This window comes from Schistocerca cancellata, chromosome 3, assembly GCF_023864275.1.
Source record: "Schistocerca cancellata isolate TAMUIC-IGC-003103 chromosome 3, iqSchCanc2.1, whole genome shotgun sequence".
In the NCBI taxonomy this organism is placed as follows: domain Eukaryota; kingdom Metazoa; phylum Arthropoda; class Insecta; order Orthoptera; family Acrididae; genus Schistocerca; species Schistocerca cancellata.
In genome coordinates, this window is record NC_064628.1 from 391,995,687 (window position 1) to 392,139,865 (window position 144,179).

Sequence of the window (144,179 nt, forward strand, 5' to 3'; positions counted from 1 at the left end):
TCTACATGATATGATATCTATTCAAATTTCGCGCCGGCCGCATAAGACTGGCGTTAGTAGCGGCACTGTGAGGATACAAATCAGGTTTGCTTTAAATAGACGCTGTAACAGTCGTGAGAGTTAGTTACTTTTTAGATTGGTCGAGGTGAGTTGATGTAAGTCAAGAGCGCCTTTAAGGCGACAAAGACGCCATTGTCAACACTTAATCGCATTTGAAAGGGGTCGTGTAATACGGCTACGAGAACTTGCTGTTCCTTCTGCGATATTGCAGAGAGACTTGGCAGGACTGTAGCCACTGAACACGATTGCTGGCAGCGGTAATCACGGTAATGCACGGTCGCAAGAAGACCTGGCTCCAGAGGGCCACGTGGCACTACCGAGAGGGAAGACCATCGTGTTCGACGTAGGCCACTGGCGCATCGTACTGCGTCTGCAGCAGCAATCTGAGCAGCAGTTGGAACCACAATGACACAACGAACTGTTACAAATCGGTTGCTTCAAAGACAGCTCCGAGCCAGACCCCCATAGCGTGCATTCCACTGACCCAAACCAGCGCCAACTGGGACTTCAATGGTGTCAAGCAGGAGCTCACTGTTTGATGATGATGATGTTTCGTTTGTGGGGCGCTCAACTGCTCACGTATAAATTCCCAATCTTTTCACAGTCAATGCAAACACCGAGTCCCCAGGCGGAGAAAATCCGCGACTCGGCCAGGAATCGATCCCCGGGACCCCATGATCCAGATGCAGCAATGCTAACCATTAGACCACGAGTTGCGGACAGAGTTCGCTGGAGGGCAAGGTGAAGAAGATCTGTTGTGTTTTTGGATCAAAATTTGTTCTGCCTTGGAGCCAGTGGTGGTTGTGTGTTGGTTATAAGGAGGCAACTGAGAGGCTGCAACCAACCTGTCTGCATGCTAGACACACTGGACCTACACCTGGAGTTACAGTCTGCGGTGCGATTTCATATGACATTAGGAGCACTCTCCTAGTTATCCCATGTACACTGGCTGCAAAACTGTATGTCAGACTGGTCATTCGACCTCTTGTCATTCATGAACAGCATTCCAGATGGCGTTTTCCAACAAGATAACGGTCGCCCACATACCGCTGTTATAACCCAGCATGCTCTACAGAGTGTCGACCCTCCTGACCATCTACGAACCTCCCAGGGCGAACACTATTGCTACTGACAATAAACTGTGACGCTTACTTACGAGATAAAGGGGGTAAGGCAACACAAAACAAAACAGACAAAACTGACTGGTTTAAGGCGTGCTTACAAAGTGATTAAATGCGACACATACTTTCCCTATGATGTTGCTTTTAATAAGACTGACTTTCAATAAATTCACTCTCTCACCGCCACTGTCGAAATAAACGTCCTGGATCATACTCACGGTAACGTGCGAAAGTCAGCCCAAGTTGTGGTACAAAACACCACAGGACCACTTCTGGCCTCAACTTCAACCTCCACACACCTCATTGGGCCGCCGACGCACTCGATGTCTTGGGTCATTTCAAAAGAGCCGAAATCGTGACTGATCGTACCACAGTAGATGCCCCCAGTCACTGAATGTCCAGTATCTGTACGGTCTAGGCCACAGTAGAACATACCGCTGCGAACAGTGTCCTTTTGCGAGGTACCAGACTCCAAATATACAGTGCATGCAGTTCGCTTAACACTACTCTGTCAGGAACTGATTGAGATTAATCTGCTGTCAGTAACAGCAGCAGTTCCCGAAACCGAATGTCACAGAAAAAGCGTGACACTCGTCTCCGGTCCTTGTTAATTAAATCAGTCACACACAGAGTAAGGTTCCCTGCAAGCTTACTTGCTGGCTCACACAATGGCTCCCTAATAAGGTCCGTTAACTTCTAGCCTGCTCCCTCACAGGTAGCTTTGCATGGTTTCCGTGACGATCCCGGCGCTGTTTCCCTAGCAGGACGCCCTTAATGCTACCAGCACTGGCCAGTCAGGAGTCCTGTTAGCGTGTGACGTCACAGCCTGGAGACAGAACAGAATGTCATGTACTTGCTGGCTGCTCTTCAATCCTTCTCTCACAACTTAAAAAAAAAAAAGTTCACTTGCATCTCATTGCCTCATTCCTCAGCTTTCAAATGGTTCAAATGGCTCTGAGCACTATGGGACTTAACTTCTGAGGTCATCAGTCCCCTAGAACTTAGAACTACTTAAACCTAACTAACCTAAGGACATCACACAAATCCATGCACGAGGCAGGATTCGAACCTGCGACCGTAGCGGTCAAGCGGATCCAGACTGTAGCGCCTAGAACCGCACAGCCACCCAGACCGGCTCCTCAGCTTTATAGTGAACTGTCTATCATTTCGTTAATGATATGGTTATTGGGATATTTCGAAATTAAGAAACCTACTGCACGAAATTCGAATAGTTTTCAATTAAAAAGTGGGGGACGCTATGTCTTTGGGTCGCTACATAAGAAATGTAGACATCATACTAAATTAAACTTTAAACGTTGTTAGGAGCAGATCTATATCTGTCTCCAATTTCGAGAAACTGGATTGTATAAGGGGCGATCAAAATGTTTCCGTTTAAGGGCGTTTGCAGCGTATACGCAACCCAGTGCAACTCCGATGCGGGTCTGTAAGGACCGACATGTAGGCAAGGGGTTAGTGTAGGCTTCGGACGGAAACTTTTTGATCACTCTTATACATAGTACACTTACTTCCATTAGTATATGCCAAAGATAAAATGAGGATTAAATATTCAGAACATCCCACGTATTTCATAAAAATTTTGAGATATTAAAACGAGTTTTCGGCAAACGATAGTCTGTGAAGAGGAGATTATTTTGCTATAATGTTAAAATGCAAAACGTCTTTATCTACACAATTAAGTACAGATTTGTGCAATAGAACAGTATAATATTTAAGGGTCATTAGTAGCTGGAGAAACGAGAATGCTGTGGGTTTTGCAACAACATATGTCAATAAATTACTTGCTTGTTTACTTTGGGCTTTTCATAAACTACTGACGAGTCTGGTCCTCAGTTGCCAGTTCAATAACACAATGTTTCAGGATTATGTCGTTCTGTCACTATTTCAGTAGCATTATAATGTTAGTGATATGAATCTTTGTAAACTCTGCTGTGTTTGGACAAAAGAAGCAAATTTTAACACGACGGCAAAAGAAGTGCAGGTGTTTCTCAAAACTCATCACTCACGCTCCTCCAAAAAAAGGAGATTTGTTATGTCAGAGATATGTTCTGCCTTCATCTTGACGAGCCACTGCAAGTGGCTCCTAAAAGGAATAATCCATAGTTTTTGCATAGAATTATGTTCCTTTTTGGGACCAGAATTATGCTCAAGAGACAACACAAAAAAACCGTAGCTCTGAAGCTGAGATCACACTGACGATATGCACAATGCTGTTAACTATCTCTCAAGGGGAAAAGATATTATCATTACCTCTGGCAGACTAAAAGATATTTGAAGTGACAAAGTACAGTTCTTCAGTCTGTACAGGAATATAAACTAAAGTATGGTATACTACATATTGCAAGTTGTTTTCATACTTCTCAGAACATTAAAATACAGAACTAAAATCCTTTGGCAAATTTCATTCACATTCACTCATTATTAAAAATACATTGGAATATATGATTCGATGAAAATGCAACTGAAGTGGCGATTTATTTTCCCCAGAGTTCTTCATCTTATTTTTCTTCAGAGAAGTGTCATGAGTGATGTGTTTTGAGTAACATCTACACTTCTCTTGTTATTATCTTAATTTTTTTTTGCCACATCACAGCAGAGTTTACAAAAATTCATCTCACTAACTGTTCAAACTGTGAAAATATCCGGAAACAGTCAATTATTCAGCCAGCAACTGAAGCCAAGGCACGTCAATAGTTTATGAAAAAGCCCAAAATCGATCTAAAAATAAGCGTGTAATTTCTTCACTGTTCTTGCAAAATCCGCAGCAATTCCCGTTTCACCAACTGTCGATGACCCTTAAAACATTACATTATTCCATTGAAAAGATCTGTAGTTACTTGTATATTGCGGTAGACAAGGAAGGTTTCCATATTAACTATATGGAAAAATACTCTCGCTTTGCGAGTCATCATTTGCCAACATTTCAGTTCGATGCCTCAAACGGTTTATCAGGTACGAGGGATGTTAGGAATATTTAATTCAAGTTTTATCGTTTGTCCATGTGAGCAGAACTGACTGTGCTACACACAGTCCATTTTCTTCAGACTGGAGATACATATAGATTTCCTTCCATGTTTAAAGAGTGATTCAGTATTTTATCTACATTAAGTATGCAGTAATGTAGGATCTAAGATGCACCAAATACAAACCCACAGCGATCACTGTTTCTCAGAAGTTATTACGTGCAGTGGGTGGCTTAATTTCGTAGTACCACAATAACTACGGGTCTGTTCCATTAAGCAAACGATAGGCAGACAAACTGATGAGTGAGGCGATGGAAACTAATTAAATTTTTTGCCAAATACTTTCTCTAAAATCGTTTAGGAAGAGTGAAGGAGAGCCGGTTTTTGAATGCGCTGTCGTCCGCTCCACCAAAAATTACACAGCGTGAGAGCTTTGACACAGGATCTAGCCAGCCGAAGTCCCTGCTAGCCAACAGGCAAGCTCGCAGCTTGGTAAACCTATTGGGAAACCTTACTCCATATGAGACGGGTACTTTTACGAGCGCTGTTCTTACGCCATGTTACAAGGCTGCAAAGGATATATCGATCTTTGTAGACTCATTGGACAGTCCACACTGATCCTCCAACAAACTGGGCAACCTCATTCACGATATAGTATGGGCACATCAAAATACTGTAGCTCCAATCTTTCATTCTGTCATGCCTCCACTCGATTCCACACAAGCGACTGGCACCTATACACCGCTTCACTGCCATGACTTGTCAGCAGTGGACAGGACAGTCGTATGAGTGCTCGATACGAGTTCTGCATCACCGTGTACTCTGTCAAGGGGGTGACTAATAAATTGTCGAGTGAGGTTACATATAAGTGGATTTTTCCAGAAAAAATTGCAGATCCTTTTTTATTTGATACCGAAATGCAAGAATCCTTAAACCTTTGTCATTTGCGTATTACCATGTAACCATTATATGGTATGGCCATGTTTTAGTTAAAAACATTCTCCTAGGTCTTGTAATTTGGATAAACACCAGCTCATTATTTATAAATGTATAGCCCTGTATGTCAGTTTGTCAGTTAGAGGTGGGACTCGGCCACCTCCAAAGGTCCGAGGCATTTTGCTCTGAATGTTGACAGCATCATATTTAAAGTACCAGGGAAGCAGGTTGCTAGCCTTACTTGCCCCGAGTCCCATTGGGTTTTACCCCTAACGGTTGAGGGACTAACCGGTGGATTTGGTAGTCTTTGCCGTATGAGCACAAAGGTGACCACGACTCAGAATATGTCCGAGATGCCCAGCCATATTCCAAAGTAACTGGTATCCCGACTGTCGAGACCACTTACTTGGCCACTCATACGTTGCCCGTGGTTCATGTACTAGGACATGACTACAGGAACCCACACCATGAACCGCTCCAGACTGAACGCTGAAAGGCATAATAAGTCTTAAATGATGATGATGATGATAGCCCTGTATAACGCACCATGAAGATAGGACGGACTCGGTAGATGCGACGTACATGAAAAGAGAAACAAATGATTACAATTACAGAAAAATTGGGTGATTAACTCAAGAAAAAGAGTTTCACAAATTGAGCAAATCAATCACGTGTTAGTCTACCTCTGGCCCTTTTGCAATCAGTTATTCGGTTTGGCATTGATTGAAAGAGTTGGTGGATATCCTTCTGAGGGATATAGTGCCAAATTCTACATCTACATCCATACTCCGCATGCCACCCGACGGTGTGTGGCGGAGGGTACCTTGAGTACCTCTATCGGTTCTCCCTTCTGTTCCAGTCTCGTATTGTTCGTGGAAAGAAAGATTGTCGGTATGCTTCTGTGTGGGCTCAGATCTCTACGGTATGCGTCTGTGTGGGCTCAGATCTCTCTGATTTTATCCTCATGGTCTCTTCGCGAGATGTACGTAGGAGGGAGCAATATACTGCTTGACTCCTCGGTGAAGGTATGTTCTCGATACTTCAACAAAAGCCCGTACCGAGTTACTGAGCGTCTCTCTTGCAGAGTCTTCTACTGGAGTTTATCTATCATCTCCGTAACACTTTCGCGATTACTGAATGGCCCTGTAACGAAGCGCTCTGCTCTCCGTTGGATCTTCTCTATCTCTTCTATCAACTCTATCTGGTACTGATCCCACACCGGTGAGCAGTATTCAAGCAGTGGGCGAACAAGTGTACTGTAACCTACTTCCTTTGTTTCCGGACTGCATTTCCTTAGCATTCTTCCAATGAATCTCAGTCTGGCATCTACTCTACCGACGATTAATTTAATATGGTCATTCCATTTTAAATCACTCCTAATGCCTAATCCCAGGTAATTTATGGAATTAACTGCTTCCAGTTGCTGACCTGCTATATTGTAGCTAAATGCTAAATACTCCAATTGGAGCGTCATATCGTCAAAATCCCGAGCTGGTTGGAGGGTCCTACACATGATGCTCTAAACGCTCTTGATTGGGCCTTGCTGGCCAAGATAGGGTTTGGCAAGCACGAAGACAAGCAGTAGAAACCCTCGCCGTGTGCGGGTGGACATTATCTTGCTGGAATGTAAGCACAGGTTGGCTTGACATGAACGGCAACAAAACGTGGCGTAGAATATCGTCGACACATCAAAATGGTTCAAATTGCTGTAAGCACTATGGGACTTAACATCTGAGATCATCAGTCCCATAGACTTGGAACTACTTAAACCTAACTAACCTAAGGACATCACACACATCGATGCCCGAGGCAGGATTCGAACCTGCGACCGTAGCAGGCGCGCAGTACCGGACTGAAGCGCCTAGAGCCACTCGACCACAGAGGCCGGCGTCGACGTATCGCTGTGCTGTAATGGTGCTGCGGATGACAACTAATGAGGTCCAGCTACGAAAAGAAACGGCACGACCTCAGAACATTCAGATTAGTAGCCCACCACTGTCCAGGGCGTCTCCAGATATGTCTTCGGCCTGGAATCCCGTTGACTGGAGTGGGCTGTCTTCAGTGATGAGTCCTGCTTCAAACTAAGTACCGATGACCAGCAAGATGTGTCTGGAGACGCCACAGACAGCGGTCGGATACCTATCTGATTGTGGCCCGCTATACGGACCGGCAACGAGGAGTGATGGTCTTGAGTTCCATTTTATTTCATAGCAGGACCCATTTGGTTGCTATCCTCGACACCTTTACAGCTCAGCGGTACATCGGCGATATTTTGCGCCCCGTTTTGTTGCTCTTCATGGCAGGCCATCCTGGGCTTAGATACGAGGGTTCGAACTTAAATAGTGGCAACTATTTATTCATAACCGATACAAAAGAGTTATATGTTTGCACCTGTTAATGTCCTTCAAAGTAGCCACCAGCGTTGTGTATAACCCGTTGCCAGCGATGTGGAAGGCGTAGTATACCCATACAGAGCCTGTTCTGTTGATGGTGCGAATGACGTGGTGTACTTCCTGTCGAATCTCCGGAACAGTTATGAAGCGAATGCCACTAAGTGGTTACTTCATCTTCGGAATCAAGTCAAAGTCACAATGATTTAAGTCCGGGGAGTATGGTAGATGGTACAGTATTTCCCAGTCCCATCGACCGAACAGAGCAGCCACAGCTTGCACTGTATGCGCCCGCGCATTGTCATGCAAAATGGTGGGTGGTTTGCGCAGGAAGTGTCGCCGCTTCTTTCGCAAAGCTGGTCGCAGGTGGTGCTCCAAAAACGAACGATAATACTGTGCATTGACGGTCTGCCTTGGAGGAACGTAGTGCGTTAGGATAATACAATTACAGTCGTACACGAGAATCACCATAACTTTCACCATACTGGGGTTCTGGAACATCACCTACGACCAGCTTTGCGAAAGGAACGGCGACACTTCCTGCGCAACCCACCCATCATTTTGCACGACAATGCGCGGGCGCATACAGCGCAAGCTGTGGCTGTTCTGTTCGGTTGATGGGACTGGGAAGTGCTGTACCATACACCATACTCCCGGACTTAAGTCTTTGTGACTTTGATTTGATTCCGAAGATGAAGTAACCACTTCGTGGGATTCACTTCAGAACTGTTCCAGAGATTCGGCAGGCAGTAGACCACTCCATTCGCACCGTCAACAGAACAGGCTCTGCTAACGGTATACTACGCATTCCACATCGCTGGCAACGGGTTCTACACAACGTTGGTGACTACTTTGAAGGACGGTAACAGGTGCAAACATGTAACTCTTTTGTATCGGTTGTGAATAAATGGTTGCCATTATTTAAATTCCAACCTTCGTATAATGCCCGCCCACACACGGCGACAGTTTCTACTGCTTTTCTTCGCGCTTGCCAAACCCTACCTTGGCCAGCAAGGTCGGCGGATCTCTCCCCAAGTGAGAACGTTTGGAGCATTATGGGCTGGGCTCTTCAATCAACTCGAGATTTTAACAATCTAACGCCTCAATTGAACAGAATTTGACACGATATCTCACAGGGGGATATCCGATAACTCTATCAAACACTGTCGAGTCGAGTAAGTGCTTGCATAGGTGCCAGAGGTGGACAACACTTTATTGACTTGTTCAATTTTTGAAGCTCGTTCTTTTGAATAAATCATCCAGTTTTTCTGGAATTGTAATTATTTCTTTGTCTATGCATTCATATAATTCCTTCATGGTGCGTCGTTTTCCTTTCTTTCTTTTTTTTTGTCTTAAAGTGTAAGTGGGTTTCCCAGCAAAATATCCAGTCCCTCTTATTTGATACCACAATGTAATAGTCCTTAAACGCTTGTCATTATGTGGTACCATGTAACCATTATGTAATATGGGCTAATTTTGGTAGCAAACATCTTTGCAGTTTTTTTAAATATGAATAAACACCAGTGCATTATTTATTAATGTGTAGTTGTTTATAATACATCAGATCAATGATAAATAACTGTCAAAAACGAATAAATACGAGTGCACTATTTATCAATGATAATTAACTGTCAAAAATGACAATATAAATGATTTATGATAGCTACTTGAATCTCTTAATTTGTATCTTTAATCTTTCCACATCCCTAAAGACTGTCTTTCGTGATGGGTCGTATCAAACACGATATATGAATGAGAAACAAGGCAACTGAACCAGAGAATCCGTGCCATGAAGCCTCGTCGCGGAATGCAGCACTGCTCTCGAAAGACTCCTTACGCTATAGAACAAAATCACCCATACTGACGTTTCTACATGCAACGCCTTACGTACACTTTCTTCTGTCGCAACTATACACACTCGAACCAAGGGAGACCATTATACATACAGCTGGTAGCAGAAAAAATTACTTAATTGTTTCTGCTGCAGCTCAAATTTCATGGCACAACCATACACAGTGTTATCCTGGTAAAAATAAATAATACCAACAACAAAAGAGAAGAAACCTCCTGACAGATTAGAACTGAGTGCCGAAACAGGTCTCGAATACGGGAACTTCAGCCCCACTCCACTGCAGAGTGAAAGCTCATTTTGGAAACAAAGGACATACTTGGCCGTTACAACAGCTTCTTCAGTTACATCATAAATGATTGGACAAGAAACCACTTAATAATCGACGTCAACTGGATAGTCGTTGCCAAGTCTGATACCCAATAGTTAATACACTGAAAACAGTAACACCAGAACGGATAGCAAGCACCGAAGTTTTATTCATTGCATGCGTACAGTATAGTAGGAAAAATACACGATTAAATTTGTAGGTGATTTGAGGGCACACAGAATGCGAAATCCAGTTCACGGAGCTACCACGTCTTACGGTAGCCATGGCTGTAATCCGACTGGCATCCAGTAAAAATGATATCGAATGACGTCATTCCAGGCTGCTTCAGCTCCCTGCCAGTCGCGGCGGCTGACGAGTGGTCGCTAGACAAGACGTCGCCAGATGAGACAAAGTGCGGGTCCGAACAGCAGTGCAACGATCTCTGTGCTGAGGTAGGGTCACGCCACCACTAAAAACATGCAGTCATGCATTCTCTTGCCGAAAGATGACGTCACGGAAACCCCGAAGGTAGGGCACAGCCTCCGGCCTCGACACGTGATAAACGTAACGGCTGCTTTCCAAGTCAGCGACTGTGCGATCCAGAGGTGATCATGTTGTGTGGACAAAGACATCTCATACTATCACGCTGGACAAAGAGCCAGTATGATGTTGACAAAAGCAGTCTGGGAACGTTCGTCCTCTTCGGAGCCTACGCCTAAGGATACACCCACGAACAGCCGCCGTCGCGTCTTTCTGAGGCCCGCTAGACGTCTGTTGCACTGCTTGTCTGGACCCCTCACTTTCTGTAAAAAAGGCAATTTCCTGACTCAAGGTAAGTGACGTGACTGTACGATCAAGTATGGCCGAGACAACAATGCGCATGTCCCCTCCGGGACTAGCCACGTGGGGCTGTCGAGATCCTGCATGACGTTGAGTCTTCCTGAATTCATCTACTCCGTAGTTCACTAAAATTGTGGTGTCTCGACCAACACGAGCAGCAGTATTGCGGAACGGTAAACTGGTGTGTTTTCTTGGGTGCTAGTCGTGTGGGGCAGTCGAGATACTGTGTGGCGTTGAGTCCTCCTGAATTAATATCCTGTCGAGATCCTGCATGACGTTGAGTCTTCCTGAATCCATCTACTCCGTAGTTCACTAAAAGTATGGTGTCTCGACCAACACGAGCAGCAGTACCGCGGAATGGTAAACTGGTGTGTCCTCTAGGGTGCTAGTCGAGTGGGGCTGTCGAGATCCTATGTGGCATTGACTTCTCCTGACTCCATCTACTCCATAATTCACAAAAATTGTGGTGTCTCGACCAACACGAGCAGCAGTATTGCGGAACGGTAAACTGGTGTGTTTTCTCGGGTGATAGTCGTGTGGGGCTGTCGAGATACTGTGTGGCGTTGAGTCCTCCTGAATCCATCTACTCCATAATTCACGAAAATTGTGGTGTCTCGACCAACACGGGCAGCAGTATCGCGGAACGGTTAACTGGTGTGTCCTCTCGGGTGCTAGTCGTGTGAGGCTGTCGAGATCCTGTGTGGCATTGAGTCCTCCTGAATTCATCTACTCCATAATTCACGAAAATTGTGGTGTCTCGACCAACACGAGCAGCAATAGTGCGGAACGGTAAACTGGCGTGTCCTCTCGGGTGCTAGTCATGTGGGGCTGTCGAGATCCTGCGTGGCATTGAGTCCTCCTGAATCCATTTACCCCACAATTCATGAAAATCGTGATATCCCGACCAACATGAGCAGTAATAACGCCATGACACTGCCGATGTTGAGTTCCGACGTGTGCTGGTACATTTTCCTCCTTCTTACGTAACGCATAACACCGTCTTTCCATACACTACCAACATTCGAATGTGGTTTCTGAATGAGAAACCCGTTGATTAATCGCTCCTTAGACAGGGTGTCACAGGAGGAATGGTCAGCATTCATGGATATGACAGAAACAATCGTTCGAAGCAACAAAATCTAGTAGCCATAGCCTCTAAAGTGCATATTTCTAAGCTATGAGCAGTTGTTTAATGGAAGAGATGTGTTTTGCAGAAGCGAAGATGAACAAGTGTTCTTAGCTCTTAAGACGTACATATTAAATACCTTGTTGACTGGACATTTTTCCATATTTTTGTGTACACTAACACCTGTAAAAATATGGAAAACAAAGAGCTTGCAGTAGAAGAGATTTGTTTCACAGCATCCAAGATGAAAATACGCTCGTAGCTGCTAAGGTATGGATTTGAGAATTAATATTTACTAGACTTTTTGCTTCGACTGATCGTTCCTGTCACATCCCTGAATATCGAGCGTTCCTCCTGGCCACACACTTCAAAAAATGGCTTTACTTTTCCTACTTTGTGTAATTGTACTGAAATGCTTATAGTTTGTATATTCAATCACGTAGTAGCCTTCATGACAGTCTGAAATCCGTTGCAGTCTGCCTTCATGATGTCGCAGCTGCAGCATCCAGCAATGTAACACGCCCACTGTACTCCTCTAGTGGCAGAAGTGGTGCGCCTACAACGTTCCAATGCGGCAACCGGTGCACCTTCCCTGTCTCGATGTTGGTCGCCGCTGACAGGCATTCGGTTTGTCTGTCTTTCCTCAGTCCCAACCACTACACTGGTGTGCAAAAGTTAAGGGGAAAGTAACTATCGCATGATATGTCACAGCCAAGTAACACAGCTCGACAAATTCGTGCTATATATAGAAAGAATTGCTGCATTATAATGCAGAAGGTAACTGAACGAAATACGCAATAAGACGAACGGAAATGACATTTTTATTCGAAGACAATACACTGACGTGACAGAAGTCATGAGATACCTCCTAAATCGTGTCGGACCTCCTTCTGCCCGACGTAGTGAAGCAGTTCGACGTAGCATGGACTCAATAAATCGCTGGAGGCATCTTGCAGAAATATTCAGTCATGCTCTCACTACTGCCGTCCATAATTGCCAAAGTGTTACCGGTGCAGGATTTTGAGCACGAACTGAACTCTCGATTATCGCCCATGGTCTGTCGATGACATTCATGTCAGGCGAGCTGGGTGGCCAGATAATTCACTCGAACTGTCCAGAATATTCTTCAAATCAATATCGAACAATTGTGGCACGGTGACGTGGCACATTTTCATCATAAAAATTGCACCGTTGTTTGGGAAAAGAAGTCCATGAATGGTCTTAAAGTTACCGAACATAACCATTTCTAGTCAGCGATCGGTTCAGTTGGACCAGAGGACCCAGTCAATTCCACGTAAACACAGGCCATACCATTATGGAGCCAACAGCAGCTTGCAGTTCATATTTGGCAACTTGGGTCCATGGCCTCGCGGGGTCTCTGCCACACTCTAACCCTACCATCAACTCTTACCAAGGGAAATCGAAACTCGTCTGAACAGGCCGCTGTTTTCCAGTCTCCTAGGATCCAAGGGGTATGGTAAGGACCCCCAGGAGAGGCGCGGCAGTTGATGCTGTGCACTCGCGTCGGTCGCCTGCTGCCGTAGCCCATGAACCCCAAATTTCGCCGCACGTCGTCACGAATACATTCGTCACACGTCCCACACTGATTTGTGCACTTATTTCACGCAGCGTTGCTTGTCTTTTAGCACTAACAACTCTATGCTAACTCCGCTTCTCGGTCTTTAAGTAAAGGCCGTCAGCCACTGTCTTGTCCATAGTGAGAGGTAATGCCTGAAATTTGGTATTTTCTGAACACTCTTGACACTATGAATCTCCAAACACTGAATTCGCTGACGATTCCAGAAACGGAATGTCCCATACGTCTAGATCCAACTACCATTCCGCTTTCAAAGTCGGAAACATTTCACTTGAATCACCTGAGTACAAATTACAGCTCCGCCAATGCAGAACCATTTTACATTTTACGAGGGTTGGAACTTCAATACTGGCAAATCCATGGATTCATGAGTTTGTCTCCATACCCGTATATGTCCAACCGCTCGATACAATTTGAAACGAGACTCGTCCGACCAGCAACATGTTTCCAGTCAACAGTCCAACGTCGGTGTTGACAGGCCCAGGCGAGGCGCAAACCTTTGTGTCGTGCAGTGATCAAGGGTACACGAGTGGCCCTTCAGTTCCGAAAGCCCATATGGATGATGTTCCGTTGAATGTTTCTCACGCTGACACTTGTTGATGTCCCAGCATTGAAATCTGGAGCAATTTGTGAACGGGTTGCACTTATGCCACGTTGAACAATTCTCTTCAGCCGTCGTTGGTCCCGTTGTTGCAGGATGTTTTACCGGCCGCAATGATGGCAGAGATCTGATGTTTTACCGGATTTCTGATATTCACGATATACTCGTGAAATGGTCGTACAGGAAAATCGCCACTTCATCGCTCCCTCGGAGATGCTGGGTCCCATCGCTCGTGCGCCGACTATAACAGCACGTTCAAACTCACTTGAATCTTGATAACCTGCCATCTAGCAGCAGTCACCGATCTAACTGCGCCAGTTGCCGATCACAGCGCCGTATTCTCCCTATATACATATCTCTGTATTTGAATACGTATGCCTACACCAGTTTATTTGGAGTTTCAGTGTATTTATACACTCTTATGTTATTGGCCTCAGTGCTCTCAATTTAAAAACAAGCTATGGACATTGATTGAGGTTTCTGTCTGTCCGTGTTACAAATATTCCTGCCTATCGCGTGCGAGCTCGGTTTGTAACTTATGAGTATCATTTGTGCTAGCTTTGGTACTGAGGGTTAAGATTACTGCTTGCTGTTGAAACCAATTAGACATTGTTTTTATATTTTATTTACACATCTTTTATCGTTTCCCATTTCCTTCGCAATGTTCCTTTATAGTGCACCATTGCCTGTTCTGATCTGATAACAAAATGTTTTTAATTTCAGATTTATTATCGTGGAACATTCAATAATTGAAATGTTGTTCTCGCTGTTTTTGTTCACACTGCGCTTTGACTACGGTAATCTATGTAGAAACAAAACTACCGGAGTGGCATGAGAATCAACGGTTTGATGTTTCAAGTTAAACTGTTCAGTTTCTAGTGGTAAAATAGTATTGTTCATATGCTTCCATTGAGATTTCTCAGGCTTGGCGTGTTAAAGAAATACATAATATCTACTTGGTGTGTGCTTTTAAAAATAAAGTTGTCCATTCTGGTTTAGAAGGTATGTTTTTGTGATGTGACATACCACTCCAAATTTGTCGCTTGCTACAGCGTATCACTTATTTGGTCAAAAAATGACTCGCACACTTTTGTAATAATATGAAGCACGGAAGGAGTTAATACGTTTAATTTAAAGGGAAGCGTAAATTATCACAGTCAGAGCGTTTGTTGGCGGGAGGAGTGTGGCGGAAGAGGCGCTGCAAAAGGCGCCACAGACTGGGCAGAACGCTGTGTGGGTCTACCAAGGCTATAGCGCGGCGCCAGCCCGCCGTAGCCCCAGCAGAAGGCCTAGAGCTAAGTGTGGGCACACACAGACACTGACTCACTTGTCTGCTTTCTCTCAGGCGTCAAATCAAATAATGAGCTGTTCCAGCACTTGACACCTGGAGCTACAATAATTAGGGGGACATACCTATGTTAGTCTCGGCTATAAAGATGGCTGTCGTTTGCTACACTATATTTGTGAACGAGACCCACACAGACTTGAAAAATCTTATAACTAAATACAAAGACTTTCTGGGAGATGTTCAAAGAATTTTAGGGATGGTTCATTTAAATATCTAGTGATGTTTATCAAATATTCCTCCTTGCAAAAAAAATGTGAAGCTCCCAGAAGACACGGCCGAATGTCAATGTAATTTTTACATTTACACTGGCTGCTATGTAAATATTTAGAGCTGCAATTCTCTGTGACAGGTAAAATGGGCGCCAGAATGCATTAATGTTGTTCAAGTTTAGTGCAGTTACCACATCTGATAAGGTATGATGTGGTATCACATATCATTACCACCTCACAGGCGTCATAGCAATGGAATTGCAAGTTTCCGTGAGATGCCAACAGCAGTAGTGTGGGATCCAGTGGACCGATTGGAGTATGCTCACCGAGTTATGTTTCTAGTAGTTCAGTACTGCCAGCACCCCTCGGCGCCACAATATACACTACTGCCCATTAAAATTGCTACACCACGAAGATGACGTGCTGCAGTCGCGAAATTTAACCGACAGGAAGAAGATGCTATGATATGCAAATGATTAGCTTTTCAGAGCATTCACACAAGGTTGGCGCCGGTGGCGACACCTACAACGTGCACACATGAGGAAAGTTTCCAAACGATTTCTAATACACAAAGAGCAGTTGACCGGCGTTGCCAGGTGAAACGTTGTTGTGATGCCTCGTGTGAGGAGGAGAAATGCGTACCATCACGTTTCCGACTTTGATAAAGGTCGGATTGTACCCTATCGCGATTGCGGTTCATCGTATCGCGACATTGCTGCTCGCGTTGGTCGAGATCCAATGACAGTTAGCACAATATGGAATCTGTGGGTTCAGGAGGGTAATACGGAATGCCGTGCTGGATCCCAACGGCCTCGGATCACTAGCAGTCGAGATGACAGGCATCTTATCCCCATGGCTGTAACGGATCGTGCAGCCGCGTCTCGATCCATGAGTCAATAGAATGGTGACGTTTGCAAGACGACAACCATCTGCACGAACAGTTCGACGACGTTTGCAGCAGCATGGCCTATCAGCTCGGAGACCACGGCTGCACTTACCCTTGCCGCTGCATCAGAGACAGGAGCGCCTGCGATGGTGTATTCAATGACGAACCTGGGTGCACGAATAGCAAAATGTCATTTTTTCGGATTAATCCACGTTCTGTTTACAGCATCATGATGGTCGCATCCGTGTTTGGCGACATCGCGGTGAATACACATTGGAAACGTGTATTCGTCATTGCCATACTGGCATATCACCCGGCGTGATGGTACGGAGTGTCATTGGTTACACGTCTCGGTCACTTCTTGTTCGCATTGAAGGCACTTTGAACAGTGGACGTTACATTTAAGATGTGTTACGATCCGTGGCTCTACCCTCCATTCGATCCCAGCGAAACCATACATTTCAGCAGCACAATGCACGATCGCATGTTGCAGGTCCTGTACAGGCCTTTCTGGATACAGAAAATTTTCGATTGCTGCCCTGGCCAGCACATTCTCCAGATCTCTCACCAACTGAAAACGTCTGGTCAATCTGGTCAATGGTGGTCGAGCAACTGGCTCGTCACAATACGCCAGTCAATACTCTTGATGAACTGTGGTATCATGTTGAAGCTGCATGGGCAGCTATACCTGTACACGCTATCCAAGCTTTGTTCGACTCTATGCCCAGGCGTATCAAAGCCGTTATTTTGGCCAGAGGTGGTTGTTCTGGGTACTGATTCCTCAGGATCTATGAACCCAAATCGCGTGAAAATGCCCGCAGCTCGTGGTCGTGCGGTAGCGTTCTCGCTTCCCACGCCCGGGTTCCCGGGTTCGATTCCCGGCGGGGACAGGGATTTTCTCTGCCTCGTGATGGCTGGGTGTTGTGTGCTGTCCTTAGGTTAGTTAGGTTTAAGTAGTTCTAAGTTCTAGGGGACTGATGACCATAGATGTTAAGTCCCATAGTGCTCAGAGCCATAGTGCTCAGAGCCATTTGCGTGAAAATGGAATCACATGTCAGTTCCAGTATAATATATTTGTCCAATAAATACCCGTTTATCATCTGCATTTCTTCTTGGTGTAGCAATTTTAATGGCCCGTAGTGTAGGACAGCCGGCGGCAGCTGAGCAGCCCATTCACGTTCGGAGTCACATCGCTACGTGAAACTACACAGACGCCACCTAGTCGTGGCTCTGTCACCCTCGTTTCTGTTGTAATAGCTGAACTCTGTTTCTTGCCGCATCACTTATAATAAATCTTCATGTCCTTGGAGAAGTACAAGTAAACGTTAGTTTCGAGAACATACCTTCACCGAAGAGTCAAGCAGTATATTGCTCCCTCCTGCGTATATCTCGCGAAGAGACCATGAGGATAAAATCAGAGCCATTAGAGCCCACACAGAAGCCTACCAACAATCCTTCTTTCCACGAACAATACGAGACTGGAATAGAAGGGAGAATCGATAGATGTACTCAGGGTACATTCCGCCACACACCGTCAGGTGGATTGTGGAGTATGGATGTAGATGTAGATGAAAATTTATTGTCTTAACTTGTTCGCTCATTGTGCGATACCACAACACTTCCACCTGAAACAGCGCATGATGATTGAGTAGGGCTTCCGATGGCAGGTGGACGGACCCAGAGGCTGCGCAACTGACGGGTCGGGCGGCGGAACTGCCGGGGCGCGCTGTCCATCCGGGTCACCAAGTTGCTCGCGAGGGGGCGAGAAAAACGCCCCGTAGAAAACCCTCCCAGGTCACGCACCGCTGGTGGGTATGCTCAGATAAGGAGGCGGAGCAACGACGTCTATGGGCGATGGCGGCGAAGCGGCGACGGCAGCGGCGGCGCCGGCGGCGGCGGCGGCGGCGGCGGCGGCGGCGGCGGCGGCGGCGGCGGAGGCAGCGGCGGCGACGGCGGCGCCGGCAGCGGCGGCGCCGGTGGCGGCTGCGCCGGCGGACGAGGCGCCGGCGGCGTCGGCGGCAGCCGCGGCGGCGTCGGCAGCGGCGGCGGCGGCGGCGACGTCGGCAGCGTCGGCCGCGGCGGCGGCGACGTCGGCCGCGGCGGCGGCGACGTCGGCAGCGGCGGCGACGACGTCGGCGGCGACCGCCGCGGCGGCGACGACGTCGGCGGCGACGGCCGCGGCGGCGACATCGGTGGCGGCGGCCGCGGCGGCGACGGCAGCGGCGGCGCCGGCGGCGACGGTAGCGGCGGCGACCGCGGCGACGGCGGCGGCGGCGGCGGCGGCAGCGGCAGCGGCGGCAGCGGCGTCGGCGGCAGCGGCGGCGGCGGCCGAGGCGGCGGCGGCGGCCGATGGCGGCGGCGACGTCGGCGGCGGCGGCCGCGACGGCGGCGACGTCGGCGGCGGCCGCCGCGACGGCGGCGACGTCAGCGGCGGCGGCCGCGGCGGTGGTGGCGGCGGCGGCCGCGGCGGCGGCGGCGACATCGGCGGCGTCGGTGGCGACGGCAGCGGCGGCGCCGGCGGCGACGGCAGCAGCGGCGCCGGCGGTGACGGCAGCGGCGGCGACCGCGGCGACGGCGGCGACGGCGGCGGCAGCGGCGGCGGCGACAGTGGCGACGTCGGCGGCGGCAACGTCGGTGACGACCGCGGCGGCGCAGGCGGCGACGGCAGCGGCGGCGGCGGCAGCGGCGTCGGTGACAGCGGCGGCGGCGGCGGCAGCGGCGGCGGCGGCAGCGGCGGCGACGTCAGCGGCGGCGGCCGCGGCGGTGGTGGCGGCGGCGGCCGCGGCGGCGGCGGCGACATCGGCGGCGTCGGTGGCGACGGCAGCGGTGGCGCCGGCGGCGACGGCAGCGGCGGCGCCGGCGGTGACGTCAGCGGCGGCGACCGCGGCGACGGCGGCGACGGCGGCGGCAGCGGCGGCGGCGACAGTGGCGACGTCGGCGGCGGCAACGTCGGTGACGACCGCGGCGGCGCAGGCGGCAACGGCAGCGGCGGCGGCGGCAGCGGCGTCGGTGACAGCGGCGGCGGCGGCGGCAGCGGCGGCGGCGGCAGCGGCGGCGGCGGCCGAGGCGGCGGCGACGTCGGCGACGGCGACGTCGGCGGCGGCGACGACGTCGGCGACATCGGCGGCGGCGGCCGCGGCGGCGACATCGGCGGTGGCGGCCGCGGCGGCGGCATCGGCGGCGGCGGCCGCGGCGGCGACATCTGCGGCGGCGGCCGCGGCGGCGACATCGGCGGCGGCGGCCGCGGCGGCGGCATCGGCGGCCGCGGCGACGACATCTGCGGCGGCGGCCGCGGCGGCGACATCGGCGGCGGCGGCGGCGGCCGCGGCGGCGGCATCGGCGGCCGCGGCGGCGACATCGGCGGCGGCGGCCGCGGCGGCGGCGGCCGCGGCGGCGACATCGGCGGCGGCGACTATGGCGGCGGCGGCCGCGGCCGCGACATCGGCGGCGGCGGCGGCGGTCGCGGCCATTACATCGGCGGCCGCGGCGGTGACATCGACGGCGGCGGCCGCGGCCGCGGCGGCGACATCGGCGGTGGCGGCCGTAGCCGCGGCCGCGACATCGGCGGCGGCGGCGGCGGTCGCGGCCGCTACATCGGCGGCCGCGGCGGCGGCATCGGCGGCGGCGGCCGTAGCCGCGGCGGCGACATCGGCGGCGGCGGCCGCGGCGGCGACATCGGCGGGGGCAGCCGCGGCCGCTACATCGGCGGCCGCGGCGACGGCGGCGGCGGCGGCGGCGGCCGCGGCGACGGCGGCGGCGGCGGCCGCGGCGACGGCGGCGGCGGCGGCGGCGGCGACGGCGGCGGCGGCGGCCGCGGTGACGGCGGCGGCGGCGGCCGCGGCGACGGTGGCGGCGGCGGCGGCCGCGGCGACGGCGGCGGCGGCGGCCGTGGCGACGGCGGCGGCGGCGGCGGCCGCGGCGGCGGCGTCGGCGGCGGCGGCCGCGGCGACGGCGGCCGCGGCGGCGACATCGGCGGCGGCGACTATGGCGGCGGCGGCCGCGGCCGCGACATCGGCGGCGGCGGCGGCGGTCGCGGCCATTACATCGGCGGCCGCGGCGGTGACATCGACGGCGGCGGCCGCGGCCGCGGCGGCGACATCGGCGGTGGCGGCCGTAGCCGCGGCCGCGACATCGGCGGCGGCGGCGGCGGTCGCGGCCGCTACATCGGCGGCCGCGGCGGCGACATCGACGGCGGCGGCCGCGGCCGCGGCGGCGGCATCGGCGGCGGCGGCCGTAGCCGCGGCGGCGACATCGGCGGCGGCGGCCGCGGCGGCGACATCGGCGGGGGCAGCCGCGGCCGCTACATCGGCGGCCGCGGCGACGGCGGCGGCGGCGGCGGCGGCCGCGGCGACGGCGGCGGCGGCGGCCGCGGCGACGGCGGCGGCGGCGGCGGCGGCGACGGCGGCGGCGGCGGCCGCGGTGACGGCGGCGGCGGCGGCCGCGGCGACGGTGGCGGCGGCGGCGGCCGCGGCGACGGCGGCGGCGGCGGCCGCGGCGACGGCGGCGGCGGCGGCGGCCGCGGCGACGGCGTCGGCGGCGGCGGCCGCGGCGACGGCGGCGGCGGCGAATGCCGCGGCGACGGCGGCGGCGGCCGCGGCGGCGACGGCGGCGGCGGCCGCGGCGGCGACAGCGGCGGCGGCCGCGGCGGCGTCAACGGCGGCCGCGGAGGCGTCAACGGCGGCTGCGGAGGCGTCAACGGCGGCCGCGGAGGCGTCAACAGCGGCCGGGGAGGCGTCAACGGCGGCCGCGGCGGCGTCAACGACGGCGGCCGCGGTGGCGTCGTCAGCGGCGGCCGCGGCAGCCGCAGGGGCTGCCAAGGCGACGGCAGCGGCGGCTGCGGCGACGGCAGCGGCGGCCGCGGCTATGACAGCGGCAGCCGCGGCACGACAGCGGCCGCCGCAGCGGCGACAGCGGCGGCGGCGGCGGCGGCGGCTTTGGCGACATCGGCGGTGGCGGCTTCGGCGACAGCGGCGGCGGCGGCGGCGGCGGCAGGTCTGTGGCTGTGGTGAGAGGCGTCCGTCCAGTACTGGTGACCAGACCGGCAGCAGCGACGTCGGCAGGAGCGCCCATGGCGGAGGCGCGAGTGGCAGAGGCGCCGTCGGAGTCGTGAACTGAGGAAGCGGAAGCCTTGAAGCCTCCAATTCTGCCGGAAAACAACCAGCAGCAGAAAAGCAAGGACAGCAGAAACGAATCTAGTTCCGGTGTCGCTTGACAGTGCCGGAGGGAACAGAAATGACAAATAAGCCAGGGCCAAGCTGTTGAATAATGCGCCCATGCTCCCTGCGCTGCCTGCCAAAGAAAACGCGATAGAACACCAAATCACGTGGCGCCAAGCCAGAACGAGGCGAAGCAGTGGGAGCGCGTGGCGGCGGGTGCAATAGCTGCAGGAGCGACCGACAGGTGCGGCCATGTAGCAATACCGCTGGGGAACGGGTGCCGCGTGGCTGGGAGCGATATGAAGCATGGGAAATCCACAGCGCATGCTCGCAAGTGTGCGTGGCGCGAAACTTGGTCATCTGCAACTTAAATGTATGAAGAAAACGTTCAGCCTCATCCTTCAACTGGGGGTGGAATGGGGCTGAGGTCAGATGGCGAATGCCATTAGCAGCACAGAACCTATCAAACTCTGAGGACATGAATTGGGGGCCATTATCGGAGACAATAACTTCAGTAAGGCCCTCAATGCAGAAAACAGACGTCAAAGCTCGAATAGTACTGGCAGATGTAGTAGAACACATAGGCACAACAAAAGGGAAGTTGCTGTACACATCAATGACTATCAACCAGCGGGTGTCCCAGAAAGGACCCGCAAAATCAATATGAATGTGCTACCAAGGTGCAGTATGGGTCGGGCATGCAAAGAAGTGCTGGCGGGGAGCAGATTGATACTCCACACAAGAGCGACAATTAGCAAGCAAATTCTCAATTTGTTTATCAATGCCGACCAAAGTGCAGTGACAATGTGCTAATTGCTTTGTCCGCACTATACCCCAATGACCAGCATGCAACATTCGAAAGATTTCCGACTGCAGCGAATGAGGTACAACCATACGAGACTGATCATTGTCGGTTCGTAACAAAGATAACACTGTGGTGTACAGACAAGTTGTGACGTTGCACAAAGTAACGTCGAACAAGTGGATCACGAATCTGCGTAGCAGATGGAGGCCATTGAGTACGAATATACTGCAAAAGAATCTGCAAAGAAGCATCGGTGGCTGTTGTGGAAGCAATGCAACGAAAATCCACAGGAAAACCATCAGCTAATTCCTTATCTTGCGAATCAATAAACATGCAGGACAATACAGAAGAATCAAACACTTTGTCAGGACCAATAGGTAGACAAGACAAGACAAAGCATCGGCATTGCCATGCTGGGCTGTAGACCGAAACAATATTTTGTAATTGTAGCAAAAACAAAGACCAACGTTGCAATTTTTGTGCAGTACGGGCTGGAACTGGCTTTGACGGGTGAAACGACTTCAAAGGCTATTGGTCTGTGACCAAATAGAACTTGCAGCTGTACAAATAATCATGAAACCTTGTTACTACATATAAAATAGCTAAAGCTTCTTTCTCGATTTGAGAATAGTCTTGCTCGGCACAACTGAGAAACTCAGACGCAAAAGCGATCGGGCGATCGACAGAACTAATGCAGTGTGAGAGAACTGCTCTGACGCCATGGAAAGATGCATCGAGAGCCATAGCAACTTGTTTGGAGGGATCGAACAGAAACTAACAGCGATCACTCAACAAAGCAGATTTAAGCTTTTGAAAAGCAGCGTCACATTCGAAAGACCAAAGAAAAAGAATGTTCTTACGCCAAAGGCGATGCAAAGGCGATGCAAAGGCGATGCAAAGGCGATGCAAAGGCGATGCAAAGGCGATGCAATCTACGCTGCATTGGTATAAACCGAATATAATATATAATTTTTCACAACAGAACAGACTGAAGTTCTTTCAAGTTCCTGGGTGCTGGCAAGACTCTAATCACACGGAGATGTGACAGCAAGGGGGTGCATACTCTGCCCATTAATCATATGTCCTAAATACTGAATCTCCGTTTGAAAAAATTTGCACTTGTCTCTGTTACACTTTAGTCCTGACAGCAAAAGTACAGTAAATAAGGCACGCAAATTCTGCAAATGTTCATCAGGGGTCCGACCTGATACAACTATATCGTCCAGATAATTGGAACAACCAGGGACAGTGGCACACAACTGCTGCAAATAAGGCTGAAAAATAGCAGGAGCCGAAGCACAACCGAATGGAAGGCGCCAAAACTTGAACAATCCAAGACAGGTGTTGATCACAAAATAGTGCTGCGACTGTTTCTCGAGCAGAATCTGAAAGTATGCATCCCGTAAGTCAATCGTGCAAAAGTATTTTCTCGCACCAAGCTTATCAAAAATGTCTTCAGGATGCGGTAAGGGAAAGGTAGCTACCACTGTCTGGGGATTTCCTGTAGATTAAGCCAGCACAAATACAGTGACGACCGTTTGGTTTCTTCACACACACTATAGGTGAACCCCAAGGCGAAGCAGAAACAGGTTCAATAACACCACTGTGTGACGGTACAAACCCCCATTACTAGATGAACTGGTGTAGTATGCAAGCATTGCTTTGTGGAGAGCGAGCGCACTACATGGTGCGCGATTCACGGAAGCGCGTGGCGCGCCCGCGCGAGATTTGCAACGGTCGCCAGGTGGCCACGTGGCCTGCAGCTTGGGGCATTGTTTGGTTTTTCGCGCATTACGCGGAAACTATGTAACTTACGGTGAAGAGCGATGCGGCAGTGGATTGTGGTCAGCAATATGCACCTTCTGAAAGATCGATCTCTATTTCAAGACACGAGACGCAAAAGTTATAGTAACCTCAAAATCGGTTAATAAAATGTTCAAATGTGTGCGAAATCTTATGGGACTTAACTGCTAAGGTCATAAGTACCTAAGCTTACACACTACTTAACCTAAATTATCCTAAGGACAAACACACACACCCATGCCCGAGGGAGGACTTTAACCTCCGCCTGGACCAGCCGCACAGTCTATGACATGAAGCGCCTGAGACCGCTCAGCTAATCCCACGCGGCAAATCTGTTAATGTCACGAATACTGAACGATTAATAAAAATAGTAAATAACAATTAAAAATGTTTCATCATAGTGGAACGAGTGCCGTAGTCATATGTTAAGGTTCATATATAATTAAGCCCCTGAAGAGCAATAAACAAAGTGTGAGGGAAAAGTTTATAAAATTCAATAGAAAATTCATGGCGTAAAGAACGGCACTATATAATATTTTGGGTGGCACCACGCGTATTTTAAACTAGTTAAGTTATACTATATAACTAACTTGCAATAGTTTTCATTGTTTGCAAATTATTAACATTTATCGCCCATAATTAATTAATTATTATAGATATGAGGATTTTGAGCAGCGCAATGTGTAGATCGCTATAGCTTACGTCTAAAAACGGTGCTATATGCAGTTCTACGTTAAAACTTTGCAGCACAGATGTCAACAAACAAATTTGCGCTAAATGACGAAATTTTGCAAAAACTAAAACTTGATTTATGGACGATAGAATAATCCTAGAAATTAATGTAACATAATAAATAAGATGTACTTTTATGCGCGGTTCCGATGGTGTACTTATTTCTGTCGAAGGATGTATGTCTGGAACCGCGCGACCGCTATGGTCGCAGGTTCGAATCCTGCCTCGGGCATGGATGTGTGTGATGTCCTTAGGTTAGTTAGGTTTAAGTGGTTCTAAGTTCTAGGGGACTGATGACCTCAGAAGTTAAATCCCATAGTGCTCAGAGCCATTTGAATCATTTTGAAGGATGTATGTATCAAAATTTGTAATCTTAACTGGTGAGACTGGTACTTAAATAACCAGGGGTTTGGACTTCCGAGCCTATATAAGCGAGCAGCCACCTTGGCCAGGGGTCAGTCGTCGGTGAGTCGTTTTGGAGGTGGTCGTTTGAGAATTCTTTTTCGCGCCGATTTATTTCGACAAAGGATATTGTTTAATAGTGCAAGTGTGCAAGCAAATATTTGGTGAACTGGAAATGCTACGATTATTTGTGAGAGTGCGATTTACGAGGTACACATCGTCGTTAGTGAACATGTGGAGAACTGTGATTTCGCGCCAAAACTGCTAGAACAAAGAGGACAGTGGGACTTGTGGTTCTGTTCGTATTATTTGAAAAAATTTCGTTTATAGCAGCCTACATTATTGCTATTGGGGGCTCGAAGTCAAATTATTATTAAAGTAAAACTGTAAACTGTCTCACTAGTTCTAATTTCATTGTGTGTAAGAAAAGGACAACGCCAATAAATAGTGATTGAACTGTGTTGTGAGAAACTTATTTTAGTATTATAATCGCCTAATTCTTCTTCCTTAGCATAAACTGTACTTACGTGTGAGTGAATAATTAATTCAAAAACTATAACAAATGCGCGGGTGTGGAAGGGTACTAATGCACCAAGTGTGGAAATCATCCCCTGAGACATATGTGAGAGCCAAAATTTGCAATAACATTTTTAACCAACATTTGTATATGCACATTTCGTGTGAAAACTCCACAACCGCACTTCTTTATTTACCGTCCTGTCGCAACTGTCTTGCAATTGCGTAAGTTCAGCAGCTACGGCGTCGCGCAGTGTGTGCGGTACCAGGAGTGAGCGCCAGAAAATAGGCATGGCATTGTCTTTTAACTACAACATGCGCTGCAAAGTCTGTGGCACAACCAAGGCCATCAGAAAAGAGTTCAGCAAAATCATCGCAACACTGTCTGCATGGTCACTAGCGTTGATGCAAAGTACATTGTCTTGAATCACGAGGCCAAAAAGTTCAAATGCGTCCATGCCAAAAATGTTTGTATCATTACTAGAGCAGAGCGCATGGAAAGATACCGTACATGTCATTGCACTATATGTGGCTTGCAAACTACACATGCCGAGCACTGATTTCCTGTCCAGTAAATGCAGTCAGTGTGGAATGTGAATGACGAATCGGGAGCAAACCAAGCAAGTCATACGTCGATCTGTTCAGTAAAAAAACTGACGCACCAGTGTCCAGGTGCATACGAACAGAACGTCCACAAATGCTCAAAGTCACAAAAAGTTTCCTCGCATTGCACTGAATGTGAGAGGAAGTGTCTGGCAAAACTTAATTCACAAGACGAGCTGTAGAAGTACATGAAGCAGAAGGCTTTGAATAAATGGCATTACGCCCATAGGCTGATGTGAATGATGATCACGGTGATTTCCATTGCAAAGACGGGTTTTTAAATTTGAGGATTTGCTCGTGGATGCGGTGACCCACCACATTCTGTGCAATAGCATCTCTAATCATTATATCCGCAAATGAGTGTCCACATGAGCAATTAATGTTACAATCAGAAGTTAGTCCCTGAAGGTCCGCTAACCAAGATTTATTGGACTGAGTATGGCCACGCCGGAGACGAAAGAATTTGTAGCATGCAGCTACCACATTGACACTATCACGGAAGTGGGAATTCAAAACGTCAATCACTTCGTCGTAAGTCTTAGTTTCTGGGTGGGTGGTGGGAAACAATTTCACGAGCACACGGTATAACACAACATGCGCGTTGGCAATGAAAAAGGCAAACCACTCTATATCTGGTAAATTGTATGCTGCGAAGTGAGCCTCGAGCTGGGCGATGTATTCTGGCCAGTGTTCAACGTCAGGACTGAAGGCACGAAATGGTGGCGCCGTTGGCGACGGCGTCGGTACAGGCGGTGGCGTCAGAGGCGCCGAAGTAGCTGCAGTTTGTAGTGTGACCAGACCTTTTATGGCAGCAAGCAACTGCGTCATTTGCTGAGCCTGAAAACGTACAAGATCGGACAGCAAAGCCTGTTCCTGTGGCGAAGCCATGTTCTACACAAATGAAAGACTTATACCGAAAGGTGGGAACGCACATTTATTCACTCACACGTGGATAGCACAAAAAAGATAAAGCAGTACCAAGCTAAAAAAAAAGAGATAGCAGAGGGAAAAAAATTTTTAGTCCCTGCTCGTCGCCACTTGTTGTATCCCGCCTGGATGGCGGCGCGTGGGTCTGCTCCTGAAAACTGAGGGTAGGCCGATTGTAGGAAGCTAGGAGGAGCAGGTGAGGTAGAACACTTAGTACTGCAAATAAAAGTGGTTTTACTATGTACTTAACTTTGGCCAAGATGAGCACATAGGTGAGAAGCCGTTCATAAAGTTACAAACGCTCGCCCACTATGAAATAGAAACAATGTTGCTTGGTCGTCTATTCGGAATCAAATGGCCTACATCTGGAGCGGAGTTCGTAGAGCTGTACAACGCTGGCTAGAGGGCGCTGTCGTCGGTGTCGTAGTACCAACCTAGCAGAGCGCACCTACGTTGTGGTGTCGTAGCTATCGATATCACACTGAGAATATTTTGTAAATAAAACAGTCTCGATCGTTATTAACATATTCCTTATTTAGTATGCCATTTTGACTACTTCTGTAATCAGATATCACCAATTAAGATTAGAAAACATAAAGAGTGACACATGTTTGTTACACAAAAGAAGGTACAAGAGATAAAGAGTTAAAAAGTTTAAAAATTTCAAAAATATTTTTAAAAGCGCACTCACCAATAAGCTTAGAACTTGCAGAACAAGGTGCAGTATCGATAAACCTATCCACAATCAAGGCGTCATCTAACAGTTGGCTCAAACTTTTGTACAAATATGTAAGCTCTAGCTGCCAGATAGCACAACGAAGGGGGCTGTTGCTTTCAAATTTTATTGTATTATTTATATTTCGCTCTCTCTTCATACTTACAGATAGATAGGTAGCTTTTAAAATATAAACAATCAGAGTCAGATTATAAAATACAATTAAAATAATATCAGGTTTTTAGACGGCATATGCACATCACTTCTACACAAACAGATCGTTGTGTATGGACAGGAGATTTGCGCAGATACGTAATCTGCGCAAACCTTGACGTTGGAATCTGAATTTTGAGGAAAATGGCTCAAATATGTGGGCACCAATCACGTGTGCACACATAAATCGTAGTGTGTGGACAAGAGGTCGCAGCAAATGCGGCGCGCAAAATGTTTTGAGTCGACTATTTGTTCAGTCTGTTTCTTTTTTGTGTGTGTGCACAGTGAATTTTGAAGTGGCAGATGTACTTTTGTGCTCTGGACAGTTCATTGCAGAATTTATTTATAGGACTTAACGTATATTAGTAGAAAACTAGGAGCAGGAAATACGCTATCGAGGTAAGATGGCAGAATGTACTGAGTTTCAAATATGTCTAAAATATAAAAAATATTATCTGTAACCTGTCACAACAGATATACATTAAGGGATAGAGATATTTTATTTCATCAAGAAATGGAAGAATATACTGTCAAACACGTCTAAAATATATTATCTGTAACTTCTCACAACAGATATATATTACAGGATAGAGATATTTTACTTACCTTCAAGATTTCCTTCTTCAGCACAGCGTAAATAGCTTCCCTTGTGTTACCTATAATTTCGCTGAATTCTTGTTTCGGAATTTCAGCAGAAAATTCCAGGTCCTTCTGTTTCTTTCTGATGCAAGAAATAGTAATGTCAATTTCTGCTCCTCACGTAGAGAAGTTGCTCTTCTCATACAAGTATTTTTTCCTTAGTGTATGCTCGGTTTACACTAGCAAGTTATTGCAGCAATTTACTTGCGTGGAGGAACTTGCCGCGCGATTTGCGAGTGTAAACATATCGCCAAGTCGACTTGCGACTGTAGCAATTTATTGCGGAAGTGACTTGTTGCACGTTTTCCGCTTCCAGTGTGAACACCACGCAAGAAGTATCTGCAAGTAACTTGCAGCTTTTAGGATTTATTTCCATTTCCTGCAAGTAGGAAGCGCAAGTTATAGTAAGTATGTTGTCTGCATAACATTCATATTTAACATTTTACTTAATGTGGTGACTTAATTTTATGCAACCATCTTACGTATTATATGCAAACAAATTTCAGAAATGGAGGAGAAACGGGAATGGATGAAGCAGGATACAGAACATTTTATTGAAGCCGTGGAGAGTTACGCCGAAATACGGAACGTGCATAACCGAGACTTTAAGGATGGAGTGAAGAAGATGAGCGGTTTAAATGAAATCTCGTCGATATTCGACACATCTATAAAAGAAGTACATAGGAAGTAGCATAACTTGAAGACACAATCCCTTTGCCACCTGCATCCACTCGCTTGTTGTTTTAGGAGTCTAAGACGATGTGTAATTATTACATGTTCTATTTACTTAGCTTTTCACTTTCCATTTTATGAGCATTAGAAAAAAAGACATTTTTATAAGCATATCATTCTGTAAAATGCAGTTTATTTCAATAAAAATTTTATTTCATTGTTGTGTTTTCACATACCTTCAAATAATTTTCCCTTTTCAAGACGTTAAAAAAGGCTCTACATACATCGGGTACGATCAGAGAAATCGTGCAGACGGGAATATGAAACAAGTACATTAGGGACTTGTATGAGTCTCCTACAAAGAAAAGATTTCAAAATTCAAACTTTTTTGGTTGTATGTTTCACATAAATAAATGAAATGCCTATTTTATTCGTAGCTCACCGGTAGCTATAAATCATAGAGTGACTAGCAAACGTTCCTTTGCTAAAATAGCAGTACTGAAGTTTGTGTCTCGTTTTGATATGATATTAACATCAACAAATACTGAGGATCATTTGAGGACATTCTGCAAAAGTATCCATGCTCTCGATACTAAGTTCTTGCAAAAGGTTATTACAGGCACCATTTTGCGATCTTCTCATTATCTACTCTCTAACCAAAATACTTCTTTTTTCTTTTTCACGTTTTGCATTACAATTACAAGAGCTGCAGCATATCTCACCCGCCCACTTGTCATTTTACACTTCGGCTGACACTCGTAGTGGTACTGAAAACTGTAAACAGTATCAGCAAGTTGTTGACGCAAGTTTCTTGCCAAAGAACTTGCGGAAGAATCTTGCTTAATTCTTGCGCTGCTGTGTAAACACAGCTGCAAGCGGCTAGCAATAACTTCCAGCAATATCTTCTGCAAGCGACTTGCTAGTGTAAACCCAGCTGATGGGCTATATGTCTGTTTGTTGAATTTTGTGTGCATTTTTTTTGCAACACATTTGCGAAATAAACTTAGAGGTTGTGAGAGCGTAGTCGCTTGTCGCCAAAAATTCTTTCATAGACCGACAGATGGCGGGCCAGCGGTAGATGGAAACTTGTCTATTCTTACCTCCATGGTGTCGGCAAACTACATTTTCAGTGATAGCATGCACAGACATTTCTACATATATTTTGGCAGACAGTTTAGTTCATTGGAGATTATGAAATACTGTGTTTCTTTCTTTTTGACGAACAGTAAATGAAATCAGATTTTATTCTACTTCAAACAATTGTTGTGTACCGTCTCATGGATACGGTTTCGCAAATACGTGAAATAAATCTAGACTTGTAATATCTTTGACTGTGGTATAGAGGTTTATTAATCGCTGACTGCGTATGATCAATGTTACGTGAAAATGGCTACCATACCAAGAACTCATGAAGGTAAAAAAAATTAAAAGTTTTATTATACCTGTGAAGGTACTTTATTGAAATATTTGTTATACTTTTATTGAATTTTAAAATTTTGTACAACTTAACACTCTCCAAACAATGTGAATTTCGAACAGATGACCTTTGTGTTTATTTTTGTGTAAATATTGCTACAGAATGATATATTGTGCAACAGTTAATGAGATCCCCATAAATATATGTTGTAGTTTTTGTCACTTTGTCTCCCTGAGTTAATTTGCGGTGTTTGGTATATTCATTTCACGGTACAAAATTACCGTAAATGTAAGTTTTGATTAGACTTTGATATGGTCTTCAGTATACAAACAAAACAGTGCACAATTTCTGTTTGACCTAGGAAGTTTCAAAAATGTTTACCATATCTACGACTTATAACCGTCGTTCTTGTAATTTCTTATAGCCTTGACGATACTGTGTTTTTAACGTCTTTTGTCGTTTGCAGATATTGAAGCTCAAATTCGCGACATACAAGCCCGAAAGAAGGACTTAAACGAGGAAGTCAATGAAAAGGATCGTGTTGGATTAGGAGAAAGCGGATACTATGATCGTGACATATACGATGGAGGCGGCAGTAAATTTGACGGATACGTTACATCAATTGCTGCAAATGATGAAGTTGAGGTATTTGAAATACAAACCTGGAATATTTATTTCTTACGTTCAGTGATAAATTTTGAGTTGACAACCGCATTGCTTTTAATAACTTTAACCTTTTGTGATGTAGATGTTTATTTTTTGTATCCATGTTTACAGGACGAGGACTATGACGTAGTATCCTTCAGTCAAAATAAAAGAGCAGGCTACACAGCCCCAGCTGCTCTTCTTAATGATGTTGCTCAGGTAAGTTTAGTCTGTGAATAGGACATATTTGAATGACCTTTCTTGTGTAGTTTGCTAACAGAAGTGATGGTACAGTATTAAAAAAGAAGAAAATAAATGTGTGCAGTTGTAAGCTTAGGAAGTGACAGTTTAGGAAGCCACATAAACACCTCCACTGTTCCCAACGTTGTTCCTTGCAAAGATTTCTGGCCATACTTGTGGCAAATCTCATAGAGCCGATTCTATAAATGCTGCTCACTGGAGATCAATTTTGACCTTAGTTCACAAATTTGCTATGTTGTGTAACACTAATTTGAACAAGTTGCAGAGTAGTTCTAAATGAATGGAAAATGTTTTTGGCAACACTGCTGATTCATCTGTCCGTCAACATTATAATTGTACTTATAAGTTGGAGGTTTTGTGTTTTGAAGATGGTGGAAAATAAATGGAGAAACTTCTCATAGGCCTACTTATGCACAGCCAAGAAAAATCTAAATAGTCAAATATCCATAAAGTAAACAAATAGAAACAATGTAGTTCTCGGCACTTAAGCTCTTGAGCACAATGCTGTGTGGACGAAAGTTTTGTTAGCTCCATGGTTTTAAAGCTGCTGTTATTCAATGGCAAAGAATCTGTCAACAGAAAGTGGCAGAGCTATACATTTTCATGTGCACTTAGGGAGAGTTGTCATCACAAAGGTTTGTTTGACCAGTGATGTATATATAGTCGGTACGTACACATTATGAGGACGAAAATACATCGAAAAGCAAACACACACACTTTCCACAAAAAGCCTAATGACACTAACGGGACAAGCGCGGGAAATGGGGTGTTTTTGGGTGGGGACAAACTAAATATAAACAAATTTAGACACCCACCCCCATGCAAAACCACACAAGACAACGAGAAAAACCGACATCACAAAACTCCCCAAATACCACTAAACACAATATCATCTGGAATCGGACACTTCCCTTGATCTGTATAGCTCAACAGCAGCTCCCAATCCCATAAATTAGGATCAAACACTTCCCTTGGCCTATATAGCTCAAAAACATCTCCAGATATCAATATCAACATACACAGCCACACATTGGGATCGAACACTTCCTTTGACCTGCGCACTGTTAATTTTATCTGTCATATCCATTCCTGAACCAAAACAACAACCAATTAATTTTACTAAAATTACTACACAATGTACAGCGAGCAACACTAAATTAACCTTAACACAAAATCATTAACTCACTGAAACGAATTCCACTAAACACAGCCGACACTCGAACAATTCTGGATAATGAGCGAAGCAAACTGAGCCCATTACACCACACAAACGAAAACCCTCAACATACAACCTGAGAGCACAACAAACCACAACGCGATGACATCTACAAACACACCACACTCACAAACCAAACTGTGCGCCGTCATGACGTCACATATGACAACACCCTTATGCCACGGGTGAAAGCCGACGTGTGGGATCGGACCCTTCTGTCGACTCCTTTATTCAGTCCTCTTTTTTTTTTTTTTCCCAGGCTGCTTTAAAAGCTGCTTTTGTGTGGCGTATAGCTTTACTCCACATCTCTGGCTTTGTTTGCGTCAGTGGTTCCTCTGAATTTCTGCTACTGTGAGTGGTAGTGGTATGGCGGGTGCCTAAGAATCTTGTGACTTTGTTCGTTGGACATCTCATTAACAACTTTCTGTTTAACTGTGGCATATTTAGTTTAGAGTTCAAGCCTTGCCTTAGACATCAGCTTGCACATAACAGTGTTATGTTTTAAGCATTCAAACAGTTTACTTTTTCTCATTTCCATTGTTGGAGCTTTCTATTTAATACATACATGAGTGGTATGTAGCATTATCCAGTACAGTGACAGCTGATTAGAGTTTTCTAATAGTTGCCCCATGAACCACTTCAGAAAACTATCATTATTCATCTCCTCATGATAGTCCTTGTTTTCCTTGATTTGTAAATCAGAAGAAAAGCAGAGATCAGTGCAGCAAAGCAATCACTCACTGTATTTGGAAACATATTCAAGACAAAAGTATCAAAAAGTATATCAATCTTATAAATCAGTCCTTACTCTATTCTCTGATGTAGGGATAAAGGATAGCATGTCATTCTAAATTATTTCTGTTGTATTTTTTTTTTTACAGAGTGAAAAGGACTATGACCCATTTGCTGAGCGCCGCCGTCCTACGGTTGCAGAAAAGGAGGATGAGTATCGACAGCGGAGGCGTCACATGATAATTTCCCCTGAGCGGGCTGACCCCTTCGCAGAAGGTTTGTACTGTAGTATACTTTTCAGTTATTGCTACATTGAATTTCCATGCACAATCTGAATTATGTTTATGTTGGAATGTGGTGAGAGGCACTTAAGAAATCAAATGAGAAACATTCTGTAAAGTGGTTGACATGAAAGATTGTTGTTGCTTTGGAGTGTGTTTCATTTATACTTTATGGCATTGTAAGAGTTGGTAGCTTCAATTAAATATTAAATAAGTAGCTTGTGAAATTAATACTCTCGTAAGGTGTGGTATTGAACTGTAACGACGTCTTGAGTTTGCAATGGAAATCCGAAAATGCTGTCTGCATTTAGATGGTGCTGTAATATTGTAGAATTCCAAAATTAGTCGTTAACGTTGGAAGGTGGTGTTGAAAGAAGCATTAAAAAAATATGTAAATACCAATGCTCAAATGCATGATGGCTCATTTTTAGCATGTAGCTTAGTGCGACCGGGGTCGTGTAAGTCTGACATTAAAATATATTGGAGTCATAAAAGGGTGAACCAAACATTCTTCAGAAAGATAAAATGTAAAAACTACGGAGTATTAAAGGTTGAATGGGAAGGGATTTTATGCTGGTCTGCAATTAATGTAGGAGAGACATAATAGAAAGAGTGATTTCGATAAACCCATTCATGAAGTCTGCAAATGAAGTAAATCTATGCAATAGAGATGAAATCCATAGGTGTGATGACATGGTCCAGTGAGGAAGCTGAAGATTTAAGTGCGTAGAACGAAGTAGTGAGGGTTTGCTGAAGGAATCTCATAAAGATTATAGATGTCTCATCAAGTAAGATGAATCACTATTAAATGAAGTGTTCTTACTAAACTGGGATGACAATGTGAAGATGTAGTGTTTTGAAATGCAGTATGTCACCTCATCAAACAGTGCCTTTTACCCTAGTGGAAAATTTTATCACTGCGTATTTGAAGTAAATTTGAAATGTGCCTCTTATTCGGTCTATGAAATCATCTAATCAGTATGGAAATGACATGGCCAGAATTTGAGTCAGAAAGAATACAGAATTTGAGGTGGTTATTTATTTACATTTGTGAAATTTTGTTGTGAAGAGAACATATACTGCATCAGCATTAGTATTTAATGTGTTGTGAAAAGTTGAATAAAGTTATATTGGAAGTACTGATTTAAAAAAGAGAGAGAGAGCGACAGCTTGAAGCTCTAGAGATATGTATAATATAACAGTTGTAAACATTTCTTGACAGCAGCATGTTGTTAAGAAGAGGCACAAGTTAGATCTCAGTAAAGGGAAGTATGAGGATGAGAAGGTTCTGCAGTATATGACCAAAGAAATGAGCAGGACTAAAATATCTGTGTATAATCTAGATAAAGTAATTGGCACTGTTGTACAATATAGTTTACTCTGAAGTACTTTTTTTTTTTTTTTTTTTTAAGTAATGAAGATGGGGTCAGGATTTGGCAAACAGTGACAGCTGTTATAAAGAAAACTATTATTTTGCAGCACAAAATCCTCTGAGACTGGAAAGTTCAAACAAGAGGCAGTTGCAGAGCTGTGTTTAAGTTTTGTAGAAAATAAGTATTCAAATAGTGGAAAAAGTCAATGAACATAGCCTTAATTTAAGGCTCTGAATGACCCAAAATGAGTTGGCAGATAGAGAGATGATCAGTGTTCTATTGGGGGGGGGGGGGGGGGGCAGATAAAAGATAGTTAATAAGTTTGTTATGGGAGTTGCTTCCAACATACCTTGGATGTTGATGAGAGAATTGGATATAACATTTTGCATTAGTGTTGTTTACTTTTTGGGAGTCTTTTATAGAAAGTTGATAGACCATTATGTAAATTTATGTTGGCAGTTTATAAGGGCTAAAAAAATTTATTACAGCTGTTGAGAAAGAAATATAAAAATTCTGGAGTAGCTCATTGATTAAAAAAGAAGAAAAACTTTTGAAATTAGTCATTTCTGTTCCCTCTGAATTACGTAAAATCTGTTGTTTTCATTAAACTAAAGATCTTTGAGGCTTCGTTCACTGACATGATCTCCCATGGTGAATTTTAGAGTATATGTAGTTGGTTCAAATGGTAAGGATGACAGGAATTTCCATCACCTCTGCATGACAGACAAGGGGAGATAAGCTGACACTGAGCAGTTACTGATTTTAAAGCTGTATGAAGTTGCAAAAGTTGCACAGAGTTAATTTTAATGTCTCCTTAGTCCCTTGTGAAATGAGGACAACAGTTGTTGCCAGCAGTGATCTGATTGATACACATTGAACTTTGTCACAGGTATGATACACTTAGATGAGAGTTTTGAGCCCCTGTTTTGTACACCAGCCTGTAGTTTTATGCTGTACTGTATTATCTTGTGGTCTGCATTGAATCTAGAAGGCAGTACACTAAACCGGGTGAAATACAGTATGGCCATGGCAGTTGTGCAGTATTTGGAGCATTTTGTGTCCACGTCAGTTTTTAATGTGACCTCAATTAATTCGTAACAGACGCCTACTGACTGAGCAGAAGTTCAGGTAAATAATTTTTTTTTCATAATTTCATTATGAAGCATTCACTGTTTTTGTTTGTGCAATGATTATTGGTCTTCCACGTAATTATTTTTCCCTCCTGGACATAGCCCTTAGCCATTGTTACACTTCAAGTTTTTCTTCTTTTGTACAGTTTGTCATTATCATCATCATCTACTTTTAGTGTTAGGCTTTTCCACCTGTTTTGAACTCAACATTACATCCACTGTGAGTAATATACAAAGACAGGCCAGTACTTACCTTAGCTCAGTGCAGCTGACAGTCACACACAAACTGACAAACATAAATGGGGAAAATCTAGCTTTCGAGATTTTGCCCCTTCATCAGAGGTGGAGGTGGAAAAAAGGGAAGAAGGAAAGGTGGATGTAGGTCACTCACAATTTAGATTATGGGGTAACAAGGAGAAGGTAATCAAAGACGGAGTAAAGGATGTGAAAGGGAAGTCAAAGATCACACATCATAAGTACTGTGTCGGCTTCAAAGCAAAGAGGATAGTTTGAGAAGTGAAGAGGTATATGTGAGTTGAATAAGAAAAGTAATACTACAGAGAGAAAGATAACAAAATAAAAATTTAAAAAAGAACATGAAAAGTGGAAAAAATTAGAAATGAAAAATAAATGAGTAAAGAAACGAAGAGGAGACAGGAGTAGAGGTTAGCGTAAGTTGAGTCCAGGGTGATGGTGGGATGAAAGGTTGTGTTGGAGTGCAGGTTCCCATCTCTGCAGTTCTGAGGCTCTGATGTTGGGTGAGAGCAAACCAATGGTTTGTGTGGTGTAGCAGGCACAGGGGTCTGTTGAGTTAACGCAGGAGGGCATGCTCCACCACAGGGTATTGGGCATCCCCCAACGCACAGTTCATCTGTGCACGTTTGTGCTTTCAGTCAGTTTAGTGGATGTCATACCAATGTAAAAGACTGTGGAGAGAATACGTCAGCTGATAGATTACGTATATTGTTTCACATGTTGGCCCTGCCGTAAGCAGTATATGTTTTATCCAGTGGTGGTGTTGGAGTATGTGGTTGTGGGGAGTGCATGGAGCATGGTTTTCAGTGGTGTCAGTTACAGATGTAAAACCTTAAGTACAGATGATCTGGGAATGTCATAGGGCGGGACAAGTATATAGTGGAGATTAGGACGCTGACGAAAGGCTGCTGTGGATGGCATGAGGATGATATAGCGGAGGGATGATCTCATTTCAGGGTTCGATTTGAGAAAGTCCTAATCCAGGCGGAATAATCTGTTAAGGCATTTAAGGTCAAGATGGGTGGTTGTCAAAGGGGGTGCTCCTTTGTGGCTTAGAGGCAGAAAGGTTAGGATGAAGACTGTGCAGTACTGTGTAACAACAGACTGCTTTCAATGAGCTGACATCACAATTGTTAGCATTTCGCGGGAAAATATTGCGGTTGGTGGTTTGAGAAGCACTACTTTCAAAGTAAATTTCCTTTTACACGAAATGAATTGTGTTAAGTGTGAGAATGAGTGATGAATTTCTTAAATCACCGAGCATTTGACCCTCATTCAAAACTTAAACTTTGAGAACTGATCACTTAGAAAAATTTCGGGTCCACAAGACCAGCCATCAATGCCATTATTTAAAATTTTACCGGCACATTTGTGTTTGATATATCTTAACGGTAAAGATAACACATGTTGGAAAATAACAAGTAACGGTAAAGATAACACATGTTGGAAAATAACAAGTGTCGGGGTTAGTTTCTCATATTTATTTCAGTTCTTTCATAGATTAAAACTTATGCAATAATGATGGTAAGAAGTGTAATTAAAAATTCTTTCAAAAAAAGAGTGTGAAGTGAGTTCTTGAGCAATTTCACACATAATTGGCTTTTCTATGGAAAAGTCGAAGTGCGAGTGTAATCAGCCAGGTAACCCATGAGGTATTCAGCACACAGCAGCGAAATTTATAATTGTTCTTTTCAGAAATATTAAGCTGCTGCAATTTAAGCTGTCCTCTTACGATCCGGCCTAACCACACTTCCAGAAAAAAAAACAATAAAAAATATTCGGCGACCAATATTACATGTGAAAGCTTATCTTTTCTCGTACCTGTACTGTCTGTATATTAATTTAAACCATTTATTTTTCCTATCATTGTGTTCCCATAACTAAACAGTGATGTTATTGACTGACTTCATAACGTGTCCTAAGCTCAGAATATTAGCTGTCGTTGGCTGGTGAGATCACGTGACAAGTTCTGATTGCCCGACAAAAGCGCATCACACAGCGTAATCTTTATTTCAGTGTTTTGGAAGCTACTATGCTGTATTTGATGGAAATTGAATTTATACTTTTGTGATATGAAAATATGCAGTTTACGTGTTGACATGCATCAAATATTTCTCCAAAACACGTTTGTTTTTTACTAGGTTTTGATTCCTAAAGTGCTGGGAAGTTCTATGCTGGTGCATAAAACCTTTACTATTCAAAGGATTGATAAGTTGTACAGTTCCGAGGGTATGTATATTGTCACTTAACACGGAAAAAATGTACTCCTACCTTGGATATAGTGCATTTTCATCTGGTAAAAAGTGTATTTTTAATGAGGAGATCTGGGAAATTTGTTTCTTATCTTCCTATACATCCTGGTGTAGTTGTTGAAGGATTTGTCATTAGAGCAGAAAAGTTTACCACAGATACCTAGGCTGCAGGGAATGGAGCATTTGATGTGGAAGCAATGGGAGCTCTGAGAGTGGAAGTACTTTTGTTTGTGGGTTTGTTATGGGAAAAAGTTTGGATGTGAGCCTCAGCTGCCAGAAAGGCAGCATAGGTTCTGGAGAAGGACCAGGTAAAATTCAGGTTATTAGAGTTGAGACTTCGAAGGAAGTTACAGAGTTTATTTTCATCGCGAGTCCAGACCCCTAAGATATTGTCAGTAAACCTACACCAAGCCAGGGCATGTAGCTGGTGGATCTTCAGGGGCACTTCTTTCATGTGGCACTTGGAAAGGTTGCCACCTCCACTGTAACTGTCCCCACTACAAAACATGCCCTATGCATCCCGCAACTACATACTCCAGCCACGTCCATTAGCAAAACTTGTATTGTTCAAGGTAGGGCACACGCAAAACAGCATGTCATCTACACCTGACATTTGTTCACTGCACAGTCTTCTACATTGGTATGACAACCACCAAACTTGCCGAGCTCGTGAATGGGCACAAATAAACTGTCCGCCTGGGGTTGCTCAAGACCCAGTGATGGGGGATACCTTCCAGCATAACTCTGGAACCTAGGCACCTGCTACACCACACAAGCTGTTTGGATCCTCCCACCCAACACCTCCCACTCAGAACTGCGCAGATAGGAACTTGCACTCCAGCACGTCCTTTCATCACGCACCATCACATAGGACTCAAGCTACGTGAACCTCTGTCTTCTCTTTGGTCCTTTACTCATCTAATCAGTTTTCACTTGTCATCTTCTTTCATTTTTTATTTCATTACTTTCCTCTTCTTCATTATTGTTGTTCATCTTTCTCATCTCGCATAGATCTGTTTACGTCTCACTCTCTCCTTTTTGCTTTGAAATTGACACAGTATTTACGATGCACAATCTTTGACACCCTTTACTCCATCCACTTTTAATTCTGTTCCTCCCTCTCTCCTCCCGATGAAGGTTTTTTATTTTTTATTTTATTTATTTTCATCATTGTTTTGTGTGACTGTTTCCTGCACTGATGGTGAGTGTAGGTAATTACTGGCCAACTTCTCTGTCTCTTTGTATATTTTTCTCATCTGTTTAAGAGTGTTCCCTTTTAATGAATTATAGATTACATCCACTGTTTCTTTGCATCTTGTTTTGGGCCTGCTGATTGTGGAAGCTATCTAGAGAGGTGATGCTGTGGTTAAGACACAAGACTCTCATTCAGGAGGACAGTGCTTCAGATCTACTTCGTGCAATCCATCTTTAGGTTCTCCTTGGTTTCCATAAATCACTTAAGGCATTATTGTAATGGTGTTTTTATCAGCCTTCCCTATCCAAGTTTGTGCTCTGTCTTTAACGACCTCATTGTCATTCCTTCCTCACTTCTCTCTTTCTCCCACAGAACATAGCTGTGTCACGCAGAGCTTCATGGTGAAGTAACACACAAGTAAGAATGGCACTTACATATTGAAACACTTGACCGATTTATCTATGCTGATCATGCAGTCACTGAAATGCATTTGTTTCTGTTTTGTGATGGGTGTAGCCATCATAGCATGTAAAAGATATAATATGGTATTTTGTACCTCATTGATTTCCTGACAATCTCCAAGAATGTAGACTTACTGCGTCTGCAGGTGTCTTTGGATGTAAGTTCACGAAGTGGTACCTACAGTGTTGAACATAACCTAGGTAGTGGTAGTTTAACAAAATGATTGTGATGATTCATGTGTTGAGTGAAGCGAGTGTTAATTCAGAATTTTAAACAAGTAACATCTTTGACTATAAGGAATTTTGATGTGGCACACAGCAAACTTGTGCTAGTGTGACTGCAAAGCATGAACTAGTCATTGTCTCACAGCATTACTTTTTTTCTTTAGTTCCATTCCCAAGAGAGTGAATTCTCATTCATCAAAAATATTAGCTTAGGATTCTGCTGATTCAGATTATACAGAATTAAGGCTTCCAGGAATAGTTGATAAGATATGGATGCACTTTTTTCTACGTGCATCGTCTTGTCGCTAAAAAAACTTGATAAAATAATCGGCTGGAGAGGAAAATAGCTCTTTTGTGGAAACAGTATCTGTGAAATGATTCAGATTCATCTGATATTTTATATTGTTTCACCAGGTACACAACATAATAAACTGAGATAAGTCCAACTAATTCACAACTACACGAAGTTTCACTATGTTCATGTGAAGCCTGTTATGACCAAGCCTAAAATGGAGTATCTTATTTTGAATGCAATGGATGAAAGGTTAATCTTCACATGGATAAATGCTTTGTTACGTACCGTGGACAAATGACTTCTCTGTGATTATTTCTGCTCCTACAAGTAATTGGAATAACTGTACCTTCTCATAATGTATATAAAGTTATTTTTGAGAAGCATGAAAATTTACTGGAAAAACACACAAAAGAAAATTTATTTTGGAGTTTTGTAATTTTGTTATAATAGCAAAGCTATATTATAATTGAGTGCCTAAGGATTTGGAGTAACTCTTCGCACTAATCACTGTTTGAAGTAGATTTTCCTTAAAGTCTTCACAGTTAAGTCCTGCATGTATTATCCACTCAAGGAACAACACATTTAAGATATTAAAAATTTTATAAGTTAGAGCAGGGACGCAAGCGTTAAAACAAAGTTTTTGAAAATACCCACAGGTCTTGCTTTGTATCTTTTTGTTGACCAATTTTGGCCATCACATGAGAAAGAGCATCATCAGGATACACACTGTAAAAGATATAAATTGAGCTAATATGGAAAATTTACATTGACATGACGTGAAGTACAAAAGGCGTTCGAAAAGTTTTGCATAGTCATCTCTAATTTTTTTTATTCTTTTCAGAAAATTTTTTTGTCAACATACTTGAAACATTTAGCTATACATTGAGCCTACTAAATGTAGCCTCCATCTGCTGTGACACATCTGGCCCAACATTCTTTCCATGATGTAAATGCACTTTGGTAAAATTCTGGGGATTGACTGTTACACCATTGCTTGACGCAGGAAATAAGGACTTTCTCACTATGAAATGGTTTTACTGTGCAGGTGGGCCTTCAGATGACCAAAGAGGTAAAAATCAGACGGAGCCAAATCTGGACTGTAGGGAGGGTGAGGGACAATTTTCCAACCCATTTTCCTGATTTTTCTCCTGCATCATATAGACTGTATGGGGTTTGGCATTGTCATGGTGTAATCTGATGAGAGATGACCCTGAAGCTGTGGTCTGAGAGTCGTGATGGCATGTCGCAGCTTGTCCAATGACAAACAGTAATGGTCCCGGTTAACTATGGAGCCAGGTTCCAGAAGGTCAATGAAAATGACACCACACTGATCCCAGGAGGAGGAGGCCATCACGTTTCGGCCTGCTGTTCGTGAAAGTCTTTGTTTCTTCTTCCGAGGGGAACCCGGATGACGCCACTCCATGGATTGGGTTTTGCTCTCAGGTTCAGACAAAAACAACCGTATTTCATCCTGGGTAATGATGCCATCAAAACACTGTTTCCACTCTTCAGTAAAGGTCTTCATGAGACCCTCGCACACATTCTTCTTCATCATTTTCATTTCTCTTGTCATTAATCTAGGCACCCAACATGCCCAGATTCTTCTGTACCCTAGTGACTATACCAGTGATACCACACTACCCAATGACAGAAGAGTCATTTCAGCAAGCTGTCGTGTCGTCACACATCTGTCACTTTGGATGATTTGATCAATGGTCTTCTTATTCACATCACTTGCTGCCGTCAATGATCTACCGCATCGTGGATTGTCCAGAGATAAATTACCTTCTTTAATCCTCTTCAACCACTGCTGGATACTGCTGCGATCCACTGTGTCCTCTCCATAAACAGGGAGCAACTTCCTGTGAATCGATGTAGCAGAGTCATCGCTGGTCTTGAAGAGGAACTCCATCACCTACAATTGTCACAACATGTCTACTTCAAGGTCCATTATGGCTCACTTGTAAATAAAAGAAAATAATTTTATATGCCATCTTATAGCTAAATGTTCCAAGTATGTTCACAAAAAATTTCATTGTCCTCCTGCAAAAAATAAAAAAAAAATAGAGAAGACTGTTCAAAACTTTTTGAATGTCGTTTGTACATAGTGTGGTTACAGTATTGTGGCCTCAGTTTAAAGTTAACTAATGGCTCTAAAGATTGAACTGGTTGTACTAAAGCACTTAAACTTACTTAAAGTACATTTACACAGAAGTAAATGATGACATTGATATTGCCAAGATGAAATTGACTCTACAACAGTACTTGTAACATCCATTGTATTTTGTATCCAAAGATAATTTACAACTACAGAGAATGAAATTTACATTTTATCACCTCTTTTTATGGACGTGTGTATGGACATCTCATATCTGTACTTATCTGCTTATCTTTCAAAAAATATGAGTTCATCTGTAAAACTTAAAATAATTCAAAGTACATTATAAAAATACATATTTAACATATCTATACAAAAACGCTTTTTAAAAATATTTTTGTTAGGATAATGTGACAGAGATTTTATTTTGATTGCTTATCTACAGCACTTCATCACATAACTGGTACAACCTATGTGAATTAAATTTGTTTTTCTTCATTTAATAAATTCTTTAGGTTTTTCTTCTTTTTTACGAAAATTCCGAATTCTTCCAGAACATTTAACAGTGGGCCTTTATCTGCAGAATGGATAATTTTCATACTATCTTGTATCTCACGAACTGTACATTTATAATACTAAGGGGGGAGGGGGGGGGGGAGCTATTAAGAAAAACTTATGGTAAAATGCTGGATAAACTATTACCCATTGCTAGACCATCTCCCATGCAATCAATTTTTCCATGAAAGGTAAATTACTTGACATCAGGGCTAACATGCAAAAGGTCTAACAGCTCTACTATTTCACCTACTGCTATAGTTTTATGCTGTAATAAATTATGATTAATTATTTCTAATGTTTCATCAATTGGTATGTTCATAAACATACTAATAAGATACCAAGAGGTGAAAATCGCACGTTCTGGATTCCTATTTATTCTTATTTACTGCATTGTTAGCAGACTGGATGCAATTTTTAACGGTGAAAGTTTTGTCAGATTTTTACATACTTTTAAGCTTTGTATTGCATATGTAATTTAGTTCACTATAGGGAGCATAACAGATTGTACTACAAGATTTTGCCCAAGACAGAAAGTGAAAGTAGCATTTCTGATTAGCAGTGCCCTTAGACATGCAGTAAAAAAAATTACACTAAGAGAATGTACAAAAGAATAAATACAGTAAGTCAGGAGTGTATAAAATGAATTGCCAAAATGGTCAGAGCTCATACATTGGCCAAACTGGAAGAGTGTCTAAAACACATTATAAAGAACATTACAGTTTAAATTCAAATCATACAGCATACATACATTACGTGAGATTCAAGATAGTATAAAAATCATACACTCCGCAGATAAAAGGCCCTCTGTTAAATGTTTTGAAAGAATTGAAAATTTTTTGTAGAAAAGAAGAAAAACTGCAAAATTTACTAAACGAACAAAACTAATTTAATTTGCATGTGTTATACCAGTCATTTGACGAAGAGGTGTTGATAAGCAACCAAAATATAGTACCTGCCATATTATCCTAACAGAAATATTTTTAAAAACAGTAGTTTTTGTTGCATTTTTGTATAGATGTATCAAATATGAATTTTTATAATGTATTTTAAAAGATATTTAAATTTTTTAATGTACTTGTATTTTTTGAAAGATGAGCAGACATGTACGGCTATGAGATGTGTATACACACGCCTTTAAAAAGAGATGATAAAATATAATTGTAACTTATCTTTATGTACACTATACCATGGAAGTTAAAACTACAGTTGTACAGTCAATTTCATCTTTGGCTCTGTCAGCATTATCATTTATTACTGTACTTCAAATGTAAGTTTATATACTATAGTACAGTCAGCTTAATCTTTAGAGCTGTAAAGCCAGCTTTAACTGTAAGTCACCATAGAGTATGTAGTTTAGTAACATCAATGTAAATTTTCCATATTATCTCAATTTGTGTCTTTTACAGTGTATATCCTTATGATGATCTTTTTCATTTGAAGGGCAAAACCATTAATAAAAAATACAAAGCATGACTTATGGCTGTTTTCAAAAACTTACAACTAAGTTCATGTTTGTATGAGCAGATCATCAGTGCAGAATGGCATAATGACGTAAGATGATGATGTCAGTTCACTGTGTGTTCCAAACGTTAAGGGATGCTCAAAAGAAAGCTAGGGCGAATAGGACAATTTCATCATATCACAGACTTATACAAACACACGGCAACTTTTATCTCTCAGTATTGCATTAGATGTGTCTTACATTAAAGTGTGTTGTCTGGATGAACCTTTGTGACAAATTAACTGTGTGCTGGATCAAAGTTTGAACGTCACCTTTTCTATTCATTAATGACTGGTTGTGTACACCTCAAGGATTGATCGAAATCGTCAGCAGCAGCAGCAGCAACAACACTTACATTGTTTAAAAAGGTCCAGCGCATAGTTTCCTCACATTGGTATGCTTGTAAAATATATTGTGAAATGTTAATCATTAGTGTAGGATCCCTAACTTTTGGAATTTATGGCTCATATTGAAGATATGTTGTGCAGGACAAGAACTGAAAGAGAGTAGTGTTATCAGAGATAGAAAACTTCTGATTTCTCAGATCAGGTTGAAATGCCAATTACTTCATAAATGAAGCTGTTTACAAAATTTCAGGGACAAGTTTCTTTCATATCAAAAATATTTGGATAATTATAATATCACTCACCAAAAGATTGTACAGAGAATATTTATTGTAGAGTTTGTTGAAATAGAAGTAGTTCTCCTACATTTAACAGGTAAATGAAAAGTGTGGTAATAAGCACAATTGGTAACGTAAGTTAATTCCAGAGTGCATATCTTAAGCAGTCGCACTACATTTTCTTCTTTCGTGTTACATGTATCTTTACTGTATTGCAGACTTCTCTAGCTACTGAACTACTCACTAATAGTTTTGAAGAAAGTTAATCTGATACATCCTTTCTGGGATGTGGTTTTATTCTTTTTACACCAAGTTCGGCATAATACTGTCACAGGGTCATAAAGACCCGACCTCGTTGTCCACTTGGTTCTTGCTTGTGTGCACTTTTCCCATTTTTGTCCCTCGAGTTCACTGTTCTTTGGTTGTTATTTGTCTTTAAATAGTGTTGTTACCTACAGATTTATGCTTAGTGCAGCCCTTAAGAGCAATATTCACAATTTGTATAACGGGCCTTCTTGAGAGACACTAAGAATTTCTACTGTTATATCCTGTAAACTTGTTCCTTACAACTCGTTGTTGCAGTATTATATTCATTCTTATCTATACTTTGCAATTACTGTTATTCCTGACAGTTATTTTAAAGGGATATGTTAATTGCGTGACATTCATAAATAATGCAAGTAGAAACGTGGCACATACTCATCAATTGTTTGTAACAAAATGCATGCTGTTTTCATCCCTTACTCAGAGCCCAAACTGAAGTTGTTTTCATCCCTTACTCGGAGCCCAAACTGAAGTCAGGCTGGAATTCAGAAATTGGAGGATTGTTTTCGTTGACATTAGTGTAGTAGTTGTTGGAGATTTTGTGGGGAGACATTATGATGCTCTTCTTTCCAATTTTTAAACACTTGCATCCTTTATCTATTTTGTACTCAGTTTTAGTTTTGTGTCTGACATCATGTGTATAGTTCTATCTTTTCAGGAGATGCACGATTATGTTGCATTTGTTCCTCTTTAATTACAGCGGCACCCCATTTGTTCATATACAAGTAATTCTTTAATGTTTGATTTTCTATTATAGCGAACTAATGAAAAAGTCTCACCTCGTAGTTTCACCTCATACTTGTATGGATTTTGTTCAACTTTAGCAAACTTCCTTTCTCTGCTGCACCTGAATCTTTACTAGGAGACACCTAAGATTTAGAAACCAGAAGATTTTATTCTGTTACTCTCTTGTATCATAACTTACTTTTGAAGAAAATTCACACCACATTTGCTTTCTGAAGACAAGTGTAATATCTTACAGCATACCTCATTTGATTTCTGTGCCAAGATTGTAATGAATTAACCTTTTTTTTTTTCTTCATCGTAGCACTCTGAACCGTATGATCAGTTGTATGAGCATATTTGTCACAAAAAGAAAAGAAAAAAAATGCTCACCACATTCCAGTGTCAAAACTTGCACAAACACGATTTATTACGAGTGAATGGATGTATGTATGTGTGATTTAGGCATTTTGAGGTAGGCAGGCAGTAGTAGTCTTATTGGGTTTACATACATGTAGCATGTATGTGCGTATGTAGTGTGGTTGGTTTCCATTTAGCTTTCTTTATTAAATTGTAATTTAAAAGTTTAAAAGATAAGTAGGCTTTTGTTCTGTCATGGCTGGGGAGGGTTCATTTAGTATGTGGGGTGGGTTGGTTTGCAAGTTAGCCTTTACTAATGATCTTCAATTTTCTTTCCCTTTGAGGAAATCCTTCAGCGCAGTCAAGGAACATCATCGCCAAACTGGAAATTTCGAGGACTGGTCTATATTGTAACAAAACATTCACAAATCTTACATTTCATTACTTCTGACAACACTTTCAAAGATCTAATTAGTGCTTCTGCATGTAAGTGAAATATTTGTTTCCTTAAAAGGCTTTTTCATATTAGATGTGTACGGTACAGAAGATACAGGGATGGCATATTAATTGTGAATGTATGTATCAATTGTATCACATTCAGTAAAGGAATCTGCTGGCAGTGTTTGGCATTGTCCAAATGCTTATCTAAGCATTCAGTCTTGTTTATTTACCTGTCTGTTACTCATCTATTCACCTATATAGTAATTGGCTACTTTCATTGCTTTCTTTATTTGAGTTCCACCCAGCATTTTACAGTATCATATTAATGTTGTCCTACAATTTTTGTCTTGTAAGTGTATATCATCTCCTTCACCTTAAAAAGCTGAAAATTGTATAGTTGGATAAGTGTGGCTGCTGATTACAGCAAATCTTTTTGTCCCTTACAACATTTACTTCAGCTTCAATGTTATTCTCACAATATAGTTTATTCTGATGTATACAATACTGATATTTTTGGTGATTCTGAGCATTTTTTCCATTTCACAGATACATTATTCTGTGTTCTTCTGTTTGGTCATAAAAAGTTGTAGCTGACCTGTCATACAATAGAACAGATTTAGTGCATGCAGCACAAAGATACAGTTTTAGTATTGCTTGTTAAGCTAAATGATTGAGTAAAATATGTTGAGTGAGAGCAGATATCGATTTGCTGTCCATTCAACCTGATATAGAGTACCTGAATCAGTGCAGACTCATGGCTGGATGCTTCTTTAAATAAACCGCAGCAGCTTCTTTACTTCATCTTTCTCTACATTAGTTAGTGCTCAATCTCTTGTGGCCTTGTTGTCAGTGAGACACGAGACTAACTTAATGGCATGTTTTTATTTTGCATTTTAAGATCATATTTTCATGATTTTCAGTCTTGTTATTCAGGTCTTTTATACTTAATTGAAGCCAATGTGTCAATTCCTATTCTAGGCAGAGATATTCTGAATCATGAGCTGAGCTGTTTTCTGTTAATTCTATTTCAAGAACAGGTATCATATAACACTTTGTAAAGTACACTCCAAGAGAAAAGAAAAAGACACGCCATGAAAGAATTATCCGAATGGGATTGAAATCGGTGTATGTGATGTTCATGTACAGACAGACAAATTATTACAAATTCAGAATACTTCTATGATTTATTCAAGGGAAAGAGCTTCACAGATTGAGCAAGTGAATAATGTGTTTCTCTACATCTGGGCCTTGTGCAAGCAGTTAATTGGCTTGACACTGTTTGATAGACTTACGGATATACTCCTTAGGTATGTCATGCCAAATTGTGCCCGGTTGGCATGTTAGATCGTCATAGTCATGAGATGGTTGGACGGTTCTGCCCATAATGCTTCAAACGTTCTTAATTGAGGAGAGATGTGGTGACCTCGCTGGCCAAGGTGGGGTTTGACAAGCCTTGAAGACAAGCAGTAGAAACTAGTTGTCATGTGCAGGTGAGGCATCGTTTTGCTGATATGTAAGGACAGGATGGCTTTCTATGAAGGGCAACAAAATGGGGTGTAGAATATCATCAGCATAACACTGTGCTGTAAGGGTGCTGTGGATGGCAACCAAAGGCCCCTGCTATGAAAAGAATTGGCACCCCAGACCATCATTCTGTGTTGCCTGGTCATATGGCATGTGACTGTCAGTTTGGTATCACATCACTGTCTGGGGCATCTCCAAGCACGTCTCTGGCCTGTAATCTCATTGACTGGAATAGATTTGTCTTCAATGATGAGTCCTGCTTCAGGTTGAGCCCCAGTGACCAGTGAAGGTGTGTTTGGAAACACCCCAGACAGCAGTGGGATACCACCCTGCCTGTTGCCCACCATATGGCTTGACAACTAGGATTTATGGGCTGGGTGCTGTGTCTCTTCATAGCAGGACCCCTTTGGTTGTCATCTGCAGCACCCTTACAGCACAGTGTCATTTTAATCATATTCTACACCCTGTTTTGATACCCTTCATGGCTCGCCATTCCGGGCTCATATTTCAGCAAGATAATGCCCCCCACATATGGCGAGAATTTCTACTGCTTGTCTTCGAGCTTGCCAAACCCTGCCTTGACAAGCAAGGTCACCAGATCTCTCCACTATTCAGAATGTTTGGAGGATTGTGGGCAGGGCCCTCCAACCAGCTCCGGATTTTGACAATCTAAGTTGCCAATTGGACAGAATTTGGCTGGATATATCTCAAGAGGACATGCAACAACTCTGTTAATCAATAACTGCTTGCATAAGGGCCAGATGTGGATCAACACGTTATTGACCTGCTCAGTTTGTGAAGCTGTTTCTCTTGAATAAATCATACAATTTATCTGAAATTGTATTTGTTTGTCTGTAGATGTACATCACATTTACCGATTTGTCCCATTCAGATAATACCTTTGTGGTGCATTGTTTTTTTCTGCCTTGGAATGTATTTTCAGTAATGAAGAACAGTAGGAAAGCTATGCATGGGAAAGTAGATGTGCTATGTACAGTTATTATGTAAATGTGGTCTGCAACAATAAAAAACATAAAATTTGAGGTTGATGAAAGGGCACTCAACTGACTCTACTAATTATGTGGTACAACCATCAGGAAGGTTGCATTGATGGTCACATCCTTGTGGATTATAAACTTGTTTGTTAATGGAAAAAAGTGTGTGTGTGGGGGGGGGTTAAATTGTAGAGGCAGGCCAAGGCTCAAATACATTAAGTGGATTTATATGTAGTTTGTTTCCTCCATAGCATGGCAGTAGCATTACCACCGAACACGCAGGGGGGCCTAGTTTAGATTCCTGGCAGGGGACTAGTTGTTGTGTGATTTTCATCATCACTGGCACTCGAGTCACCAAAGTGGCATAAACTAAGAAGACTTACAATATGGCAACCGAACCCTGAAGGGGATATCTCGGCCAGTAAATGCCATACGATCATTTCATTTCACTATCCAGAGATTAGGAGGCTTTCACAGAATAAACTAGTAAAGGAGGTTGCATCTAACTGGTCTTTGGACATACTAGAACTACTAAACATAAGAACAAAAGGGTAGATAAAGCCATGAGAGTGACAGTATAATGCCACAGTATAGCTTCTTGATTTTTGTTGGAGACAAATATATGGTTGTTTGATGCATTGTGTTGCTCTCTTAGCAGAAGACTGCAATATAAAATGGGTATTTCTTATATCAGTTGGTAGTTGGATAAAATCTGCTAATTACACCCTACATTTCAGAATCAATATGCCTTCCAGTTATAAATGATAACACTGTTTTTATTGTGCATAAATACGAGGGATATTTTCCTGATAGTGATACACAGTTTCCACTTTTAACAATCTTCCTCTGTTGGAATGTTCTCCTTTGCCTAAAATCTGACCTTTTTTTTTTATAGCATCTAAATTAGAATTTTATGCTTTACAGAATGTTTAGGGTAACAAAGCATGAATATGTTACAGTAGTGTCATGAGGTTGAGGTCTGGTGAGATTCTCTGATTTTGAGAGTGTGGTTAGTGTGTCATGTATTGAAAGGACTAGCACAGTCATTGGATTAAGTGGAGGTACATACCATTATCACATTTGTAAGGAACAAATATTAAAGGAAAGCAGTCCATGTTCTGTCACTTCCAAGGGACATTTTTGTACTGACTGGTTTTTTGTTTTATGTATTAACATTTAAATATTTTCACATTGCAAGTATATTGTGGAAACAATAGCAAGGCACAGCCATCCTAATGTAGGTTGAATGTTACATGTTGGAGCAAGTTTTGTTTCTGTAAACGGTTAGTTGTATTCCCAACAGTTCTTTTCCTGTATATATCAGAATGATGATTACAGAGAACTGATTTGGGAAATGGTCAGATACATGTAACTCTCACTGATTGAGTTACAAAAGGAGAACATTCCAGACACCCGGTTGACATTATGATAAATTTGTAATATGAAAAAGCCTCAGAAGATAGGGAAAGTAAAAGTCATTCACAAATTGTAAGAAGTATTTTTACTGGACACAAAGCAAGAACCAACACGGATCATCTGCGGAGAAGCTGCAGGAGAAGTTTTCTTGGGTGTGTGATTGTTGTGTGAGAGTTATCAGAAATCTATTAATCACCCCAGCTTTTTTCTAGGTGGCTATTAAAATTCATCCATGGATCAAGATGTTTGCAAACAACCGTTTGCTGAAGTGTAGCAGCAGGATGGGCATGTACGTATCTTGGCAAGTTCAACATATGCCCAAGCTCAAGCAGTCTGAAATTGTTCAGTTTTCATTGTCTAGATTTTTTTTCTGTAATGGAACATCATTTTTTTTTAAATATAGGAAACAAGTCTTTTATGTATGTTTGCTGAGAAGGAATTAATCTCATTTTCACCATTCATTTGTTAGCTAAGTTTCCGAATTCATATGCCATGTAAAACTTTGCACCGCAATATTCAGTATGTTTTTAGTTTAGATTTTTTGTAACTACAGTGTAAAGATTTTGATTGCTGAACAGCTCCCTAATAACAACTGCAGAGGCTTATTTCTGCTTGTGTGTTCCTTGTTATGTTCTCATGTAATAATGAAGAGCATATCTGTTGCATTTTAGCTTCTGAAAGATCTTGCACTACTACCTCCTACATATTTAGGTACTTGGTAAAAAAGTCAGTAATTTTACTTCAGTGTAGGTGTGATTCTCCTCCAGTCAAGATGCACTCACAAAGTTAAAAAAATACATAAGCTCTTATTAATTGACATATCCATATCACATGATAAACGCGAATTTGTAGAGAATTAGTGAGTTATAGACAAATAGTGGAATTGGAAACAGGTTGTACTTTTCATTAATGAGCTTATGGAATATTTTATGAATTTATTCTTCTGGGACAAAGAAACTAGGTGTATTAGTTAAGGAAGGGAAGGAGGATAGTAGTAAGATGCACAAGAATGTGTATTAACATATTGCTCTCTGATGGAAGGAAGGAGGAAAGGAAAGGAAAGGAAAGGAAAGAAATAAAAGGAAGGAAGGGCAAGAAAACATTAATTAAAAGATAATATGGAGATAAGAATAGGGTGAACAGAGCTGTAGGGCAATAAGTGAATATAAATTGTACTGTGGAGGGATAAGTTTCCATTGTGTTTTGAAAAAGTTATTTTAAAGACTGTAATATTCAAATATTATAATAGTTCTTGCAGAACAGTTGTAAACATATGACACATGTTAAAACTGTCGTCATGACCTAGTTGGAGACTAATTTTATTGAATTAATATCTGTGGCATAGTCTTTTTCTGTTGGATTATTGTCGGCGTGGTACGTAACATGTATTATTAATGATTTCCAATGGTATTTGTTCTACTGCTCTCTTCTGAATCAGTTGTTGTGCGAAATGAAAGTCTAGTAGAATGGAAAATTCCATGCCATTATATTTTCATATTGTAATACTACATGTGAGTAGCCACTCAGATTTTTTTGCCCCTCTTCTTTTTTGTACTATTCTTGTAACAGGCACTTGTAGAAATTATAATTGAAGCACCCTACTCTGGTATTAGAGTATGATACAGATATTTATCAGAGTGGACGGTTTTGTTTCAGTAGCATGTTGGATCTGCTCTTTGGTATGCAGGCTGTTGTGACTGAATTTTCACTGTGTCATTCAGAAGTCAGCACTTTTTTTGAAACTGTTTTTTGTTTCTTCTTCTTAAAGCTGTTATTCCATATTGAAAAAATGTGCAGGAAATTAGTAGTGCAAGATTAGATTTAGCAGTTTTTTAACGGTTGTTGTGCTCACGAATTTTTTTGCATCATTCACATTGTTGTACCATAATATCTTAATCAGAATTTTTCTACAAATTTTATTTTAAGCAAAAGTTTCAAAATATATGCCCTGTCTGAGCATGCATATGGATGCACAATAAGATTCACAAAGGAAAAATCTGTAACATAACACCGTTAAAAGTTCAAATAGACTTTTTACTGCATTTTGCTTTTTTGTGGTTTCTGAATCTGCGTGACCTTATAATGGAAGGGAGCTAAAGAAATTTGGCTTGCAGTTAGCTTCCAGTTATGTTAAGGAATGTTTTTAACATGAAATGAAACTATTTCAGGATTTCTCTTCAAAATGACATATGTATAATATCTGTGCAGTGTTTGGTTCTTGTGCAATAAATAATTGAAAGTGTTTCCAGATTTTATGTACACCCTGTATATAAATTCCATTTGCAGGTTTTCTTATGTCGTATGCATTGCTTTCTTCTGCTCCAGCACATATATAGTCATATTGTCAGGGTAACCTTTAATTTCAATATTGGGTGCTCCTAAGATACTGATTGCGAATTGTCAGAAGTGAGCCACTCGTAAGTGGCAGCAAACAAGGTACCAGAAATGGTAAAAATGAGGCTTATTTTCTGCTACAAACTGTTCCATTCTGGAAAGGAATTGTACCTCATAAAATTTTCAGTTACTCCTGCAAATTTGATATGAATAGCTGTTTAAGCTGAAAGTCTTGTTAGAAAATATTAAGCATTTGTGGCTGTAATAATGACCAGCTTAAACATTGTGAAGAAAATATGGTATATGTAAATTGATAATTTAGTTGTGTTTAAAGTAATTTTGAACAATTTGAAAATCTAACTGGATATTTCGGACTGTGGTGAAGGAGGAGGGGGAGGGGGTTGCAGAAGAGCAGCGAGTGTGTATGTTCTTTTTGTTTCTTTGCATGACAAGATTATACAATGGACTAATACAAACACAGGTTATGGAGAATGCTTTTCTGGAGAAGGGGGGTAGGAAGTTCGAAATGAGATAAGAAAGAATAGTAGATGCAATTGCGGCAGAGTTACGTTTGAAAGAGAGTTCAGTTCATGCCATCCACTAATTTTAAGAATGCAGGTTGCAGAATATGTAGGTATTGTCCCATATGCTTAATTGTAATAGCTTAAATAAGCTCTGCCCTTATATGCATTTTTAAGTAACAGAAGATGGCAGTTTTGTTTGATTATCCGTATCTCACATTAACATTGCATTGAAATCAAGATGGAATGCAACTGTGGCTTGCTCATAATTCTGTTGTGGAGCTTTTCATATATTTAGCAAACCACTTATAATTTTCATTGCATGCACTTCTCTCATGTCTCACATGTTGATATTATTCATGAATGACATTGTTGCTGGTTAATTGCATATTAAATTTCGTTTCAGATCCAACGACCATTTGACATGTTGACATCCTCATTTGTTTTGTAGGTCTTGGATAGAACGCTCAGTCTTCCATTATCATACATATTTCAGTAACACTCTGAACACAGTTGCTTTCATATTTGGATTTATTGTATCAGCATCTTGCATCTTTTGAAAATGAACATTTCACAATACAAATTTAGTTGTAACACTGCTGAAATAATATCAGGCATTGACTTGGCTTGGGCAAATGTTCCAGTGGTGGCTTTCACAAATGATTTTGTTTGTGAGTTAGTTCTAACATTCTTGTTGTGTGTCTATTCCCATCATGGTGACATGTTCAAGAGTCTTGTAGATATTCTGTTTATATCCATCTATATTTGTTGTGCTAGCTGCCACTGTTTTTCAAAACATATTCAGCAGTTAAAAGTCACTAAGTAGTTTCATTATAATACATTGAAAGTAATAGCAAATTATAAAAAAATAGATTTAATCTAGTTTAGGTCTAAGGTGGTGTAAGCTGTGCCTGTGCTAATACTGTTCTGTTGTGTTTCCAGGTGGGAAGACACCTGATCTTGGCTCTCGAACATATACGGAGATCATGAAAGAACAGTTACTGCGTGGTGAGGAGACTGAGGTTTGTAAAATCTTACTCATTTCTAATGGCTTGTGGTCTGATAGTCACCCGTTGTCATGTCTCGATGGTTCCATGAAATAATTTCAGAATTGAAATAAGTTTGGCGATGTTAAACAACATTGATGCAGCTTTGATTAAATTTCCTCAGTAAGTCATGCTGGCAACTGTGATTATTATGTGTATCAGGTATTGTTAAATGGTTTTGCTTGAAAGTAAATCCTAGTCAGAAGCTTCACTTTCAGGAAGAATATCCAAAATGTATGCGATACTAATCAAAATACAGATAATCAAAATAGTAAAGATAACCACTGATCATATAGTTGAATGATGGACAAGCACATAAACAAGACTAAACATATGGCATTCACATCAGCATGCATGGCTTCATTGTCCTGGGAAACAGTATTGTCACTCTGCCTTAGCCTGTGTAAGATTGTGGTAGTTTTGAGTGCTGTACCACTTATTCATCAGTTAAAAATCATTAAATATTAGGTTGATGCGTAAGTTCATACCATTTTTGTTTTTTCATGTTGATATTATGGTTGATATGGGTTAATTTATTGATTGTCAGTTTTTATTTGTAGTTCACTGGTGCTATTTGAGTTTACATAAATGTGATTTTGTCATTTGGAGATACTGAGTGGAGTTGTGAACCCTATAAAATGGATTGCCAATTGGAGAAATCGGAACATTTCCTCTGTTTGAGTTCGATAGAGGAGTGACAGCAGCCGAAGCAGCCAGAAACATTTGCACCATCTATGCAGATAGTGTCTCTGGACAGTGTGTGGCAAGAAAATGGTTGTCTCATTTTGAGGAGAATCGTTTTGACATTTGTGATTCTCCATGTTCAGTAAGACCTTTGGGTTTGATGGAGGTCATTTACATCCACACATTAATCCACATCAGTGTACTTGAGACCTGGCAGATGTGATGAACTGTTCAACCATCATGCAACATTTGCATGCAGTGGAGGAGGTACAAAAAGTGAATGTGCAGGCACCGCATGCTTTAAGCCAGTACCACAATACCTCTACAGGCTCGTGAACAACGCTGATCATTTTCTACATTAATGGTAACAGGAAATGGTGTCTTCATACTAACATAAGGAAAAGAAAGGAATGGTTGAGCCCAGACAAAGCAGAAACTCCCTGCACAAAGACACACGTGCATCCACAAAAGGTAAAGTTATGCATCTGGTGGAACAGCAACATTGTGGTGCACTACAAACTGCTGTCCTGTCATGTAATCATCACTGCTGACATTTATTTGCAACAACTGAGATGTCTTGTAGACCAAGTCCAAGAAAAATGACCAGGAAGACAGTGTAAAGTGATGCTACTCCATGATAACACCCACCAGCATTCTGCTAGGCTCACAACAAACACTGTACGGGATTTGGATTGGAAAGTCATTCTGCCCCCACCTTATCTGATTATGTGCCCTCAGATTTTACCCTTTACGGGCTCTTATCAAACAACTTCAAGGAATTTCCTTTCTGGATGAAAATGCACTCTGCATATGGCTCGATGAGTTTTTCGACCTCAAAACCTCATGATTTCTACAGTCGCAGAATCAAAAAGTTACCCCAGCGTAGGCAGACTTGTAAATAGTGAAGGAGAATATATTATTGATGATGAAAGTCTGTTACGTGTGTCAGTTGTGTTTATTAAATTTATAGAATAATGCTATAAATTTGTGCACCAAATTAATAGTTTCATAATAATACATTTGGAAAAAACAGTAAGTTATAAACAATAGATTTAATCTGGTGGTTTCCTCAATGGGCATGCTGACATCCGTTAGTATCGGGGTATCAGCTGTTCGTTACATGGTTGTGCTCGAGTTTTCATCATAGCTCAGAAACTTAACTTTCTGGAAGAACTAGTGCTGAGCAACGGTTGGCAACTGGCAGACTCCTGTCCAGATATGGGCTAAAGAAAATTGAAAACTGGACCACCAAAAAAATATTTTCTAACTTTAATTTCTCCTCAAATTTTAATTCAAGAGACAATTCTCTTACTTTGTGCATGCCATCAAATCCTTTCGCACTGTTAAAATCACAACTGAACTGCAAGTGCAAGAACTTTTAATAATTGACTCTTGAATCTGTCCTATGCTAACATTATGTCTTATGTTCTGCAACAATGCTTGCAGACAGTCTGACAGTTAGTCATATTTTGGCTAAGGATTGGTGTAGGGACCCCGACATTAAAATTAGGTAAAAAAATAAACAAACTTAATTCTAGTGTGTGTCTGTGCACACATATTTGAGTGTCTTGATTTGATGCTCTCAGAGACTAGGGTTATGTTTGTTTATTTTTTACTTTATTTTAACATCAGCAGTGCTGAAATTTTACAGAGAAAACTGCTCTGCTCTCCACCAGTTGTTTTTGAACCTTAGTTGACAAAGTTGTTCGTTAGTACATGGGTGGTAGCAGGACGGCTGCCAGGAGGGGTGGAGGTGGGCTGGCATTTGTTGTCATGTTCGCGTGCGAAGTGAGTGTTTGTTTATTTTTGTTGTTTATTGGCATGTGGTAATATTGTTTTGTGCATCAATCAATGTGTGTCTTAAATTGTGTAAAACTGTCGGTGAAAATATAAATTGCACTAACATCAGTTTTTGTGTTATTTTTTGACATTGATGAAGGTGAAGTATTTAAAGATGAATTACCAGTACTATTGCCATTGAAAGGCAAGACTCGTGGAGAAGATTTTGATGAACTCATGGCAAAATCAGACAGTAGTTATGATGGAATGGTTTCCCTTTTAACTTGCAGGGCTCTTATGATGATAGGCAAAGATAAAGGCTCGGTAAAGAGAACCAAGGATAAGACTGCTGGGTTCAGGCAGTTCAAGGAGTTTGTCAGACTGTGTGTCAGCATATTCTGACTGACTGCAGCACAACAGTGTTATCTAGCTAAGTGAAGACAAAGTAATAGCACAGTCCTGGCAAATAAAACAAGTAATATCATTCTTGGAGAACTTGGGTACACAGGAAGGAAGGGAATACACGGAAATACTAACAGATGCCTGCAGTATACTAGCTGTGGCTTTGTTGAAAGACATTCTGAAAATTTAAACTTGCTTGACACTGAATTATAAGAAAATTTGAAGTGAATATGTGGTTCAATGCAAAGTGTGTCTGTTTTCCATCACAGGCTGGATATCTATTGAAAAGATGTTTAAAATCAAGAATTTGTTTTTTCAACAGTACTTGAATATAAAAAAAGAATTTGAAAATAGACACTGCAGTGTCTTTGTTTTATGGCAAATCTTGGCAAGGAATTTTCAGAAAGATTCCAAGACTTTACATAAACAGGGAAGTTCACAGTTCTTCAAATTCCTGTATGGAGTTTCTCCAGTGGCAGAATGGACTAATGTGGCTGCAAGTTGCCCAGTCTTCCAAAGTCTTCATTTCAAATGAAGATAATTGAATTCCAAGAATATATTTCCTTGTAAATGTACGAAACTAGATCCACTGAAGTATTTTGGGGTAAAAATCTTTCACAAAATTACTCATATGCAAAAATTGTCTGTTTACATGCCTGTTTTGTTAGCTCCATGTACATGTGTGATTCAACTTTTTTAAACATAAATTGCTTGAGAAATAAAAATTGTGCAAGGTTAACAGACCCTCACCTTGAGGACACTCTTCGCATAAGTTGTTCCTTGCAAGAACTGGACTGTAAAAATTGGCTCAAGACCGCAAATGTAATTTCCACTACTAATTTCTAACCTGTCTAGCTCATATTATTTTTAAGAGTAAAAATTAAAAGCTCATTTGTACCTATAATATGATTTTATATAAATAAACCACACCTTTTTGAAAAACGAAAATTTACCTACATTTGAATTTTTATTTTTTCTCTGGACCACGATAAAATTTTACAAAAGCATCCACAACTCACTAAACTTTACTTGTGTTGTTAGATGTGATGGCTGAGGACCTGGGAGGGAGTCAGTGGGGGAAAGGCAAGGGTCCAGGCAGTAAGGATAGTATGTGGTGACCATTCATTCAGAGGGAGAGCTGAGTGGTCATAACCACATAATCTTCTTCCCATCAAAGTCTTATCCTATCACAGCATGTGTGTCCTAAAATTTTTTCTTAGTCACAAGATGATCCACAGATTTGTAGTGAGAATAAATTTTATGTTTTCAGCTGCGTAAGAAACTTGTCGAGAAGTCAAAAGAAGGCACACTTAAAGCAGTGACAAATGGAGAGGTAGCAAAAGCAGCAGTGAAACGAAGAGGACGCTGGGACCAGACTGGAGGTGAGGAGGCTGTCCCTGTCAAGAAGAAGCCAACAGCTCCGGTCGTCGCCGCTAGTGCACAGCAGCCGAGCTCAACCTGGGACAAGGAGGATGTAAGCCATTCACATTTTTATACCTGTGCTGCTGGTAAATTTGTCTCCAGCGATCTTGTCATTAACAAAATTCTTTTACACAGTCATCCTAGAGTTCTAATTGTTGCATACCACCACAAAAAGTTTGATTTGTTTTCAGTACTCGTAGTGTGATCCTTTATAACACTGCATTAAGATTTTTAAACTGTTTTACTTCTTGTAATGTAACATTATATTGATGTTATATCTTTTCCATAAGTGGGCAAATGAGTCTTGGAGTCCCCTCAGTGTTCTTTTTTGTCTTCACCTTTTCCTCAAGGAGAATATAAAAAACTGTCTAATTGGAGTAGAGAGTACTTCGTTCTATTGAGGGAAATTACGGTAACTTAAAGTTGTTCCAGCTGTGCCCCAAGTGATGTGAGCAGTCTCAACTTGCCCTCTGAGCAAGCTCAGGCGCACGTTCACACCTCATTCTGTCACATGCGCACAGCCTTTGTTGCTGATATTGCGATACATTTAAGTAACTTAAATATGACATTTCAGGGAAGGGATCTAGTTATTATTGACTTTTGTGACAAAGTTATGTGTAAATGGACAAATTGCATGTATTTGAAAGGCAGACTGTTACAGTATATGTACTTCCTACCTGACCCCCCACCAAGGGACCGAGCGAGGTGGCGCAGTGGTTAGACACTGGACTCGCATTCGGGAGGACGACGGTTCAATCCCGCGTCCGGCCATCCTGATTTAGGTTTTCCGTGATTTCCCTAAATCACTTCAGGCAAATGCCGGGATGGTTCCTCTGAAAGGGCACGGCCGACTTCCTTCCCCATCCTTCCCTAATCCGATGAGACCGATGACCACGCTGTCTGGTCTCCTTCCCCAAACAACCAACCAACCAACCCACCAAGGATTATCTTCCAGTTTTGAAATCCTACAAACAGCTTTCTGGGGAGGCCAACCAGAGTGTAGAGACACTGAGTATAACAGTAAGAAACACTCAACATTAAAAGTATCGTAAAAATTATAACAATTAAAGAAGTCAAGAATTACTGGCTTCATGACAGCAGAGACACATCTTCAGGGTTATCTGCCAAGAATACAAACACTGTGTGGAATTTTTTGAAACACTAGAAATTCAGACTGTAGATAGTGTTGCATTCAACAAAAAAAACAACAACAGGTACTCACAATGGCTATATGTTCATAATGTAAATGGACAGTTATGGAGTCCCAGCATTCGGGAAGTTATCCACATTAAGAGTCAAACCACATTGGCGGATTGTCATAATAAAATTGAGTACACCAGAAAGATGCTTGTCAAAATGTACAAAGCATAACTGCTGAATGAGAGAGGCAGAGAAGAAAAAGTGAGGAAAAACAAATAGTGAGTGAGACACTAATGTGCACAGGGATAAAACATCTAAGAAGTAACTAACATCTAGGGAAATTACTATAAGTACACAGAAAGTGTAATCCAAAAAATAGTACTCTAGAATGGGACTGAAATATTGAGAATGGAAATAAACGGGAAATAGCTTACAAGAGAACACACCGTAGGGTGTATTACAGGATTTGATAAGACACCAGCTGTATAGAACTGAAGTAAGTAAAACATAAAATCGTGTGTGATTCTCGTACTTCCACCATATTGCTATTAGGCCTATGGGGTGTAAGTAGCATGTGGAAGCTAACAATACCACAGTGCCAAAGAGGATGTTATGATTTTCTCATTGTAGCTGTTTATGTGTTTATTTTTTCCTCTTTGGAACAGTGGCCTTCCACCTCCCAGGATATTGCGAACGTTAATGGGCTGCTTACACATCGGCCTGTTAGCTGTGCAGCAGAATTATGTACGTCACACATGATTTTTTAAGTTTTGGTTACATCTTGTCATGTAGCTGGCATCTACTGAATCCTGTAAAATATTGTACATGATGTTTTCACATTTTTTCCATTCACAATGTTTCAGTTCCCTATTATAGTGTTACTTTTTAATGATGTTTCCCATGTATTTATAGTAATCTTCCTAGATGTTAGTTTTCATCCCAGTGACATTAGCGTCCCATTCATTATTTGCTTCTCCCCAGTTTTTGCTAGGCCTGGCACATTCAGCAGTCATGCATTGTACATTTTGACAAGCATCTTTCTGGTGTACTCAATTTTATTATGACAACCCACCAATGTCATTTGACTCTTTTAACTTGGATAACTTCCTGATTCCTGGGACTCCATAATAGCCCATCTCCGTTATTAAAATGTAGCCATTGTGAGTAATTGGTATTGTTTGGACTTGAATGCCAACACTATCTCTTGTTCTGCATTTCTACAGTTTCAAATAACTTTCACAAAGTGATTTTTATTCTGGACAGATAAACCTGTAGAAGCATCTATACAGACGTGAAACTGGTAGCTGCAAATAAAGTACCTTTGTACAGCTACGCTGATTTTGGAGACACCTCGTTACTCTTGACTTCTTTGTTATAACGTTTATGATAATTTGAATGATTGTTGAATGTTGAGTGTTTCTTATTATTATTTACAATCTCCAAAATTACTTTCAGGCACACATTTCATGAGTCATCAACATAACATTGTGAAACTTCTTCGGAGTTTTTGACACATATGTGTAGCCTAGTAAGTAATTTAAAATTGTTTAGTACTCTTGTTTCCTGTTGTGTCAGATACTGTATCTTTGGAAATGCAATTAGAAGTGACTGATTTACAAAACTACTCTCTATGAAGACGAGTGTTACAACAGCACAGAATTGTTATAATGGCACGATGATGTACATGTCAGAGTTTTTCAAGCTACCCCACTTTCTGCAGTGTAGCCCAACGAGGCACTTTGCATCTTGTGGAAGTATTTCATCACTCATGATAAAAAATAAATGTCACAGTCTGCAAATTTAATCAGATGTTAATATTTTTACCTGGGTTGAATTTTTCTTGTAGAATTGTCCTCTTAACTGCATTTGTTTAATCAATGTTAACTGACTAGCCAGTATTGTGTGCAAAGCATTGACTGCCAATGCACAAGCTGTTTTCAGCCTCTGCTCACAGGCATCCAGTTGCCCATGCATAGGCACTTGAACTGGATCAACCTGACTCAAGGCGTTTTCTCATGCAGAGCTATTTTTTTAACCTTCAAGCTTAGAAGTAGCACGATGTCTTTTGGCCTCAATGTTGTTAAGTATGATAAAAATGTCATGTTCTGTATTTCCATGGAAAGTGTGTAGTTTATGCTTCTGTGTGTCTTAATATTGTAAGAGTATCACGTAGACTTATGTTTACAAAGTAGAAATATTATGTACAGTTAACTTTAGTAATGTTTCATTTTTCCTGGAAAGGCCACCCCAGCTTCAACAAGATGGGACGAGACTCCTGGTCATGCAAAGGGTAGTGAAACCCCTGGAGCAACGCCTGGGCAGAGTACACGGATGTGGGACGCAACACCGGGACATGCAACACCCGGCCGGGAAACGCCACAGCATGACAAGGGAATCTCGAGCTCACGGCGCAACCGGTGGGATGAGACTCCAAAGACAGAAAGAGGTACATCGTACATTTCTTTTTATTCCAAAGTAGTTTTTGTCATGTGTCTTCTCTGCCTTAAATGTTTAAAAGTTCATTTAAAACATTTACTCATTTGGTAAAGTGGTCATTGAAATATATACAGATTATCTGTTTTCACACTTCTCGTATTTATGGACTAGCAAAATTCTTTTTGCTGTAGCTAAAACATAACATTGTATAACTATCTGTTGCAGAAACACCTGGACACGGTAGTGGGTGGGCAGAAACACCTCGCACTGATCGGACTGCCGGTGACCCCATCCAGGAGACCCCGACACCGTCTGCTAGCAAGAGGCGCAGCCGTTGGGATGAGACACCATCCAGCCAGATGACACCTGGTGCAATGACCCCACAGACTCCCGGCACACCACACACACCACATGGTACTCCACACGGCACACCAGGGGCCACGCCATCACTGATGACTCCGTCCGGTGTTACACCAACTGGTCAGAAGGCCATGGCGATGGCCACCCCTACTCCAGGTTTGTGATGTTCAGATAGAAGTAATCTGGCATTCGAGGAATGATTTCTGTAAGAAACTTACAGGAGGTTTTATAGTTGTTACTGTTTGATGGTACAGTTTAATTAATGATTCTCCATCACAATGTTGAATATTTGAACTTCTGTCTCAAAACATAGAAGTTGGCTGTTGGTTACAGCTTGTTACACATTCTACTTTATCAGAGCACTTCAAGGAGTTATACCTGTTTAATTCATTCTATAGCTTTGCTCCAATCTTATTTCATGTTTTCTTCAGTTTTCTGTTCTTCATGTAGTGCTGATCATCTCTGTGTTCTCCAAAGTTATGTTAGTTTATTTATTGACACTTCAACATTACTGAGTAAAATTTTAATGTTTTTTTACTGTTGTATTCAGTGTGATATATTGATTACCTTTTAATGAACATCTGTTATATTTTGAATTGGGTGATTTCTTCTAGATGTTCTTTCATTTTTACAGGGCACTTGGCGACGATGACTCCTGAACAGTTACAGGCATACCGCTGGGAACGTGAGATTGATGAAAGAAACAGACCGCTCTCTGATGATGAATTGGATGCAATGTTCCCACCAGGCTACAAAGTGTTGCAGCCTCCAGCAGGTCAGTGCACAAATATTTACAGTGAAATATTTCTGGGGTTGGGAGTTACACATAATCTTAAGACAATGAAATACACAGATACATTAAACAATGGAAAATCCAGAGTGGAACATAACAGTATTTACAGATAATACACAGATATAGATGTACCAATAATGTTCTGTTTCCTTCCTTATTCTGGTGCCAAAAATGAGGCTCCTCAATGATCTGTTAGTTAGTACTTCAGACAGACTAAACAATCATCAGGTAGCAGGTGAAAAACCAGTATGAACTGTGTGTATCAGGATAGGTGCCCCCTTACTGACAGGCAGACAGATAACAAAGAGAGATAGCAGTTTGCATGCACATGTAATCATATTTACGCAATTATAAGAGGAGCATTTTTCACAAAAATGTCAGTCAGAAAATATGGGATTGTCTTATTCACAGATTAAACTAGTGCTGCTGAGGTCAACATTTTACATTGTTAAAAAGATTGATATAGGGGTTGTTTACATTTACAGATGAGGCTTTGACTATTGAGGTCAAGTGCAAATTTAATATGAAGAATTCAGAAGATTAGGTCAGGCAAACGATACTTGCTCTCGAACATGCTCAAGATTCCTCAATACACTGAAGTGCTCAATGCAGAGTTGAGATTGCTCAACTATTGCATGTCATTTGATTCGTGCAGTGCTAGTGCAATGGATACTAAAGAAGCTATGAACTAGCCACAACTACAATGTATTACATGTATTATTTCGCTTAAAATTTGACAATTTTATGATACACAACCACATAGCACTAAATTCTATCATGCTGTAAACTTGTATTTGAATAGGTTTGCAATAAAAGTTCTCATACATGTATGGAGACTAACAAACATTTATGGTGCGTTTAAGTGAAGGTAATACTGAAAGGTGAAAATGTTCTTCAGTAAACATTACTTGATTCTGAACACACGCCAATATTTTATTTGGTTATGAAAGACTGTAATTATTTACCAAGTGGGTTGCAAATGAGAAATTCGGTCATTGTTCATGTATTAGAATACCGGGTAAAAACATTACCACTTTTAATCAGCTTCAGGACAAGCTGGTGACATTAATACAAAGCAAGAAAGAAAATTAACCCAGAGTTAAATGTCTAAAAAATAAAATAAATCATATTGTTGTTGTTGTTGTGGTCTTCAGTCCTGAGACTAGTTTGATGCAGCTCTCCATGCTAATCTATCCTGTGCAAGCTCCTTTATCTCCCAGTACCTACTGCAACCTACATCCTTCCGAATCTGCTTAGTGTATTCATCTCTTGGTCTCCCTCTACGATTTTTACCCTCCACGCTGCCCTCCAATGCTAAATTTGTGATCCCTCGATGCCTCAGGACATGTCCTACCAACTGTTTCCTTCTTCTAGTCAAGTTGTGCCACAAACTTCTCTTCTCCCCAATCCTATTCAATAGCTCCTCATTAGTTACGTGATCTACCCACCTAATGTTCAACATTCTTCTGTAGCACCACATTTCGAAAGCTTCTATTCTCTTCTTGTCTAAACTATTTATTGTCCATGTTTCACTTCCATACATGGCTACACTCCATACAAATACTTTCAGAAACGACTTCCTGACACTTAAATCTATACTCGATGTTAACAAATTCCTCTTCTTGAGAAATGCTTTCCTTGCCATTGCCAGTCCACATTTTATATCCTCTCTACTTTGACCATCAGCAGTTATTTTGCTCCCCAAATAGCAAAACTCCTTTACTACTTTAAGTGTCTCATTTCCTAATCTATTTCCCTCGGCATCACCCGACTTAATTCGACTACATTCAATTATCCTTGTTTTGCTTTTGTTGATGTTCATCTTATATCCTCCTTTCAAGACACTGTCCATTCCATTCAACTGCTCTTCCAAATCCTTTGCTGTCTCTGACAGAATTACAATGTCATCAGTGAACCTCAAAGTTTTTATTTCTTCTCCATGGATTTTAATACCTACTCCAAATTTTTCTTTTGTTTCCTTTACTGCTTGCTCAATATACAGATTGAATAACATCGGGGAGAGGCTACAACCCTGTCTTACTCCCTTCCCAACCACTGCTTCCCTTTCATGTCCCTCGACTCTTATAACTGCCATCTGGTTTCTGTACAAATTGTAAATAGCCTTTCGCTCCCTGTATTTTACCCCTGCCACCTTTAGAATTTGAAAGAGAGTATTCCAGTCAACATTGTCAAAAGCTTTCTCTAAGTCTACAAATGCTAGAAACGTAGGTTTGCCTTTCCTTAATCTTTCTTCTAAGATAAGTCGTAAGGTCAGTATTGCCTCACATGTTCCAACATTTCTACGGAATCCAAACTGATCTTCCCCGAGGTCGGCTTCTACCAGTTTTTCCATTCGTCTGTAAATAATTCCCGTTAGTATTTTGCAGCTGTGACTTATTAAACTGATAGTTCAGTAATTTTCACATCTGTCAACACCTGCTTTTTTTGGGATTGGAATTATTATATTCTTCTTGAAGTCTGAGGGTATTTCGCCTGTCTCATACATCTTGCTCACCAGATGGTTGAGTTTTGTCAGGACTGGCTCTCCCAAGGCCGTCAGTAGTTCTAATGGAATGTTGTCTACTCCTGGGGCCTTGTTTCGACTTGCGTCTTTCAGTGCTCTGTCAACAGGGTGTCTACGACCTGGGACAACTGGGAGATCCGGGAAAAACCCGGGATTTTTTTCATCCGGGAGAAAACCGGGAAAAACCCGGGATATTTTTAGAAGTCCGGGAATTTTTCATTGTTTTAGTTTTCAGTTAAATTTTTGTAATTTTGACTAGTAAGAACCGACACACTAACAAAGGATATTACTGTATCCCGCTACTGCAGAATAATACTTCAACAATAAAACATAAACGAGAGAAACAAAACGAAAATAACTTAAATTGCAAAGGAAATGCGCCATATACGACGACGACACAAGTGCTCATGCAAGCGTCTGCCGATTGAAAATTTGTCAAAGGCTTTAGGAAGACTATGCAGTGCTTCATAACAACAAATTGCCTCCAATGAGCGTGAAGTCGCAACTGTTTACATTCGATTTGTTTTAGCAGTTAACGCGCGGGCTTATGCACATGCACAGTAGAGTCACGTGTGAGTAGTAGATTCTCCCGCTTCTGTCAACTGGAATGTGGCTGTTGGCTGTGCAAGCAGCTAGATACTTCCGGGAAAAGGGGGCGCCTAATTCATATTCTTGAGAGGAAAAAAACTTGTTTCACAAAGCACCTAGCATCCAGCGCACATCTGCCTATCAATTAGTCATATGATGAAACGCTCCTCTGTTGGTATTTGAACACATTTTAAGTTTATTTCTAAATGATTCATAAGCTGAATTTTGAATGCATGCATAGTGTACGTGATGTCTCTGTCAGGAGAATCCTCGTCGCATCTAGAGATAAACTTTCCACAGACAAAAGGGGACGGGGCTATACGAGCTGAGTGGAGTAAAGCCGAATGGATGAGTGGCAATCGCTGTCTGATTATGTGGCTGATTGGGTGTGGGAATAATCAGCGTTTTTATAATTACTAGCGAAATCCATAGATTCATACTATCAGAATGGAAATAAACGACTGACAGGAATAACAAGGTGAGAAAGATTATGTATTATCTTCTCGGTGTGTCCAAGAAAATGAAGTATTGACAGAAAATGTTTGGCCAGATCGCTACACTAGTAAGGACCAGTAGTATAGTCCCCGGCTACCAGCCGCTTAAGTTCTATTATGGAAGTAACGCGGAAAACGTGTTGTACGAACACGTAACAACGCCTAACCGGAGAATAATTGCAGGAGAACTAAACCAGTGATTCTGGCAGGGTTCGTGAAGTTAATCGGCGAACAAATTTTGACAGTGGCAGCAATAGCTACAGAATTGGTGATGACAGGATTGTTTGTTAGAACGAGGACGGAGAAGAAACGAGGACATCACACAAATTATGGAAGAATAAGACGATTCCAAATTTATATAAAAATTTCGTAATACTAGTTTTCGATGTCATGCTAGAGAAGCTGGTGCATATGAATGAAACGTGAAACTGTTTCGTAACATAAAGCTTTTTGCATGTAGTAGGCCAAATAGGCATTTGATATTGATACTTATTGGATTATATTCTGTCATGTTATAAAAATGAGCATTTGTGCCAAAACAGTCTCGTTTATTTGGTGTGTTATAAAATTGCTGCCGTATTAGAAAGGCCTATTTTGTTTTATCTAGCAGACAGTGACAAAATAAACGTAATCAGATCGAGAAACCTCACCAGCCTTGGGTATTATATTTATTAACAGCTTTTTCAGTATTAGATAACTACATTTCGATTTTCCATGTAGCAAAATGTTTGACAAACTTTGATGAGGTAAAAGATTCTTTCACAGAAAGGAAAACACGCCATGTAAAGCTGTAGCAAGATTAGAGAGAAAAAAACGCTAGGAGCTAAGGTTTGAAGAAATGTGTAATTTCTTGCTTATCTCTTGTCAGTACTGGTTTTATATATCCTATATTTAATTTTATGACACACAAAACAGCAAATTAACTAATGGGCAATGAAGAGTTCAGATTTTCCGAAGAGTTCTTGTTCTCTCGATTACAAATAATCCCATCTGCTATTAATTGCGAGATTTTTTTTAAAGAGAGGCAGGCTGCCAAACCGGCCGACTGGAAGCAGGAGAGGCACCACAGGACATTTCAGTTTCCACTCTCCTGAATATAGTTTGGACGTGCAGTAGGAAAATGCTTTATGAAGATGCATGGAACTGCATTTGGGCATACTTAAGACCAAATAATATGTCTTACATTTCCTCGAATACATACGTTTTATGTTTCAGACTTTTCAGAAAGATGTGCGCTACAAGATGAACATATTTTGAAAATTCGATTTTTTTTTTTTTTTAGTATTGACCCGGTTCGCAAATGTCGTAGATCCGGGGCTGATGCGCAGAGTCGTGATGACTGGGTGTTGTGTGATGTCCCTAGGTTAGTTAGGTTTAAGTAGTTCTAAGTTCTAGGGGACTGATGACCATAGATGTTAAGTCCCATAGTGCTCAGAGCCATTTGAACCATTTGATGCGCAGAGCAATCTGAGCTATATTGGGTAGTCTCCACGTGACCCGTGTTTACGTTCAGTGATTTTGCTGTTTCCCCTTCGTTTACTCTCACATCAAATGAAAACAAAACAGATATCCGTGGCCGGGAGCTATCAAGTGAATTAAAACACATTCACATAATTACTAAAGGCTGAAATGTGTCATTAGTTTCAGATTTTATTTTATTTCCACCTTTCTGACAGTCAAGCATTAATCACCTTGCGGAACAATGAAGTTATTTTTGTCTGTCTGCTAAAGAAATTTGACTTTTGCTAATCTTTTCCACATAGGCAGTCAATGTATCTGAAACGAAATGTTTAATTCCACAGTACTGGGTAGTTTCAACTGTTCGCTGCATTTCAAGTGCACGTTTTCATTTTCTAGCACGTATGTCATAATGCCATAATAAAGAACCAAACATGATATAATACAGTACTGGTGCTCCAAGAAAATTTACATCCTGAAAACCACACTTAAAAGCTTAATATTACGTCGGGGTCTACGGTACTTCAATGGGAATCTGGACATACGAGTGTGCCGTTAAGTATGCACTTTAAATGTGCACATTTTAATACGGTTCACGAAATTCCGATGCTCTTGCAGTATCATCTTTCATTGATGATCTTTTACACATACGTACATTCGGGCTTCCTACGTCATGATATCTACCCAAGCGCGGTGTCGCCTGTTACCTGAGCTCTCTGGCAACTGCTGAAACGAACCTATTTGTAACAGGTCGCGGGAAAATATTACGATTGGTGGTTTGAAAAGCGTTACTTTCAAAGTAAATATCCTTTTACGTAATTTGAACTACGTACAAGAATGGACCATGAATTTATTAAATCACAAAGCGTTTGACTCTCATTTAAAAAGCAGGTGTCTGATGACGAGCCATTTAGAAGCATTTCGAACCCTGAAGATCAGACATTTATGTCATTATTAAAAATTTTACAGGCACATTTGTATGATATCTCTTAAAGTGTAACATGCTCAAAAAAGATCAACAGTATATGCGAAAGCTTAGCTTCTCTTGCAGCTTGAGACCAATATTTTATGTGAAAGCTTTGCTTTTCTTGTAACAACACTATGTATATTAATTTAAACTATTAACTTTCCCTGTTTGGCGCGCTACTTAAGACTGATGTTGCTATTGGCTGACTACATCACGTGTCCTATGCTCTGAATATCCTCTGTCATCGGCTGGCGAGATCACGTGACATGAGTTACGAACGGCTTACAAAAGCGCGTCGAAGTCTCGGTTTCAGTGGTTCGGAAAGTAACATGTGGTGTTTGGTGGATTTTCTAATGTATGTTTTCGTAATACGAAAATACGCAGCGTACATGTTGCTGCACATCAAAGATATTTCCAAAACGTGTCTTTTTCTCTGAGTTTCGTTTTCTAAAGTGCCGGGAAATTTTACGCCGTGTTCAAAACCATAACCATTCAAAGGAGTGATAGGGGAAAATATACTGTCATCCGGGAGAAAGTGTGTTTTTAACCGGGAAATCCGGGAATTTTTTTTCCTTGTCCACGTAGACACCCTGGTCAAATTCTTCATGCAGTATCGTAGCTCCCATTTCATCTTCATCTACATCCTCTTCCATTTATATAATATTGTCCTCGAGTACATAGCCCTTGTATAGACCCTCTATATACTCCTTCCATTTTTCTCCTTTTCCCTCTTTGCTTAGAACTGGGTTTCCATCTGAGCTCTTTATATTCATACAAGTGGCTCTCTTATCTCCAAAGGTCTCTTTAATTTTCCTGTAGGCTGTATCTACCTTACCCCTAGTGAGATAAGCCTCTACATCCTTACATTTGTCCTCTAGCCATCTCTGCTTAGCCATTTTGCACTTCCTGTCGATCTCATTTTTGAGACGTTTGTATTCCTTTTTGCCTGCTTCATTCATTGCATTTTTATATTTTCTCCTTTCATCAATTAAATTCAATATTTCTTCTGTTACCCAAGGATTTCTACTAGCCCTCGTCTTTTTACCTACTTGATCCTCTGCTGCCTTCACTACTTCATCCCTCAGAGCTACCCATTCGTCTTCTACTGTATTTCTTTCCCCCATTCCTGTCAATTGTTCCCTTATGCTGTCCCTGAAACTCTGTACAACCTCTGGCTTAGTCAGTTTATCCAGGTCCCATCTCCTTAAATTCCCACCTTTTTGCAGTTTCTTCAGTTTTAATCTACAGTTCATAACCAATAGATTGTGGTCAGGGTCCACATCTGCCCCTGGAAATGTCCTACAATTTAAAACCTGATTCCTAAATCTCTGTCTTACCATTATATAATCTATCTGATACCTTTTAGTATCTCCAGGATTCTTCCATGTATACAACCTTCTTTTATGATTCTTGAACCAAGTGTTAGCTATGATTAAGTTACGTTCTGTGCAAAATTCTAACAGACGGCTTGCTCTTTCATTTCTTAGCCCCAATCCATATTCACCTACTATGTTTCCTTCTCTCCCTTTTCCTACTGTCGAATTCCAGTCACCCATGACTATTAAATTTTCGTCTCCCTTCACTACCCGAATAATTTCTTTTATCTCATCATACATTTCTTCAATTTCTTCGTCATCTGCAGAGCTAGTTGGCATATAAACTTGTACTACTGTAGAAGGCATGGGCTTCGTGTCTATCTTGGCCACTATAATATGTTCGCTATGCTGTTTGTAGTAGCTTACCCGCACTCCTATTTTTTTTATTCATTATTAAACCTACTCCTGCATTACCCCTATTTGATTTTGTATTTATAACCCTGTATTCACCTGTCCAGAAGTCTTGTTCCTCCTGCCACCGAACTTCACGAAGTCCCACTATATCTAACTTTAACCCATCCATTTCCCTTTTTTAAATTTTCTAACCTACCTGCCCGATTAAGGGATCTGACATTCCACGCTCCGATCCGTAGAATGCCAGTTTTCTTTCTCCTGATAACGACGTCCTCTTGAGTAGTCCCTGCCCGGAGATCCGAATGGGGGACTATTTTACCTCCGGAATATTTTACCCAAGAGGACGCCATCATCATTTAACCATACAGTAAAGCTGCATGCCCTCGGGAAAAATTACGGCTGTAGTTTCCCCTTGCTTTCAGCCGTTCACAGTACCACAACAGCAAGGCTGTTTTGGTTAATGTTACAAGGCCTGATCAGTCAATCACCCAGACTGTTGCCCCTGCAACTACTGAAAAGGCTGCTGCCCCTATTCAGGAACCACACGTTTGTCTGGCCTCTCAACAGATACCCCTCCGTTGTGGTTGCACCTACGGTACGGCTATCTGTATCACTGAGGCACGCAAGCCTCCCCACCAACGGCAAGGTCCATGGTTCATGGGGGGAGGATAAGAAAAGAAGCCGCGACGTTTGCGACTGCACCATATTAAGTTGACCTTAATGATTATCATGAGAATGAGTTAGTGGCAAGACCACATGTAGGTAGTACTAACAATGTCACTAGATCCGGGATGAATGAAAGTTTGAGAATCGGACTGAATCACGATTGTTGTCTTTTATTCATGTATTAATGGTGTTTTTTACATGTGACGTCACACTGCGGAATATTTAATTCTGTGTTTCACAGTTGCTTAAGCACAGCACTACAGAAGGGCTGGATGGGGGACAATGATAGCAGCCATGAGGGGCGGGAGTGATGAGTGGGTGGCAGCAAATTTTGTCGTGCTGCCAACCAAGACAATCTACACCACATTCTTTGGATTTTTATGAGTGTTCCCATGTTTTAACTACAGTTTGATTGAATCCGTTTGAATTGACTTTAAAACCAGTCAAATACAGTTCTGCAGGAGACAGTAAGAGTCTAGACAGGGGCCAGTTGCATACGTAATGTGTTTCCGTGAGCAGTGTATTTGATTCTCCTCATTAGATATGACTGGAACGAAAGAGGGTGTGTTGGCTGATGTTTCTCTGCAGCCAGTGAGAGAGCGGCAGGCAGGCAATATGTTTGAAGCAAGAAATATTGTAACATTCTCATGTCAGTATGAAAGTGAAATCCAATATGTGATCGGCAGAAAACAGCTGTGTTCTCAGGTGCTACTGTAACCTCCTCAGAAATTGCCACATATTGGAGGGAACAGCCAAATATTGCTGACAACAAAGATATAAATTTAACAGTTGTGCTATTAGGATGACTGTGATGATTAAAAATGGTGATACCCCAGACATCAGGCTTGTAGTTAGTAAGCAAAAAAGGTAGTGAAGATAATAATTAATGTAAATCATTTCTTTATGTTTATTTCCCCTTGTATTATCAAAGTGTAGGCAGTTAATAAATAGCCCAAGTTTAGAACAGGTATAATGCTAATGTTTTGTGCAGATATTTTATGTCAATAAAACAATTTGTAATTTTAATAAGTCAGAATATGAGTTAAATTTTTTTTTCAAGGATCCTCTTAAAAATGGGGGTTGTCTTATATTCAGGATTGTATTATTCTCAGATAAATTTGACGATTGTTTTTATTGCATCCTGAACTTTCCATTGCCCGAGATGTTCTGTTTGGTGGGTGGTGGCCAATCCTCATATACATACTCCCTTTAGTAAACATTAAATTGCAGGTCAAAGTAGTTCAGAGTTTCCACAATTAATTTAAGGCACCATTGATGTGTTTTAGTGGGTTTGTTCATTTAGAAAGTCCTTGGATAAAATACTGGCATATCAGACATTGTGTATGTTCTTTGTAGACTGTAGAAATTGATCCAACACTCATAACAGTGATTAAAATGGTAATTAATGCTGTTTTAGGTTAATGGGCAGCCTTAATGTTATTTTCAACATTTTTTAGTTTATATTTTGATATTGTAAGTATGTTAAATTAATTTCCTTTATATTTTAAACCAGTCTCACATGCCAGTTTCAGATAATACTGTCTCTTTGTATCACAGGGTATATTCCAATACGCACCCCAGCCCGTAAGTTGACAGCAACACCAACACCTATAGCTGGCACACCGGCTGGTTTCTTTATCCAGACAGAGGATAAGACTGCAAAATATATGGACAACCAGCCTAAAGGAAATCTGCCCTTCATGAAACCAGAAGATGCACAATATTTTGACAAGCTGCTGGTAATTTGGAATTTCTTAAAAATATATTGCAAATATTGGTTTCATTTGTTACATGTCTCGATTCCTCCAGCAAATTAGTCTATTCTTTGGTTTTAAAACCTTCCATTTGTGTGATTTCTTCCATTTGGCTACTAATTGAGAAGTAAATAATTTTTCTTTATTTAATTGTAGGTTCATGTGATGGGCAATTTTCTTACAGATCAAACATAGTACCCTTGTTAAGAATGTGAAAAGTTTTAAAAATAATTTATAATTTGAATCCAGCTACCATTAACTAATGTTATCAATTGAAAAGCAATTAATAGTAATGATCATTCCAAAATAAAATACTTCCTCTAGAGAAATAGTTGCTAGTGTGTTATTAATAGCCCTTTTCTGTAATCTAGGTAACAGTATTCCTCCTTGCTAGTGGTCCAACTAGTAAAACAACTGTACTTTCACTTATTGCATTTTACATTCATTAGGTCTGGAATTTATTACATTCAAGCATAGTTTGTCTTTTTGATGATTAACAACCTCTTTCTCATCTCACAAATAACTGCTAGTTAACCCTCCAGCCATGGGTGATGCAGATGTGTATTAAAAGGCCCGTGATAATCACAGCAGACTTAATTTCCACTATGTTAGCACATTGGAAGTCACAGTTTTCCCTTCAAATATTTTCCTGCTGCTCTGGAACATCGAATGTTGGTAGTTTTCTGTCTGAAACTGCAGGAGTCGTATTTTACATGTTATCCGTACTCACTCACACATATACCTTCTCATTGCAGCTGTATCTTTATTGTCAAGCATTTGTCTGGACCCTTTCTTGAAGATAAACAACACTCAGAATATGTATAAATAAGTTTATCTTGCTTCATAGCATTGAATGCAGTTTTTCACATTTCCTTCATTATTTACATTGTCTGTTAAAATTAAAGTCTAAAGTAAATTTTTGGTTTTCTTGTTACATTACAATATTTCTGTCCTTACAACCATTTAAATTAACAAATAAAAATGCACCATGGTTTTATACAGAAAAATCAGAAAATTGCCTATAGTTAGAGGGTTAATTTGTGGTAAAGCAGTGTGCTTTCATCACCTCTTTTCAAACATTGATTTGGGGCTTTCCACTTTGTATGCTTATAATTTGTAGTCATTTTACTGTCTTTGACACTCCCTCATATTTGTAACAATTACATTGTGTTCAGAATTAAATTTATCACAAAAGATATTTGCAATAGACCTTATTTCCTCCTTCAGTTGCTCATCTAATTTATTATGGTGTCCCATCTCCTCCCATAGCATATGAAGAGCGGGCCTGCTTCTACATCCTGGTTCTAGTCATTTTTGTTTGTTCACAATGTAACGTCTCAGACTGACTGCTGTCTGGCCAGAGCTGGAGTCAACCACGTCTCTACATATAACATACATCTTTACACGCATTAGAAATGACTGAACATTCATCTGTTCTGTACTCATTTTCCCCATCTAAATTTTATCATACCAAACTAAACATTAATTACCCAATCTTGAATACTTTATTTTTTTCGTGATGTGTGTTGATTGTAACTTGTAAGATTTATTTATAGAGATGTCATCACTATTGGTTAGGAAAGTTGGCTTCATACATTTGCTCATATGATTCACAGGTGGAAGTTGATGAGGAGACTCTGAGCCCTGAGGAGCAGAAGGAGAGAAAGATAATGAAGTTACTTCTGAAAATCAAAAATGGAACACCCCCTATGCGTAAAGCGGCTCTTCGCCAGATAACAGACAAAGCAAGAGAATTTGGTGCTGGTCCATTGTTTAACCAAATACTTCCTCTGTTGATGTCGCCTACACTTGAAGACCAGGAAAGACATTTGCTTGTGAAAGTTATTGACAGAATTCTTTACAAGTTAGATGATCTTGTGAGACCGTATGTGCACAAGGTATGCAACACATTTTATTGAGTGTGCAGTTTTACAATTTGTCATCAGATCTGCTAAATGTCTCTCCCTAATACATTATTGCTGAAGGAAATGACCAATAAAAAAAAATTGAAATAATACAACAAAGAAAGCTGGTGACTCAGTACCTCAAGAGTCAGACTACAAATACAAGATTTAGGGATTAAGTCCTCTGTCTGTTCAAGGAATTTGTTTTCTGTCACTTATCATTTCTTTAATTTTTCTGGAAACAAATAGTTGCAAATAGTAACAGACATATCTGACTAATTTTAATTTCATGCCTTAAGTGTTTTTTAACAACCTGTAGTTTTTATTGATCTTCCTCACTCACAAAATGGTTTAGTGAAATACAAACAGTGGAAAGTCCAGATTGGAATATCAACAATATTATGAAAAGTATGGGCTGCTACTCACTGTAAAGATGAAATGTTGAGTTGCAGACAGGCACAAGAAAAGACTGTTACACATTACCTTTTGGCCAAAGCCTTTTTTATAATGTTGTTGTTAGTGAATAACAATTAAAGAGTAAATTGGGTCATTGCAAATAATGAAAAGGTGTGCATTTGTCATTTAACGATGTATGAACAAAACAAACGAAGTCACACTTGATCAGTTGACAAATAAGAGTAATTTCTGTAATTTTTATTCACTGTTACAATAACTAAATAAAAAAGTAAAAATATAAAATCAGGAGTTAATCAGAATTTATTTTTGTATAATTTTTTGTTGGAATGGGATAGCCTTTCTATTTTCAGTGACCTTGTTTCATTCTGAATTTATACTTTGCCGTATCAAAGAAAAATTGAGTTAAGAAAAATAAATTTCTGGTCATCGTTTACCTTCAGGAGGTGAAATTTGTAGCACTGCTGATAAGATGCACAAGAGAGAAAAAAGTCACACTACCTAGGTTTCGGACTAACAGGTCCTTCATCAGGAAGGGGGTATGTGTTAGGCATGGTTAAAAAGGGAGGTCAGTTCCCTCATACCTCCAAGATGAGAGGAACCCACCTGTTTATTTATAATCCTAAAGATAAGCAAACATGCATCACAGGTTACTCACTAAAAACGCACACATTATCACTGGGTATTGTTTCCATGCTCACTGATGTTGCATAACTACAGTTGATCTAAAGTTCAACTAAGCCCTAATGTTCAGTGCAGTATAAATATGCAAAGCTGATTGATTTATTTCCTCCCCGAACCACAGGTAGTAAGAAAGAGGTTCTGTAGAAGGCAGTTGTTTTCTGCATGGAGTATTGTACCTGTAGGAAGCTGAAAACAGTTGTCTTGTCTAATTTTCGTATTTATATTTGGAGTGGAAAGAGTGCATTTTGTTGATAAAAAATGTGTATGCCATTTTCACCATATTCACTTATTGTAGAGATGCAAATGGTCCTCCATTCTTCTAATCATTTACACAAGTTTGTCAATTATTTTATTGTGTTATTATGTGCTATACATTTTATTTTATGGCCTCTTGACAGATTCTGGTGGTTATTGAACCACTTCTCATTGATGAAGACTACTACGCCCGTGTAGAGGGTCGTGAAATTATTTCAAATCTGGCTAAAGCTGCTGGTCTGGCAACAATGATTTCAACCATGCGTCCCGATATCGACAACATTGATGAATACGTGCGTAACACGACAGCCAGGGCATTTGCAGTGGTTGCATCTGCACTTGGAATTCCATCTCTCTTGCCATTCTTGAAAGCCGTGTGTCGTAGCAAGAAATCGTGGCAAGCTCGTCACACTGGTATCAAGATTGTGCAACAAATTGCCATCCTAATGGGGTGTGCTATCTTGCCTCATTTGAAGAGCCTTGTAGAGATTATTGAACATGGTAAGTGAGCAGCAATAAAACAATTCATGGGCTGATTTCTCAAAACAGATTAATACTTGGACAAACGTTTTTCCAAAACATTACACTGTTGAAATAAATCTTGCCACTTATTTTGTGTGTCTGCATTTTGATACTTAGAGTTCCCCAGTAGTGGAACTGACTTTCTGAAACTGTGGCTTCTGTGATGTAGGTTAATATCCCAGCTATCACAACCTGCAGTCATTCACCTTGGTGGGTCCTCATTTGCAAGTTATTGACGGAAAAAAATTGAAAATTTTACGCAACCCTCAATACCGTTACTATAGTATCTTCACATTGACTGTTTGCATTGTGCTATGGATAGGTAAGGCTCTGAAATGGAGCAGGTCATGGGTTCAAATCTCACCAAGTAGTTTTATATTTTTATTTTTTAAATTTGTATCAAAATTATTTTGATCATAGTTTTTATTCAATTAATTGGTTTGTGTGTGGTTTCATATTTCTATTCCTTGGCCACATCATTTTAATCGTCATATCAGCTCCTTCATTTTCCCTCATATCATTTTTTTTTTTTCACTTAAAATCCTCGTTCATGTTATTTTAATTAATTTTATATATTTATTTTAATTTTATTTCTTTTGTTTTATTGTAGTATTTTTCTTCAAAGTTATTGCTGTCATTGTTTCTATTCCTCATTTTTGTTGAACTTACCGTATTTACTCGAATCTAAGCCGCACTCGAATCTAAGCCGCACCTGAAAAATGAGACTCGAAATCAAGGAAAAAATTTTTCCCGAATCTAAGCCGCATCTGAAGTTTGAGACTCGAAATTCAAGGGGAGAGAAAAGTTTTAGACCACACATCCAAATCGAAACAAAGTTGGTCCATTGTAATATGAGACACAATTTAGGTCGAATAAATGACGATACAGCTACAGTAGTTTGGTTCGAGTCATAAGCTTAGCAGTTAAGCTGCACCAGGTAGCCATTGCTATGCGTCAGTCGCCCCATCCGTATTTATACGGGTACCCTTCCTTTTTCACGTGCTTCGTCTGGTTTGAATTGATTGCTTATTTTTCTTTGATCTGATAAGTGCCATTCTCTTTGTTATAGGTGTTTACGTCACTCTAAGCTGAAAATGCATTACTGTACTGTCATGCATTGTTTGTCGCATTCTGATAATGAGTGTTTACGACCTGTCACCGTTCGCGGCATGGCTTGCTTTTGTGCGCGCTACCGCCGCTTACTATTTTTAAAAAAAGAGAGAGTAATCGTCTCATTATCGAAACAATGGCAAGAGACTGCTATTTGTTGTTACTTACACTGCTGCTTTCTTTGGTAATGATCAACAAGAACCAAATAATAAGCTACGTATGATGGAAGATGTTCTGAACGAGAGTTTAGCGAAAATTTTTCTCCGTTTGAAAATCTTTGCAGACGCCTCTTTAGTACATTATATTTTGCACAGAAATTAGTCATCTTAGATTTAAAAATCTAGTCAATTGCCGTGCTTCAATTCTGACTGTATCACTATTAGGCATAAGAATAATACGAATATAAACATTACATGATATGTATATTCTTCCGCATTTGTTGTTGTCTCACTCTAGTTTCGTAGTTTATTAGGCAGACAGGATTTAAATGCGATAGCAGCAAATACGAAAGAATGCATGGCAAAATGTTTATATTCGTATTATTCTTATGGTGAAGAAAATACTGCGTGTGATTCACAATTCATGAAAGTTCCTATTAGCAACCATCTCTTCTGACAGGTAGGAAAAAATTCAGAACGTAGAGTTGGCCATATTGACAAACATCCCTAACAATCTTGCCAGTCGGATTTTCGTAGTACATTGCAATTATGCTACATTCGAAGATGAACAATACGGAATTTGTATTTACTTCGTCGGATAATGTACGAAAATGCAGTGGTTCGAAACTCGGGGCGGAGAAAAAAGCTCGTCTTCCACCTTTTTTTAAATTTTTTTTACTGATGCAGAGGTTTTGGTGCCAGTATTTATCTCTGTGCCTGCAAAAGCATGCCCGTGTAGCGCTACACATATTCGAAGGCAGAAGTTAGTTGTGGCGGCACCTACCAACATTTTTCAGACCTTCCACTTACTTTGCACTCGATTCTAAGCCGCAGGCGGTTTTTTGGATTACAGGAACCAGAAAAAAAGTGCGGCTTAGATTCGAGTAAATACGGTAGTGTTACTTACACTCCTTTTCTTTGTTTAAATTTTCATCTCCATTATTTATTTCATAGTACAATAGGAATTTAGGCTGTGTTTTAAATGTTTGTACAATGATTACCCTCCAAAAGAGAAATGTACGTCTTGTAATGAAAAATACAGTTTTGACACTATTGTACAGCTAATATAAATAGATTTCATCATTTGTTTTTTAACCAATAGATCAGCATTTTCAGATATTTAAATATTGAAATAGATAAATATAATTAAATTCACATTCATAAAAATTCAAAGTGGAAATGGAAAGTTATAAAGAGAAGATAAGAACAAATGAAAAATAAACATACAATGATTAAAATGCAGCAAAGGAATAGAAATAAAAAAATTACATTAAAACCAATTAATTGAATAAAAATAGTGATCGTCACCAGAATGAGATTTTCACGCTGCAGCGGAAGGCAAAGGTCCCGATTTAGAGTCTCAGTCCGGCACACAGTTTTAATCTGCCAGGAAGTTTCATGATCAAAGTCATTTTGATAAAAGTTTAAAAACAAACAAAAATTAAGCCACCTGATGAGATTCAAACCCACAACCTTTAGCATGTGAAGGAAGGCCTTACCGTAGCCACTCGACTACACAACTACTCTACAAAAACCTTATCTTTTGATGCTATTGAGCATCACATAAAAGTCAAACTTTTTCCGTCAGTCACTCGAAACGAGGGCCCACCACGGTGAGTGGCTGCGGGATGTGGTGCCTGATATCTTATCTACATCACCATATAGATGATATGAATATAATAGAGGGAAACATTCCACGTGGGAAAATACATTCAAAAAGAAAGATGATGAGACCCACCAAACAAAAGCGCTGGCAGGTCGACAGACACACAAACAAACACAAACATACACACAAAAATCCAGCCCTCGCAACCAACGGCTGCCCCGTCAGGAAAGAGGGGAGGAGAAGGAAAGACAAAAGGATACGGGTTCCAAGGGAGAGGGCAAGGAGTCACCCCAATCCCGGGAGCGGAAAGACCCACCCTAAGGGGAAAAAAGGACAGGCATACACTCGCGCACACACACACACATCCATCCACACATACACAGACACAAGCAGACATGTCTGCTTGTGTCTGTGTATGTGTGGATGGATGTGTGTGTGTGTGCGAGTGTATGCCTGTCCTTTTTTCCCCTTAGGGTGGGTCTTTCCGCTCCCGGGATTGGGGTGACTCCTTGCCCTCTCCCTTGGAACCCGTATCCTTTTGTCTTTCCTTCTCCTCCCCTCTTTCCTGACGGGGCAGCCGTTGGTTGCGAGGGCTGGATTTTTGTGTGTATGTTTGTGTTTGTTTGTGTGTCTGTCGACCTGCCAGCGCTTTTGTTTGGTGGGTCTCATCATCTTTCATTTTGAATGTATTTTCTCACCATATAGATGGTTTCAAAAAATCAGTTCAATCTCTGGGGAGCTCTGTTTGTTAGTAAATAAGGTCTTAGCTCTCAACAAAATGTTAAGCTAAATAATAAAGATAGAATATTTGGTTTGTTCAGAACGTATTTGTATATCCAGTGTATTACATGAAATATAATGGTGGTCACTGTTAAACTTCATGAAGCTGATTCAGTACTGGGATATTTGCACAATAAAATCAGACTTATATTTGCAAATCCCTTCTGTTTTCCAGAATCAGATGGGTTTTGATATTTGTAGGCTACTTCAAAAGACCTATGGTTATTTGCAAAGTTGCAGCACTATTAAAATGATCACTATTCTTTCAAAGGTCTCGTGGATGAGCAGCAGAAAGTACGCACCATTACTGCCCTTGCCATTGCAGCTCTTGCCGAGGCTGCCACACCATATGGTATTGAGAGTTTTGACTCTGTGCTGAAACCTCTGTGGAAAGGTATCAGGACGCACCGTGGTAAGGTAAGACACTGTTTTCAATTCATCACCTCTAGCTCAACTTGATAAATTCTCTAGTGCAACATTCTATTCAGCCAGGCAATATGTTGCACACATTCATCATTCTGTATTATCCTACCATTACAAAAGGTGACAAATTTCTTTGCGCAGCTGCATTGTTCCTTATTCCCATTTTAGTCTCCTTCTCTTTGCCTTTCTCCATCCCACTGCAGTCTCTCCCATTGATGTTCTCAATCACTTCCTTAATAGTCAGGCTCTGTTTTTCCCTGATACATACACATTCAAATATGGTAAATGATTAGTTAAGTAAATTAATGGTAGTCCTCATCATAAGTAAATTCTCCATGATTTTCTTTATCTTACACTAATTTTTCCTCCAACAACGAGAACTCCAGGATGGAACAACAGTAGTATGGGAAGAATAGATTGCTACTCATCACATATAGGTGCCATTGAGTCGCAGACAGGAACATTTGCATTGTGCCTGTCTGCGGCTTAGCACCACCTCTGTGTTATGAGTAGCAATATACCTTTTCCACATTGTTACTAATTTTATCATCCCCTATTCATAATCCTATAAAGCTTTAAACATGATTCCTACAAAAGGGAATGTCCAACTTCCTTTCTCATCCTCGAAACATTTGGGGCTTGTACTCTGTCTTAATGACTTTTATGTCGACAGATTGTTAAATCCTAATCTTCCTTCCTTATTACCTTGGTATCCAGATTTAAATAAATAGTTGCCGTATTCATTTGGTGTAGAGAATGTCGGTGCATAGTCATGGGAGTCATGATGAAGGCTGTTTTTTTTTATGAATTTGCTGCTCTCATTGTTTAATTTTATTGTTAGTATGCCATCTCATACTCGTACATTATTTGTTGTTGACAGGGTTTGGCAGCCTTCCTGAAAGCCATTGGTTACCTAATACCTTTGATGGATGCTGAATATGCCAACTACTATACCCGTGAAGTGATGTTAATTTTGATTAGAGAGTTTCAGTCTCCTGATGAAGAAATGAAAAAAATTGTGCTGAAAGTAGTGAAACAGTGTTGTGGCACTGATGGTGTGGAATCGCAATACATTAAAGATGAAATTTTGCCACATTTCTTTAAACATTTCTGGAACCATCGAATGGCTCTTGATAGGCGTAATTATAGACAGGTATGTAATCATAAAGTGTGCATTTCCGTGATATATACCATAAGTTATGCACATTTTTGATTAATTAAGTGTTCATCCTCTGCATTTTTAATTATATTTACATGCTTTAATGTTGTTTCTTATTGCTTCTCACATTTACTTCTTTTGTATTTCATGATTATTTACAGTCTCATTACTGATGTGGAAAAATATATTCTATATTAAATTCTGTGTGAATGAATGGTAGCTTATCTTGTTCATACATAGAGCATAGTTAGAAGGAAGCTGTAATTTGAATAATTTTTCATCATATACTCTCGCTATGCTTCCTTTCTTAGCGTTTAAAACATGAAGGGTAGGGTGGATGAAACACATTTCTCTGACAGTGTTTAAAGTTACTAGTTGCAGAACAGACATAATTACCATTTTAGGAGCTATGATACTGTGGACAATGTACCATAGTTCGTTTATGGGAAGTATGTATGTTGCGTCTGTAATGTAAATTTACTTAGAAATAGTTTCCTTTGCATTACCTAGTAAATTAGTGACTTTGCTGGTGACATGTGAACTTTATCAGGCCCTGTTCTTATTTTCTTATTAGCAAGTTTCATTATGAGAGAGAGAGATGACTAAAAATTACTTGTATTTGAAAGGGTAATTAACTGTAATTTTCAGTAGTATTTGCTGTTCAGGTGTTGTTTGCTTGCTTTTCTTTTTCATTATGATAATTATCTGTTTCAGTTGGTGGACACTACAGTGGAAATAGCAAACAAAGTAGGTGCCTCTGAAATTGTGAATCGGGTTGTGGATGATTTGAAGGATGAGAACGAACAGTATCGTAAGATGGTGATGGAGACAATAGAGAAGATAATGGGTAATCTAGGTGCTGCAGACATTGACAGCAGATTAGAGGAGCAACTTATTGATGGTATACTATATGCATTCCAGGAGCAGACCACAGAGGTATGAGACATAATTGCATTTTTAATTAGCTTCTTAATTACCTGGCTCCTTTGCTTTGTTTTCTGTAGTAACTTTTAAAATAACAAAATTTCAATTTGTGTTGTCATGTAGGCTCCTCATAAATCTCTACATCTGTACATTAGTTAATCAGTATCTGTTAAAGTTTTTCATAATCAGCTTTGTAGTTAAGATTCCACTATAAAAATTTGCCTGTTGATGTTCTACACCCGTTAGACTTTAATTTTTGCTGTTGTGTTAAACTGATACTATTATCTATGCTACTGGCTCAAGGCATATTTCCCCATTTTAGGACGTTGTGATGCTGAATGGCTTTGGAACCATAGTGAACCAGCTTGGGAAACGTGTGAAGCCTTACCTTCCGCAGATTTGTGGTACCATCCTGTGGCGATTAAACAACAAGTCAGCTAAAGTTAGACAACAGGCTGCTGATCTTATATCCCGTATTGCAGTTGTCATGAAGACTTGTCAGGAGGTGAGTCACGGTTGTGGTCTCCATACACATTACGTTTGTCTGTGAAACAATCTTTTGATGATAGAAGATTTAAAGTTATTCGTGAATTGTATAAACACGCAATGAATTTCTTTGTGTGCAGGAAAAGCTCATGGGGCATCTTGGTGTTGTGCTGTATGAGTACTTAGGAGAAGAGTACCCTGAGGTATTAGGTTCCATATTGGGTGCTCTGAAGGCTATTGTTAATGTAATTGGTATGACTAAAATGACGCCACCCATCAAGGATTTACTCCCAAGGCTCACACCAATCTTGAAGAACAGGCATGAAAAGGTTTGTAGATGTTGTATTTAGTGTACATTGTTTTGTGTTGACTATTTCATGTTTATTTGATGGGTATACAGATACAACGTCATCTTAAATGTTTGTTCATAACTTAGAAATTGAGTGGCTACAAGCTCAGAACAGTACACTTTGCTTTTAAGTGGTTTCCAGGTTAGTTTGACTGAAATGGAAATGAGTTAACACTTTCAACAAGGGCATCTCCACACCAAGAACTTTTCTGTGAACCAGGATAAATCTGGTTTGCTTTTTAATGCCATTTACAAAATAAATAAATGTGATAGGTGTGTGATTCTTGCATCATGTAAATAGGAAAAGGAAGAGTATTGTAAGAATATAAGTGTGTATGGCAATATATATTTCAAATAGACATTGTAATGAGAACAAGACACACATGAAAGCTGAGAAAAAAGGTTCTCATGTACTCCATCTCTTGAGTGGTACAATTATGATTCTGTCTGCACAAAGATAGTACTGGAATATTTAAAACTGGATACATGTAACTGAGACTATTTTATATGTTTGCAATGTAATTAATTTTAGTATGATAATCCTGTAAGCACTGTGGGACACACCTAATGTGCTTACCAGTCTCCCCCTTTCCTCCACAGGAAAAACATAGTTGGAAGCTGTATTCACTATGTTTGCAATCAGTGTGTGAGGACAAAGTGGGTAGATACTGAAAAAAAAAACTTTTCAGCCAGTTTCTTCCCACTGTCTTCATATAACTTGCCAGTGAATTATTTCCCATAGCATTCTCTGTGCATAGATGGAAAAATAGTTTGTTCCACCAATTCCATCTTCTGGAAGATGGATAACATCTGAAGAGCCAATATGCTGTGTCAACACAAGTTTTATTCTTATTGTCATCAGTGATGTCTGGCTTTGTTTTTGGCTGTACCTCTCTTGACCCTCACAGGAATATAGAGGGTGGTTTTCTTTATGTTTAGTGGGAAGTTCTGACTTCCACTTTACTGTCAGGAGATGTGCTGTACTTCGAAATAAAACACCTAATACCCAACATCTCCTGAGGAGGACACGTTTCATATCATGCAGGATTCAGGTCAGGGTGATTACTATTTCATTTACTCAGAAAGAAAGGCCTCACTTAATGAAGAGACTCGTGCTTTTCTTCACCTCTGCCAACATATTTAGCATTGTCTTTAAGATATAATGTGGAAAATGTAATACAAAATCGATCACAAATTGTTTCAGCAATTTGAGGATGCACATATGCAAAATAATAAAAAGAAAACAGTAAATTTCATTTACTTTCACTGCAGACCATTTATGCCATATAGAGTTTATTTGCAAACAAAATCAATAAGGATTCCAAATAGGAATACCAACAGTATAAGGAAAAGATAGATTGCCACTCACTGTAAAGATGACACGTTAAGTTGTAGACTGACACAATGAAAAGACAGTTACACATTAGCTTTCAGCCAAAGCTTTCTTTAGAAAAGGAAACACACATTCGTTCACATAACCAAGCACACCTCATGCACACATGACCCACATGACCACAATCTCCGGCAGCTCAGAACTAGAATGCCATATGTACAACTAACACTCTCTCTCTCTCTCTCTCTGTGTGTGTGTGTGTGCGTGTGTGCGTGCGTGCGTGCGTGTGTGTGTGGGTTTTTTTTTTTTTTTTTTTTTTTTTTTTTTTTTTTTTTTTTTTTTTTTTTTCTCTGCCGATGGCTTTAGCTGAAACCGAATGTGTAATTGTCTTTCCATTGTGCCTGTTTGCATAACGTGTCATCTTTTCCTTATATTGTAGAGTTTATTTTTAGGTTGTCTTTGTCTCATTGTTACAATAATGTCATCAGCGTCCTGATTTGTTTCACTTTTGATGTGTCAAATCATGCAGTCATTACAGGAATGACTAAAATATTCAAACTTCTCAGTGATATCTGCAAAATGAGAAACTGCACCCACTTCTTCAGGGAAAACTGACACTTGTTGATTGTCTAGTTCTGACATATTTTACTCACTCTCCTTAAACATTTACACATGATGTGGTACTACAGACAGTGACTTATGGTCTGTATCATTGTCTGGATAGAGAAAAAGGTTATGGAATGTCCACACAAAGCCTCTTTTCTCATTTGAAAACACACACGGGAACAAAATCACATGCAGAAAAATAAGTAGAAAGAACTTGCCTATGCAGGTGTATTCTTGCCCACAACTTGCCTGGTTTTGCAAGCAGTGTGGTATACGTCCGTACCTTTGCTTAGCAATTTGTGCGTGTGTATTGTGATGAAAAGCAACACAAAAGAAAGCCCTAAGCCAGCTATGGGTAAAACATTATCAAAATAAGCACAAGAAATACAAAGTGATGGTGATATTTGTTTGCAGATTTCACGAGGAAGTCGCCATGAGATTTTAGATTATGTGTGTGGGAAGCTGATTGACTTTCATACATCCTTATATTTTATTTTATAAAATATTGATTAAACAAAAGATTATGTATAGATTAATATCCTCAGACTCAATAAATTCAGGAATGCCATAGATCCTAGAATCCACTTGAACAGAGGTTGTGTTTTCTAGTTTTGTATTTTTTCCCCCTCACCAATGTCCTCCCATTTCAGTTTGTAGTAGCTACACCTGTCTCACCTTTTCCATTGTTCAGATGTCACTATCCTCAGTTGTGCCATTAAATTGCCGTAGCGTGAATTTTTCTCCACAGTCTCCATACACATATCGGTGGTATCTAACTAAGGTAAACACAAATAAGAACTTACAGCTTAAAATGTCAAAACACTCATTAACACACACCAAAACACCATATGGCAGAGCAACATGCTCCTACACACACTTTTCGTAAATTTGTAGGTTTCATCTCTGTTTTCCTACTTAAAGCCTTGTCTTACTCTTTACATTACAATAATGCCCTCCAATATGAAGAAATTACGCTTGTCTCTTTGGACTGCTGGAAATGTAAAGAGCCATTCATGTCTTCAGTATTTATTGTGCAATAATATTGACTATCTCAGAGCAGTATCAATAGTTTGCACAATATATTGAAGGAGACTGCGGAGTTTTAAAAATATTGACACTTGCTCAGTATCTTATGCAATATATTGTACCATGTAAGGGTGATATTTTACAATACATCGCAGTTCCTGCCGAGACTTCGTGATATGCGGAAATTCAAACAACTGATAGGGCAACCCCCTTATGAATAAGAATAAATTAGGAAAGACAGATGAAAGCAACCATCTCTGCAAGTGCATTTAGGGAAGTAGTTTGAGTATGTATTTAATACTTAACTCTGTAATTAGCTGTAGAAATATTCAACAAAAGTGGCAGGGAAATAACACTCAACAGCTAGTTCGTTTATTTCAGAAACTTCAGTAGGTTATTTATTGCATAAATATACAGGATTAATAGCTACTGATCTTGTACAGTAATGTATCTCACTCTTTTCAGGTTTATAGATCAATTCCAGGACTGTGTAAGGGAAATCCAACGAGTATATAGGCAGTGTCTGTCCTGGGTACATAAGGCATAATGAAGATCACCAATGCATTGAAAGATTCCTCGTTTACTTTAAAAAGAAAACTCAGAATATTAGTATGGCTGTATGTAGAATGCCTACCAAGCCTCTTTTTCACCCATCACTGCTTCCTTGACAATCACGGTACATGCACATCCCGCATCATCGAGCACTAAGATCTTTTCTACAGAGGCAGAGTAAACATTGCACAACAATATTGTGCCATTCTTGGCCGCTTTCACTCAGTACATTGGCACAATTTGTCACACAGCAGACATTGATCGTGTGAGGGCCCCGCGACCTTATGCGTAAAATTGGCAATAGGCAGCACTGCGTGACAGGCATGTTGTATGGGAACAGTATCAGTCTGCCATATATACCTGCTTTGCAGTGCAGCCTACATGTCACGTGCAAAAAATGGTTTTCTGGGCCCCTATATGCAGGCAATCCTTTTCACAGATGATTTGTGTTAAAGAGTAGTATCGGCCTGCTTTATTGAGTTGTATTGCAGGGGCTACATGGGTTGATGAGCATGGCTCAGGACAAATTGAGATGGATGAAGAAGGGGATTGATAGTGAGGGAGATGAGGAAATAGACAGAGAGAGGGGAGGAGGGGGAGATGCATGAGGAAGTTGGAAGATTTAGAGGGGTAGTAGGAAGTTGGAAAAGGAAGAGATGGAAGGAGGAAATGGGGGGAAGGAAATGGTGAGAGGGAGGGGAAGGAGGAAATGGTGAGAGGGAGGGGAAGGAGGAAATGGGGGGAGGATATGATCAGAGGGAGTGGGATAAAGATGTGGAAATTGTGCATTGGTGGAGGGGGGGGGGAGAATAGTTACAGGTGGGGGAATGAGATGGACAGGTAGGGGGAGGAAGAGGCGACCACAGAGTAGAGGGGGGGAGGGGCTAGGTGTGCTCAGTATAGGTGTCATATGCATACGCAGCGAGAGCCACAGGGAAAAGGCTAGTAACATATAAAAATAAAGATTTTTGGTGTTATCTACTTCACAACTTTGTTGATATACAATTTTGTGTAATTAATTATACACAGTCAAATAATTGCTTTACTTCATTATTGTTAACAGGTGCAAGAAAATTGTATAGACTTGGTTGGAAGAATTGCTGACCGTGGACCTGAATATGTATCTGCTCGAGAATGGATGCGCATTTGTTTTGAACTGCTTGAGCTGCTAAAAGCACATAAGAAGGCTATTCGAAGAGCCACTGTAAACACATTTGGTTACATAGCCAAAGCTATTGGGTAAGTCATCATGAAGTCATCTCACTATTTTTAAAGTTAAAATGTAGTCACTGCATGAGGTACACAGGGTTATAGAATATGGCTGGAAAACTAACTTTTGGTTGTTTTTTATCTGGATAGACATTGCTTAGGTATTTGTTTATTTTTGTAATGTGTTTAAATAAACATCATGGAAGGACAGGCTGTCACTTGTTTGTTGACAGAACTTTGAATTGATAGTCATAGCCACAGCCAGTTTTCTAATTTCAGTTTAGTATAAACTAGTGAGCACGATGTATGAGACAGGCGAAATACCCTCAGACTTCAAGAAGAATATAATAATTCCAATCCCAAAGAAAGCAGGTCTTGACAGATGTGAAAATTACCGAACTATCAGTTTAATAAGTCACAGCTGCAAAATACTAACACGAATTCTTTACAGACGAATGGAAAAACTGGTAGAAGCCGACCTCGGGGAAGATCAGTTTGGATTCCGTAGAAATGTTGGAACACGTGAGGCAATACTGACCTTACGACTTATCTTAGAAGAAAGATTAAGAAAAGGCAAACCTACGTTTCTAGCATTTGTAGACTTAGAGAAAGCTTTTGACAATGTTAACTGGAATACTCTCTTTCAAATTCTGAAGGTGGCAGGGGTAAAATACAGGGAGCGAAAGGCTATTTACAGTTTGTACAGAAACCAGGTGGCAGTTATAAAAGTCGAGGGGCATGAAAGGGAAGCAGTGGTTGGGAAAGGAGTAAGACAGGGTTGTAGCCTCTCCCCGATGTTATTCAATCTGTATATTGAGCAAGCAGTAAAGGAAACAAAAGAAAAATTCGGAGTAGGTATTAAAATTCATGGAGAAGAAGTAAAAACTTTGAGGTTCGCCGATGACATTGTAATTCTGTCAGAGACAGCAAAGGACTTGGAAGAGCAGTTGAACGGAATGGACAGTGTGTTGAAAGGAGGATATAAGATGAACATCAACAAAAGCAAAACGAGGATAATGGAATGTAGTCAAATTAAGTCGGGTGATGCTGAGGGAATTAGATTAGGAAATGAGACACTTAAAGTAGTAAAGGAGTTTTGCTATTTAGGGAGTAAAATAACCGATGATGGTCGAAGTAGAGAGGATATAAAATGTAGACTGGCAATGGCAAGGAAAGCGTTTCTCAAGAAGAGGAATTTGTTAACATCGAGTATAGATTTAAGTGTCAGGAAGTCGTTTCTGAAAGTATTTGTATGGAGTGTAGCCATGTATGGAAGTGAAACATGGACGATAACTAGTTTGGACAAGAAGAGAATAGAAGCTTTCGAAATGTGGTGCTACAGAAGAATGCTGAAGATAAGGTGGGTAGATCACGTAACTAATGAGGAGGTATTGAATAGGATTGGGGAGAAGAGAAGTTTGTGGCACAACTTGACTAGAAGAAGGGATCGGTTGGTAGGACATGTTTTGAGGCATCAAGGGAACACAAATTTAGCATTGGAGGGCAGTGTGGAGGGTAAAAATCGTAGAGGGAGACCAAGAGATGAATACACTAAGCAGATTCAGAAGGATGTAGGTTGCAGTAGATACTGGGAGATGAAGAAGCTTGCACAGGATAGAGTAGCATGGAGAGCTGCATCAAACCAGTCTCAGGACTGAAGACCACAACAACAACAACATAAATATAAAACTTGTTTAACGGAGCAGTTGTTGGCATTGACTAAATGCACCACAAAATTTGGTCGACCTGTTAAAGTATATTCCCATAAGTGCTTTGCAGTGCATTATCTTCACAGTAAGGTTTTAATAGTTCCAGTTACAAATTCTCATAAGCCCAGAAGGTAAATTTTTGTGTTGTAAGTTTTCTGAATTATTGTGTATGTGTATAGAAGGTAGGTAGATTTTTAGTGAAGTTATGCGGTGTTTGTTAAATATATACTCAGCTTTTAAGATCTCAAGAAGCAGAAATCAGAATGGTTGTAATTACATATTCATTTTTTTTCTTTTCACAGCCCCCATGATGTGCTGGCAACACTTCTGAACAACTTAAAAGTCCAAGAGCGGCAGAACCGTGTGTGCACCACTGTTGCTATTGCCATTGTAGCTGAAACATGTTCTCCATTCACTGTACTTCCTGCACTCATGAATGAGTATCGTGTTCCTGAACTTAATGTTCAGAATGGTGTTCTCAAGTCTTTGTCCTTTTTGTTTGAATATATTGGTGAAATGGGAAAAGACTATATATATGCAGTCACACCTTTGCTGGAAGATGCTCTAATGGACCGGTGAGTGGCATTAATATCAACATTTTAGAGTTATCACGCCAAAAGTTTGTTAATAGATATTAAGATAATATTATTTTCAGTTAAAATTAATTTTTTTTCCTCTATGTGTACTAATGTTAAGATGTCTAAAGATGCTTGATGTTGCAGCTTTTGTTTGTTCCCATTCCTGGGTAAGGTAACTGTGATCAACAATGTTAAAGTGGTATCCATTGCTGTTTGAATGTGTAATGCTGAACTGAGCAACCAGCTATGTTGCACAGTGTCAGGCATTGCAATTTTTAACCATTCACATTGTTACAGAGATCTGGTTCACCGACAGACGGCATGCGCAGTTATCAAACACATGGCCCTTGGTGTGTATGGATTTGGATGTGAAGATGCATTGATACATCTTTTGAATCATGTGTGGCCCAACATATTTGAGACTTCGCCTCACCTTGTTCAGGCATTTATGGACTCCATTGAAGGGTTACGGGTAGCACTTGGTCCTAACAAGATACTACAGTATGTACTACAGGTGAGTTTTTATTCTAAAATTAAAATAGAATGGAAAAATTTTCGTTGATATAGTGCTGAATTGGAAAATGGGATTTTGTTTGTTTGTAGAACTGTAACTGTCCAGAAAAAAAAATTGCCTTTTGAGAAAATAAACGAGCAGGAGTGACAATAAAATTGAGTCACATCAATCTTATTTGAGTAGAAATCAGAACTCAGACTGTAATGAAGGAGAAATCTATCCACTTCCCCAGCACTGCACAAGTTTTTGGCTACTTGTGTTAAAAAGAGGACAAATTATTGTTTCTAAGTGCTCAACTTCTTGGATCTTTAACACTTTCTAATAGATTATGAGACAGAATTGCTGGCTAGTACTCAGCTTCAGGTAAAATGCATAGTACTGCCGATAGGCACACACAAAAGTAAAAATGTAGCACTACCTAGCTCTCAGAACTAATAGTTCCTTTGTCAGGGAGGTGAGGGGGATCTGTCTGGGGAATGTTAACAGAATAGTGGTAACTCGCCCCAAATGAGGTAAGTATTAGTTCAGTTGCCTAGGACTGCAGGTGTGTGTGTGTGTGTGTGTGTGTGTGTGTGTGTGTGTGTGTGTGTGTGTGTCATCTATTTTTGATGAAGGCTTTACGGGCCAAAACCTTTATTTGGGACAGTCTTTTTGTTATGCCTGTCTGCAACTCGGCATCTTCGCTATAAGATGAGTAGCAACTTTACTTTTCATAATATTGTTACTATACATTTCATCATTTGAAGGTAAGTACTGGCCATCAGTTCTTTCTCATAATTTGTTAGTTTAGTCCTGTACCATAGGTGATCTTGTAGATCTTATAATTAAATTAAACCGTTAGATATTGAAGTCTCTTCTTTGTCTATGATAATAGTCAAATCAGAAGAAATGATTATCTTAGATAAAGAAGAGACTTGAATGTCTCAGTGTTTCGTGTAATTATAAGATCACCTATAGTACAGGACTTTCCCATTACATCTAACACTGGGGTGCTATTCCAATGCCGGAGAGTCCTGGCAGTGGTGACAGTGTTAAGGGAAAACAAGCTGAAGATGTGGATTGAAGTTTGTGTTGGGGAGCGCACTCCACTTGGGTAGTTCATGCAGTAATGTTGACCGTTGTGCTGTGGTGATGTAATGGTTTGCATTTCTGCCTAGCTAGTAAGACAACCCGGGTTCAAGTCCCAGTCGCAGCACAAATTTTAATTCATTTCTTCTGCTTTGATCACCCGAGTGTTGTTGAGATTTGCCCTTACATTACTGACTTCATAGTAAATACCTTGAAGATGCCAGCTCCAGACATTTCACCTATGCTCATAATACAGCAGTGGATGCTCGAGGGAAGATCTTTGAAGATTAAGAAGAAACGCTCACTTAAAAGTGTAATTGATCTATCATTTTTAATCTCTCTTCTTACTTAATTAATAATCTTGCAGACACACAGGAACAACACAGTGTACGACAAGAAATGCTTGCTTACATGAGATATTCAAAATGCCGTCTCTTAGCATTCATACATGCGTCAAAATGCTGCTGTAGCAATTCCCAGAGTTGCTTAGGTCTCCCTGAGAATTGCAGATGGGCTTGCAAAACAAAACAGGAAGAGAGACTGCGTCTAGTACAGAAGCTCAATACATGAAAGCTATCAATGCTCCAACAAATAAGTTTTGGGGGAATGGGTCTGGAGAACATCAGAGCCGGGGAATCTTTTAAACTTCTCTTATTCATCTGTCACAGAATCTGTTACATACAAGCTGACTGACATGAACACTGAAATGAAGAGCTCCATTGTGCAGGAAACACAGGTTTTGCCACATTGATAAAGGCCTGTTATCTATAGGGTCAGGTGGATTATTCTCTTGAAAGCATTAGTTCATCCATTGAGCCTGTGTGGAAGTATGTGAGACCCTAGCCGTCAGTAATCAGTGCTAAAACCAAACATTGACAAAAATATTTGTTGATGACATGCTTAATCTCTTATTATAGGATTTACTGATTGTGAAAACATGGTAGCTGATGGTGATGTAATGTAGAAAATGAATACTAATATCGAATCTATGTCCACATGACATAGAGTAGTTTCTTTGTGTGTGGAAAACGTATCCTAAAAGTCTGGCCATAATTTTTCCTTAAATCTTTTATTGTGGTAATGTTACATGGTATCAATATTACTTGTCAATTAGATTGAGATAGTTGCTATGCATGTGACTGTGTTTTTTTAATTTGAGGATTTACATATTATGGCAGTTTAATGCTGTTTTCTTTACAACCCTTGAAATGTTGGTGGCATCAAATAAAAGTACTAGTCCTAGTTAAAATAATTAGGAACAAAGTGCTAATTAATGTCTGGCATGCCAATTAGGAATGCAACACAATAGTATGTCTTGCCACTAGAGAAACTTCAGCTGAATGATTGATTAGTGGCATCTGTTCAGGTCAACTTAAATTTTCTCATGTTAAACATGACCAACCATTTGCAGATTGCAAATAACTTTTTAGATTAATGAAACTGTGCACCTTGTGTGACAGTTTAATTAAGAATAGTTTCTGGAATTACCACATTATACAAGGTGTTTCCAAAATTCTTTTACAAACTTTCGGGACAGGTACCTTACACCAAACCAAGGAAGAAAAAAAAAGTTCACGTAAACACGTGTCTGAAAATCACTTATTTTTGAGTTATTAATGAAGTTCAATTTTCAGCTGCTATCCAGGTACAACCAACTACTTCACTTACCTGTTTGACTCATTGTATCCTGGATGGTGTCGTGTCACCAGGGAGACTAGTTTACATTTGTCATTCATCTGTCTTCAGCTTGTCGATTTTGTACGTTTACTACAGGTAATGAGTTAACTGAAAGTACTCAATTCATACATCGCAGGATATTCATTTTGTAAGCAGGCAGACATGATTTTTATGTATGGCTGGGCAAGTGGTAATGGACACGAGGCTGCATGGGTGTATTAGACGGTCCTTCCAGATAAAAGCCAGCAGAGTCATCCAATCTGTATAATGTCACGTTGGTGAGACAGGATCCGTAGCATCACAGACTATTGGCTGAGGAAGGCCATGTGTTGCTCGTACCCCTGACCAGGAAGAGCACATTCTATGGGCTGTCGAGTGAAAAACAAATGTCGCTGGCATGTATTATATCTCCAAGTTCACCATGGAGGATCCTTAATAAGCAACTTGTATATCCATATCATCTTCAATGTGTGCAGGGCCTCTGGCCAGCCAATCACCCATCACGGGAGAACTTTCCCAACGTTCTGTTGCACAAACTACTAATCTGTTGTTTGTCTCTTCAGTTTTGTTTACAGGCGAATCAATGTTTGAAAGGGATGGAATAACAAATTTACCCAACCAGTGCATATGGACTGATCACAATATTCATGCTGCGGTACAGGCTAGACATCACTATCTCTATAATGTGTGAGCCGGAATTATAGGTGACTGTCTGGTGGGTCCATACAGTTTCCCAGCACATTGTGCAGGTGCTGTCTACAGGAACTTAATTCAGAACACCCTCAAAGAGGTGTCCTTGCTGATCAACCATGATGGGTGGATAGGTAGAGGAGGGGCAGTTCCATGACCTGCACATTCCTTACCACAGTCCTTTGGCTCTTGAACTTTGAGGTCACTTTTAAACAGCTGGCCTATGCAGGAGCCCATCTGGATGCAGAAATCTGTCGTGTCATAGAAGCTTCTTTCTTCTTCTGGGTTGGCCCCACAGCCCCAATAAATTTGTTAAGTGACATGATTCCGTAAGGATGTGTTTTAAATTACTTTGTTTGCACAACTGGTTTCAGGTACTTCCAAGTGCATCTGTAGTAATGGATGTGGACACATCGTTGCAGTGTATTACAAAATCATGTGGATTTTCTTGTATTCTTACACTACGATACCCCATACGATGATTGCATAGTATTTTAAGTCTCGTCTGTGCCCTACACCAACAGCATAGTTATAACTAATTTGTATAACCTCAGTAATGTGTTTGACTGTTTTATGCTACCCTGCTGTGTTGTATTCTTACACATCTCTTACTCTATATTCCCTGTGAGCATTTTAACTGTTAATGTGTTGCTTCATATTGTTATTGTGCCCTCTGTTTTCTTTTTATCATTCTACATTTATACCAGCATTTGCACTAAACGAAATAAAGTTTCATTTTCATATTAATGTATTTGCCATTGTTCTTGTTCAATATATAAGTTTATGCTATTGCAAGTAATACATCTCAGCTCGTGAAAAACTTAAAATAGTTGTTATATTGTATGAGATGACTTGTGCTGTACTCTGCAGTATACAGATACAGGTCATTTACAGCACTATATACATTTTGACCTCTTAATACTATTTGCTTTACCTTTAATGCAGTGTTAAAACTTTACCTTAACTATGTCCTATACAGACATAGGATATCAGTTAGACTTAGCAGGTTTATTTGGCATGCAATTGATTTCTGATGCCTGTTCATTTAGTGATGTGCAGTAATTGTGAACACTTCTTTTTCAATGAAGACACGGGTATAACTTCATGCATTCTTCAATGTTTTGTACTAAAATGTAAAGTTCAAAATTCGACACTATATGTGTCACTTATCAATAGTGTACTAAACATATAAGGTAAATATTTAAGTTCTGTCGATGAAATATGATGTCTTGATGGTTATACTGAAACCCTCTGTGTTGGTGCTTGTGTGTGACACCAATTAGAATTTGAGTATCCATGACTCCCAACATAACTGTTTGTATAAGACATATATGTACTCTGAAATCATATCAATAGTACAGCTCCTTTCATTTTTATTCTCTGACTGACAGTTAAAATTTTCACATGCATTCATGCCCATGTAACAATCATTTGAACTGGTGCATATAGGGTGATTTCTAGTAAATGTTAACATTTTATTAGAGCAGTAGTGTTATTGTATTCAAAAGCCCTCAGCATGTCATGTGCTTTATGTTTTAGATGATGACTGGTGACACAGATATGCGTGGCTCAGGATTTTTTAATGAATTGACAATGATGTGTCCACTTATGTTACTATAGATGCAGTTGAAAATGGGCAGTTTCTGAAACAATAAATGCAAATAAATTAATTTAAAACACAGCCTCGTGGAATCGTGTCTTTTTCAAGTGTCACAGGAGCCTGCAAAACCATTCAAAACAGTCAAGGAATGCAAATACACTTCTCGGGTTTGCCACCGGATTATATTGTGTAACTCACACAATATTTCATCTGTGCAACTGCTTGACATCGTCAGGCGGTGGTAGCTGCTACTACCCCTACTGCTGCTGCTGCTGCTGCTGCTGCTGCTGCTGTCACTGCTGCAAGGTTCAGCAGCTACCACCACCTGATGATGTCGAGCAGTTGCACTCGTGAAATATTGTGTTACACAGTACGATACGGCGGCAAACCCGAGAAGTGTATTTGCAACATATCCATTGGGAAAGCATGAAAAGTCATATCCGTCAAGGAATATGTGAAAGTGTTGATTTGACAAGTGCACGCTTGTTTAGAAACAAGGAGGACAACATTTCAAGCATTTATTATCAGTTTGTGTTGATGAATTCCAATCCTCTGATTGTAGGCTTCCATTAATAACTCTGAAACAAAGGATTTTCAGACATGTTTATATGAACTTTTTTTCTTGTTTGCGTATTTTTGAAACACCCTGTATATTGCAGACACACACAACACGAGCTTTACAGTAATTACTTAATAACCAGTTCTAAACAACAGTGGAATTGAATATCAATATAGAAATCATACGTTTAAATGGTTTTTAACTGTAATGTGCAAAACTTACTAATTCTGATTTTGGAAAACAAATCAGAACTAAATATTGATCCATTTTTTTGACCAATGGTTTTGGTTGCCTTTCAGGGTAACACGAACATCCCTCATTGTTTTTGTATTTCCACAGGGTCTCTTCCATCCAGCTCGTAAGGTCCGTGATGTCTATTGGAAGATCTACAACTCACTTTATATTGGTGGACAAGATGCACTTGTAGCTGGATATCCTCGAATCCAAAATGATCCAAAGAACCAGTACATCCGCTATGAACTTGATTATGTTCTTTAGCCACATCTTTCATTCCTTATTTTCTCTTGTACAAAAGCCATTACTCAGTATCTTATATTTCCTGAATGCCGCATGAACGTATGTATGTCTGCGTGTGAATATGTAAGCTGTGTTTTTTGGAGCTTTTTAAAAATAACTTGTGTTCTCTCTCTCTCTGTACGTGTGTGTGTGTGTGTGTGTGTGTGTGTGTGTGTGTGTGTGTGAGTGAGTGATAGGGCATTGTGACGTACCAAAAATTCCTGGTATAGTTTGCAGTGACTCAGCAAATATATTTATGTAAATTTTGCCATACTATAGAATTCTATTTACTTTTGTAAAAGTGCTGTTGTGCAGCAGTTTCACACACTATTAATTATTTTATGTGAATGTAAAATAGGAATTATTTTGATTTTTGTTGAATAAAGTCTTGATACAAGTTCTATTTTTTTCTTAGTAAATTTAATTAATATTTTAATGTGTGCATTTAACAGACCTATTTATCACGTGCTCTTTTCAAAATCCTGTTTAAGTACTTCCTCCAACTTCACATATTTTACTGACTGAAGTCTTACTTGGTGTATGGTTTTAGTCTTTCCCAGTGTATGATTATTTTAAAATGTTATTGGGTATTCATTTGGATCACGCCACCCAGCCAGTATGCAAGAACATACCAAGTTGTCGCCTCACTTGGCCTCCCACAGTGCTGTTCTTCATATTATGAATTATGGCGTATAACGTGGCGTGTACATCAATGTCTGTGTGAAAATGTGGATGGAAGATAATAAAAAGCCTATTATCTGTACAAATTCAAAATGTTGGTCCTGCAGCAGTTGCCACATCGTGATGTTACTTTCCTGTAACACCTTCACATGTCTTTATTCTTCTTACCTACTCTTTCTTTAGTATATGCTTGTAAATATCACTTCTCGCATAGCAGTTGCAAAGAATGTTACTAATTTATTAAAAAGTTGGTGCTTGTTTTAACCCTTTTGCTGCTGTAGATGTGTATACACGCCCTACTCTGCCATTTCCCAGATGCTGTGAACGTGTATAAGTGAGATGCTTGGGTTTTCCTACAGTGCTATTGATGTCTGTATGGGTCCTGAGTAACCAACCTCTCTCTGCAGCTACTTTCATATGTCTACGAATAAAGTATTCATTGTTTTATCATACAACATATGTGCCTTTTCTGTACTGTCATTTGCAGACAACCCCATTTTGATATATTGAACAGTTTGTGAAATATGATGATTGTTACGACAGTCTCCAAAGTGCTCATGCTATGATGCACCCTAGGCAATAGGAATGTCTTCTTTTCTTCCATCCTCACAACCAGGTCCCATGTGTTGATGCGAAGTGGTCATTTTAATTTCTGGTGTGCTAGTGATGTGTGGTGGGAATGAGAAGAACCGTACAGTGTTTCTGGACACAAGTTCTGCGATATGATTCCTGATTGCTGCACTGATGATCTTGAGTGAACTTTCTGGTAAGTAGCTCCATAGGCACTCAGCTCTCCTCCACAGGACCAGATGGCTTTTCCTTCATCTAATAGTACTTGTGCTGCAGTTAGTTCTTTCATGTTTTAGTCTCTTTGGAGAGTCTGCCTTTCAGTCTCATGATAGACCATTAAATATAAAACTTGCAGTACCATGTCACAGTGCTTTAATTCGTCATGTTCAAACCCTCATCATTTCCCAATCATATCAGATCAGATCACCTTGCACTGTGCATTTCTGTAGCAGTTTTTAGTAGGCTGTTTAATTCTGCCTTTGGCCTACATGGCCACTGAATCCATCGACTCCCTTGCTAGAGGGGCACAACACTTACTGAGTGCACATGCATGTTAACATTACTGAGAACCCACACAGAACAACCGGTTGAGTGAAAAACACTTTTTGAATCTGTTTTTGTGCAAGCCGTGAGCTGTTTTGTATACCCATGTTAGATTTATTATGTGTTCAGATCATGGCAACCAGTACATTTGATTTTTTTGCAAGAACTAATGTGGGCCACAGTGGGGTCCAAAAGTTGTGCTTAAACTGTTTATATACATGACAAGCACCGAATTCTTCCAGTTCTTGGTAATTTCTGTAAGCTCCACAACGACTAGAGAACTGCATTTCTATTTCATTTAATCGCCATCTTTGTATTTTTTTTCGCAGTGGGCTTCTTGTTTTTTTAAGAAGCGCAAAATTGATTTTCTCATGTTTGCTTTCTTTTTGTTAAAGCTTCACCATTTGTTTTGTCAATAACAATTGTAATTGTTAATTGTACTTTTTTGCATTTAGTTGCTTGTAATAGTTAAGTGAACTCAATAAAAAATTGATTGTGCTTCTTTGCAAACCTAATGAGAAACCCTGATTATTCTGTAGTGTAACATGCATTCCCACCTCCCTTCCCATCGTTACCTTGTCTAAAATTCATATTTTGTGCTTGCGTGAGTTCTGTCTCGGATTTTTATCTTTTTTTCTGGAGACATGTTTTCTCAGATCTACCAGTCTATAGCTCCATGATCATGTTTCAATACAAGTGGCAATGAGTTTAGTCAGTAGTCAGGATAACAGTTAGCTTAGTTTAGTCAAGGGTGGGATCACTTTTTGACTTAATCCTGAAACTTGGCAGGGAGGTATTTACTGCACTTATAGGCTAGACCAGCGGTAGGTGATAGTTTTGGCCACTTGTAGGCTGGGGCCTGGTAATGTAACGGAGGGCTGAGAACACAGGAGTGACTGAGACAGTTGGAGGTGATGTTATTGACATAGAGTATGTGGTGTACATCAGATGAAAATTGCACAAAGTATTCCCACTGGCAGAACTATCAGGACAAAATTTGGGTGCCTTTTTTTCTGACAAAACCACTTTGTGGAAGCAGAGGTTAGCAGAACACCCTACCTTCTGAAATGAAATGATTCCAAGCAACAGCGAACTTTGAATTTCAGAAAAGGTATAGATTGTTACATAAAAATTCTGACAATCTTGGTGGGCCTCACAAAAGCCATTAGCAGGCCATATGTGGCCTGCAGAGCGCCTTTTGCCCACACCTGGGCTAGATAATATTGTACCCAGTTTCCACACCAAAATGTAAGCATTGGCCTGAGGTAAATTCAAAATCTTGTTTGCTCCATTACAAGTGAATTTGAACTTGATTTTTCATGATTCATCATGAGAACTAAATCACCTACTTTGAACATTGGAAATTTCAGATTCTCGCCAAGCTGATGAATCCTACCTTCAGCTTATTTTAGCATCTTGTCTCTACGTAGTTGTTTTTCTTCTTGTCTATCATAATTTCTTTGCAAGGAAGTAAATCTAGCAAATGTTCCACTAGTCATTTTAATTTCTCTATTTTTAATATTCCTTCAAGTAAAACCTATACTTTTATTGTTTTAACATGTTCATACTTTGTTCAAACTGTGTTACATACCCCAAGATCTGTGGTTTTGCTGGCAGTAAGTCTCTTAGCTGGAACACTTGATAGGTGGTAAGTGAATATATTCACAACCTGTACTTGGTTGTCTGCCATACTATCTTCCCATTGCTCTGAGCAAAATTGAGTATGTTTATCAGATAACACTCTCTTTGGTTTACCTATGTTCACATAATAGGCCATGTTCATTTTATTATATACAGGATGTATACGATTCGGGAAAAACCCGGGAATTTTTCCATCCGGGAGAAAACCGGGAATTGTTTAGAGTTACGGGAATTTTTCATTGTTTTAGTTTTCAGTTAAATTTTTGTGATTTTGACTGGTAAGACCAATACTCTAACAAAGGATGTTATTGTATCCCTCTACTGCAGAATGTTACTGCAGCAACAAAACTTGAACGGGACAAAAAAATAATAATAAATAAATAAATAAATAAAATAAAACTTAAGTTGCAAAGGAAATGCGCCGTATACAACAACAAAACAGTGCTCATACAAGCGTCTGCCAACAGTAAAGTGTGTCAAAGGCATTAGGAACACTAAGCAATCCTTTATAACAACATATTGCCACCAATGAGCGTGATGTGACAACTGTTTAAATTAGATTCGTTTGAGCAGTTGCGGGCGGGTTCTTGCGCATGGGCAGTTGAGTCCCGTATGATTAGTACCTTCTCCCGCTTCTGGTTACGGAAGTGTGGCCAGGCGCCACTACTTAATATTGCCCCGGTTCGGAAAAATCGTAGATCCAGCGCTGATGCACAGAGCAGTCCGAGTTGTGGGGAGGTGGGTCCTCCACGTGAGCTGTGTTTACGTTCAGTGATTTTGTTGTTTCCTCTTCGTTTATTGCTCTCACGTTAAATGATGACAAAACGGATTTATGTGGCCGGGGGCTACCAAACGAATTAAAATACGTTCGCATAATTATGGCAGGCTAAAATACGTTAATAGTTTCAGATTTTATTTCCACCTTTGACAGTCAAGCATTAATCGCTTTACAGAACAATGAAGTTATTTTTCCTGGTTTGCTGAAGAGATTTGGCTTCTATTAATCCTTTCTACTGAGGCAGTCAATTTATTTGAAAAGAAGTGTTTAATTTCACACTATTGGCTACTATCATCTGTTCGCTGCATTTCAAGTGCACGTATGGCATTATGCTATAATAAAGAACCAAACATGAGTACTGGTACTCCAAGAAAATTTACATACGGATGTGCATTTTAAGCCAAATTATGCACTTTAGTATGGTTCGCGAAATCCCGACGCCATTGAAGTATCCTTCGATGTCTTGTTTCTTTTATGACATAATGTAAGATCTTTTAATGTTTCACACGTACGAACATATGGGCTTCCTGCCTCATCGTAGCTGCGCAAGCGCGGCGACGCCAGTTATCTGGCGCTTTCTTGCAACTGCTGAAACGAACCTATTTATAACAGGTCGCGGGAAAATATTGTGAATGGTGGTTTGAAAAGCGTTATATACAGAGCAGATTTCCTTTTACGCGAGATGAATTATGTGGTAGAATGTACTATGAATTTCTTAAATCACAAAGCGTTCGACTCTCATTTAAAAATAAACTCTTTGAGGACGACCATTTAGAGGTATTTCGAGCCCAGAAAATGAGACATTTGCGTCGTTATTAAAAATTTTACTGGCACATTTGTGTGTGTATCTTAAAGTGCAACACGCGCAAAAAAGATCAACATTATATGTGGAAGCTTAGCTTCTCTTCCAAATTATTAATCTTCGAGACCAATATTATATGTGAATGCTATGTATATTAATTTAAGCCATTAACTTTTCTTGTTTGTGTATTCGCGCTATTTAAGAGTGATCTTGCTATTGGCTGACTACATCACGTGTCCTATTGCTGTCATCAGCTGGCGAGATCACGTGAATGAGCTATGACACAAAAACGCATCGAAATCTCAATTTCAGTGCTTTGGAAAGTGATGTGTTATTTGGTGGAATTCAAATTTATACCTTCGTAATACGAAAATATGCAGCGTACATGTTGCTGTACGTCAAAGGTCTTTCAAAACGTGTTTTTCCCCCTGAGTTTCGTTTACTAAAGTGCCGGGAAATTCAACGTCGGCATATAAAACCGTAAACATTCAAAGGACTGATGACTTTTCCAGTGCCGAGGAAGAGTATACCGTCACTTAACACGGAAAAAAGTGTATTTTCATCAGGGAGAAAGTGTGGTTTTAACCGGGAGATCCGGGATTTTTTTTTTCCTTGTCCACGTATACACCCTGATATACTGCCCTGCCTGTCACTTTCCTTGATGGGTACAGCTTTACAAATTTAGAAAAAAGTTCCACAACCACTAAAAAGTACGAAAAGTTAGTCGATATCGTTGGTAATTATCCGAAAATACCTAAGGTGATTATATCTGACATGTTGTCTGGTTTAATTGTTCGTATAGAATCTGTTTGTGGCGTTCATAACTTTGGAATGTTGACAAGTGTTGCAGAATTTAATCCTCCGCATTAATCTCCTTATTAGATTATTAAAGGTTATACACTCCAACTTATAGTAATTTTCTTTTTTTGGATCCACAATGGCCATATGACAAATGAAAACAATCCACACCCCAGTCAAATTGTGATGCCCAACTGGTGCTCCATATTCCTGGGTTAACTTCTTTCTATGAATACAACACCCCTTTGTCTATTTTATAATAAGTTCTAACATTAATGGCATCAGCATCGTCAAATTTGACCTTCACCAATTTCAAGTCATCTTCATATTCTTGCAAATATTTCTTATTACATCCTTACCTTCTACAGCTTTAAAATAACTAAGCCAGAATTTTCCTGAATTCTATTCAGAATCTCATCGTTTCTGGTTAATCTCGACAATGCATCAGAAACATAGTTTCCTGTATCCTCAACATATCTAACATCCATGTCATACTGTTAAAAGCACAGCACCCATCTCATGAGGCTTATGTAACAGTCAACAACCCTTTAGAAAAGTCAGTGTTTGGTAGTCTGTGTGTATTATGATTTTATTTCCCCAAAAGTAAATCTTGGACTTCCTGAACCCGCAGACAATGGCTATTGCCTCCTCCTCAGACAGGGTGTAATTTTTCTGAAACTTACTCCAAGTACAACTGGCAAAAGCAACAGGTTCCTATACTACCTTGCCATCTATTTCTTTCTTCTGAAATACAGAGACATCTAACTCAGAATCCAAACTGTCACCATGTGGAATGGCTCACTTAAATTTGTGTGACATAACTGAATTTCTCTAGCCAAATTCTCTTTTAAATTATTGAAGGTTACATTGCACTCCTTTGTCCAAATGAAAGAGCTGTTCTTTTTAAACAAATGGTTCACATAAGGCTATTAAACACTTGGTTGTTTATGTATTTGCGGTAAAAGAAACACAGGCGTAGAAAGGCCTTTAATTGCTTACTTGACTTTGGTCTAGAACAGTTTCTTATAGCCTTCTCCTTCTCAGAATCTTTTTCACTGAATTTACCGTTATAATGTGTCCCAGGAACTTCATTATTTTGTTCATGAAATCACATTTCTTCAAGCTCAGCATCATTCTCCCTTCTATCAAAACGTTAACACCTTGTCCAAAACTATTAAATGCCTCTGCCAGGTTTTAGTGGCAATCATTACATCGCCAATGTACACAGATGTTTGAAAATTTAATTCATTACCCAGTATCTGATCTAGTGCTCTAATAAATACCGAAACAGAAACGTTCAATCCGAAGTGTTCAACTTCATAATGATAGCACTTGCCATCAAGAAGAAATGCAGTATACTTCCATGATTCTGGATCCAGGACTACCTGTCAGTACCCAGAGTTCAAATCTACACAGGTCATACAATGTGTATTATGAAATTTTTTTGAGTAACTTGTCAGGATCTTCAGGATGATCAGCCATTCATTTTACTGTTTTTAATCTCTCTTTTACTCACAAGCATTAGGGCCATTATATTTTCTAATGCTGCATTCAGTAACTCCTCACTCAGTCATTTGCTCTATTTCCTCAGTATTCTTGGATATAAAAATGGTATAAAGTGGTCTGAAAAATGGTTCATGTGCTGTCACATTCAAGGGATTTTCGTAACAAACTACCCTTCCCAGTGTATTTGAAAAACCTTTTTATCCTCTATTAGCATTTTAAATAACCCTTCTTTTCAGCTCCTATTTCGTCATTTAGGTCTCATACCCTCATAAAGTTCTTTTTGTTGTTGTCATCCTCATTAGAATCAACTTTTAATCTTCCTCTTTATTCTGCATTGATATTGAATATTTAAGATTTTCTATGGTAGCAAAAATACTGTCAGTCTCACGTGATTTTACTTCATCATGTACACACCTTATGATACTACTACTACTACTACTACTACTACCACCACCACCACCACCACCACCACCACCACCTTCCGAATCTCTTGCATCATGATGAACAGGCCAAAACTACTGTAGAAACTTCCCTTTGAACTCCAAGAACGTTATACTTTTTATGTAAAAGTTCGAATGCTATCTCTTTGCAGTGCTTGTCATGCATCAATTCCTAAATTAATTTTCTTTTCTTTCTCTCATCTTAGTTGGTAGCTCTCTTTTGCAATTCCTTATGAAATCCGCCGGATTCAGCTTCTTTGCTTCTTTTGAAGCTCGATTTCTTCCCTTTGCTCAATAGGTCTGATGTTTAAAAAACTAGAGGAGTACAAATCGTTTATTTTGTCATTCCATGCGTAATGAATTTATTTCATTACGAATTTACGTATATAGTCAGTCATATCACCTACTCTTTCTTGTACTTTTGTGAAACTGGTTTGTACTTTTGTGACAAAGAGCTATAAAGTTAGTTTCCATTTTGTCCACAATTCGACTTTCTTAATGAAACGATTTCCTGCAGTGTATTCCCTAGCATCAGTTCCACTCTTCCTTCTATCATGTGTATTTCAGTATGAGATCTATCGCTGATACCTGTCACTTGGTTCTTGATTTTGTTACTTCATCTTTTACTGAAGAATTGGAAGTACTTTGTTCATCAACCTTTGGGCTCTGCAGATTCAGTATAGCCAAATTCACATCTATCCTGGTTGTTCTCATCTAGATCAGAGATTTTATTTTCCAGTTCTCAATTTTAGTATCACTTTGAATGTGTGTCATAATATATTAGTCATAATATATTGGTTTGTGGAACCCTGATATTGCGATTCATTGTGATCATGTTAATGGCCATGTTCTTAAACATTTCCATGGTTTCAGACCCAGAAGGTTGATGTTCCACCCGCATTGTTCGATTTTGTTGAGCGTTTTGCCGATCGAAAATTGTAGTCTCAGTCTCTAATTAGATCACTACCGATGTGGATTCGCAAAATGAGCACGTAATCTCAAGCACACTGTCACTGCTTATCGGTGGCGCTACCTGATGGCTATTGTTTTCACTCTCTCTCCGCTAGTACGTTTGGGTTGGGTTGTTTGGGGGAAGAGACCAAACAGTGAGGTCATCGGTCTCATCGGATTAGGGAAGGATGGGGAAGGAAGTCGGCCGTGCCCTTTCAAAGGAAACATCCCGGCATTTACCTGGAGCCATTTAGGGAAATCGCGTAAAACCTAAATCAGGGTGGCAGGTCGCGGGATTGAACCGTCGTATAAGCCGGTCCGAGTGGTCGTGCGGTTCTAGGCGCTCCAGTCCGACGTGAATTATGAAAGGCCGTTCCTTGAAATTCGTTCCTCGCTCGTTCCGTTCATCTTGATGAACCGTTCCTTTCGACCCGTTAGTTCGCGAACGAACCATCTATAGCTGTAACGCCACACAAATAAGTAGCCTTATACTGCCAAATTGTTGCAAATATTGATTTTGTAATCACTGAAATAACACGACTTGCTGCATTCTGAACCCACCAAGTTTTGTTTCATTTCCTCCTTCCCTCGTGGGTGCTTCACTCCCTTTGTCAGGCAGTGCAGTCCATTTAAGTAACATTTTTTAATAATGCTTCATTTTTGTTAAAATTAATTTTAAAATGTTGCTAAATCTGCATAGAAAATATTGCAGCAAAGTAGTTTAGGAGGCGGGGGAGAGAGGGAGGGGGGGGGGGGGTGGCACCGGTTCGGCAGTTGTGACAGGGGGACAAGATCGCTTTGGAGCGATTCTACATTTATAGTTTCATGGAATGAAGAGGAAGAGCAATACAGCAGTGCTATGTTGCGTTGTAGCCATACCGACGGCAACCACATCACACTAAAAAAAAAGTCATAGTCTGTCGCTACCAGCTGGTAATGAATATTTCTCTGTAACAACCAACTTAGTCCTCAGACCATGATCAGGTCAGTCTTCTGACTGGTTTGACGCGGCCCGCCACAAATTCTTCTCCTGTGCTAACCTCTTCATCTCAGAGTAGCATTTGCAGCCTACGTCCTCAATTATTTGCTGGATGTATTCCAATCTCTGTCTTCCTCTACAGTTTTTGCCCTCTACAGCTCCCTCAGACTTCAAGAAGAATATAATAATTCCAATCCCAAAGAAAGCCGATATTGACAGATGTGAAAATTATCGAACTATCAGTTTAATAAGTCACAGCTGCAAAATACTAACGCGAATTCTTTACAGACGAATGGAAAAACTGATAGAAGCCGACCTCGGGGAAGATCAGTTTGGATTTCGTAGAAATGTTGAAACACGTGAGGCAATACTGACCCTACGACTTATCTTAGAAGAAAGATTAAGGAAAGGCAAACCTACGTTTCTAGCATTTGTAGACTTAGAGGAAACTATTGACAATGTTGATTGGAATACTCTCTTTCAAATTCTAAAGGTGGCAAGGGTAAAATACAGGGAGCGAAAGGCTATTTACAATTTGTACAGAAAGCAGATGGCAGTTATAAGAGTCGAGGGGTATGAAAGGGAAGCAGTGGTTGGTAAGGGGGTGAGACAGGGTTGTAGCCTATCCCCGATGTTATTCAATCTGTATATTGAGCAAGCAATAAAGGAAACGAAAGAAAAGTTCGGAGTAGGTATTAAAATCCATGGAGAAGTAATAAAAACTTTGAGGTTCGCCAATGACATTGTAATTCTGTCAGAGACAGCAAAGGACTTGGAAGAGCAGTTGAACGGAATGGAGGATGTCTTGAAAGGAGGGTATAAGATGAACATCAACAAAAGCAAAACGAGGGTAATGGAATGTAGTCGAATTAAGTCGAGTGATGCTGAGGGAATTAGATTAGGAAATGAGACACTTAAAGTAGTAAAGTAGTTTTGCTATTTGGGGAGCAAAATAACTGATGATGGTCGAAGCAGAGAGGATATAAAATGTAGACTGGCAGTGGCAAGGAAAGCGTTTCTGAAATGGTTCAAATGGCTCTGAGCACTATGGGACTTAACATCTGAGGTCATCAGTCCCCTAGAACTTAGAACTATTTAAACCTAAATAACCTAAGGACATCACACACAACCATGCCCGAGGCAGGATTCGAACCTGCGACCGTAGTGGTCGCGCGGTTCCAGACTGTAGCGCCTAAAACCACTCGGCCACCTCGGACGGCGCGTTTCTGAAGAAGAGAAATTTGTTAACATCGAGTATAGATTTAAATGTCAGGAAGTCGTTTCTGAAAGTATTTGTATGGAGTGTAGCCATGTATGGAAGTGAAACGTGAACGGTAAATAGTTTGGACAAGATGAGAATAGAAGCTTTCGAAATGCGGTGCTACAGAAGAATGCTGAAGATTGGATGGGTAGATCACATAACTAATGAGGAGGTATTGAATAGAATTGGGGAGATGAGGAGCTTGTGGCACAACTTGACTAGAAGAAGGGATCGGTTGGCAGGACACGTTCTGAGACATCGAGGGATCACCAATTTAGTATTGAAGGGCAGAGTGGAGGATAAGAATCGTAGAGGGAGACCAAGAGATGAATACACTAAGCAGATTCAGAAGGATGTAGGCTGCAGTAGGTACTGGGAGATGAAGAAGCTTGCAGAGGATGGAGTAGCATGGAGAGCTGCATCAAACCAGTCTCGGGACTGAAGACCACAACAACAACGACACAGCTCCCTCTAGTACGATGGAAGTCATTCCCTGATGTCTTAACAGACGTCCTATCATCCTGTCCCTTCTTATCAGTGTTTTCCACATATTCCTTTCTCCTCCGATTCTGCGCAGAACCTCCTCATTCCTTACCTTATCAGTCCACCCAGTTTTCAACATTTGTCTGTAGCACCACATCTCAAATGCTTCGATTCTCTTCTGTTCCGGTTTTCCCACAGTCCATGTTTCATTAGCATACAATGCTGTACTCCAGAAATGTCTTCCTCAAATTAAGACTTATGTTTGATACTAGTAGACTTCTCTTGGGCAGGAATGCCCTTTATTGCCATTGCTAGTCTGCTTTTGATGTCCTCCTTGCTCTGTCCGCCATTGGTTTTCTGCTGCCTGGGTAGCAGAATTTCTTAACTCCATCTACTTCGTGACCATCAATCCTAATGTCAAGTTTCTAGCACTTCTCATTTCTGCTACCTCTCATTACTTTCTTTCTTCGATTTACTCTCAATCCATATTCTGTACTCATTAGACTGACAATCCCATTTAGCAGATCATGTAATTCTTCTTCATTTTCATTCAGGATAGCAATGTCATCAGCAAATCGTATCACTGATACCCTTTAACCTTGAATTTTAATTCCACTCCTGAACTTTTCTTTTATTTCCATAATTGCTTCTTCGATGTACAGATTGAATAGTAGGGGCGAAAGACTACATCCCTGTCTTACACCCTTTTTAATCCGAGCATTCGTTCTTGGTCGTCCACTCTTATTATTCCCTCTTGGTTCTTGTATATATACACTCCTGGAAATGGAAAAAAGAACACATTGACACCGGTGTGTCAGACCCACCATACTTGCTCCGGACACGGTGAGAGGGCTGTACAAGCAATGATCACACGCACGGCACAGCGGACACACCAGGAACCGCGGTGTTGGCCATCGAATGGCGCTAGCTGCGCAGCATTTGTGCACCGCCGTCGTCAGTGTCAGCCAGTTTGCCGTGGCATACGGAGCTCCATCGCAGTCTTTAACACTGGTAGCATGCCGCGACAGCGTGGACGTGAACCGTATGTGCAGTTGACGGACTTTGAGCGAGGGCGTATAGTGGGCATGCGGGAGGCCGGGTGGACGTACCGCCGAATTGCTCAACACGTGGGGCGTGAGGTCTCCACAGTACATCGATGTTGTCGCCAGTGGTCGGCGGAAGGTGCACGTGCCCGTCGACCTGGGACCGGACCGCAGCGACGCACGGATGCACGCCAAGACCGTAGGATCCTACGCAGTGCCGTAGGGGACCGCACCGCCACTTCCCAGCAAATTAGGGACACTGTTGCTCCTGGGGTATCGGCGAGGACCATACGCAACCGTCTCCATGAAGCTGGGCTACGGTCCCGCACACCGTTAGGTCGTCTTCCGCTCACACCCCAACATCGTGCAGCCCGCCTCCAGTGGTGTCGCGACAGGCGTGAATGGAGGGACGAATGGAGACGTGTCGTCTTCAGCGATGAGATTCGCTTCTGCCTTGGTGCCAATGATGGTCGTATGCGTGTTTGGCGCCGTGCAGGTGAGCGCCTCAATCCGGACTACATACGACCGAGGCACACAGGGCCAACACCCGGCATCATGGTGTGGGGAGCCATCTCCTACACTGGCCGTACACCACTGGTGATCGTCGAGGGGACACTGAATAGTGCACGGTACATCCAAGCCGTCATCGAACCCATCGTTCTACCATTCCTAGACCGGCAAGGGAACTTGCTGTTCCAACAGGACAATGCACGTCCGCATGTATCCCGTGCCACACAACGTGCTCTAGAAGGTGTAAGTCAACTACCCTGGCCAGCAAGATCTCCGGATCTGTCCCCCATTGAGCATGTTTGGGCCTGGATGAAGCGTCGTCTCACGCGGTCTGCACGTCCAGCACGAACGCTGGTCCAACTGAGGCGCCAGGTGGAAATGGCATGGCAAGCCGTTCCACAGGACTACATCCAGCATCTCTACGATCGTCTCCATGGGAGAATAGCAACCTGCATTGCTGCGAAAGGTGGATATACACTGTACTAGTGCCGACGTTATGCATGCTCTGTTGCCTGTGTCTATGTGCCTGTGGTTCTGTCAGTGTGATCATGTGATGTATCTGACCCCAGGAATGTGTCAATAAAGTTTCCCCTTCCTGGGACAATGAATTCACGGTGTTCTTATTTCAATTTCCAGGAGTGTATATTACCCGCGTCTTCCTATAGCTTACCCCTATTTTTCTCAGAATTACGAACATCTTGCACCATTTTACATTGTCGAACGCTTTTTCTAGATCGACAAATTCATTGAACGTGTCTTGATGTTTCTTTACTCTTGCTTCCACCATCAACCGTAACGTCAGAATCGCCTCTCTGGTGCCTTTACCGACCTGATCGTCGCCTAACACGTCCTCAATTTTCTTTTCGATTCTTCTGAATATTATTCCTGTCAGCAACTTGGATGCAACTTCGATAATTCTCGTACATGTCAGCTCTTGCAGTCTTCGAAATTGTGTGGATGATATTTTTCCGAAAGTCAAGTGGTATATTGCCACACTCATACGTTCTACAGATCAACATGAATAGTCGTTTTGTTGCCACTTCCTCTACTGATTTTAGAAATTCTGATGGAGTGTTATTGATCCCTTCTGCCTCATTTGACCGTAAGTCCTCCAAAGCTCTCTGAAATTCTGATTCTAATACTGGAGCCTCTCTCTCTTCTAAATCAACTCGTGTTTCTTCTTCTATCACATCAGACAAATCATCCCCCTCATAGAGGCCTTCAACGTGCTCTTTCCACCTATCCGCTCTCTCCTCTGTATTTAACAGTTGGAATTTCAGTTGCACTCTTAATGTTACCAACCAAAAAATGGTTCAAATGGCTCTGAGCACTATGGGACTTAACAGCTATGGTCATCAGTCCCCTAGAACTTAGAACTACTTAAACCTAACTAACCTAAGGACAGCACCCAACACCCAGCCATCACGAGGCAGAGAAAATCCCTGACCCCGCCGGGAATCGAACCCGGGCGTGGGAAGCGAGAACGCTACCGCACGACCACGAGATGCGGGCAATGTTACCAACCTTGCTTTTAATTTCACCGAAGGTTGTTTTGACTTTCCTATATGCTGAGTCAGCCCTTCCGACTATCATTTCTTTTTCGATTTCTTCACGTTTTTCATGCAGCTATTTTGTCTTTCCCCTGCACTCCCTGTTGATTACATTCCTCAGCGACTGGTATTTCTTTATTCGTGACTTTCTCTGAACACTGTTGTACTTCCCTCTTTCATCGATCAGCTTAAGTATTTCTTTTTGTTACCCATGGTTTCTTTACAGTCATCTTCTTTGTACCTACATTTTTCTTTCCAGCTTCTGTGATTGCCCTTTTTGGAGATGTCCATTCCTCTTCAACGGTACTGCCTACTGGACTACTCTTTACTGCTGTATGTACAGCCTTAGAGAACTTCAAGCGTATCCCACTTCTTTGCGTATTGATTCTTCCTGACTATTCTCTTAAACTTCAGTCTACTCTTCATCATTACTGCATTGTGATCTGAGTCTATATCTGGTCCTGCTTGCGCCTTACAATTCAGAATCTGATTTCGGAAGCTCTGTCTGACCATGATGTAATCTAACTGAAAGCTTCCCGTATCACCTGGCCTTTCCAAGTATGCCCCTCCTCTTGTGATTCTTGAACAGAATATTCACTACTACTAGCTGAAATTTACTACAAAACTCAATTAGTCTTTCTCCTCTCTCATTCTTTGTCCCAACCCCATATGCTCCTGTAACCTTTTCTTCTACTCCTTCCTCTACAACTGCATTGCACTCCCCTTGACTATTAGATTTTCATCTCCCTTTGCGTATTGTATTACCCTTTCAATATCCTCAAACACTTTCCCTGTCTCTTCATCTTCAGCTTGCGACGTCGTCATGTATACCTGAACTATCGTTGTCGGTGTTGGTTTGCTGTCGATTCTAATAAGAAAAATCCTATCACTGAACTTTTCAGAGTAACACACTCTCTGCCCTGTCTTCCTATTCATAACAGATCCTACTCCCGTTATACCATTTTCTGCTGCTGTTGATATTAACCTACCTCATCTGACAGGAAATCCTTATCTTCTTTCCATTTCACTTCACTGACTCCTAATATATCTAGGTTGAGCCTTTGCAGTTCCATTTTCAGATTTTCTAGCTTTCCTATCACATTCAAGCTTCTGACATACCACGTCCCGACTCGTAGAACGTTATCCTTTTGTTGATTGTTCAGTCTTTTTCTCATGGTCAACTCTTCTTTGACAGTCCCCTCCTGGAGATCCGAATTGAGGACTATTCCGGAATCTTTTGCCAATGAAGAGATCATCATGACACTTTTTCAGTTACAGGCCACATGTCCTGTGAATACACGTTGTTGTTGTTGTTGTGGTCTTCAGTCCTGAGACTGGTTTGATGCAGCTCTCCATGCTACCCTATCCTGTGCAAGCTTCTTCATCTCCCAGTACCTACTGCAACCTACATCCTTCTGAATCTGCTTAGTGTATTGATCTCTTGGTCTCCCTCTACGATTTTTACCCTCCACGCTGCCCTCCAATGCTAAATTTGTGATCCCTCGATGCCTCAGAACATGTCCTACCAACCGATCCCTTCTTCTAGTCAAGTTGTGCCACAAACTTCTCTTCTCCCCAATCCTATTCAATACCTCCTCATTAGTTACATGATCTACCCACCTTATCTTCAGCATTCTTCTGTAGCACCACATTTCGAAAGCTTCTATTCTCTTCTTGTCCAAACTAGTTATCGTCCATGTCTCACTTCCATACATGGCTACACTCCATACAAATACTTTCAGAAACGACTTCCTCACACCTAAATCTATACTCGATGTTAACAAATTTCTCTTCTTGAGAAACGCTTTCCTTGCCATTGCCAGTCTACATTTTATATCCTCTCTACTTCGACCATCATCGGTTATTTTACTCCCTAAATAGCAAAACTCCTTTACTACTTTAAGCGTCTCATTTCCTAATCTAATACCCTCAGCATCACCCGACTTAATTTGACTACATTCCATTATCCTCGTTTTGCTTTTGTTGATGTTCATCTTATATCCTCCTTTCAAGACACTGTCCATTCCGTTCAACTGCTCTTCCAAGTCCTTTGCTGTCTCTGACAGAATTACAATGTCATCGGCGAACCTCAAAGTTTTTACTTCTTCTCCATGAATTTTAATACCTACTCCGAATTTTTCTTTTGTTTCCATTACTGCTTGCTCAATATACAGATTGAATAACATCGGTGAGAGGCTACAACCCTGTCTCACTCCTTTCCCAACCACTGCTTCCCTTTCATGCCCCTCGACTCTTATAACTGCCATCTGGTTTCTGTACAAATTGTAAATAGCCTTTCGCTCCCTGTATTTTACCCCTGCCACCTTCAGAATTTGAAAGAGAGTATTCCAGTCAACACGTTATGTGTCTTTAATGCAGTGGTTTCCATTGTCTTCTGTATCCTCATGCTGTTGATCATTGCTGATTCTTCCGTCTTTAGGGGCAGTTTCCGGCCCCAAGGACAAGAGGGTACCCTGAAACTCTGTCCGCTTCTCCGCCCTCTTTGACAAGGCCGTTGGCAGAACGAAGGTAACTTCTTATGTCGGGAAGTCTTCGGCCGCCAATGCTGAAATAAAGAACAAATCGCATAAAATCGATCGCAAGTCACCGTTTTCAAGTGGTATAATGTATTACACCGTTAACAATAAAATGTATCTAACACCAGACTGTATGTACAGAACGAAGACAAACAGTGCTTGGTATATTTTATCATCGACAATATAATATATTTTACTACTTGACAACAGTGACGTATGACGAATTTTATGTTATCTGACGATATAAGTTACGTAACACCATGTAACCTGTTTTAAACAGCTAACATACCTGGTGGTAGTCTGAGTGTTGAAACAGTTAGTAATAAATAAGTATTTATTGTCAGCTCTTGGCGGCGAACCACGTCTTTTTTTAAATTACTTACGAGCTTTGCGACATCAGCTTCATAAAGTACCACATCACACTAGTTGTACAACTGTGCTTAGGCACCTACGAGAAACCTTATATTTTCCGTGTTAGAATTATTGCAAATAATGAACTTTTTCATTTTGTGAAGGCATTTTCACAGAACCAAGGGTAAATGGAGTGACAAAATGATGCGCTGATGCCTTTCAACCTGACGGGTGTAACGCGTGACCAAGCAAAAAAAAGTTACCATAGCGTTCTGACGCAAGAAACTGTAGAGAGGCCGCAGTGACACGATGGAAATATCCATCCCGGCTGTAGAGCGAGACCAGTTACCACAGTTGCAACCCCCGTTGCCGATGGTGGCGCTGGGAAAGTGACGACACAGTATAATACTGAGGGACAGAAGTAGCAGTGGTGTCCCGTATTACACAACGTCTGAGGCTAGAAATGCACTGCTTCTGGGACCTACATGGTCAAAAATGATGTCTTGTGACAACATGAGGGGGTTGAACGCCCCAGCTAGGCAGGATCTGTCGTCATTTGCACCCAGGTCCCAGAGGAGCTCCTCGATGGCTGTCGACCTAATGTGGGTCATGTGGGCTCACAATCATTAGACGCCGCCTCTGCTAGCTGTAAGACTACAGGCTGTACCAAATACTGACGGTTCCAGTTGCTGGGCTGGGGTCTTCCAGATGGGGAACATCTACTGGTTGACCTCAAACGACTTCAGGACACCTAACCAGGGGTTTGTGGTTCGCACCTACACATGCCTTGCTGCCGAACAGCCACCTCTCCTGTGTGCATGCTTTGCACTTGCGATGGGGGGACGTTGGCGTTGTGACATACATTGGGGTCCTCGGTTTGCCGCCTCGTTCGAGTGCTCTCTCGACTGGGCCCATCGCAGGCTCTTAGCTGGTCACGCATCGGCACCTTACAGCATCTCTGACTTACTACAGAGCCTCCTGTCCCTGCGTGCCTGCCTCCTGCAGCCTGCCGGGGAGTGACACAGCCCTGCACTCACCAAGGTGCCGACAATGCTTCGTCTTCACAGCTACCTGCTCGACTTGGCGAATCCGTGAACCGGCCACCTCCTGAGGCTGTGTGCCCAGCTAAGCGCACACCAGCGTCCAGGGAGAGCCTGCACTGCTGACCACAACAAGACAACATTTCGACTGCTGTATTGGTTATAATGAATAAATTGGCTATGGTTTTCTCCCTGCTTCTGTGACTTTGCGATGGATGTCTACCTAGCTCTACTCACCTGCTACACTGCTAGCCATCCTGTGTTATCGTTGCGCCCTGTAACGTAGTCAATAAACTCCCAAGCCCTACTGACCGCATTGGAAGGCCGAACAGTCTATGAAGATCAAAGGTATTTAAAATCCGCCTTTGCAACTACTAAAACTTGTCCCCCTTCTAATAGCCGTGTACCGCAAGTCTCTAGACGCAGGGGCGGGCAAACGTTGCACGCGGCTCATGAGCACACAGCGCTGCACGTGTGCTGCTCGCGTGCAATCGTCAAACGGGACAGTGGCGACAGCCGGCAGGTTGCGGCAGTACTGTACCAGGCTAAGCTGCGGACGTTGAAGCGAAGCGACCACTACGTGGTGAACGTTGTATTTCAAGAACCGGAAAATGCAGAGTGAATCAAGGAAACGGAGAAGTGGAGATTTGCTATCTCTTAAAAAGGAATGGGAGAATCATTTTTTCTTTGTGCAAAAACGTGAAAATTCGAAATTTATAATATGTGACAGTATTCTCGCTGGTCAGCGGAAGTTTAATATTGAACGCCATTATAATAAATTTCAATATGTTCCCGTACTTAGTGCAATAAAAGAGGAATTTCTCAAGCGATTTGGGGATATATCATACTTATCCCAAGGTTTTGAATAGTTCTCGAGACAATTTGCTGTTTCTGTAGATGATATTCATCCCAGTTTGTAAATGGAATTAATAGATCTGCACCGTAGATTCTACAGAATAATTCTCGTCTGAGAGACAAGTTCCTTTTGGCAAGACGTGTAGCAGATCTTTATCACGACTTTCCACACCAAGAGTTTCCTCGTCTCCATCGTGAAGCCGCGAAGATAATGGCAATGTTTGGCTCGACATACGTTTGTGAGAGACTTTTTCTGTTATGAAAATTAGTAAGTCTCGGTTAAGAGCAAACATCAGTAATGATAATTTACTTAATTGTTTGTTTTTGTCTGTATGTAGAAATTTTGTTCCAGACATTAAATGTATTGTAAACTCCACCTGTGATAATTAAATAAAACGTATCGTAGGTAATAGGTACACTTTCAAACCACGATTTCTTTCAAGCACTCCTACTACCCTTATTCCTTCATTCAGTAAAACAGGCCAGGAAACAAAACGCATTACAGAGGAAGAAGCGGAGAGGCGGTATGGTGGGGAGTGGAGAGAAGCGGGTGGCCAGCTTGCCCCTGTGTGCACGCAGAACTGTTAACTGCACACGTGCAAGTGCACCGCACACGTGCAGGATTCCTGCCCGCCCCTTCTAGAGGAACGGAAGGTTCCAAATGATTGGAAAAGAGCATAGGTAGTTCCAGTTTTCAAGAAGGGTCGTCGATCAGATGCACAAAACTATAGGCCTATATCTCTGACATCGATCTGTTGTAGAATTTTAGAACAGGTTTTTTGGTCGCGTATCATCTCATTTCTGAAAACCCAGAATCTACTCTGTAGGAATCAACATGGATTCCGGAAACAGCGATAGTGTGAGACCCAACTCGCTTTATTTGTTCATGAGACCCTGAAAATGTTAGATACAGGTTCCCAGGTAGATGCCATCTTCCTTGACTTCCGGAAGGCGTTCGATACAGTTCCGCACTGTCGCCTGATAAACAAAGTAAGAGCTTGCGGAATATCAGACCAGCTGTGTGGCTGGATTAAAGAGTTTTTAGCAAACAGAACACAGCATGTGCTCTCAATGGAGAGACGTTAACAGACGTTAAAGTAACCTCTGGCGTGCCACAGGGGAGTGTTATGAGACCATTGCTTTTCACAATATATATAAATGACCTAGTAGATAGTGTCGGAAGTTCCATGCGGCTTTTCGCGGATGATGCTGTAGTATACAGAGAAGTTGCAGCATTAGAAAATTGCAGCGCAATGCAGGAAGATCTGCAGCGGATAGGCACTTGGTGCAGGGAGTGGCAACTGACCTTTAACATAGACAAATGTAATGTATTGCGAATACATAGAAAGAAGGATCCTTTATTGTATGATTATATGATAGCGGAACAAACACTGGTAGCACTTCTGTAAAATATCTGGGAGTATGCGTACGGAACGATTTGAAGTGGAATGATCATATAAAATTAATTGTTGGTAAGGCGGGTCCCAGGTTGATATTAATTGGGAGAGTCCTTAGAAAATGTAGTCAATCAACAAAGGAGGTGGCTTACAGAACACTCGTTCGACCTATACTTGAGTATTGCTCATCAGTAGACCGCGGATTTTAGGTAAAAACTATTTTGTTCCTGAGTTCCTGTTTGCATAAAATTTTGTATTTATGCGTTTCATGACTATTTACACTTAATAGCGTTAATTATATAGGATCTAAAAAAGCCTATTTCGACGTTAGTGCCTATTTTTGCCTATTTCGGCTTTAATATCCTAAAAAGTGCCTATTTCAATTCATTATATAAGACAGTGGCTTCAAGTTTTTCCACACTATACAACAGATGGAAAAAAAATATTTTCTGCCCAACGTGCAGCAAGGTGGCTAGTTGATATGCGCTCATGCTTCGTATTTGCCTAACACTTCGGTCTTTTTTTATTTTTTTATATCGCTATCCCTGTTAATACCAAATACTCTTTATAGGTGTTTTATTATTCATATGTAAAAAATAGTTCACGGATCTTTAGGTTAAATTGAAGCAAATTCTTTTAATCAATAAATCTGGTGAATCCTCTGAAAGAAACAAGTTCGGCAGTGATTTGTGTCATGCACTTGTGGCAGCAAACATTCCCTTTCGGAAACTAAAAAACCCTCTTTTCAGAGGTTTTCTTGAGAAGTACTGCCATCAGTCTATTCCTGCAGAGTAAACTTTACGTAAGAATTATGTGGATTCAGCTTACAATGCTGCATTGCACAGAATCCGAGAACCTGATTATTGGCAAGCTAGATACAGATGCTCCATCCAGGGCTCATTTGGTATACTCAAAACAGCTTGCAAAAACTAATCAACAAACAACAGCACAGTTTGTGAACAATGGGCTTCAGGTGCTATACCCAAACGGAGTGGATGAGAATAAGGTGCTTCTGGCCGTCACTGATGCTGCTGCATATACGATAGCAGCGTATCAACTGTTAAAAGTATTCTACCCATTGATGCTGCACGTAACTTGTGTAGTGCATGGGATCAACCGCATAGCAGGGCAAGTAAGGCTACAATTTCCTAAAGTAAATAAAGTAATATCTATGGTGAAGAAAATTTTTGTTAAGGCATCATCAAGAACACAGGCATTCAAAGAAAAGCTTCCAGATGTCCCATTGCTGGCAGAGCCTGTTGTCACCCGCTGGAGAACGTGGCTGATAGCAGCAGAATACTATAGTACGCATCTGTCAGCTGTCCAGAAGGTGGTTGAAAATATACCGGAGGATGCTGCATCCGTAACTGCAGCAATGGAGTTAGACAATATTTCTTTGCTTGAAGAAGTCAAAATGAAAATTAATGAAGCGCCATGTGAAGTAGGGTAAAAAGTACGGGCAAAAATGCAAACGGTTTTGCAGAAGAAAACTGGCCTGAAGGAGTTGTGTGCAGCTGCCGACATACTTAGTGGAAAATCCAGCACTCCTGACTGCAGCATTCCTGTCAAACATGTGCCGAAAATGAAGTACGCTCCTGTCACATCTGTTGATGTAGAACGTTCTTTTTCAGCGTATAAATTGATTCTGACTGACTATCGCCACAGTTTTTCACTAGAAAACCTAGAAAAGATTTTGGTTGTTTATTGTGAAGCTATGGTCATCTTTTTTACGGAGATCTTTATCTTGCAGGAACTCAAAAATATTTGGAGTTGTGTTCAACATTAATGTTGTAGATTGCTGTGCTCTGTAACTGTTTAAATATTCATTCTCCTTGTTTTAATGACTAATGAGATGTTCATACTGTCAACACTGTGTATTTTAATTTATTTTTATTTTCTCTGCATCATTTTTATTAGAGCCTATTTTAGGTTTTATATAACCTAACTGAACTACTGAAGGAGCCTATTTTAGGTGCCTAAAACACACTTTTTTACGACCTAAAAATCCGTGGTCTACTCATCAGTGTGGGATCTGTACCAGATCGGGTTGACAGAGGAGATAGAGAAGATCCAAAGAAGAGCGGCGCGTTTCGTCACAGGGTTATTTGGTAAGCGTGATAGCGTTACGGAGATGTTTAGGAAAGTCAAGTGGCAGACTCTGCAAGAGAGGCGCTCTGCATCGCGGTGTAGCTTGCTGTCCAGGTTTCGAGAGGGTGCGTTTTTGGATGAGATATCGAATATATTGCTTCCCCCTACTTAAACCTCCCGAGGAGATCACGAATGTAAAATTAGAGAGATTCGAGCGCGCACGGAGGCTTTCCGGCAGTCGTTCTTCCCGCGAACCATACGCGACTAGAACAGGAAAGGGAGGTAATGATAATGGCACGTAAAGTGCCCTCTGCCACACACCGTTGGGTGGCTTGCGGAGTATAAACGTAGATGTAAAATTTCAGTAGTTGAAAAAAGGATTTTAAATACCCTAAAAATTGTAAATGAATCATGGACGTTAAGGCGACATAAATGAAGAATTTAAACGATAAATATACTGTAAGACAAAAAACTACACACGACAAAGGAATTATCTCAATGGGATGGAAATCACTAGATATAATGTACACGTACAGACAAAGAAATAATTTCAGAAAAGTTGGATGATGTATTGAAGAGAAAGAGCTTCACAAATTGAGCAAGTTAATAGCGCGCTGGTCCACCTCTGGCCCTTCTGAGAGCAGATGGTAGCGGCTTGGTGTTGATTAATAGAGTTGTGGCCGTCCTCCAGAGAGATATCGTGCACAAATTCTGTGCAATTTGCACGTTATATTGCCAAAATCTCAAGCTGATTGGAGGGCGCTGCCCATATTGCTTCAAATGTTCTCAACTGGGGAGAGAACGGGCGACCTTGCTGGCCAAGGTAGGGTTTGGCAAGCACGAAGAAAATCAGTAGAAACAATCGCTGTGCCAGGCTGGGAATCACCTTGCTGAAATGAAATGTAAGACCAGGACAGCTTGCCATGAAGAGCAACAAAATGGGGCGTAGAATATCGTCGATGTACTACTGTACTGTAGGGGGCGGTGAATGACAACCAAAGGGGTCCTTCTATGAAAAGAAATGGCACCCTAGACCCTCAATCCTGGTCTTCGGGCTGTACGGAAGGCGACAGTCAAGTAGGTATTGCAGGGCTGTTCAGGGCGTCTCCAGACACGTCTTCAGCTGGGAATCTCATTGACAGGAGTAGATGAGTCCCGCTTCGAACTGAGTCCCCTTGACCAGGCAAGATGTGTGGCAGACAAACAGTCTGTCCAAAAATGAGCAAATGAAAAATAGTCTTCCGTGCAATCGGTACTTTTCTTCGAAACCTTAGGTGTCGAATGACCCACACACCTAGAGCTCTGCCTCAACGGGACACAGGTTCTTCTGCCGTCAAGACGCGTGTCCGCGAGTGGTACAGTCACGTCCCGTAGGCGCCGTGTCGTGGCAGTTTAACCAAGTGGTACAGCCACCAGAAGGGTCGATAAGATATCACGGATTAGCTGGAGGAACAATCAAGGATCTTGTTGCTCGCTTGTTACGACAATCAGATCAGCTGGGATTACGCGTGTCCGCGAGTGGTACAGTCACGTCCCGAGATCACGTGATACCAACCCGTAGGCGCCGTGTCGTGGAAGGTTAACCAAGTGGTACAGCCACCAGAAGGGTCGATAAGATATCGCGGATTAGCTGGAGGAACAGTCAAGTATCTTGTTGCTCGCTGGTTACGACAATCAGATCAGCTGGGATTACGATGCAACTCAAATTACGATTTCGTCAGATGCCTCCATGCTGCTTCTGAGATAATCTTTCACCTTCTACTGCCACTTGCCCTAATTAGACAGTATATCTCCCGCTCGACTTAGATTATGTGATTTATACCTTCTTTTTGCGTCCTCTGATTACATGTGTGTGTGATTTTTCTGACTGACCGAGTGTTGTCTACTGATCCAGAAACAACTTTCTAGTATCTGCACACTTTTGTCACCTATTTAGTGCCTTTTTACCCTTTTCAATCTGTGTGCTTAACTGTTAATATGCTTGTACGCCTTTACGAAAATATACACATTTAACAGAGTCTGTGGTCGACTCTTATTAGAGTAGACTACTGCTGTCCTCTTTCGTCCACTGTGATTGTGAAGGGAAGGAAGACATGTAGCGGGAGATGAATTCGATGCCTTAGGCACAGTCATGCCAATGAGTATGGTTGTGTTTTCCAAGCCACACAGCTGGGGACGCAGTTTCACCTTTGCACAAGTGGGCAGAATGTAGTGTTTGTATTCGCGTTCTTCTCCCCGAAGGCAACGGCTTTCCCTACCCTCACTGCAGCCATGGCAGTTGTCGATGTCTGATTTTTGGAAGAACTGAAGAGCATGATCCAAGAACTAAAACTTGCCTCTGCAAACATTAACTTGGAAATGAACGTCAGTAATACACAAAATCTAAGCCCACGCATCCTACCACTTACAGTGGGAAACCAATTTACGGAAACTATTGATCTACCTTGCCCATAAAATTAAACTAGGGAAAAACAATCAAAATGCAGAAGTTCCTTGCAGAACATGGCAGAGCCAGGCAGCATTCCAGAAACTAAGATTTATGCTGAACAACAAGGATGCCCCAAATAAAATGAAGGCTAAGGTGTATACTATGTGCTTACTACCAGTTACAATTATGGTCTGAAAACTATGACTCTCATTAAGACAAGTCTTCGTAAATTAAAGCGCACATAACGAGCTGTGAAGTGACAGATGCTGGGAGACGAGCTCAGCAATACAATTCGATCAGATGACAAAGGTAGCAGACTATAAAAACTACTGGCCATTAAAATTGCTACACCAAGAAGAAATGCAGATGATAAACGGGTATTCGTTGGACAAATATATTATACTAGAACTGACATGTGATTACATTTTCACGCAATTTCGGTGCATAGATCCTGAGAAATCAGTACCCAGAACAACCAACTCTGGCCGTAATAACGGCCTTGATACGCCTGGGCATTGAGTCAAACAGAGCTTGGATGGCGTGTACAGGTACAGCTGCCCATGCAGCTCCAACACGATACCACAGTTCATCAAGAGTAGTGCCTGGCGTATTGTGACGAACCAGTTGCTCGGCCACCATTGACCAGACGTTTTCAATTGGTGAGAGATATGGAGAATGTGCAGCCCAGGGCAGCAGTTAAACATTTTCTGTATCCAGAAAGGACCTGCAACATGCGGTCGTGCATTATCCTGCTGAAATGTAGTGTTTCGCAGGGATCGAATAAAGGGTAGAGCCACAGGTCATAACACATCTGAAATGTAACGTCCACTGTTCAAAGTGCCGTCAATGCGAACAAGAGGTGACCGAGACGAGTAACCAATGGCACCCCATACCATCACGCCGGGCGATACGCCAGAATGGCGATGACGAATACACGCTTCCAATGTGCGTTCACCACGATGTCGCCAAACACGGATGCGACCATCATGATGCTGTAAACAGAACCTGGATTCATCCAAAAAAAAATGACGTTTTGCCATTCGTCCACCCAGGTTCGTCGTTAAGTACACTATCTCAGGCGCTCCTCTCTGTCGCGCAGCGTCCAGGTTAACCGCAGCCATGATCTCCGAGCTGATATTCCATGCTGCTGCAAACGTCGTCGAATTGTTCGTGCAGATGGTTGATGTCTTGCAAACGTCCCCATCTGTTGACTCAGGGATCGAGATGTGGCTGCACGATCCGTTACAGCCATGCGGATAAGATGCCTGTCATCTCGACTGCTAGTGATACGAGGCCGTTCCGTATTACCCTCCTGAACCCACCGATTCCATATTCTGCTAACAGTCATTGGATCTCGACCAACGCGAACAGCAATGTCGCGATACGATAAACCGCACTCGCGATAGGCTACAATCCGACCTTTATCAAAGTCGGAAACGTGATGGTACGCATTTCTCTTCCTTACACGAGGCATCACGACAACGTTTCACCAGGCAACGCTGGCCAACTGCTGTTGGTGTATGAGAAATCGGTTGGAAACTTTCCTCATGTCAGCACGTTGTAGGTGTCGCCACCGGCGCCAACCTTGTGTGAATGCTCTGAAAAGCTGATCATTTGCATATCACAGCATCTTCTTCCTATTGGTTAAATTTAGCGTCTGTACCACGTCATCTTCGTGGTGTAGCAGCTTTTAATGGCAAGTAGTGTACTTCAATAGAACAAATAGTTGTGCTAATGGAAAAGCCACGAATAAAGCTATCAGCTGGTATTATATTAGTACTATTCCGATAATATTACATATGCGAATGGATTTTTACTCTGTAAGAAGCTAACGATTGTCCTACTAATGGAAAAGAAACGTATAACACTATTATACGGGGAATTGTGCATATATAAAACAATATTACACCTTTTACAGGATTTTACCCTGATTTGTGATTAATTGATGTGGGAAGTAGTTACTTTTCCTAAATTTTTTCTAGCTCTTAGAAAGAAACAGGGTAAAAATGGAATAATACTGAATGTAGGAACTTTCTGTGCCAAGTTATTTGTAATATCCTACAGTCGTCAGGAAAGAACTAACACTCAATTTGACCACACTTTATTACAAGTAAAGAAAAACGCCTGTTTGGCATACACTAAGTTTTAAACTCAGAACAAAAAAAAAGAAGAAAAAAACGTACAACTGTGTGGTAACAAAACAGATAAGAGCTACTACAAGACTACCGCGAGTGAATACAAGGCTAGGGCCGGCTTAAGTACTGGTCGGAGTTGTTCCTAGCGATTGGTAAACACTGCCAGTCTGACCTTTTTTTCCTTTATTGAATTTCGATTCCCTCCCAAAGGGGGCGGGCTGGCAGCAACTTAGTACGCCGCTCTTCAGCCTGCAGAATTTTTAAACCAGAAGAAGAAGACAATAACCAATAAAAGCAGGCGATAAAAACGGTGACTTAAATTGTAAAATGGCGGAAGCCGGTCTGACGGTCTAGGCGTGCTTATAAAGCCAGGTCGGCGGAGTGATACAGCAATCATATGAGTTCCGATTGGTGGAACACTGTCACATGTCTGGCGAAGTAGTTCTGAGTTTATTTTGAAACTGTTGTGTACAAAGTTCCGCATAGTCAGCGCGTACACAACTTTCCCACAAGAGCGCGCCCCACTAAGCACAACAGCACAGGCGCAGCGCTCGTCCGTCTCCACACTACGAGATGGCGCTGCCTTAGACACGGACCAAATTCTGCTTCCGCCGATCCGCGTATTAATACGTAACGCAGCCAATGAGATGGCTGCTTACGTAGAACCTTTTCTCCTCGCGGATCACACTCGCAGAGTGATACCTGAATGCGCGAGGTATTATAACGAGTGTACAGACCTCCGATTAGCCAGTCTGCATTTGTCTGCACCAGTCTGTACCAGTCTGCAGTAGTCTGTACCAGTCTATAGTCAAGTTTCAGTCTGCACCTAAGAAGATTATCATATTCCTGTACATAGCCATGAAGATAAATGTATAGACACTTTGTCAAGTATCATAGATATGTGAGAATAAGATTAATGTACCAAGACCAAAGGAACTTCAGATTGTCAATTGTAAATAGCATCCAGAATCAAGTTAAGTAATGTTTATGCTTGTTATTATTTTAATAAATGTGTGTGAAAATTAATCAAGTTCTGTTTAAAGTTGGTCACCGTCAATCTGCTACTCTAAGTGTGCAAGTGGCATTTCTATTGTCTGACCTAACGGCAGAAGATAAACACGCGACGATAAGACCACGAGACATATTGCTGACACTCGCCTACTTCGTTAGAGCGACAAGTCAAATAATCTGATGGTGTGTGTACCGAAGGTCTTACTGTATGCCCATTACAGAAACTCTGTTACTGTTTCTGTGCGCTGGCGATGTTTCTCTCCGCGCTGCTGAAAGGGGTTAGCAACCCATCTTGCGTGTCGGTTCTGCAGACCCTTCAACTATAAGGGGCCGCGACGACATTATTTAGTATTTGTCTAATGGATTTACGGTCGCCAGCCTTTATAGGCAAGGAAATGGTTTTTCAGAAGATGAAAATTTTTCAGAAGATGAAAATTTTTCAGAAGATGAAAATTTGGTCTACTTTCCTGCTGTTCCCTAATATAACTTCACAAATAAGTATAGCTCTTAGGACATAATTCTGAGAAAGACACAGGAATATCTTAGCTACTACACCTATATGTATATATATAGTTTTTATCTGGAAAGACCACAAATTTTAATCATTACTATGTGCAAGAAAAAAATTTAGCCAGGGGGGACTTCTATGATTGCATTCTGTATAACCAACAAATTAAATACTTAAATATTCTAATAGCATAAGCAATTTTCTGTTCATCACTCTTTGTACTTTGTCGTTCAGTATTTACATGCAACCATACTTCAGTGTTACTGAGCCACATTACTGAATTTCATTTATAACTTAAAGAATTTTATCTGTATTTTACTCAGAACTTATATACTTTCACTTTAAAAAATTTGTTCACAACAATTATTTTCACACGATATTGAAAATTAGTGCTTGTAGATACTGAATAAAGCACTTCAGTTGTTTTTAAAATGTTTCCTTGGTATAATCCAACTCCAGGAAAGGACCCTAAGTAGGTGAAAGATTATGAATAAATAACAGGGTCAATCAAATTTTATGTTTTAACACAATAATTATTCAAAAAATTTAATTTTGAATTAGTGGTCCACACTTCTACACAATTCTAATTACACAGGTCTTAACCTGTTGGCTTTAGGTGTTGTGTGTGGCGGACAGTAATGGCGGCTACACTGCCCATGGTACGGCGTACACGTTTCTTGACATACGGATTAATTAATTCTTCTTGGGCGTCATTTTAACGTCCTTTACCTAGTCCAACAACTTGTACCGAAGCCGTAATTATTCAGCAGCCGGCATCCGAGGCTATGGTTCAGCAATTTCCAGGCAAGGCATCGTCTGCTCCATCCGAGCGTTGCCTGTTTCACTGCCGCCTACAGGTTCCCGCTCGCTCTACAGGTAAATAGCCAAAAGTCCAAGCCACCTTTTACGCTTCGCACAGTAATTTCCGTGCAGTATAAAAAACTTCATCTTTTACATAACACATATCCTACACGTTGTCCCTAAGCATGTACCATTTTATACGAATGACAACTTGCATAAATATATTAAATTACACACACACAGACATTTTAATTTCATTGATCCATGACAAAATACGAGGCCTGTCCAGAAAGTAAGTTCAGATTGATCGCGAAATGAAAACCACAGTGAATATCAGAAATGTTTTATTTGTAGCAGTTAGCTGCACCTCCCAGCTACTTCTCTACGTAGTCGCCGTTCTGACTTAAGACATTTGTCGTAGCGTTGTACCAACTTTTCAATACCCTCATGACAGAAGGCAGCCGCCAGTGCTTTCCGCCAATTCTCCACACTGGCCTACAGCTCGTTGTCTGTGCCAAAATGTTGTCTTCATAGCCAGCGGTTCACGTGACCGGCGATGAAACTCAGAGGGAGACAACTGCGGGCTGTATTGTGGGTAATCAAACATTTCCAATTGAAAACGTTGCAGGAGCATCTTCATTGCCCCTGCAGAATGCGGCTGAGAATTGTCTTGAAGAAGAAACAGCAAGACAGTTATGTAATGGCGAAATTTCTCACCAGGCCCTCGTACTTGGCGGGAGACACTATTTTTTAGACATCTTTCCGCGCTCACTGTGAGCTCAGAAATGAGAAGAGCGACGTGATGCTATACTAGAGACACTGCTCAACACATCTCTGCAAAGCTTTATGGGATTTTCATAGCCGTTTCCATTTCGCAACCGATCGAAGCTTACTTTCTGGACGCCCCTTGTATTATTTAGTAAATTATACATTTCACGTATTTCTTTACATAAGTTACAAATATACATTAGCAAAGCACTTTGACATCACATATATCACATTTTACAAATAGTCTTTGCATATAACAATTATGTTGCGATAAAATTTAAAGGCAAAAAAATTTATAAATTTTAATGACTGATTCAAGAATACTTTTATAAGACGTCCCAGAGAGAATTGCAAGCCTGAAGTGCACAACGAGCCATTGAACGATAGATGTTAGGAGCCACACTCAGGGACAGAATTCGATCAGAGGCCAAAGGTAATAGGCGTCCTAGAGAAAATTGCAAAAGTGTGGTTGCAAAGGGTCGGGCACATAGCTCGTCAAGATCACTGCAGGTGGACTCGTAGAATCACTCACTGGAGACCACGAGACAAGAAGAGAGTCTTTGGAAACCCCCAAAAGAGGTGGCTTAATGACGTGAAGCTGGTATATGGAACACGACGGTATCAGGTGGCTCAAAATCGAAGACAGTAGAAACACATGGAAGAGGCCTGTATCCAGCAGTGGATTGAGATAGGCTGAAGAATAAGAGATACCCGGTGTCCTGAACAAAATATGTCACACTGAGTCGAGAATTAAGTAGCAGTTTCAACAGCAGCGTCGTCAACAAGAATGAACCGAAAGCAAAAATTAAAATTCTATCTAGGTTTTGGTTTTTACATTAAGTCAGTAAGCGCAAGAAAGTTATCTGTTTAGTCGCTCAGTGACCTTATAGGCACCAAAATGGAGGATGACAAAGGGAAGGCCGTAATACTAAATTACATTTACCGAGATTGTTTGAGGAAAATCGCACTACAGTTGCTTCCTTCAATCGCCACTACATTAAAATGACAGATTATGCGTGTCCTGTTGGGACTTCTAATTGTTTAACATTTCACTGTAATACTGTATAAATGTTTCAGCGTAATGTTCTGATAGTAAAATGGAAGGTTCATGTTATTATTGGCGTGTGATCTTCAAGCCGTGTAGCCTGTATTGTAGTGACCTGAGCGCAATGTGCCAGGGCAGCTTTCTGAATACGAAACGCAACACTGTGAATGTGCAGTGGTACAAAATTTTCTGAGGCAAATGGCTCTGAGCACTATGGGACTTAACTTCTGTGGTCATCAGTCCCCTAGAACTTAGAACTACTTAAACCTAACTAACCTAAGGACATCACACACATCCATGCCCGAGGCAGGATTCGAACCTGCGACCGTAGCAGTCGCGCGGTTCCGGACTGAGCGCCTGAACCGCTAGACCACCGCGGCCGGCATTTCTGAGGCAATATTCTAAATATAATAGGAAGTTTGACCTAGCAGTTGTGAGTGATGACCATTCAACTATCGAAAATGTGATATTGACGTGGGGTGTAGAGCAATCATGTGCAGTTAATGACACTAACTTGAATTTATATAGAAATAGACAGATCTTCATTGTTCCCAAAAGACACCGCACAGTGCTTCGACATGGTTATGATACTAATTCTTGCCTGAGTAACCAAGCTGATGAAGCCTAGGTCTGCTTTACCACCTTACACTTCGCTGCACGTTGCCCTGAAAAGAATCACGCTGCTTCACTGTAAAGAAAATCACTATACATAAATCACGCAAGAGTAATGCGCGTGAGAATAATCGAATTTCAGTTTCAAGGTAAAGAGAATCAGTTCTTTTTCGATTTAAAGTTATATTACACTCGTAGATGAGAAAAAGAGACAATGAAAGTATTGCAGTTACATTTCGAATGAGCTCTACGAGTTTCTTTTGGGCACTGTCAGTAACAATCACATGGGCATGAATGTGATACATAAAATCCTTTTAGAAAAAGTTTTTCCGGCGTTAGGTATATCGGAAAGAGTAAACAGTGATTTAGTGAATTCCTGAGTACATGTGCAATAATCGCGAAATGGCGTCTTATACAATGCTCTATTTACCAAGAACAGAATGTAGCATTTTATCCATCTTCAGCAACTGTAGTCGTATATAATCAAATAATAAGCAACCTCTTCAATATAATTTCACCCCCACTCTGAGACCAACTTCAAGATATGCATGTCATTGGCTGATTGGCTCCTGTTCTGGTATGATGTCTGCACTTGTTGGTTCGCTTCTTTGTACTAGTTTTATGCAGACACTGTGATCTACTGTAGGCATTTAAGAGTTCTTACTACGTTAATGTATTGTGATGCTTACTGCTCCTGCATATTTTTTAGGACCGTGACATTTTGCTGCATGCACTTTATTATTGACACTTGCAAATAATGCGATAGGCATAAGTATGAACAATTTTTTATCTTTAAATTTAAAAAAAAACTGTAGTTTTCGTCCCTAATTTTAATATTCTTATCTGACTTCTAATTATTTGTGGGATATTTCTTGTACAGCCTTCTGAAGAAGGACACTAGGTGCCCGAAACCGGTAAAGAAATTAAATTTCTTGTATGCCACTGGTTGCTTATTTCATTACAAGAACACAATTTTTACATTTGACTTGCGAAATGAAAAATCTTCCTCGGCCATGTAGCTCAAATGTTCTAGTGGACATTATCTTACCCGGCGTACACCGAGATGGAGGAAACGACATCCCGAAAGAGTAAGTCGCCACACTATCATTGCCAACAGTACAAGCCGAAGACCCTTGTGCCCAGAAAGAAGCAAGTCAGAGAGTGACGTCATCGACCTCTAACAACATTGACTCTGGCAGCCCTGAGAGATCTCTTCCATCCACGTACTCAGCAACAAAGCTTCCTGTGGCAAAGATTTCAAAAACTACCGCCACTTCTCCTCGTACAGACACCTTTCGAGATATCGAAATAAGTGGCCGCAGGACAGAAAATCAACTAAACGGACTCAGCAGACGAACGCGACTGGACCTTCTCGGATACCTATACGATTATGCATAGAGTATGCGAAAAAACCTGCTCCTCTTCTAGGAGCAGTCTCGTAGGACGCGAGAAGAATGTAGCTTCCTAGTTATCGGTAAAATACGCAGGTCATTCCCGTTTTCAAGAAACTTCATCGGACAGACGTACGCAGCTATAAGATTGCATCGCTGTCAGCATGTCGTAGAATTTTCGGAACATGTTTTGCGCTCGCAATTTGCGGAGCAAACACGAAAGTAGAGACGGAGATTAATTGCCTGCTGCAGAAGAAAGTGTCTGTATTTACACACACGTAGAATATTTTAGTAAATTACAATATTCCATAAACTGGTAAGACTTAGAACGTTCCAGAAATCACAAATGTTAAATAACTGCATATGGCGGGAATCAAACCGCTGACCCGTATGTTGCCATTATGCAATGATAATAGAATTACACGAAAGCAGATAACACACAGCAGGGACCAGTATATAGATTGGACCCAAAATTTGTGGTCACATCTTCGGATGTTGTTCCGGGACATTTTCTGAGAATTTCGGTACAAGAGACCCGTGGTCTCCATTGGCTGTTACGGAGTAATAACATATGTTTAATATCATTAAAATTGTGTGCCGGTCCCCGGTCGTTTACCTTTCGTGGGCCGGGGTTCAACGAACTGAGCTACCCAAGCACGACTCACAACCTATTCTCATTGCTTTACTTGCGCCAGTACCTCGTCTCCTACCCTCCAAACTTCATAGAAGTTCTCTCGCGTACCTTGCAGGACTAACAGTCTTGGAAGAAAAGGTACTGCGGAGATATGGCTTAGCTACATCCTGGGGGATGTTTCCAGAATGAAAGGCAAAGGTCCCGAGATCGAGTCACGGTCCGGCACACAGTTTTAATCTTCCTGGAAGTTTCATATCAGCGCGCACTCCGCTGCACAATAAAAAATTCGTTCTGGAGGGTAATTATATACACTCTAAGACAAAAAAAGACGCACCACGATGAAATTATCCGAATGGGACGGAAATCGGTCGGTGTGAAGTACTTGTACAGACAAACACATGATTACAGTTTCGGGAAAATTGGATGATTTATTTGAGACAAAGATCTTCACAAACTGAGCAGGTGAATAAAGCGTTGGTCAACCTTTGACACTTATGCAAGCAGGTATTCGGCTTGGCATTGATTGATAGAGTTGTTGATGTCCTCTTGACTGGCACTGCCTTCTAATGGCCAGAAGCGCTTCTGTGGCGTCTCTCTGACGTATCTACGCGCGAAGGACCGTTGAAAGTTCACGAAGGCCTCCCATACGACGGGAAAATTGCGAACTTTTGAGTTAGTTGCATTTACGACCAACAAAAAATAAGAACAGTGCCTTCATGGCGGGTTATCATTACCGCCTATTTAGTATCTCTCGTTCGCCCTTTGTCACACATCTAATCAGTAATCAAATCACAGTCAAAATTGTTTAATATCATTGCTAGCCTCGAACTCTTGTTAATCACTAATTAATCACTAACTAATCAGTACCCAGAACAACCACCTCTGGCCGTAATAACGGCCTTCATACGCCTGTGCATTGAGTGAAACAGAGCTTGGATGGCGTGTACAGGTACAGCTGCCCATGTAGCTTCAACACGATACCACAGTTCATCAAGAGTAGTGACTGGTGTATTGTGACGAGCCAGTTGCTCGGCCACCATTGACCAGACGTTTTCAATTGGTGAGAGATCTGGAGAATGTGCTGGCCATGGCAGTAGGCGAACATCGCCTGTATCCAGAAAGGCCATACAGGACGTGCAACATGCGGTCATGCATTATCCTGCTGAAATGTAGGGTTTCCTGGGGATCGAATGAGGGGTAGCGCCATGGGTCGTAAACATCTGAAATGTAATGTCCACTATTCAAAGTGCCGTCAATGCGAACAAGAGTTGACCGAGACGTGTAACCAATGGTACCCCATACCATCACGCCGGTTGATACGCCAGTATGGCGATGACGAATACACGCTTCCAATGTGCGTTCACCGCGATGTCGCCAAACACGGATGCGACCATCATGATGCTGTAAACAGAATCTGGATTTATCCGAAAAAATGACGTTTTGCCATTCGTGCACCCAGGTTCGTCGTTGAGTACACCATCGCAGGCGCTCCTGTCTGTCACGCAGTGTCAAGTGTAACCGCAGCCACGGTCTCCGAGCTGATAGTCCATGCTACTGCAAACGTCGTCGAACTGTTCGTGTAGATGGCTGTTGTCTTGCAAACGTCACCATCTGTTGACTCAGGGATCGAGACGTGGCTGCACGATCCGTTACAGCCATGCGGATAAGATGCCTGTCATCTCGACTGCTAGTGATACGAGGCCGTTGGATCCAGCACGGCGTTCCGTATTAACCTCCTGAACCCACCGATTCCATATTCTGCTAACAGTCATTGGATCTCGACCAACGCGAACAGCAATGTCGCGATACGATAAACCGCAATCGCGATACGCTACAATCCGACCTTTATCAAAGTCGGAAACGTGATGGTACGCATTTCTCCTCCTCACACGAGGCATCACAACAACATTTCACCGGGCAACGCTGGTCAACTGCTGTTTGTGTATGAGAAATCAGTTGGAAACTTTCCTCATGTCAGCACGTTGTAGGTGTCGCCACCGGCGCCAACCTTGTGTGAATGCTCTGAAAAGCTAATCATTTGCATATCACAGCATCTTCTTCCTGTCGGTTAAATTTCGCTCTTCATGGTGTGCCAATTTTAATGGCAAGTAGTGTAGAAGAGTGTGACGCCACACATTGTCTACGTCTACACCTACCTATGCAAACCACCGAATGGTGCGGGGCGGTGAGTACTCTGCATCACTCATAGTCATTCTCTTTCCTGTTTCACACGCAAACGGAGCGAGGGAAAAACGACTGCCTATAGGCTTTCGCACGAGCCCTAATCTCTCTGAACTTGTCTTCCTTAACCAAAATGAACGTCGATGGCAGCAGAATCGTTCTGCAGTCTGCCTCAAATGCCCGTTCTCTAAAATTTTCTCAACAGTGCCCCTCGGAAAGAATGTCGCCTTCCCTCCAGTGATGGGAATCACATTTGAGTTCCCGAAAGATCTCTGTAATACTTGCGTGTTGTTCGAACCTGCCGGTAACAAATCCAGCAACTCGCATTGTCCAGGTACCAGTGGATACAAAAACCTCGATTTACACCGAGAATACAGCAGTGTTTTCGCGAGACACTGGGCAGAATTCGACAGACTTGCTAAACGGATTCGACCGCGTCACTAAATACAACAGGTGGGGCGGCACGATGTGTCTTGCCAACATTTTTTACTTGACACGGGTGAAGAGATAATACCACCAATACAAATAAATCAAGGAGTAAAACAAGGCTTAAGCTGTCAACGACGTTATCCATTATCTATATAGATGAGGCGATGAATGGAAAAAGAGATAGAACACCATCAGGCATAAATACTTCGAGGAATAAATACATTAACGCGATATTATTCATGGGTGATCAAGTTGTCATACAAGACAGCGAAGATAAATTACAAATGGCATTACATAAGCACATAACTGCAAGCTACAGTTTGATCATATCTGTAAATAAGACTAAAATCGTGATCTTTTTAAGCATTCACCCAGTGTTAACAGAAACATTTCTCGATAATAAACCGATAGAACAGGTAGTCCATTTCAAGTATTTAGGACGCGACATATCAAACGATCTGAAATGGATACACAGAAAAAACCTGATACTTAGCAGTGTATCTGTGGCACAATAAGGAGAACAGTTAAGTGTAATCCAAGGGGAGAAAGACAGCTGAAAATCTGTAAAGTCATGGCAATTCCTACTTTCTCATATGGGGCGGAAAGCTGGACGCTGAGAAACAAAGATTTAAGGCATCTAGAAGCATTAGAAATTAATTTTCTAAGATCTGTGAAAGGCTGCACTAGGGAAGGCATAATTAAATATGAAGTAATAGGAGAGGAAATAGGGATCCAACCAATAACCCAAACGGCAATCCTGTACAAAGAAAAATGGAGAGAACGTTTACTTCGTACGTTGCCACAAAAGCTTCCTAAAAGAGCAATGGAAGCAAGAGATGTATGGGAAGAGCGAAGATGAGATGGCGGGACCAGAACAGGCCCTAGGCGTAAGCCAAGTGACGGCTTCCACAACCGCAGATATTCCGACAGGTGTACAAACTGTCATTTTCAAGCCACAATGGCAATGGCAGAGTGCTGAGCTAGGAAATTTAAAATTTCGGTGTGTGGGGTGTATATCGAAAGACAACACACACACACACACACACACACACACACACACACACACACACACACACACACACATACAGCGTTAACATTAGTGTCGCCACACAACCACAGATGACAAACCTCAGCAGTTATCGATACTGAATATTAATTACGAGTATGGATATGGTGTCTGTTTTTTCGGACATGTCCGAAAGAACAGACACCATTGATGACCTTCAGCCGTCTTGAACGAAATTAGATTTATATATTAATACCTTCAGCTTGTAATCCCGGCGACACTGTACTCATTAAAGCCTGTGCTATGGTAAGTGAGCGGGATTCACCTTGTGAGAAAGGATTTTCGCGTAGATATCGACCGTGTGTACCTGAATGGTGGCAAATCAGACTTACATCTACCCTGTAATAACAATAACCCGTCAAGTAAGTGCGAAATGCAATTACACGTCAGGATGGATCAAAAACAACCCAGAAGATGCTACTAACGTGATAATAATACGGTCGCCAGCCTAATTAGGCATTAACTGAGTTTCGTCGTCCGCATCTCGTGGTCGTGCGGTAGCGTTCTCTCTTCCCGCGCCCGGGTTCCCGGGTTCGATTCCCGGCGGGGTCAGGGATTTTTTCTGCCTCGTGATGACTGGGAGTTGTGTGATGTCCTTAGGTTAGTTAGGTGTAAGTAGTTCTAAGTTCTAGGGGACTGATGACCATAGATGTTAAGTCCCATAGTGCTCAGAGCCATTTGCACCATTTTTGAGTTTCTTCCCTATACAAATTGGTATATGTTCATGGAAAACAACAAGTTTTAACACTGCATAATATAGTAGAATTTTAGAACCAGAAAATCTATTGAACTGGTAGTTTCACGTTCTGTACTGACGTGGAAAATCATGAATACATAACACTACACTATAATGTTTACTACAAAACTTTATACTGTGTATTAATCTGATTAAAATCAGGCATAGGTTACCCTAGAAACTGTAATTTCATGTCACACACACAAAATGCCAATTTTGACAAAGATAAAACACTGATAAATTTTGACTTTTATATTGACTTTAAGTTTTGCTGGTCAAACCAATTTAGAACACTTCAAATGAATGGGGGGGGGGGGGGGGGGCTGAAACTGTTATGATCGCTGTATTTAAAAAAAATTGATTACTGAATTTATTATTCATTCAAGATTTCCAGTATATAAGTTACTACTCTTTTCATCTTATTTACTGCTCATTTAAATGCCTTTAAATCTGTCTCGAAATAATAAACTTCATTACTATGTCAATACTAAAGTTATCTTTCGACTTCGTTAGACCTTCGCTATTCATTTACTGGTTCATTAACAAAACATTTCTTTAAACACCATTCTAATATAGTTAGTTCTGCAAATAATTATTATTAACACAATTTTTAATTTTCATTTCGGGGCACTCGGATTGCACAACGTTTGGAAAGGACCCTGTCTTGGTCAGTTGTGAGGATAATTAAATGATGGAAAAGTTCTGGTAAAATTTAGGTTATTATTGCACCAAACAAACACAGTTCACTCTCTGATGCCCGCATCTCGTGGTCGTGCTGTAGCGTTCTCGCTTCCCACGCCCGGGTTCCCGGGTTCGATTCCCGGCGGGGTCAGGGATTTTCTCTGCCTCGTGATGGCTGGGTGTTGTGTGCTGTCCTTAGGTTAGTTAGGTTTAAGTAGTTCTAAGTTCTAGGGGACTTATGACCACAGCAGTTGAGTCCCATAGTGCTCAGAGCCATTTGAACCATTTGAACCACTCTCTGATCCATACGAATACAGCACTAAAAGTCTCAACCTGCTAGTATCGATGCGGCGGTTGGCGAGTGACAAGACGGCGAGGCACAGAGCACATACAACCACAGCTATGGCTCTTGATATATCGGCACTTTAATTCTTCTTAGCGTCGCAATACTTTTCCATTTAGTGCCTATGGAATTTTTCCATGCTGTATGGGCGTTGGAACGGCATACTCGAGGCTCAGTGAAGCTATGTTTCCCAGGAGAGTCTTCTCGCTCCAGAAGGTGTTGCTGAAACCAGTGCCAAACTCCAACTACTATTGTATCCGTTGTGCCATGCAGTGCCCGTGCGCATTTTCCCGCGCTTGCCTGCCATGCACTTTTTACCGCTCCCTGACAGACCGGGTATTCACGCGAGGTTTTGCATGCTACATATCCTAAGACATTGCCTACGTATGGACCAGACGCACAGTTACAATCTTAAACATCTTACAACAGTTTCAACATTTGTTACATTTAAATTCTATCACAATATTACTTGGCATTTGACATAAACTTTAATATTCACATTGAAACTTATTTACAGTTTTCTTAACATAATGGCATGAAACAAAAAGAAATGAAATCAAAACATCAGTTACACAAGTTTATCGTAAATCAGAAGACAGGAAGTACTTCTATGTGCAATAGTACAGAGTCGTTGTTACAAGCTGCTGACAGGCGTTGATATACGAGTATATCAACGGGGACAGGTGAAAATGTATGCCCCGACCAGGACTCGAAGCCGGCATCTCCTGCTTACATGGCAGACGCTCTATCCATCTGAGCCACCGAGGGCACAGAGGATAGTGCGACTGCAGGGCTACCTCACGTACTCCTCCCGCGAGACCCATGTCCGAAAGAATAGACACCATATCCATATAAGTATATAGTTCTAGCAATGCCGGTCATGACCTTCTTCTGTGCGGATGCACACATATTCCCCGAACTCTTACGGGCTTGGTAAGAATGTCTTCCACGAGTAATGAGTGTGTTGGAGTGGGACAGTACGAATGTAGTGTGTGGACATACAAGGTGAGAATGTGGGTCTCGCGGGAGGCGTGCGCGAGATAGTCCCTGCAGTCGCACTGTCCTCTGTGCCCTCGGTGGCTCAGATGGATAGAGCGTCTGCCATGTAAGCATGAGATCCTGGGTTCAAGTCCCGGTCGGGGGACGCATTTTCATCTCTCCTCGTTAATATACAGGATGTTACAAAAAGGTACGGCCAAACTTTCAGGAAACATTCCTCACACACAAATAAAGAAAATATGTTATATGGACATGTGTCCGGAAACGCTTAATTTCCATGTTACAGCTCATTTTAGTTTCGTCATTCCAACGTGATCAAATTGTAAATTATCACAATCAACATGTGTGGGCTGACGAGAATCCGCACGCAATTGTGCAATCACGTCATCAACACAGATTTTCTGTGAACGTTTGGGCAGGCATTGTTGGTGATGTCTTAATTGGGCCCCATGATCTTCCACCTACGCTCAATGGAGCACGTTATTATGATTTCATATGGGATACTCTACTTGTGCTGCTAGAACATGTGCCTTTACAAGTACGACACAACATGTGGTTCATGCACGATGGAGCTCCTGCACATTTCAGTTGAAGTGTTCGTACGCTTCTCAACAACAGATTCGGTGACCGATGGATTGGTAGAGGCGGACCAATTCCATGGCCTCCACACTCTCCTGACCTCAACCCTCTTGACTTTCATTTATGGGGGCATTTGTAAGCTCTTGTCTACGCAACCCCGGTACCAAATGTAGAGACTCTTCGTGCTCGTATTGTGGACGGCTGTGATACAATACGCCATTCTCCAGGGCTGCAGCAGCGCATCAGGGATTCCATGCGACGGAGGGTGGATGCATGTATCCTCGCTAACGGAGGACATTTTGAACATTTCCTGTAACAAAGTGTTTGAAGTCACGCTAGTACGTTCTGTTGCTGTGTGTTTCCATTCCACGATTAATGTGATTTGAAGAGAAGTAATAAAATGAGCTCTAACATGGAAAGTAAGCGTTTCCGGACACATGTCCACATAACATATTTTCTTTCTTTGTGTGTGAGGAATGTTTCCTGAAAGTTTGGCCGTACCTTTTTGTAACACCCTGTATATCAACGCCCACCAGCAGCTGAAGTTTTAATATATAATTCTAAAAGAAAAAAAATGGTTCAAATGGCTCTGAGCACTATGGGACTTAACTGCTGTGGTCATCAGTCCCCTAGAACTACTTAAACCTAACTAACCTAAGGACATCACACACATCCATGCCCGAGGCAGGATTCGAACCTGCGACCGTAGCGGACGCGCGGCTCCAGACTGGAGCGGCTAGAACCGCTCGGCCACTCTGGCCGGCATATAATTCTAATTAATTACGAGGATTACCCAGAAAGTAATGCACCGCATTCTTTTCTTCAACAATTCTAGATTGAACATAATGAGAATTACACACTCGAAAGAATGGTGTTTTATCTACACACCCTATTTTTCCACCTAATCTCCATCTCGTGCTAAGGCCTTCCTCCAGCGCAAAACAAGGGCGTGTGTGCCCTGTCGGTACCAATCCTTGTCCTGGTGACAGAGCCAGTGCTTCACTGTGTGAATCACCTCTCATCATCCTCAAAATGTCTTCCACGAATGGCTCCTGTCATCGCGAATGACATCATCAGCTCGCTGCAACATGTCAGGTGTGACAGCCGTGGATGGCCTCCCCGACCGCTGCAAATCGTGGAGCTCCGCCGAACCGCCTTCCGACGACCTCACCCTCCGTGCCCAGCGACCAACTGTACTTCTGTCGACAGCAGATGCTCCATAGACTTAAGACAAGCGTTTGTGAATATTCCCCACAGCTTCTTTCTCAGCGAGAAATTCAATGATGGCACATTCTTGTAATGTACATCACCTACAGACGCCATTTTGAAACTGTCCTGCAGCTACGCTATCTGTCGGAAGCGACGGAAACTTAGCGTGCTCACTCAGGAGACTTCAAATAATACATACGTATAAGTTTCGCATTCGTAGCATTTTTTTCAGCTGAGAGAAAAAATGTGGTGCATTACTTTCTGGGCAACCCTCGTACGGGCGAACACGTAGCATTAATTCTGTCCCTCCGTTGTTTGGCCAGGGAGAGAGCAAGACTACAAGTAAAATTTAAGCAAAAACCTCCACCTCCACTCGTAAGGCCACTTGCCAATTTAATCTCGTCGGCTTCCTTAGAACACCATCCCAACAGCTGGAAGTGAATGCCAGAATCTCTGTGTTTCTATATACCATGGAATGACTGGTGCGAAGGGGATGTTCTGCAGTAGCAAATTTGTTCTGCTGTTGTAAGCGAGCGTATCCCTTACGCTCAGTACACCAGTCCTGATAGTCCGACCAATATGTGACATGCCACAACTGCAAGGAATACGGTAGACACCCGCCATAAGCAGATCAAGACCATCCTTTACAGACCCTAAAAAGGACCTAATCTTAGGTGATGATCGAAAAACACATTTCATTTCATACTTCCGCAGAATACGACCAATTTGTATGGATACGCTACATGGATATCGCGAAAAGTCCGTAGACCTTGCGCCAGCTTGTTATTTACGTCACTCGCCCAATTCACAATTTGTCGATAGAGTGATGCACGGTTGATTTGTCTTCCACTAAACGGAGATTCTGGCGTTATCTTCCAGCTATTGGGGTGGTATTATTAAGGAATCAGTTGAGATTATGTTAGCGAGTGACCTCACAAATAAAGATGGAGCTTTTTGCTTAAATTCTGTTGAAATCCTGCTCCCTTCCTGGCCAAACAACAGATGGACGGTATTAATGCTACATGTTCGGACGTTGGTAATTGTCACTATTGATAACTGCTGATGTGTCTTATCCTTGGTTGTGTGGTGTAGCTAGTGTTTATGTCCTGTGCGTGCGTGTGTGTGTGTGTGTGTGTGTGTGGTGGTGGGGGGGGGGGGAGGGGGGTTGTCTTCCGGTACATATTCCGCATACCGAGATTTTAAATTTCCTTGAACAGCGCGCTTTTACCGCATTTATGTCTTGAAAAGGACAGGCAGTGCACCTGTCGAAATATGGGTTGTTTTCGAAGACGTCATCCGGCTGCATTCCTGAAAGTTGTTTGAACATTTTATATGCCGGGAAAAACTCTAGTTTCTCTAAGAATTTATTATTATTATATTAAAATATTTATACATGGTGAACACGTGATGATGTTACAAACTGTCAGGGATGGTGGAAAAGGGCGCTTGCTGGTCTTCGCTACTGTGGTCTTGTACTGAAACTGAATAAGTGCCCACAGCTCTTAAGGTGTCTGTTTTAGAGCCGATGTTTACTGGTCATTTTTTTCTTGTTGTGTCCACGCTATCACCTCTGAAAGTTGCCTAGCGTAGCAGTAACAGTACCGATACATGTATGCCACTGTCAGAGGCATCAGAACGATTTTCGCCTATAACACTCGTCTCAGTCGTTTCCGCATCAGGGTCCCTTAACCCCAAACTGACACATTTACCCTTCTCCATCGTCCCTGGAAACTTGCAACATTATCACAGAATCGCCCTGTATATTTCAATGTAATTATTATTAAAATCGTAGGTGTCCATAGCACCTTGAAAGTGGCGAGGAGACAGTAGCATACTATGCCGAATAAAATGAAGACATTTAGAATGTCATTATTCTTACATAGCGACGAAACTAAGAGAATATTTTGAGCGCCTTTTGGAGTCACAAAATAAATCAGTTCATGCGTTAGTATAATTCCGATCCGGGCAACTCAGTGCATGCTTAATGGAAAGTCCTACGCAGTACACCAAATATAGAAAAAAAGTAACGAAGCCAAAATACTAACTAGAATTCTTTACAGAAGTATCGAAAAACTGGTCGAAGCCGACCTCTGGGAAGATCAGTTTCGATTCTGGAGAAATGTAGGAACACGCAAGGCAGTACTGACCCTACGACTTGTCTTAGAAGAGACGTCAAGGAGAGGCAAACCTACGTTTGAAGCATTTGTATACTTAGAGAAAGCTTTTGACAATGTTGACTGGAATACTCTCTTTGAAATTCTGGAGGTAGCAGGGGTAAAATACAGGGGGCGACAGGCTATTTACAACTTGCACAGAAAACAAACGGCAGTTATACGAGTCGATGGGCATAAAGGGAAGCAGTGGTTGGGAAGGGAGTGAGACAGGGTTGTAGCCTCTCCCCGATGTTATTCAATCTGTATGTTGAGCAAGCAGTGAAGGAGACAAAAGAAAAATTCGGAGTAGGTATTAAAATCCATGGAGAAGAAATAAAAACTTTGAGGTTCGCCGATGACATTGTAATTCTGTCAGAGACAGCAAAGGACTTGGAAGAGCAGTTGAACGGAATGGACAGT

The 144,179-nt window shown here is 41.4% G+C and overlaps 2 protein-coding genes and 1 non-coding gene across 3 annotated transcripts; 2 read left to right on the forward strand and 1 right to left on the reverse strand.

Moving 5' to 3' along the window:
- Positions 1 to 19,723: 19,723 nt before the first annotated feature.
- LOC126176330 (ice-structuring glycoprotein-like) lies at positions 19,724 to 21,198 on the reverse strand. The gene is made up of 3 exons (XM_049923481.1): positions 21,135 to 21,198; positions 19,902 to 21,088; positions 19,724 to 19,843 (listed from the first exon to the last, which is right to left on the reverse strand). The coding sequence occupies exons 1-3, from the start codon at positions 21,196 to 21,198 to the stop codon at positions 19,724 to 19,726; spliced, it is 1,371 nt and encodes a 456-aa protein (XP_049779438.1).
- A 9,530-nt stretch (positions 21,199 to 30,728) lies between these two features.
- LOC126175116 (splicing factor 3B subunit 1) lies at positions 30,729 to 99,633 on the forward strand. The gene is made up of 21 exons (XM_049921670.1): positions 30,729 to 30,851; positions 31,321 to 31,499; positions 31,632 to 31,718; positions 33,858 to 33,984; positions 55,535 to 55,614; positions 59,774 to 59,977; positions 63,307 to 63,511; positions 63,727 to 64,017; positions 64,496 to 64,636; positions 74,639 to 74,820; positions 76,452 to 76,733; positions 78,236 to 78,593; positions 82,540 to 82,685; positions 83,572 to 83,844; positions 84,565 to 84,786; positions 85,097 to 85,279; positions 85,401 to 85,589; positions 90,190 to 90,365; positions 92,347 to 92,619; positions 92,920 to 93,136; positions 99,070 to 99,633. The coding sequence occupies exons 1-21, from the start codon at positions 30,824 to 30,826 to the stop codon at positions 99,226 to 99,228; spliced, it is 4,002 nt and encodes a 1,333-aa protein (XP_049777627.1). The 5' UTR covers positions 30,729 to 30,823; the 3' UTR covers positions 99,229 to 99,633.
- A 40,256-nt stretch (positions 99,634 to 139,889) lies between these two features.
- On the forward strand, positions 139,890 to 139,963 carry Trnat-ugu (transfer RNA threonine (anticodon UGU)). Its single transcript has one exon. It is a non-coding gene; the product is annotated as a tRNA-Thr (tRNA).
- The last annotated feature ends 4,216 nt before the right edge of the window (positions 139,964 to 144,179 follow it).

Bases quoted from the DNA above. Each gene is read 5' to 3' on its own strand.
- LOC126176330 (XM_049923481.1), bottom strand. From the start codon at position 21,198: ATGTCGCCAAAGCCGCCGCCGCCGCCGCCGCCGCTGTCGCCGCTGCGG. The intron at 21,089-21,134 runs GCGGCTGCCGCT...CCGTCGCCGCAG, and splicing joins GCGGCGGCCGCTGTCGTGCC to CCGCCGCTGCCGTCGCCTTG. The intron at 19,844-19,901 runs GTCGCCGCCGCG...CCGCCGATGTAG, and splicing joins CCGCGGCCGCCGCCGCCGAT to CGGCCGCGACCGCCGCCGCC.
- LOC126175116 (XM_049921670.1), top strand. From the start codon at position 30,824: ATGGCTACCATACCAAGAACTCATGAAG. The intron at 64,637-74,638 runs GTCAGTGCACAA...TTTGTATCACAG, and splicing joins AGTGTTGCAGCCTCCAGCAG to GGTATATTCCAATACGCACC. The intron at 92,620-92,919 runs GTGAGTGGCATT...ACATTGTTACAG, and splicing joins GAAGATGCTCTAATGGACCG to AGATCTGGTTCACCGACAGA.